Here is a 119559-nt window from a genome sequence, read left to right as displayed (position 1 = left end):
CGCTCCAGTCGAACTCCCTGTAGAAAATAGTGCGCCAGTACGCCGGAAGCCGTTTCTTCCCGGCCGTTTTTTACGGCGATTAGGAAGAAATGGACGGAATCACCCTCCTCTCCATAATCTACTATCCCCTATAAGAATACTCCACCTGAAATCCGTACCACCTCAGATTCGTGGAGTGATGCCTTTAATTGCACTGAGTTTTTGAGGGATACCACATCTCTTGGTTTTCCCTAACTTTTCTACAAGTGACAACAAGATATCGGAAAAATCCTTTCATCTTCTTCTGCTTGGTCTGCTCTGTTTTGAGCATAAATGTTAGAAGAGATTTTCCTATTAGATATTGGCCCGCAAATCTTCAAAAATGAAACCGATTCAGTGCTTGTGAAACTTTGATAATACACGCTATCTTATTGATCTGAGATTTACAAAAGCTTTATTGTTTGCCCAATGTGAAGTTCACTCCTTGTCGTCAAAGAGGCATATGAATTTGTGGTATCCCCACTGGAGCAGGTAGCCGCATCCGACTGCCTTTCTTGAAGTGCCCAGCTGAAACAAAGATCAGTGAGACTATAGGCAGAGCAATGGAACTATACTAGCTATGTCGAGAGTTAAAAATTGCCAAAAAAATATCCGAGAATGCAAGATGTTTCTCACATGAGGAATGTATTTTTCCCAGAATTTGAGAGCAGCTTTGTTCACGCTAGAAGGAGTGTCTCCGTCTTTCGCTTCACTAGAATTCAAAATGGAAACGATGAAAATCAACAAAATTGAGAAAGAATGAAAACTTATTACACTTCAAAGATGAGAGGATACGTTTTGGTAGCTTCTGTGAACTGGAAGTCTTTGTTGGGATCCTCCAAGATCATTCCTGAGGCTACTTCGAGTTCGCATTTGTATGCCTTAAAAGAAGAGGCTACATTTTACCGCCATACAGAATAAACCGAATAGGTCACACCCACTACTTCGAAAAAAAACCCGCGAAAGAAACGGTCAAATCCGAGGAAGCTGATTATCACAATGGACCTATCTGGACAATGTTTCCGAGAACTCACCAACTGACCAGATTTCATCAAAGGCTTGATACCATTGTACAGTTGGTCTCTCGTGTTGTCGTTGAGCCCGTATTTCTCATCATTGCACATGGGAAGCTCATCCTGGAGGCTTCCAGATAGAGAAACAGCGAAGACAACCTAGAACGTAGTGTGTGAATAGTGAACGAAGTACGAACGAGGTACGAAAAGGATAACTTACAAAAGTGAGTGCGTACTGCATCACTGACGGCCTGCGGATTCTGTATAAAAAGAAGAGAAATAATTCCACTTAAACGCAGGAAAGCAATATAAACGGCCGCGAAAAGACAGGCGGAGGTGAACATATAGGAGGAAAGCTATTCTTTGTTCAAAATTTCATGTTTCTATTCGCTAAAATTAAGGGTAAATGAGTCCGTCCAGTGCAGCTAATTCTAGCATGATTTACTCCGTCTGCAAAGGTCGCGTTTTCCTAATATAGACCACTGGAACAGAGTTAATTACTAAAAAAAAACTCAGCTCTGTGGCAGCCTTCCTTTTGTGCTGAGTTTTTTTTTCTACATTTTTAACACCAGATCCTTCAATTTTTTGATAATCTTTCAGAATGAAAAACTTGATAAAACAATTTAAGAAATCACAAAAGTCGTTATGGATGAAAAGTGGAAGTGGTTGGGAAATTAAACTTCAAATTTCACCTTTCTGTTGAACAATAATTACAGTTCTGTGCTTAGACTTAAGGCATCAATATTTTTAGGTAGAATTCAAGTGAACCCCAGAAGACGAATGACCCATCAAAAGCGTGCGAATGAAGTTGACTGTCGAATGAAATGCGGATTAAAACGCTTGGCAACAAATTCCATAGACTTTGGGATTTACTTCAAATTGTAGTTAGCAGATGATAGCTTGCCGCACCAGCTCTTACAGAAGCCTTAAAAATCTCCTTAAGTATCGTCATTACAGAAGAACTTACGGAAGCGTTCACCGGAACTGATTTTATTCGGTGTTCGAGGTTGTGCTGCTGCTACATTTGCAGGTAATTTATACCATTTATACCATTCTGTTTGAACAGATGTTATGCTAGCAATTCAGAAATTGGAAGCAAATACAAACCTTCAATTATATGTGAACTATTTTTACATATGACTATGCTACGATACCGTATATTCTGCGGCGCAGTGCGTGAAAACGATAAAACTGACAGAATAAATGAAGGCCAATCATTATTTCAGTGAGCGAATTTTAGAGACCTAAAAAGAGCGAATTTCTGATTCTTAGATCTAAGACCTAGTATTAACCTTTACACAATAGTCTTATATATGTGAACAATTCTTCAAAAATGGTTTGTTTGGTATATTCTCGAAGAACTTACGCTAAAGTATCATCCCAAATACTTCTTCCGTTCACATTTAAACTTGCATACTCCTCATTCTTTTTAATACACATTTTTACTTTAAATTAGAAGGAGTAGGAGAGGCCATTTTCATTATCAGATAATTTAGAACTGACTGAACTATCCTGTTTTTTTCCGAGCGTAACAGTCCTTCGTCCATTACCAAGTCGACCACAATAGAGTGATCATTCGGAAGAAGGAAATTTCAACCGAATATCGATCAAATTGAATCAAATTCCAATCAAGATGTCCTGTAATCTTACCTATGTAGTAAGTAGCCAATAGCAGGCTAGGGATCCTGAGGTAAACGATGCCGATGCCTCAGATTACTTTTCATCATACTGCCCTACCGCCTTTTACTACTACTCCACAACAGAATTCCTGATGAATCACCACAGATGCTGTGGTGGAGAGATAATTGAAATTAATCATATTGTCTCTCAGGTCCGGATAGATGTGGTGATTCATCAGGAATTCTGTTGTGGAGTAGTAGTAAAAGCTAAAAAAAAGAGATTCATTTGGTGTATAACTGTGGCGTAGCAATCAATTCCAGATGACAGCGTTCCCTGCAGTGCATAACCGTTGGGTTCGTTTTTCTGCAAGGGTATATTGATATTGCGTCATGGGCAGAAGTTTGTTTTCGTGTTTGAGATATTGACAAAGTTTAAAAACATGATCATGCGCATGGGAACATTTATTGTTCGATGGAAAATTACTTTGACCACCTTCTGCAACTCTGTTCATCCAAATCGCCCACATATGTTTCTTTCGGAGAAATCATGGAATAAAACGTTCGTTTAGACAATTGCGGACATCCTCAAAAAAGTTTCAGGATCATGGAACACTCAACGTTCTTTTTGCTCCAGTATTATGTACTCTTTCGTTTGCTCAGGATCCTACATATGGATATACACAAAATCTCCCTCCCCCGCCTCGACAGCGATGGAGTCATCCAATTCTTGTTTTTCTTCCCCTGAAAATTTCGCACAGTCTGCAATAACTTCTGCTCCGTCCCCGGATTCTGTCGATCATGAGACCTTGATAACATTTTGTGGGGTTCCCTTACTTTGCCACGAATTATAAATAAATGGTCAGTCAGTGCATACGGAACAAAAAGAACATATATGCTTTAATCTAAAAAAGGCAGAAAAGGCAGATGGTCACTGAGCTCGATCGTATCGCTGGCTCCTTGCTTTTTTCATGCTCTCTATCCACTACATAGTGATAATTGTTTTTCCGTATTCTCGGAAGGAAGATTAAGTACTTTTTGCGTTCTGCTCAACATTCCTTTTTAATGTTCAAAATTATTTGGTTGAAGTAAAGTAGTTTGATATCATTTGTTTACCATAAACGCACGTCAATAATTAATCTTCAAAAAGAAAGTTTTTTTTTATTTCTATGGTACATTAATAACTTCTCTAATTCACACACACGCACTTTTTCCAAGCCGTGAAGACACATTTTGTCGTGAGGAGAGAGCTATGTATTTACAGGCTTTGCCAGGCCGTTTTTATGTCGAGTCCATCGACACAAGTAAAAAAAAATAATTGAATAATTTCTTTCTGAGATAGGCATTTTTCAGATCCTAAGGTTCACAACGCAGCACACCATATGCCTTAACAGGGGTTTATCCTTAACCTTCATGACATTACAATATAGGAAGGTGATCAACGGCGTACTACTAAGACACAACCACTACAAATACGGGAAAATAACTAACGTTAACTACGAACAACAGTACCGCCAATACTGTTTATTCGATGATCACATAAGAAAAAAGAAGGAGAAAAAAGAAGCATTAACTATCGAAACCTCGGTAATAGTGTGCAAAATAGAGTCATGATGGTGTATCAACTAAAAACTAGTCGAAAATTCATTGCTGGAGATTTATAGATAGTGAGATTAATCGCAAAATAAGGATTAAAACCAGAAAAGTAGCGCTGGGAAATGAAGTTCTGGCCTGTTTGTGCAGCAAAAAATTTACGAGTAGCAAAAATACTTAAGGCAATTAAGAGAGTGAGGTGTATAGACGTGACGTGCTCAAAACGTTACGCCACTGATGTTGTGTACTAAAGTTGGACTTCAGAGACATGATATCACAAAATCGACGATCTTGCGATCCCTTCCCGAAATAAAACGTAAGCGTATTCACTTCGAATTCCACCTAATCTTTCAGAAAAACGGTGTGCGGGACGATATTCTCGATCTTTTTTCCGCGAGATACCTGATAACATCTTTTCCTTACTCCAGTTCCGCTCCAATAGCAAGCAACAGACATCGGTGGGCATGACTAGCACACGGCTGTCTTGTTCAAAGGAGCTGGAGCAGAACAAAGCCGCAGAATGGTGGCGTAGCCCTTCCGGATCTATATGGGAGCTCGACAAGCATCTCAAATCTGCTCTGACTTCCTCTTCCAGGATCATAGGACTGCCTTTCTATCGCTCACGCTCCCTCTCCCCACTAAGGCCTTTCTGACACTGTCCACATTGCACTACTGAAATAGTTTTACACGGTTTATCTTAATAGAACAATATTACAATGAGGTTACATGACCACAAAACAATAACAAGTACACAACTGATATAAGTGGTAGCACAATATATACACAACGAGAAATGGATTAGCGAAGCGGTCACATGGACACATTCTGTCCTGCAACGGCTGAAGGCTCCTAAATGGTGCAGCGATGTTGCTGTTGTTGTTGTCCTCGATTGGCTATCCAGCAGTTCTGATGTAAATGGTTTCCAAATTGTCTTTGGATTTGCACAAAAACACTATTCAATTCCAAAAAAAGAAGAATCTTTTCCGAAAAGGTCAAAATTAAACAAGAGACGCGACATTCCAAGAAGCATTCATCTAGGATGCAAACAGACCAGAAGCCAAAATGCTGAGCCGAGATCGTCACATAGTGGTCGGCTCGAGCGTCGAGCGCTCCTACCCGTAATTTTCACCCCTAACCCTGAAATGGGCAACGAGAACGCCAGAAAAAGAAACGACTGAATAACTCTTGCCTGCAATGGAAAGAAAAGGAGAGAGGCTTTTTGAGTTTATCACAGCAACTAAGATCACTAAATGGAAAACTTGCAAACCCAGAAGCCCCTCCCCTTTACGTATTGTCAGCGTAAAACTTAGCGAGCTATCGAAAACTATTACCGAGATCGTAAATCTTCACCGAGATTAAAGAAAAACACCCCAAAAGAACCTGGAACAGAGAAGCGGCAGTGTCGGCTGAAGCAGCAATGGCACGGAAGAGCATTCGCTACGGCCGTCGCAACGTCGAAAAATGTGAGGCAAAAATGACCTTTCTCATGAGTTTAGATGGGCGGGGCTGAAAAAGGTAATTAAAGACTCATGCCTCTACTCATGTCTACTCGACAGCCACGTCTATTTGTTTCTTCACATGTCATCCCAAAGGTCCTTCCTCCCAAAGTCCTATTCTAATTCGGTAATTCGGTGAAGAATCGTACTTTAACTGGTCCCAAAATAATCAAATGCGAACATTTGAGAAAGCTAATGCCAGTCCTTATCAACACAGTAGTGGGACTCCTCACTTGCTATCTGAATGGTCTAATGCAAGGCTCCCGAGCAATCGAAAACTAGCAAACCCGTTCTGTCGTGCAAGAATGGAGTTCCACTTGACACCGATAACCATCGCCCGCACTGGTCACTATGTGCTTATTACGAGCCCTCTCCTCTTCCTGTCATAAAAAAAAGATAAGTAAAAAACAAAAAAGATCAGATGAAGAACACCCATGCAATCAAGCAATATTTCTAAAATGGTTAAGCACCATTGAGAGAATTTGGAGTATATGGAGTAATATGGAGTATGGAGTAAAGAGTATGGAGTAAGGAGAATATTGAGTAGAATTTTGCCCATAACGCTATTTCAATGCACTAACTTAGAAGAAAATACATTCAACTACCTACCAATGCAGGAATTGCTCTTATCGGGAATTGGTTGCATTATAGTGATAAAACAAGCGGTAGTTTTTTTCCTAATTTTTTGGAGCTTACAATACGCGCGTGACCACATCTATCCTGACCTGTGTGTATTATGTATTACCGAATCACATCACAATTATCCCTCACCTCATTTTTTTCTAAGCGAATGAAGCGATAAAAGAGCTCTGTATCGGTGAGAAATTATCTGGCTACATCTTGAGGTACTGGTGAGACTTGTTGTCTCACCAGTACCTCAAGATGTAGCCTGCTGTCGACTGGTTAGTACATAGACATTTGGATGAGATTCCTCTATAACGTGAACGATATCAGTTTAAAATTTCATTTTTCCACTTTCCAAACCACTCTTTTGTAACCACGACTTGATAATGACTGGTGGAGCTAATTGTGATGCGTTGCAAATAAGTTTGAGTTCAAAGTCATCTGAGAATAGAAAAGCATCTCCTACATTTTCCGACTAAAAGTGAGAAGATAGGTAAAAAAAAGGAGTATGCAGGCTTTAGAATGAACGGAAAGGAATTAAAGATGGTAGCAACTTTCTCGTCCATACACTGACAGCAAATTTGATGCAAACAAGAAAATAGTATGAAGTATTATGCAAAAATGTATGATATTATGCTTAGGTCACAAAATCAAAAATCCGCTCTTTTTAATTCTCTACCAAAAAAATCATATCTAAAAAGGTTGGCAGGCCTTCGCTCATTCTGTCAGTGTTGTCGTCTTCAAGTATTCCACCGCAGCAAATTCTGCCATACATAAACATTAGTACATGGATGAGAGTTTGAACTGTAAACCATTATTTTCTTCCAGTTTCTGAACTGTTGGCATAACAAGCCTCTGTTTAAACAGTGAAATATGTTTCTACTAGTATAAATATACCTGCAAAATCAAACAGCCACATATTCCAAACCCCGAGTTATGTTATTTTCCGTGAACACTGTCGCAATTTCCTCTTGTGATTGTGTCAGCGATGTTTAAGAGAGATGTTTTCTAGTTAGAGCTCCTGCAAAAAGGTAGCGCCACATGGTCCATCACCCACCATCTGCAATTTCAAGAAAATCCTAATTAGATGGGAACGATGACTGAACCTGCAATCTCCTCTCTCAGTTGCGTAAAGCGGCGTACTTCTAGCATCAGTATTTCGAGTGCGCGTTCTATGACCTGCTTGAAAAACCGATTCGTCGGTCAAACTAGGAAAAACGGTGCTGTTGAATAGATGAACACGAACCCGAAAGTTCTTAGTCTTCTCCGCCACCTTGTATGTTCCCCAATCCGCTCGTTTCTTTCTCTCCATCACGGAGGCTTAGTTTTTAATTATGTCTTGACTGAGATATACACAGCTGCAATAATCGGGTATATTTGTTTCGATAAGTATGACATTAACAATCTACCCACTCCTCATTAAAATCGTCCTGTACGCTTTACGTGGAGACGAATACTTTTATACGGCAAACTCTGCCAAAATTTCTGATTGATGCTTGATGTTATCGAATATCGTAATCGTAACGAGGATGGATGGTGCGAGTGCTGGCCGTTTTCACTCCCACGTTCTCCCACCTGAGCCGTGTATCGCAAGAGTAGGGTAAATCAACAGTCCAGAATGGAAAAAGGAACCGCCAAAACTACTAGTTTCCAGCTTTCTGCTCAAGAAATTGCAGGTCGTGGGTTACTGTGGACGCTTCTATTGAAAGCGCACTGTAAGTACAGTGCATTTTTTGCTTCGGTAGCTCAGATGACTCCTGCAATCTACTGTATAAGCCTTCCCTTCAGAGTCATTTTGTCCTATTGCTGTATCGCGCATTAAATTCCAAAAACCATGGATAGGTTACAGGTGTGCAGTACCACCGGATTTGTTGGAAAATTTTAGGTCCTCGGGGATGGAGAAATTGACCAAATTCGTTGGAAAATAACCACAGACCTCTTCCTTCACAATACCAGTCATTCGGTTGACGGTTGTTGAGCGTACAAGTTTTCCCTGAATCAGTCCTGGCACAGCAAAAGTAGAGACTCCATCACCTTAGTCCATCTGCATCTCAGGCGGTCACAAGGTAGCTTTTGTTCTGCGGTTTGCTCCCTCGGGTTCAAGTAATCTGCGACTAACCGGCTGGGACCGTTTAATGAGGTAGGTGCTTGGAATTGTGCTGTGTTCCAGGAAAATTTTCAGTTGAAGGCAACGTTCCATGAAATTGACATAGTACAGAGACCCCAGGAGAAAGGCAGAGTTTGGGTTGTAGATTACGAAAACGAGGTCCGCTCATCTTGTCTTAACAACCTGAAAAATGCGTTGAGAGCCACTTCGGGTCCTACGAGTTGCGTTGGAGCGGTCTCCTCAGCAGTCTATTTATTGATTTTACACAAAATAGTTTATTTCCGATCGCTTGCTCGTGGACGTGGACCTGCACAGGACGTAGGAACAAACGCTGTCTTCCGCTCCGTTGTTTTTGCAACTATTGGGGAAATGACCGAACCCTTAAACTCTCGTTTCTGTGATCTACAATCCGAAATCTACATTTTCTCTGTGGTTTCCGTAATCTGTCAATTTTACGGAACGCAGAATTTAAGGGGTCTGTGAACAGCTAAGAGCTCTGTTTTATTCAAATTGCATTTCCAAATAAATCCCTCAAAGAAGTATATTAATTTTCGAATAATAGTGTTACTGTCCTTTCTTCCTTCTATTTGATTCTTTCGCTTCTGGAGATTATGGATATTGACTAATTGATTAATTTATCAGTAATCAATTAATCCAGCATACTATCGATCCCGGTTACTATGAACTGGCGTTGTTTTGTGAAATCTTTGTTATTTTGGTTGCTCATAACCTGCCCAGTTATAGTCCAAGAGTGCGGCAGAGTACGGTCTGCCCACTAAACTCTATCGCTCAGCTGTGCACTTTCCATCCTTGCCACTAATAACTATTCCAATGTATCACGTTGGTTTTTCCAATAGCATAGAACTCATAGACAAACTTATTCACTATACAGGAAATGTTTTACTTCTCTTTCCGATTTCGTAGTTAGAGGTGGAAGGGTATGTCGTAGACAAATCCTTAGGATGTGAAGAGTTCCTGTTGCTAGATTCACACAATGAGATTGTACATGTAATCGAACAGCAGTCTGAAGGAGGCAGAGAGATTTTTGGCGGGAGAGTTAGTCAGCGTTCTTGAGATTTACTTTCAAGCTTTTCCCGTGGATCCAAGCACCTCACGAGTTTTGTACGCTTCGTTTCATGCCCTAAGATCGCTATCTTGAAGGCGGCGGAACGATGTGAATGAATATGAAGAGAGGTTACATCGGGAGTTATACAATCCTTCAATACTCGTAAAGATAGGAGCAACATCATGTTGCTGCAATAGATTTGATTTTCTGATTTCATAATTATAGCAGAAGTGGAAAATAACACACATGAGACACGTAGCTTGAAACTCGAAAAATTACAAATGTTTGGTTTTTTCTCGGCGGCTCGCTGTTGTGGTTACTTCGTCTATTCGCATAGACAAATACATTCGGTGACGTTGTTCTTTGCTGATTGTTTTGCTTGGGGAGCAAACCGCTGCTCATGGCAATGGACACTTATTGGAATGTTGGATCCATCTTCATGATTGATTTACTGGAGTCATCAAATCAATTGAAAAGAATAATAACTTAAGTAAGAGAGGCAAAGAATAATCATCACTTCTTTACTTTTGCTTGCCTGCATTCATCATGAAATGATAAGGAAACTAATTTAGAGGATTGATGTTGGGTAGTAGAATAAGGGTATAATAAGGGAAAGATAGAAGAATAGAAGGAGTTGATAATTCCTTTTTGGGATTTGCTGGAACTATCATTTTTTTGAGAACTTCTTTTCGACTTTAATCAATAATTATAAAGAGTTATATATGTGCTCGTATGGAGCTCACACAATGATTTGCGTGGTAAAAATAGTTCACTCTTCTCTCCTAGTTTTTATCCTCTCAAAGGGGACTGGTACTAGTTGGTCATACACAGAAAGACAGAAGGCTTTGTTAAGGGCTTCGTCTCAAGATTTTACAGTGGTGCGAAACCCACAACAAAAGCGCGGAGTTCGAATAGTGGATTGCGAGCCCAGCATGATTCCGTTTGTGTTTCCGTCGAATCCTCGTAAAAAAAAAGTGCCGTAGAAGAAATCCCTGCCTATGAAATCAGTTACAATAGGCTACCCTTTTACACGCACAGCATTTACGTGAAATTGTTCGAAAAGCAATGTGGTCTCCTTGACAGCCTATTCAAGTAAAGCCATCGAACAGGCAGCTGAGGGAACGGGAACGCGTACATAGATATGCGTTCTAACGTACCTCGTAGCAACAGAAGCGGTTCCCATGCTCTTTTCAACGGCGGTTCTACTACCTACTACCCAAACTCCATGCTTTCTGTGGCTTCCACACCACCTGGAAACCTTGAAACGCTGCCCTCAATCACGCAAAACATGTTGCAGAACCTCTACTGCTCTACTACACTTACGCATCTCCTACGAAATATTAGTGACAGGAGCGTAATTGATTGCACAGACCCACCTGAGATAGAATTTTCACGTGCGCCTACGCAATGAAACGCAGAACATAATTCGACCACCGGCTCCATCAACAATGCTTGTTTATAGCGCACTGTAAGACCACTTAAGTGTATGTTTTAAACAGCGCTAATTTTCCCTCAGTCTACTGATTATTAAAGGCAGCATACCACGAATCTGAGGTGGTGCGGGTTTTAGGTGGAGTATCCGTATACGGGGTCGTAGATTATGGTGACCGGGGTGGGTCCGCTCATCTCTCCTTGAATCACTGCAATCCACGACCCCGTATACGGATACTCCAACTGAAATCCCTTACCACCCCAGATTCGTGGTATGTTGCCTTTAAACATTTTTGCGTATCTTATTTTAACGTACTATCGTAACCATTCATTACTATTCCAGCAGCTGTATCATATCTCCAACCAACTGTAGTTTTGAAAAGTTTTGTTATTTCTTAAGAGCAGGTGTGAGGCAGCACTCAGAAGTTTTCTCTATTGTTTGGTTAATGACCAGAAGTTCCCGATGATGTCGATTCCGTGTATACTAACTTTCGTGAGTTATTTTCTTTCAGCATCATTCACACCGATTCACATTATAACATGACTGGTTTAGGTTCTGATAGCAGTTTCTTCGACGGGGTATACACACGAAATTCCGGAGTGCCCTGAGAGAAAACGCGCTTTAAGTGAAAACCTAAGAGACCAGTTATTCTCGGGACTCCTGGCTCAAAAACTCAACTTGGTATACCTTCAGTTTCTGTCATCTTCCTTTGCAGATACTTACAGCGAAGTATGGTTGGCAGGCCCGACTCGTTAGATTTAGAGATGAAAGCTGAAAATATTAGACTCAAAATAACAAAGAATCTAGGATATTAGAGTTACCCAATGTCTTCATCCTAAGTTTTTCTTCTAAAAGTGCTCGGTCAAGTGCCGAAGAAAATGCAATGGAATGAGTCCATTTTTCCACAGTATACTGCTTTTCACCCTGATTTGTTATGAAGAAGGAACTTTAGCTTTTAAGAAGTACGACTGTGGTTTGGAATTGAAAGCCGCACGTGTTTTGGAGCGAAAACGTCCTGAAGGAAAAGCTATGGAAACTCTGTCTAAAAAGAACTCCCGCTTATTTTTCGAAATGTAATCAGTTTTTTTTGTCATTTCTATTCGTTGTTCTCGTATGGAAAAAACTTGTTCAAATACTTAATTTAGAGAAGAGGAGCCCGATATTAGTGTAGCAGTCATGACTAAAGCAGCTTTAAATACATGGAAAAATTACACTTCTCTAGTGAGAAATCTCTTTTACTTTCCTTTAATATCTTGATTAAATACATTTTTTTTCAGTTGAGTTCTCGAGAACGCGTCGGCTGTAACTACGTTTTCGAGAATAGCAAGCACAAGTACATGTGCCTTTTTGAGTGAAGGAGAAATGTTTCACGTGCCGAGGGTTGAAAAAAAGTTTCTTCCTCTAGATAAATTGGTTCATGCAGCCGCTCATAAGCGTTTGTTACAATCAGTAAATGAATAAAATACCCCGTAAATCTCTTCATCAAACAACTGGGCTTAACACAGTTCAACGCTAGGGAACGGAAGAGAACCAATGCATTTATACCCACCAAGGATGCAGGACCATGGCGAGCGAAGTTCGATGGGAGTCTGAGAACCCCACAACATTGACCCATCAACGACAGTACGACTTGTGGGCGGGTCGTATGAACTTGTCCATTTGTGGATACACGTAATTACGTCCTTCCCCTCCATATATTATCGAATTCACGATAGGAAACATTTAAAAACAAGAGTAAAATTTAAATACTCTGATGTATCGATCCCTTGGGATGTGGCAATGTGTTCCACTGCAATTCGAAATCGTTGAGGTGTTTATGAACGAGTGCTGGCCTGTACAGTGAATTGTTTGCCCAATGTATCATGTTATTGCTTTCAAAGAGAAATCTGGTACCATTTTCTCGACAGAGGGGGGATGAGAGGCTTCGCTTGCACTAAGGAGGTCTCGATCCATCGATTGTGTAGTCACAGCCCGACGTCTACAGCTGCCCCCAATTTCTTCCATATAAGATAAAATAGAATATTAAACTACGTGAACCTGATAAAAAATCTCAGTTCACTACATGTTTCCAACGCGCGTCTTAAACCATACAGATAAGACTTTTATTATATTTAATTATCATCCAAACGGCTGGTAAACCCACAAAAAATTGTTGTTTGAAGACTTCCTTGTTTGTAAGGGTGAGTGAAGTTTTTTTTTGCCTTTGAAGCTTTGCTATTTACGGCTGCAGCGACAGCACGATGGAACAAATCTCAGCAACAGAAATGCATCCATCCCTGACTACAAATATCGGACGTCGTTATTGTGTGATTCTAAAAATATTCGAACGTACTGATGATTTTCACTCCTTACACTCTAAAAGTGTTAGGTTGGGGAATAAATAAGTAAGTAATTTGGGAGTGACCGTTTTTGACCGTCACCAACAATGTAACGCTAGAAGAACATGGGTTCTCATACAGGTTGAAATTAAAAGAAGGGGGAAGCAGCCACCAGCGTAGAGTCGTGTGAATTGGAATAATTCATCGAAACTTCAGCATTTGAAATGAACAAGATTTGCAGAATTGAAATGTGTCAGGTTGTCCCATGAATCTCTTTACACGACCGCCAACAGTTTGATGCACAGCACCCTGAGTCGTGAGCTAAAAGAATCAGTCAATCTATCACATCGATGGACGAAAGCTGTTGACTGTGCTCATTGGGTCCTAGAGACAAAGAATTCCATGCCATTTTTGAAAAGACCAGTATGGTTCACTGAAATATTTACTAGTGGCAGGTATAGAAAGTGTGCAGCACAACCACTCAGTTCAGTAGCTAGACGATCCTCTGCCACACTATTGCAGTATAACTGAACAACGAGGCTTCCACAAAACAACGCCAGATTATGGTAATCGGGGTTGATGATATGCTGGATTTTCATTCTGCAGGAATGTGCGTGCAAAACTGGGTGGGTAAGAAATACTAAAATCACATTTAAAGTATTATGCAGTTGCAAGTGGGATTTAGTTGGACTTGCTATTTGCATTTATAGAGCTTGTAGCTGCCCAAATAAGCCTTAGTTAGAAACTTCTACAAAATGCAGCTCGGCTTCACTGATGTCCCTCACTAGAGGCATTCCAGCCAGTTAGTCGCGAAGCTGCGCGGCGCGTTAGCGCGACGCGGCCAACCGCCGATCAAAGCCGAACTTGTGCCTGCCCTCAGAGGCAGGTGCATTTAGGGGTTCGACTATTGGCTTCTGCCGTGCGAGGATTAACCTAAAAGCTTTTGCGTCGGCAAGCCAAGTGACTGGTGCATCCAAAGTAGACGGTTTGGAGTCACCTTCAACAAATAAAGTTCATTTTTCTGTTCAATTTTTCATAATACTCACTCCCAATGGTGACAGAATGTTTGGGAAATATTTTTAGAATTCTTAAGATGCAGTAAATGCAACGAAACGACCTCAGAAAGATGGAAAATCAAGCGTCAGAGAGACATTCCGACTATTTTGAGGGTAACGGTTAAGGGTGCACGGTCTCGATCATTCACTACGGGAACGCGCCACCGCTGTCGACTTCAGCACAAAATCTTTGAGTGTGTGAACGTGTGTACGAGCTCACAATGACTTGAAAGGGTTTGTCAATGTTTTAATCCTCCCCAACAAGTCAGGTGCCGATTTATTATATTTATATTATATATGATTTACAGACCCCGACGGGGAAGTCTTCATTGGCACTACATGTGTTTCGAAACATCGATCATGCAGTAACAGAAGAAATTCTTACCGACAGTATAACACCAGCCCCATTATAACTACTAGTTACAAGAATTAGTTGTGCCACAATTGCGTCGTAAAATATTTTCTCCACTCAGCAAATCTTTATGAAGTTTTGTGATGAATCAGTTCAGTTTCCATTGCTTGAGTTCTCGGTGATCTATGAGTGTACCTGGGAATTTATTTTTGAGATACACTACTATTTTTGGATTCCATTGTGAATTCAGGATCTTGGATTTTTTTCGGCTTTTTTAGATTCATCTGAAAAAAATCTGTAGCAAAAAAGTAAACCTTTTACATGAAAATAATGCAAAGTCTTTTTATCAAACTTTTTCTTTGGGAATTTGGTCATTTAATAAAAGATGCAAATATATTTATGTGTTTCGTATTCTTTCTTGTAGCTGCATCCAAAGAATTCCGAATTCTTCAGCTGAAATCAATATTTCAATGGGCGATAACGTGACATAAAACAAAAGTTATCACTCACTCTTGTAAGGTGTAAATCCCATTCTTTCAAAACCGCTTTAGTCGCTTCAGTCACATTTATGTTAGTTTTATTCTGCCTAAATCCGAAACAATAAATTTGTGTCTCTTCAAACTTTGCTCAAAACCAAAGATTAACTGATTAACTAACCATTAATTAATTAATTAAAGAGAAGAAGAAAAAAGAAAAGTCTAGGTAATTACGTGGAGATAAGAATAGAGAAATCTTCAGGATAATTCTTCATCGATTCAGGATAGAGCCATGTCATGTCTTTGTTGGGGTCTTCCAGTACCAGCCATCCCAAGTATTCCAGCTCACATCTGTACTCCTAAATAGGCAGCGTATTGCACTCAAGTTTCCATGAATTGAGGGATGGCACCGAACATACTTTTGAGTAGTAGTATTATTCCTTATACTAACCAATTCTTTTCCGACTTCTTTCTTTTGCACTTTGCTCTTAATTTCTTCTGACAACTTCTCTTTTATTCCTTTTTCAAGTGGATGTTTAGCCTCCTCAGAACAATCTGGTAACTCGTCGGAACATTCCGTTGAGGTCACAGCCAACACAATCTAAATCTCTTCTCATACCAGGAGGAAGCCGTCAACAAGAGCAGGAAAAACTCACAAGAATAAGTGTGTAACGCATATCTGCCAGTTTGCAAATAGTTTTGCCTAAAGTTCTCTTTGAGAGAAAGAAAAGAAAGTCTAGTTGACTACGTGGAGATGAGAATGGAAAATAGAGTTCTCTTTGAGATAATCTCAGCTCAGCAACAGATAAACTTATAGGGCTGTCCTGCACGTAAGAGTGTCATTAGGATTGTGTTTGGTTCCTTTCAGGTTATTTATAGAGCACATTTTTTGTACTTTCAGCAGATGTTTTGCCAATATTTCCGAAGAGTTTTGTAGTTTAAACATTTACGAGTATTCATGTTAACTAATCTTTACACTTAAGCAAGGTTATGTTAGTGATACATTTGTTAAAAGCGGTAACACTGACAAGATTAGCGCCATTCAAAATATCTTGCGAGAGGTTTAGGAACTTAAATGAGGGAGGTAATAATAGTTTTCGACTTAGCGATCAAAGTTCGAATAGAAACTTTCTATATGACATCGAGCGGGTGTAGTGGAGTCGGAAGGAGTTTCCCCTGCATGCACGATCGATCTGAGGTTCGAATCCGCCCTACTGCTCACTGAGCCTTTCATTCTTCCGAGGTCGATATGTTGGTACCAGACTTGTCTTGGAGGGTAAAAACGCTGGCCTAATTCTTGGGCTACCCCCGCAAGTCAGGCTACAGGCTCGTAACACGTACGTAAACCTCGAAAGAGTCTGAATTGAAATGAACTTGGTCGCGCATTCTAAGCGGATTGATTAATGCAAGACAATTTTTTATTTGTAACATCTTCACAAGATCTTATTTTTGTTTGATTTGATTAAATAGCCAATATCCAGAATAGACTTTTCGTTCATTCCGCATATTTCTTATTATTTGCTCTCTGACTTTCTCTCTTTCAGATGGGAAAATGAGAGAGGCTTCTCCTTTTTTTTTCCAGAATGAGGTTATATACCATCAAAAGATATAGTCACAAAGCTCAACCATTTTTCATCGATTAGGTCACAAAATGGAATGGTTAGTCGGAAGGAACGCGTTTTCGAGTAAGTGCCAAACGCATTAACGAGAGCTCTTCTCTATCTACTGAATGTAATCAGTAGTGGGCGTCACATATTAATGTGTGTTCTAATTTCTCAAACCATTTACGCCAACGGAAAATTATTCTGTCAGGTCAGCAGAACTCGCTCTGAAATAAGAGTGTTGTGGAGAGGCTGCTTAAGTATGAACGTTCAAGAAAAGATTTACTGTTCCTAACAAAGTCTTAGTACCTATAACTTAAAATGATCTATTTGATGTATGGATATGATCCAACCATTACTTAATGAAGACTGCCTATTTTTTGAATTCTTTGAATACATATTCTAATAAATTCAAATATCTACAAATTAAACACTTTAAAAAATACTTCTAACTCGTTTTTATGTTCGAGACATTGGAAGAATCCAAAACGGTGATCTCAGCAGCACAAAAAAAACATTTACCGATCAACGCAATAGTTACATGTATTGTAGTGCGAAATCCACAGATTAGCACTTTATTGGGATACACCATAAAAGCAGCATAAATTAGACAATTGTCGTGATTTGTCGTGATTCAATGACTACGTGATTATGGATGATAATGATTATGGAGCACTGCGTTTCTTACACTTTATCTCAAATGTCGAGCTTTCGTGAATACTTGAGCCTTCAACTTGAAAGCAACGAAATCAACAAATTCCTAGTTTTTTTTTTCCGAAAATTTCCACTACTTCGCAAAAATACTCTGGGAGATAATCCCGATAGTCTCCTGAATTTGACATTTTTTACGGGGTTTTCCTACATTGTCATCAAAAGTTAACTAGCGACAGTCAATTCGTGCCAAAAAAATTCGCACAGTGATCCACGACAATGCCTACTTGGAAAAACCTGGTAGGGCCAATGAGGAAGCGTGAGGTGTAGACAAGGAGTCCTGTAAGCCTAGAAAACAGAACAAATTCACAACAGGAAAATACTAGAACTGCACTATGATGCAATCAGGAATGTGATCTAGTCCGTGTCTTTTATTTCATCCCCATAATCACAGCAGATTTAGGATTCCATTAGTTGTTCTCTTTTTGAAATCTTTTTACAACGAGTTTTTCTAATACTTTCAAAACGTACATGTTTTTAAAACTTAGTTCTGATCGTCAACATTTGCAGCAGCTACTCGTTAATTTCTCTCTAAAAATGAAAATGGATCTATCGCATTTTTTTTATTATAGTTCCATATTCATGGTACGTTATCGTTCGCTCTGGATTAACAGAAGGACATCCCCACCAGTAAATCCGCAATGATCGCCGAATTTGGAAGTGTTTAATGTTTTGGAATAGACAAAATAGCTCTGTGTAGAAAATGGTGAAAACGTCATCGTAGCCAATACCCCCGCAAGAAGTGATGAAATTTTTTGCGCTCTGTTGAGAAGAATGAGGATTTATTAATTGTTCTTCCTAAAATGTGCATGGAATTCCTCACTTCTTTAATTGTGCTGTCTTAAGGGTTCTTACCTGTAAGAAAACTACATTGCTAGTCCAGTGTATAGAAACACCTTTTTTTTACACGTGGTTCCTACCTCCAAAAATTTATCCTTTTCTCTGGTACTTCTCCTCTCGCCGAACTGATCCAGAGATTTCTTCTAGTCTTCAACTTTAGGTTCATTTTCAATATTAGTAAGTCAGCATCAAAGATACACGATTTTCGATTCATTTGCCGTGCTTTACTTCTTGTGTGGCAAATTTTTTGCCCTCATCTAATTTGTCTTCAAAAGATTTAAACAATTTTTTGAAAACAGGCTGTAAAAAGCAAGGTAAGACTGAGTCTTTCTTCTGCGGTCATCATTGTCCCCATCTATGAACTCGCCTAAATCGCTCTCAGAAGTTCACTGTGAATCCAGATTGAAAAATGCACTTTGATGCACCATTATTGGCTGCGAAAAATATTAGGTGAAGTGAAAAGTTCTGAGCGTTCTCGCTAGTTGCGTTTAGTGAGCCAAGTCCGACGATGTTAAAACATCACAGAAGGGGAGGGGGGCAATACTGTACTATTCCACGCTAATTTCAAGATGACATAGGAGCACAAGAACTGAAAAAGATCGTGGTCCAATCACGGTGAGCAGAGCCAAAAGATCACCAAGTCCAGATAAATGGCCAGAAAGTTTTTGCTGTGTGCTTGGCCAATAAAAAAAAATTTGAGTTCCATCAAAGTATCGCTAGACTGCACACATTTTCAACGACGAGTCAAAAGCTTGGAGAGCTTGCGTGAATGATTTAACAGCACCCGCCATATATTAGGGTGTTCGGAAAGTATCTGCCGAAAATTTCGCAGTAGCGCAGATTTTTTGAGATGTTCTGGAAGCCCCCGTTTTAAATATATTATATGAAGGCACTACCGCTTGTATACACATAACATATCTGGCTCCCTCTTCCTTGCCTATTTCATCCTATGATGAACGTTCCACCCATGTTCGACACGTACTCCTTTACGAGTTCGAATCTGGCCACCAGCTGCTGAAGCCCATCGAAACTTAAGTCAAGTATTCTTCGCTGAAGCCCCTTCTGAACGGTCTGTGCGCGCTTCGTTTCAGCGCTTCTAAGCCGGAAACAAGAAACTTGAAAATGAGCCTCGCTATGGTCGACCGACTGCAATATTGTTCGACGAACTGAAGAATCTGGCGGAGAAGCATCCATATGAAGGTATGCGGTACTTTGCTGCCAGTCTTGGCTGTTGGCTGTCCACTATGAAAAATGGACTGCGATCTCTCGGAATGCTGAAAAAGCTTGGTCAGTGGCTCCCACATGCATTGAGCGACAGCAATCGCCACAGACGCCTGGACACCTGCTCTCCAGAAGTCGCAGACTCGACTGGTTGGACACCATTGTCACTGGAGATGAAAAATGGGCTCTCTATGTCAACCACACCCACAATCGTGCGTGGTGCGCTGGCGATGAAATGTCGGATCCTTTCGTGAAAGGTGAATTCCATGAGAAGAAGGTCAGGGCTGAGCGTCTGTACCGTTTCAAACTGCTGCCGGACAACACGACAGTTACTGCCGAGGTCTACTGCGCCCAACTGCAAAAACGGGCCGACAAGATCCGCAAGGAGCACCCGAAGCTCGACAACGTTCGCCTGCTGCACGATAATGCGCGCCTTCACATCGCGAAGAAGACTTGCCAGAAAATTCTGGATGGGAAGTTCTACCGCACCCATCGTATAACCCGGACTTGGCCCCGAGCGACAACCACCTCTTCCGACCGCTTTAGCATCACCTGGAAGGGAAGCTCTACGATGATCGTGACCACCTCGAAAATGACTTTCGTGCTTCCTTCGCCTCCAAGTCGCCGGAGTTCTACGCCAAAGGAATCCGTGATCTTGTGAGACGTTGGCAGAAGGTTGTCGATTTTGACGGAGATTATTTTGTCGGATAATAAAATGTTGTTAAAAGGTTGTGTTGCTTTGAAATTTTGCCGTATTTCGGCAGATACTTTCCGAACACCCTAATAGTATAGTACCAGGCACCGAGCGAATATCACCTTTTCAAGCATTTGTAAAATTTTCTTCACGGTTCAAAAACTGCATCAAGTGAAGATTGCGAAAATGAGGTGGTTACGTTTTTTGCCTATAAGGATGAGAACTTTTTCAATTACAGATTTATGAAAGAGCCGTCAAAATAAACAAAGTTCCCGAACAAAGCGGCGCACATTTGATCTAAATCGTTGAGTTCTAGCTAATTTCATCGCCGAACTGAAGCGAAGAAACGCTCAGAACATTTTACTTCATCTTATAGATGTGCTTTTAAGAGCCTTTTTTAAAAAAGATTGTACACAGTCAATAAAAAACTAAGAACAAAAATTTTGTTGAAATGTCCATGCATACGGAATGCCGTGAAAACAAGTTGCGGGGAATTTGAAATTTTTGACGGCTAATTGCAATGGGTGTAAATTGGATCGCACAACTCACCGGTGCTTATGCTGTACGATTATGTTGCCATAGGTTTTCTTTTCAATTCCCCATAGTTTCTGTTTGTGTGTTTGTGCAATAGAAAAGAGCAAATCTCTTTTTCGAAGGTCAAGCTATTACGGCACCACCAAATTGACGATTTTGAGGTCTCTTTACAAAGTATATATGTATGTATATGATTAAAAAATGATAATAATGACCATTCTTTGTCTCTCTTTATTAAGTTACCAGCCTGAACGTCCGACTAAAGCCAGACTTCAGGCTTTTTTTTGTGTTCGCTTCGCTCGCCTTCAAATAACAGTATCGACATTTTTGTAAAATTAGAATGGCTTTTCCTGTCAACGCTTTCTTCAATCTTTTTGCCCGAAAATTTAAGCATAGATGAAAGATTTAATGGTTTTTTCCCTAAACGCTCAGTTCTATATTTGGAAATTAATCAAACTTGATTTTACATCTATGTTCCTCTCAAACCTCCACAATTTGGGAACACTATTGGAAGTATGAGTTTTTTCCTTCTCAACCATTTTCAAAAAAAGATATGCTAGCATGAAGGTGTGAATATCACTATCATAGTGATAAAAATAACGTTCTACGTCAGATCGCGTAAACCGTTGGCTACTATGTATTGTATTTAAGCAACCGTACGCACATGTGTTTCCTCCTTTTGAAAAAGGCTATTGGCAGCGTCACGTAGACATGCTGGAAAATAGATATGTGAAAAAAAACCATAGAAACCCATTCTACTGCGTTGGGCTCCCGCGCACCAATTCGACGCAGTGGAGCCTTCTCTTCCCACTCTTTAACTTTCTGGCGCACCATTCCGACCCATGGGACCAGTCGCACCCCAATTTACAGCTATCTTGCTCCGGGGCACGAATTCGACCCCGTACGACCCGTCTCACTCAATTTTACCGCGCTGAGGCTCTAGCGCACCAAACCGACGCCATAGTATCCGTATCCCTCTCTTTTTGGAATTTCTTGACTGAGACACACACATACATAGACGTACACAAGTGACAAAATACACCCGTTATTATACAGCATGATAGTTTGCAAATTTGGAAGGAAAAAAAACACAAAACACAAAGACACTCACAAATACACACACACATACACACACACGGACTAAGCGCGTTATTATATAGCATGATTATTCTTTTCAAGTGACTTGATGACTCCAATAAATCAATCAGTAAGATTGAATCAACGTTCCAAGAAGTGTCCATTGCCATGAGGAACGGATTGCTCTCCAAGCAAAACTATCAGGGAAGAACAACGTCACCGAATGTATTTGACTATGCGAATAGAATGCGAAGTAACCACAAAAGCGCCCCGGCCGAGAAAAAACCAAACATTTATGATTTTTCGAGTTTCAAGCTACGTGTCTCATGTGTGTTATTTTCCACTTCTGCTATAATTATGAAATAAGAAAATCAAATCAGCAGCAACATGATGTTGCTCCTATTTCTACGAGTATTGAAGATTTGTATATCTCCTCATATAACCTCTCTTCATATTCATTTACATCCCTTTGCTGCTTTCGAGATAGCGATTTTAGGGAATGAAATGAGGCGTGCAAACACGGGAGGCACTTGGATCCACGGGAAAAGTTGGCGGGTAAATCTCAGGAACGCTGACTAACTCTACTACCCGGAAACTGTCTGCCTGCTTCAGACTGCTGTTTGATTACATGTGCAACCCCACTATGTGAATTGAGCAGGAAGAATTCTTTTCAAATCCTAAGGATTTGTCTACGACTTGCCTTTCTACCTCTAACTATGATATCGAGAAATAGGCTTAAAGGCAGCATATCGCGAATCTGAGGTGGTGCGGATCTCAGGTGGTGTATCCGTAAACTGGGTCGTAGACTATGGAGACGGGGATATTTTCGCTCATCTCTCCGTGCATCACTGCAAAAGGCTGCCTCCAGAATGCTGTTTTCTACGACGCCGTCTCTCGAATCTCCACCTCTGGCACCCGTCCGCCCTGCGATTCGTTGAAAATCAATTCGAACTGCTCCGATAGGCAGTAAGGGACGCTACGTTCGCAAGGGTGCGCTCTGCAGTAGAAGGCATTGTACAAAACAGCAATCAGGGGCCGACTGCTCGCGGTGATTCAGGGAGAGTTTAGCGGAACCGCCCCGGTCTCCATAATCTACGACCACGTATACAGATACTCCACTTGAAATCCGTGCCACCTCAGATTTGTGGTATGCTGCCTTTAAAACATTCCCTGTATAGTGGATAAGTTTGTTTATGAGTTCGATGCCATTGGAAAAATGAATGTGATACATTGGAATAGTTATTAGTTGCCAGGATGGAAAGAGCACAGCCGAGCAATAGAGTTTAGCGGGCAGACCGTGTTCTGCCGCACTCTAGGACTATAACTGGGCAGGTTATGAGCAACCAAAACAACAAGGAATATAGAAAACAACGCTAGTTCATAGCAACCGGATTCATTAGTATACTGGATGTTGATTAAATTAATTAATTGATCAATATCCATAATCTCCAGATGCGAAAGAATCAAATAAAAGGAAGAAAAGACAGTAACACTATTATTCGAAAATTAATATACTTCCTTGAGGGATTTATTGGGACAATAAGAATAAGATGAGAATACAACAGAGCTCTTAGCAGTTCACAGACCCCTTAAATTCTACGTTCCATGAAATTGACATATTACGCAAACCACAGGGAAAATGTAGATTTCGGAATGTAGATCACAGAAACGAGATTTTATGGGTTCGGTCATTTTCCTTAATCGTTGCAAAAAAAAAACGGAGTAAAATACAGCGTTGATTTCTACGTCCTGTGCAGCGAGCGGTCGGAAATAAACTAGTTTGTGAAAAAGCAATGAATAGACTGTCGAGGAGACCGCTATAACGCAACCCTTAAGACCTAAGTGGTTTTCCCAACCCCTTTTTCAGGATAATTAAGAAAAGATGACCGGACCTCGTTTTCGTAATCTACAACCCAAACTCTGCGTTTCTCCTGGGGTCTCTGTCAATTTCATGGGACGTTGCCTTCAACTGAAAATTTTCCTGGAATACAGCACAATTCCAAGCACCTACCTCATTAAACGGTCCCAGCCGGTTAGTCGCAGATAACTTGAACCCGAGGGAGCAAACCGCAGAGCAAAAGCTACCTTGTGACGGGCTGAGGTGTAATGGAGTCTCTACAACCATAAGTCAAATGACTGGTTTTGTAAAGGAGGAGGTCTTATTTTCCAACGAATTTGGTCAATTTCTTCATCCCCGAGGACTCAACATTCTCCAAAAAATCAAGTTGTGCTGTACACCCGCAACCAGTTATGGAATTTAATGCGCGATACTAGTTTTGGCAATTCGTTTTTCCATTCTGGACTGATACCCTACTCTTGCGATACAACGATCAGATGGGAGAACGTGGAAGTGAAAACGGCCGGCACTCGCAGCATCCATCCTCGTTACGATTACGATATTCGATACCATCAAGCATCAATCAGAAATTTTGGTAGAGTTTGATACAGCGTATCAAAATATTGGTCTCCAGGTCAAGCGTGCATGACGGCTTTCATGAGAAGTGGATGGATTGTTAATGTCAGATCCATACTTATCAAAACAAATAAACCCGATTATTGCAGCTGTGTATGTCATCGAAACAAATAAACCCGATTATTGCAGCTGTGTATATCTCAGTCAAGAAATAATTAACAACTAAGCCTCCGTGATGGAGAGAAAGAAACGAACGGATTGGGGAACATACAACGTGGTGGAGAAAACTAAGAACTTTCGGGTTCGTTTTCATCTATTCAACACCACCGTTTTTCCTAGTATGACCGACGAATCGGTTTTTCAAGTAGGTCACAGAACGCGCACTCGAAATACTGATGCTAGAAGTACGCCGCTTTACGCAACTGAGAGAGGAGATTGCAGGTTTAGTCATCGTTCCCATCTAATTAGGATTATCTTGAAATTGCAGATGGTGGATGATAGACCATGTAGCGCTACCGGAGCTGCAGGAGCTCTAACTAGAAAACATCTCTCTTAAACATCGCTGACACATTCACAGGAGGAAATTACGACAGCGTTCATGGAAAATAACATTACTCGGGGTTTGGACTATGTGGCTGCTTGATTTTGCAGACATGAACATGATGCAGACATGATATACTAATAGAAACATGTTTCACAGTTTAAACAGACGCTTGTTATGTCAACAGTTCAGAAACTGGAAGAGAATGAGTGGCTTACAGCCTAAACTCTCATGCATGTATTAACTAATGTTAATATATGGCTGAATTTGTTGTGGTGGAATATTTGAAGACGACAACACTGACAGAATGAGGTAAGGCCTGCCATTCAATTTAGATATGATATGTTTTTAGAGACCTAAAAAGAGCTTTTTTTATCTTGTGATCTAAGCACAATATCATACTTTTTTGCATACTACTTCATACTAGTTTCGCAATTTCTTGTTTGCACCAAATTTGTTGTCAGAGTATGGACGAGAAGGTTGTTACCATCCTTAATTTTCCGTTCATTCTAAAGCCTGCACTCTCCTTGTTTTTTAACCCGACTTCTCACTTCTCTTCCAATCGGAAAATGTTGGAGATGCATTTTTATTCTCAGATGACTTTGAACTCAAACTTATTTGCTACGCATCACAATTAGCTCCACCAGTCATTATGAAGTCGTGGTCACAAAAGAGTGGTTTGTCGGAAAAACGAAATTTTAAACTGATATCGTTCAAGTTCTAGAGGAAGCCAAATGTCTATGTACTAACCAGTCGATAGCAGTCTACATCTTGAGGTGCTGGTGAGACAACAAGTCTCTCAGATCATTTCTCGCCCTTACAGAGCCCTTTTATCACTTCATTCGCTTCGAAAAGATGATGTGGAGGGATAATTATGATGTGATTCGGTAATACGTAACACATACAGATCAGGATAGATGTGGCCACGCGCATTGTAACTCCCAAAAAATTAGGAAAAAACTACCGCTCGTTTTATCACTATAATGCAACCAATTCGCGATAGGAGCAGTTCCTGCACTGCGAGGTCGTTGAATGCATTTTCTACTAAGTTAGTGTATTGAAATAGCGTTATGAGCTACTCCATATTCGAGATATTGCCACAGATTATAATCCATTAAGACTATTTACATAGTAACATTAATATTCAATGGAAAATTATATTAACCAGCTTTTGCAACTCTGTTTGTCCGAATCGCCCACATCTCCTGTTATAGAAGAAACTATGAAAGACAACATTTGATCACACAATTGCGGATCCTCAAAAAAATTTCCAGGACCATAAAACAAAGACAAGTTTTCTATGATTATGCAACTCTCCATTTATTCAGAGTGCGTTATGAATGTATAGAAATTCTCCCTCCCCCGACTCGGCAGCAATCGAATAATCAAATTCTTGGTTTTCCGTGAAAGCTTGCATATTCTACAACAACGGGTGATTGAGTACTGATTTCGTCAATCATAGCACTTCAAAATTTTCTACGAAGTTGTCATAAACTGTTATAAAGTACTAGTCTGGACGTCCGCCTGAAGCCGCACTTCAGACTTTCTGTGGTGTTCGCTTCGCTCCCCTTCACTGATCAACGATTTTTCAATATTAGTGCCCTTTTCTGTGAAATTTGATTTTATTATTAATAAAGGCAAAAGATTTTATATTTTTGTTTCTAACCGCGTCAGTTCTGCATTTGGAGAATATTAAAACTTCAGCTTCAAACGCTCCCTACCAATATAATGTAGACACAATTTGAAATTATTACTAGACATTTGGGTTTTCCTCCTGTTTCCCTCCAAGTGTTATCAATGAATGATTTTTAGCACAAAATGACGTATAAGATTTTATCCTACTGGTAAGGATAACGTTGTTCGCTACTATTTAAGCAGCAGCAGTCTTTTCCACGCATGCTTCCACTTTCTGAGGAAGGCAAGCTACCAACTTGAGGCGAACGAAGAAGGAAATAGAAACGCGGAGGGGTCATAAAGGTGAAAAGCAAAGCCCCCAAGTGGCCACGCCTATGAAACATCCCATTTACCTTTTACGACATGCGCACGAGTCTATTGCGCACCACTCCGATGCCGCGGGACCCGTCGCACCCCCTTCTATAGGTATATGGCGCCGGTGCAGCAAATCGACGCCGGTGGACCCGTCGCATCCCCCATTTCGAATTTCACACACACACACGTGACAGAATAAGTCCATTATTATATACCAGTCTGAGCGTCCGGCTAAAGCCAGACATCTGATCAACGAATTTTAATATTAGTGTTATTAGTTCTATGAAATTGGACCTGTGCATCTCCAAAAATCTTTCTTCCTTTTTCATATTATAACTAAAAGCGAAAGATTTTATAGTCTGTTGTTGCTGTTGCTTAAAAGCGAAAAATTTTATAGTCTTCCTTCTAAACGCGTCAGTTCTACATTTGGAGAACAATCGAACTTCGGCTTCAAACGCGCCTTCGTTCCAAACACAGTGTAGAGATGATTTCAAATATTACTCGAAGTATGGGTTTTCCTCTTGTTTCTCTTTAACAGTTATCGCAGAATAACGTTTCAACATGAAATGACGTGGACGACATCATCGTACTACTAAAGGTAGTGTTAGATCATATAAACAGCTTGCTACAATTTAAGCAGCTGTTTGCACGCGTGTTTCCACTTTCGAAGGAACGGAGGGGTTGTAGAGGTGGAAGGCAACGCGGAAAGTGGATACAACTATGAAACTTTTGCAACGTCTCATTTACCTTTTTGACACGCACAATATTTTATAGACAAGATTTAAAAATACCACGTGAAGTTGCTGTACAACTCTCAAAGTACCTTTACGTCCCTACTCAGTGCATAAAGGTACTTCGAGAGTTGTACAGCAACTTCACGACCGAATTTCGCCATTCTACAAGAATATCATTATTGACGTGAAGGGGGGTCCGACAGGGTGGTACAATCTCACGCAAAATATTCACAGCCACCCTCGAGAACGCAATGCGAAAGTTGGAATGGGACGGCATGGGAGTGAAGGTAGATGGTCAGCAGCTACACCATTTGCGCTTTGATGACATCGTACTGATAACACTTAGCATCACCCAAGCGGAACGAATGCTGACCGAACTCGACGAAACATGTGGATGCATCGGTCTTCAGCTGAATCTCCAAAAGACGATGCTCATGCGCGACGGATGGGTCTCAGATGCCCCATTCACGCTCAACTGAACGAACATATCCAAATGCACCAGCTACGTTTATTCGGGTCGGGAATTGAACACAATGAACGACCTGACCCCCGAGCTGGGCAGGAGGAGACGAGCGGCTTGGGGAGCGTATAAGAGCATCGTGGATGTTGTAAAGAATACCAGGAACACTGGGCTCCGTGCTCACCTCTTCAACACCATCGTACTTCCTGCTTTTCAGGAACCTGGGCATTTCGCGAGTAGGAAGAAAAAGTGTTGAGCGTCACTGAACGCGCAATTGAGAGAGTGATGCTAGGAGTATCCCGTTTCACGCAAGTGAGGCACGGGATTCGAAGTTCTCTCCTACGTCAACGATCGAAGATTAGAGACGCCGCCGCGTTTGCCAAGGAAAGTAGAATAAAGTGGGCCGGACACGTGATGCGCTTTAATGACAACCGTTGGACCACCAGAGCCGTGAGCGACTGGGTTCCCTGCGGTATTAAGCGCACTTCAAGAAGATCGCCGACCCGATGGTCAGATTTCTTCACAAAGTCCTTCAAAGAAAAATATGATGCTCCTCGTGTCCCACGCGAAAAGAGGAACCACTGGGCTACTCTGGCACGCGATCGGGACAAATGGAAGAATTACTGGCGCCCGCTCGACCAGTTCGAAGATCAACGGGAGTCAAGGTAATCAAGGTAATCAAGGTAAAGAGTAAGGATAAACCCCTTTACGTTGCGTTGTAAACCGGCTCCTCGGGATCTGAAATCTTAGAAAGAAATTATTCAAATCTTTCTTGGTTGTGTGGATGGACTCGACATAAAAATGATGGCAAAGCCTGTAAGCACTTACTTCGCTCCTAAAGACAAAATGGCTCTTCACAGCTTGGAAGATGTGCGTGTGTGTGAATTAGAGAAGTAAAAAGAGAACTATAGAAATAAAAAGAGAACTTACTTTTTAAAGATTAATTATTAATGTGCGATTATGGTAAAAAAAAAACCTAATCTTCCTTCCGAGAGTACGGAAAAACAATTATCAATATGAAGTGAACAAAGAGCTTGAAAAAAGCAAGAGGGCAGCGAAACGAATGAGCTCAGTGACCATCTGCCTTTTTTAGATTTGATCATATATGTTCTTTTTGTTCCGTATGCACCGGCTGTCATTTATTTATAATACGTGGCAAAGTAAGGGAACCCCACAAAATATTATTAGTCTCATGATCGACAGAATGACTTAATCGTTGTCGGGGCGGGAGAGGGAGAATTTGTGCATATCCATATGTAGGATCCTGAGCAAACGGAAGAGTGCATGATACTGGAGCAAAAATACTGGACCTTGAATGTTCCATGATCCTGAATCTTTTTTGAGGATGTCCGCAATTGTCTAAACAAACGTTTCATTCCATGATTTCTCCGAAAGTATCATCCCACACACTCCTTCAGTTTACCCTCAAACATACATACCTCTCATTATTTTTAATATACGTTTCTACTTTAAATTAGAAAGAGTAGGGAAGGCATTTTCACTATCAGATGATTTAGAACCGACTGAACTATATATCCTGTTTGTCTCGGAAAGTAATGGTCTTTCATCCATTTCCAATGTCGATCACAATATAGTATTTAGTCGGAAGAAAGAAACTTCAAGCGAATGTCGATCAAACTGAATCAAATTCCAATCAAAATGTCCTGTAATCTTATCTCTGTAGTAACTAGCCGATAGCAGGCTAGGGATCTTGAGGAAGACGATACCGATAACTCAGATTACTTTTCGTCTTACTGCCCTACCGCACCGTCCGCTTCGAACAGATGTTGTGGAGGAGAGATAATTGAAATTAATCATGTGATCTCTCAGATCCGGATAAATGTGGTGGTTCATCAGGAATTCTGTTGTGGAGTAGTAGGATAAAGTTAAAAAAAGATCCACTTGGTGTATAACTGTGACACAACAAACAACTCCCGATGACAGCGTTCCCTGCATTGCATAACCGTTGGGTCCGCCTTTGTGTAAGAGTATATTGAAACTGCGTTATGGGCAGAAGTTCGTTTTCATGTTTGAGATATTGACAAAGATTAAAACATGATCATGCGCATGGGAACATTTATGGAAAATTACTTTGACCATCTGCTGCAACTCTGTTCATTCAAATCGCCCACATCTGTTTCTTTCGTAGAAATCATGGAAAAAAGGTTTTTTAGACAATTGCGGACATCCTCAAAAAAGTTTCAGGATCATGGAACATTCAAGGTCCAGTATTTTCGCTCCAGTATTATGCACTCTTCCGTTTGCTCAGGATTCTACATATGGATATAGATAAACTCTCCCTCCCCCGCCTCGACAGCGGTGGAGTCATCGAATTCTTGTTTTTTTTTTCCCTGAAATTTTCAATCTGTTATAGCACAGTCTGCTATAACTTCTGCTTTGCCACTGATTCTGTTAATCATGAGAGTTAGATAATATTTTATGGGGTTCTCTTACATTGCCACGAATTACGAAAAAATGACAGGCAGTGCACACGGAACAAAAAGAACATATATGATCAAATCTAAAAAAGGCAGATGGTCACTGAGCTCATTCGTTTCGCTGCCCTCTTGCTTTTTTCAAGCTCTCCGTTCACTAGATAGTGATAATTGTTTTCCCATATTCTCGGAAGGAAGATTAGGTACCTTGTGCGTTCTGCTTGACATCCTTTTTTCCTGTTCAAAATTATTTGGTTGAAGGAAAGTTGTTTGATATCATGTGTGTTTACCATAATCGCACATTAATAATTAATCTTTAAAAAGTAAGTTCTCTTTTTATTTCTATGGTATATTATTCACTTCTCTAATTCACACACACGCACATCTTCCAAGCTGTGAAGACCCATTTTGTCTTTAGGAGCGAAGGCGTCTCTAATCTTCGATCGTTGACGTAGGAGAGAACTTCGAATCCCGTCCCTCACTTGCGTGAAACGGGATACTCCTAGCATCACTCTCTCAATTGCGCGTTCAATGACGCTCACCGCGTTTTCTTCCTGCTTGCGAAATGCCCAGGTTTCCGAAGCATAGGTCAAAGCAGGAAGTACGGTGGTGTTGAAGAGGTGAGCACGGAGCCGGGTGTTCACATATTGTTACGATTACAATATCGTAACAATATGTGAACAACATAGGAAGGTTATCAACGGCGTACTACTGAGACAAAACTACCAAAATTACGGGAGAATAACTAAAGTTAATTACGAACAACAGGAGCGCCAATGGTGTCTATTCGATGATCACATAGAAAAAAGGGAAAAAAAGAAACTATAACAATCGAAACCTCTGTACTATGCACAAAATGAAGTTATGATGGTGTATCAATTAAAAACTCGCTGAAAATTCACTGCTGGAGTTTCATAGATAGTGACAGAAATCGCAAAATGATGATCGAAACCAGAAAAGTAGTGTTGGCAAATAAAGTTCTGGCCTGTTTGTGCGGTGAAAAATTTACGAGTAGCAAGAATACTTAAGGCAACTAAGACAGTGAGATGTATAGACGTGACAAATGCACAAAAAGTAACGCCACTGACATTGTGTACTAAAGTTGGACTTCAAAGGTATGATATCACAAAATCGACGATCTTGCGATCCCTTCCCCAAATGAAACGTGAGCGTGTTCACTCCGAAACCTAATCCTAATCAACCTAATCTTTCAGAAAAACGGTGCGCGAGACTAACTTCTCGTTCTTTTTTTCCGCGAGACACCTCATAACATCACTTTCTTGCTCCGGTCCCGCTCCAGGGACAAGCAGCTGACATCGATGGGCTTGACTAGGACTCGGCTGATCTTGTTCAAGGGAGCTGGAGCGCGAAAAATCCGCAGAATGGTGGCGTAATCCTTCCCGAACCAAATTTAGAGCTCGACAAACATCTCATATGTGCTCGGTCTGACTTGTTCTTCCAGGATCATAGGACTGCCCTTCCATCGCTTCCTCCTACTACGGCCTTTCTGACACTGCACATTGCACCACTGAAATAGTTGCACACGGTTTATATTAATAGAACGATACTACAATGATGTTACATGACCAGAAAACAATAACTACTACAAGTACACAATTGATATAAGTGGCACCACAATATCTACACAACGAGAAATGGAGTAGCGAAGTGGTCACATGGATACATCGTGTCATGCAGCGGCTGAAGGCTCCCGAATGGTGCAGCGATGTTGCTGTTGCTGTTGTCCTTGTGCGGCCATACAGCAGTTCCGATGTAAATGGTTTCCAAATTGTCTTTGGATTTGCACTAAAACACCACTCATTTCCAAAAAAAGAAAAAAATCTTTCCAGAGGAGGTCAAAATTAAACACGAAACGCGACATTCCAAGAGGCATCCATCTGGTATGCAAACAGACCCGAAGCCGAAATGCTGAGCCGAGATCATCACATAGTGGTAGGCCGCTGTGGAAACGCTGCAGTAGGAGTATATCCATTAGTATATATATATATATATATATATATATATATATATATATAGTATATCCATAGTATATCCATTTCCGTCCACGATATTGCAGTCACTTCTGCCCCGAATAAGAGTCGTACTCTTTTTTTCAGAGAGGAGAATTCTTAAAGGAATCCCTTTTACCCCATTTCCAGGACAGTTTGAGATACTGAAAAATAAATATGGGCTCGAGCGCTCCTACTCATAATCCTCACTCCTAACCCTGAAATGCGCAACGAGGACGCCAGGGAAAGAAACGATTGAACAACTCTGATCTGCAATATAAAGAGCAGGAAAGAGCCCTTCCGAGTTTATTACGACAACTAAGATCACTCGCGGAAACTAGCGGTTCCAGAAGCCCCTTCCTGTACGTAGTATCAGCGTAGAACTGCGCGACAGTGTCGGCTGAAGCAGCAGTGGCGCGAAAGAGCATTTGCTACGGCCGTCGCAACGTCGAAAAATGGCAGGCAAAAATGAGCGTTCTCATGAGCTCAGATGGGTGGTGGCTAAAAAGGTCATTAAAGACTCATGCCTCTACTCATGTCTCCTCGATAGCCACGTCTATTTGCTTCATCACATGTCATCCCAAAGGTCCTTCCTTGCAAAGTCCTATTCGTATTCGGTGAAGAATCGTACTTTAGCTGGTCCCAAGAGGACCAAACCTACTGGTAAGGTGAGGAAACTACCTCCAACACAGTAATCCTTATCAACACAGTATTGGGACTCCTCACTTGTTATCTGCCGGAATGCAAGGTTTCCGAACAATGGAAAACTAGCAAAGCCGTTCTGTCGTGCAAGAATGGAGTTCCACATGACACCGATAACTATCGCCCATTCTGGTTACTATGTGTCATTTACAAGCTTCCTCCTCTTCCAATCCTAAAAAAAGATAAATAAAAAAAAATCAGATGGAGAACACCCCTGCAATCAAGCAATATTTCAAAAACGGTTAGGCACGATTGACCACATACACACTTGTTTAAAACTCATAAAAATATCACTAGAGTACAACATTCCTATGTATCTCACTTTCATCGGCATGAAGAAACCCTTTGGATCAGTTGAGACGGAAACTTTCATGGAGGTCCTAGAAAATTAAAAGATCTCTACTCCATAGATAAAGATGCTTCGTGAGTTATATACCAATTTCACGAACGAAGCTTCTGAAATTATGACAATGATGACAATATCTAATCGACGTAAGGTTCCGGAGGGTGATAAAATCTTATCCAAATTATCCAGTCCCACTTTCGAAAAAGTAACGCACAAATTTGAATGGGATAATAATATGCAGGGGAACGTTGAAAGTCGGCAGTTACACCATCCTCGTTTCGCTGACGACATCGTTCTGATAGCATTAAAAGTAAATCAGGAATTCTAGTCGAACTTGATGGAACGTGTAGAACGATATGCCTCCACGTGAACCTTAACAAGAAGATACTAATGAAGAACGGGTGAGTTTTTGATGCCTCATTCACGTTCACAGGAGCGAGCTTATCTGAATGCTCATTGTACGCATATCAGGTCGGAAAACTAATGTGGTGAACGACCTGATCTCCGATCTGGCAGGATGAAACCAGCGGCTTAGAAAGCACACAAGAGCATCGTTGATGTAGTTGGGAAGGTCAAGATCATCCGGGTCCGTGCTACCATATTGAATATCACCGTTATTCTTGCTTTAGCCTACGCATCGGGAACCTTGGAGTATTGCAGGAAAGAACAAAATGTATTCGTGTTAATGAACGCTCTCCCGAAAGGGTAATGTTGGAGTATCCCCGTATATTGGAGTATGTTGGAGTACAGAGAGGTTTGAAGTCTAGACCTATGTCAACGATCGGAAGATTAGAGACGCTGCCGCATATGTCTGGAAAAGCAAAATTAGGGGAATCGGATACGGGATGTGTTTCAACGGACAACCGCCGGACTATATCAGTAAGCTGGATACAACACGATTTAAAACGCAGGAAGACTGTCCAAGAAGCCTCTCAATCAGGACAAATAGAAGTATTGTTGGTCTCCGTTCAAACAAATCAACAAAAAACTGGAGTGCAAGTGTTACAGGTAAAAACGACGATCTCAGCGACCTGTATAGGAATATTTACTGTTTGATGGAATATTTCATTAACCAGTTTATTCGTTCGAGTACAGTCGGTTTAAGTAGCATGTGATATATGTGGAAGAGTTAGTCTGTCGCTATTATCTAAAACTACCAGAAGCGCGGGTCCTACTAAACACTGCTAATCAATATCCTAACTCTATCTGCTATATCGCCTCTTTCGGAAAACGTATGTTTTCGACAGCAACGGAGTCATCCAATTCTTGTTTTTTTTTCTGATAATTCGCATAATCTGTAATAATGGCTGTTCCTCACTGATTCTCCCGTGCATAAGAGTTTGAGTTTTTTTTTTCAAGGTGTTGTTTTACATTGCCATGAAGAATGATTAGATGTACGAGTACGTTTGTCTCCAATTTTAAAAAAGTCAACAGGATAATGAAATCAATCATTTACCTGGCACCTTGCCATTTTTTTCTACCTAAGTTTATGCTGCCAAAATTTATCTTTTTTATTGTAGCTGTTCAGTACCGGGTGAAAATTCTTTTTCAGTAATTTCAGAAAAAAAAACATTATGCGCCTTATGCATTCTCAATGACATTCTTTGAGACTACTCAAAATCACTTCTGCGCAGGAAAAGTTGCGTGATACCGTGTTCGTACCACAAAGACATCGAAATAAATATCTTCAAACTAGTGTTCTTGAATAGCTATTCCTAAATATGCACAAATCCTCCCTACTTTGCAGCATCAGAGTAATCTAATTCTTGTTTTTTTTTGAAACTTTACATATTCTACAATGACGTCTGCTTCTCCGCTAATTCTGTCAAACACGAAAGTGTGACATTTTTAACGGAGTTGTCAAACACTGTAGCAAGTATAAATAGATAGCAGCCGATGCCTATGGAACAATGTACACTCGAAATAGGAGAAGATAAAATTCTCAGACGTGAGTAATATATAGTATGATGCACAAGAAATTCATTCAAAATTTGAAGAGAACTCTTCACCTAAGAAAAAAGCGAATAAGAGGGAAAGGACTTGCGCGATCTACATTTAAAATACTCTCGTTTATCATAAATCATATCAAAAGAAGACACAGAACAATCAAAGTTTTAAAAAAATCTGAAATAGTCGGAAGGTAGGAAGTATCTATGCTTACATCTTCTCGTGCTTTTGTCGTAGGGACAAAGTCTCCCAGCGCTACTCCTTCCGACGTGGTCAGGATATATATAAAGTGCTATTTCGCAGCACCTGGAGTTAGATTTTATCACTTTCCTTCCGTTAATTTTGTATTCGTTCGAGTACAATCGATTTAAAAAGCCCGTAATATATGTAGAAGAATTAGTCTGTCGCTACTATCTATAACTACCAGAAGCGCGGGTCCTACTAGACAGTGCTGATCAATAACCTAAGGGACTGTTAGTGTATTACGTTTGTTAATGTGTTGTGTATAAAAAAACGGCATGCTACTGTACTATACACTGTTGTCACTGCTGTGTACGTTGGTGTAGTTAACCGTAGCTGTTCTATTGTATTTCTAGTAGTTGTATCTTAGTGGTAAGATTGATGGGTAGTGGTTGATAAATCTCTTATACTGTGTATGTCGTAAAAAGTGAAGACAAAGCTTTGGTATGGAATATGTCGTATACCGGCACCATAGAACCTCAAAAATGCTTTCTAAGAAAAAAGAAACGATTTATTGATAAGTGATCTTCAGTTATGTCGATACACTCGACACAAAAACAAGCTGTGAACACTAAGTTATGTCCTCCAAAAATAAAAAAATTCTTTCTATGCTTGGAAAAAGTGTGTGAATTAAAGAAGTGGATAATATACCAAGAAAACAAAAAGAGAACTTGCTTTTTAAAAAAAGAGAACTTTTTTAATTACTTATGTGCTTTCATGGTACGCTCATGATATCAAACAACATTCCACGAGAAAGTAGTTTTGAATATTAACGAAGAATTTCAAGGAGCTCGCAAAACGTTTCTAAAGCAAAACGGGAAACCTTATTAATCGTTTTCCTTCTTCAAATTTGAGTACACATGTTTGTTGTTGTTTCAAACGCATCGGCTCTAATATTGATTTTCGTTGATCAGTGAAGGGGAGCGAAGCGAACACCACAGAATGTCTGAAGTGCGGCTTCAGTCGGACGTCCAGACTGGTACTTTATGACATTTTATGGTAACTTCGGAAAGAATGTCGAAGTGCCACGATTGACGAAATCCGTTATTGTAGAATATGCAAGCTTTCACAGAAAAACCAAGAATTGGATTGTTCGATTGCTGCCGAGGCGTGGGAGGGAGAATTTCTGAACATTCATAATGCACCCTGAATAAATGGAGAGATGCATAATAACGGAAATGTTGTTTTTGTTTTATGGTCCTGAAAATTTTTTTGAGGATCCGCAATTGTGTGATCAAATGTTGTCCTTCATAATTTCTTCTACAACAGGAGAAGTGGGCGATTCGGACAAACAGTTGCAAAAGCTGGTTAATTTAACTTTCCATCGAACATTAAATTTTCCTTTGTACATTATGAGCTGTGCCAATATGGAAAAGAATTTTGCCTATAACGCTATTTCAATGCACTAACTTAGAAGAAAATACATTCAACTACCTACCAATGCAGGAATTGCTCTTATCGGGAATTGGTTGCATTATTGTGATAAAACAAGCGGTAGTTTTTTTTCCTAATTTTTTGGAGCTTACAATACGCGCGTGAACACATCCATCCTGACCTGTATGTACTATGTATTACTGAATCACATCATAATTATTCCTCCACATCATTTTTTCGAAGCAAATGAAGTGATAAAAGGGCTCTGTAAGGGCGAGAAATGATCTGAGAGACTTGTTGTCTCACCAGCACCTCAAGATGTGAGACTGCTATCGACTGGTTAGTACATAGACATTTGGCTTCCTCTAGAACTTGAACGATATCAGTTTAAAATTTCGTTTTTCCGACAAACCACTCTTTTATGACCATGACTTCATAATGACTGGTGGAGCTAATATTGACGCGTAGCAAACAAGTTTGAGCTCAATGTCATCTGAGAATAAAAATGCATCACCAACATTTTCCGATTGGAAGAGAAGTGAGAAGTCGGGTTAAAAAACAAGGAGAATGCAGTCTTTAGAATGAACGGAAAATTAAGGATGGTAGCAACTTTCTCGTCCATACACTGACAGCAAATTTGATGCAAACAAGAAACTGCGAAAATAGCATGATGTATTATGCGAAAATGCATGATATTGTGCTTAATTCACAAAATCAAAAATCCGCTCTTTTTAGGTCTCTAACAAAAACGTCATATCTATGGAGGATGGCAGGCCTCAGCTCATTCTGTCAGTGTTGTCGTCTTCGAGTATTCCACCACAACAAATTCAGCCATATATTAACATTAGTTAATACATGGATGGGAGTTTAAGCTGTAAACCACTTATTCGCTTCCTGTTTCTGAACTGTTGGCATAACAAACGTCTGTTTAAACAGTGAAATATGTTTCTGTTAGTATAAATATACCTACAAGATCAAGCAACCACATATTCCGAACACCGAGTAATGCTATTTTCTGTGAACACTCTCGTAATGTCCTCGTTCGACTTTTTCAACGTTGTTTAGAAGAGATGTTTTCTAGTTAGAGCTCCTGCAAGGCGCTACAATGTCTATCATCCACAATTTGCAATTTCAAGAATATCCGGTATTAGATTTGAACGAGGACTGAACCCTTAATCTCCTCTCTCAGTTGCGTAACATACTTCTAGCAGCAGTATTTCGAGTATTCTTTCTGTGTCCTGCTTGAGAAACCAATTCGTCGGTCGATCTGTACAGGACGTATGCCACAGAACGCTTTCTTCCACTTCATTTTTTGCAACGATTAGGGAAAATGAGCGAACCCTTGAACGCTCGTTTCCGTGTTCTACAATCCGAAATCTGCATTTCCCCTGTAGTTTCAGTGATATGTTAAATTCATGAAACGCAGACTTTAAGGGCTCTGTGAACAGTTAAAAGCTCTTCTTCTTCCATCAGCCGTACACAAACGCGCATCTATCATATCCAGCTTCAAACGGTCCAACCAGTGAATCTTTTGCCACCCTCGCGGCCTTACGCCTGAAACGTCGAGGTTCAGAGCAGTTTTGGTAACACAATTTTCGTCCACCTGCAAGACTTGCCCAAACCATTTCAGTCGCGCCTTCTTCATCTTCTCACTTATCTGGACGACGCCGAAGATGGAGCGTACAGTGTCGTTGGATACTTTCTCTTTTAGCGTTACACCTATCGTCCACCTCAACATCCGCATCTCCATAGCATGCAACACTCTTTCCAAGGCTTTCGTCACACGCATCAGTAAAGGGCAACAGGACGCACAACCGTCCTGTAGATGTTCGACTTTTTCGGACACGGACAGCATGGATAGCATCTATAGTGCTGCACTTCTTCACAAAGCCGCAGTAGTTGAGTGAAACGCTGACAACTTTCCTCAGACGAGCTTCCAGGACACGCTCGGAAACCTTCATCGTATGGCACAGCAGTCGTATTGGCCTGTGCGAAGTGCAGTCAGCAATGTCTCCTTTCCCTTTCCAGACAGGCGGTCACGGAAGTTTCCCAAACGTCTGGAGTACGTCATTCTGCAACGATCTTGTTGAATAGAGTTGCGAGCACACAGACCTTCGATATCCTAGTGCTTCCGGACATCAGCAAGTATGTCATCAGGACCGGTTGCCTTGTTCGACTTCATATTTGCGAGGGCAGCATCGACGGCAGTAATGGGTAGAAAAGGACCGTCGACGCTGGGAACAATTGGAATGGGAGGATGACAAAACTCTTCGTTACACAAGTGATTGTAGTATTCTCGCCACCTCTCCAGGTTCTGACCAGAGAGACGCAGAACGGCCCCGTCAGCTTCCTTAAAGGCATCACCCCACGAATCTGAGGTGCAGATTTCAGGTGGAGTATTCGTATACGGGATGGGAGACTATGGAGAGGGGGGTGATTCCGCCCATTTCTTCCTAATTGCCGTGAAAAACGGGCTGGAAGATGCGGCGCCGCAACACGGCTGGCGCGCTTCAATCGAACTCCTTGTAGAAAATAGTCCGCTAGAACGCCTGAAGCAGTATCTTCTGGGCCGTTTTTTTACAGCAATTAGGAAGAAATGGACGGAATCACCCCCTCTCCATAGTCTCCCATCCCGTATACGAATACTCCACCTGAAATCTGCACCACCTCAGATTCGTGGGGTGATGCCTTTAACGATATTGGTGTGCTCCATATCCAACGTTGAACGATGACGCGCTCTTACTAAACGACACTGCCGGCTCTCCTTCTCTGGTAGCAAGCATGTCGCATACAGCTTTGTAGCGGTCCGACTTCACCCAGGAGACTGCCTTCTTAGCCTCCCTCCTCTTCGCCAGGTAAGCATCCCGATCTGCAGGCTGACGTGTCCTTCGCTGAAGCTTATACTTGGACTTCTTCTCACAAGTTGCCGCCTGAACGTCCTCGTTCCAAAACCACGTAGCCTTTTGTATATTGGGCTTACCTAGAGTCGTCTTTCCTAGAGTGTTCTTCGCGGTCAAGCGTATGGAAGTAGACGACCACATTTCCTCCACACCACAACTAGGGTGGGGAAGTGTAGATGGAGCCACGGACGTGAAAAATACCTCCTTTCGATCCTTCAAGTTCCACCATTTGATGCGCTGTGTTTCAGTCCTTAGATGTCTCTTCCTTGGACGGGAGATTTTCAAGTCCATAACGAGCAGATGGTGTTGGGCAACGACATGGTCTGTAGGGATGACTTACGATCCTGCAGAAGTCGGCGACCTCGTCGGCATAACATCCAGAAATCTATTTGTGTTTGACGACCGCCGCTGGTGTAAGTGATCAAATGCGATTTTCTTTTGCGGTACTGCGTGTTAGCAATGATCAAGTTACTTGCAACAGCATACTCCAGGATTCGCAACCCGTCGTCGTTACGAACTCCATAACCGTATCCATCATGACAACTCTCGAACCCGTCTTTCCGAGAATCGACATGTTCGTTGAAGTCTCTTCCGATTAGAAGTACTTCTTCGCCTTCCAGGGATTGGACGTACTGCTCCAGATCTTCCCAAAAGCACGCCTTCTCTTCTTCACTACAGCCCCCCTGTGGCGCATAATTAGAGAGTACCCGCAATTCCACTTCTCCTGTGTCTACTTTTACAGTAGAGAGTACTCGCAATTCCACTTCTCCTGTGTCTACTTTTATCGCCTAATTCCCTTGACTTGGAGCCTTTCCAGGGAGTCTCCTGTGCACAGCATATGTCAGCACAGCGTTTTCTGAGACTGTCTGCCAGTTCACGACTTCTTCCAGTAAGCGTCCCAACGTTAAGTGTTGCCAAGCGCACTGGATGTTGCTGGCTATGGCGGACTAACTTCTTCGGCCAGCTCCGTCCTCTAGCCGGTAGCTCTCGCATATTTGCCACATTGCCCGGGCAAGGACAATGCGCATCGTTTTTCGAGGACGCCCTGGCTTCTGAAGAACCCATAGTAGACATTAGCAGTATTACAGGACGGAGGTGTTCTCCTCGGTCGGCTTGTCGCATTAGCAAGCTAGCAGCTTGGCACCGGAATCGTGGACACATTTGTGGCATGGTTGAACCTGCGAGACAAAGTCTCGCCACCATAGCTGCCCGACGGCCAGGGCCACCGCTGCGCCGCTTTGAGGCGTGACGTAGGATTTGCAGCAGGTGAACAGTTAAGAGCTCTGTTGTATTCAAATTGCATTCCCAAATAAATTCCACAAAGAAGTATACTAATCTTCGAATAATAGTGTTACTGTCATTTCTTCATTCTATTTTATTATTACGCTTCTACAGAATATGGGTATTCATTAATTAATTAATTTAATCAACATCCAGTACACTGTCGACCTCGGTTACCATGAACTGGCGTTGTTTTGTATAATCTTGTTGTTTTGGTTGCTCATAACCTGCCCAGTTATAGTGCAAGAGTGCGTCAGAGTACGGTCTGCCCACTAAACTCTATCGCTCAGCTGTGCACTTCCCATAGAGGTGGAAGGGCAAGTCGTAGACAAATCCTTAGGATTTGAAAAGAAATCTTCTTGCTAGAATCACATAGTGAGGTTGTACATGTAATCAAAGAGCAGTCTGAAGCAGACAGACAGTTTTCTGGTAGTAGAGTTAGTCAGCGCTCCTGAGATTTACTTTCAAGTTTTCGCTACCTTCGAAGCAGCAAAGGGATGTGAATGAATATGAAGAGAGGTTATATCGGGAGTTATACAATTCTTCAACACTCGCAAAAATAGGAGCAACATCATGTTGCTGCAATAGATTTGATTTTCTTATTTCATAAACATAGCACAAGTGGAAAATAGCACACATGAGACACGTAGCTTGAAACTCGAAAAATTATAAATGTTTGGTTTTTTCTCGGCGGCGCGCTGTTGTGGTTACTTCGTCTATTCGCATAGACAAATACATTCGGTGACGTTGTTCTTTGCTGATTGTTTTGCTTGGGGAGCAAACCGCTGCTCATGGCAATGGACACTTATTGGAATGTTGGATCCATCTTCATGATTGATTTACTGGAGTCATCAAATCAATTGAAAAGAATAATAACTTAAGTAAGAGAGGCAAAGAATAATCATCACTTCTTTACTTTTGCTTGCCTGCATTCATCATGAAATGATAAGGAAACTAATTTAGAGGATTGATGTTGGGTAGTAGAATAAGGGTATAATAAGGGAAAGATAGAAGAATAGAAAGAGTTGATAATTCCTTTTTGGGATCTGCTGGAACTATCATTTTTTTTGAGAACTTCTTTTCGACTTTAATCAATAATTATGAAGGGTTATATATGTGCTCGTATGGAGCTTACACAATGATTTGCGTGGTAAAAATAGTTCACTCTTCTCTCCTAGTTTTTATCCTCTCAAAGGGGACTGGTACTAGTTGGTCATACACAGAAAGACAGAAGGCTTTGTTAAGGGCTTCGTCTCAAGATTTTAGAGTGGTGCGAAACCCACAACAAAAGCGCGGAGTTCGAATAGTAGATTGCGAACCCAGCGTGATTCCATTTGTGTTTCCTTCGAATCCTCGTAAAAAAAGTGCCGTAGAAGCCTTTTTCACGCACAGCATTTACGTGAAAGTGTTCGAAAACCAATGTGGCCTCTTCGACAGCCTATTCAAGTAAAGCCATCGAACAGGCAGCTGAGGGAACCGGAACGCGTACATAGATGTGCGTTCTAACGGATCTCGTAGCAACAAAAGCGGTTCCCATGCTCTTTTCAACGGCGGTTCTACTACCTACTACCCAAACTCCATGCTTTCTGTGGCTTCCACACCACCTGAAAACCTTGAAACGCCGCCCTCAATCACGCACAACATGTTGCAGAACCTCTACTGCTCTACTACACTTACGCATCTCCTACGAAATATTACTGACAGGAGCGTAATTGATTGCACAGACCCACCTGAGATAGAATTTTCACGTGCGCCTACGCAATGAAACGCAGAACATAATTCGACCACCGGCTCCATCAACAATGCTTGTTTATAGCGCACTGTAAGACCACTTAAGTGTATGTTTTAAACAGCGCTAATTTTCCCTCAGTCTACTGATTATTAAAGGCAGCATACCACGAATCTGAGGTGGTGCGGGTTTTAGGTGAGTATCCGTATACGGGATCGTAGATTGCAGTGATTCAAGGAGAGATGAGCGGACCCACCCCGGTCACCATAATCTAGGACCCCGTATACGGATACTCCACCTGAAATCCGCACCATCTGAGATTCGTGGTATGCTGCCTTTAATAAACATTTTTGCGTATCCTATTTTAACGCACTATCGTAACCATTCATTACTATTCCAGCAGCTGTATCATATCTTCATCCCACTGTAGTTTTGAAAAACTTTGTTCTTTCTTAAGGGGCAGCACTCAGAAGTCTTCTTCTCTATTGTTTTTTTACTGACCAGAAGTTCCCGATGATGTCGATCCCGTGTATACTAACTTTCGTGAGTTATTTTCTTTCAGCATCATTCACACCGATTCACATTATAACATGACTGGTTTAGGTTCTGATAGCAGTTTCTTCGACGGGGTATACACACGAAATTCCGGAGTGCCCTGAGAGAAATCGCGCTTTAAGTGAAAACCTAAGAGATCAGTTATTCTCGGGAATCTTGGCTAAAAAACCTGACTTGGTATACCTTCAGCTTTTGTCATCTTCCTTTTCAGATCCTTACTGCTAAGTGTGGTTGGCAAGTCAGACTCGTTAGATTTAGAGTTGTAAACTTAATGATATTGCATTGCGAAAATATTAGACTCAATATAACAAAGAAACTTCGAATATGTCCTACCTATTTCTTCATCCTAAGTTATTCTTTTAAAAGTGCTCGGTCAAGTGCCGAAGGAAATGCAGTGGAATGAGTCGATTTTTTCACAGTATGCTGATGCATTTTCACCACATTTGACATTTGTTATAAAGAAGGAAATTTAGCTTTTAAGAAGTACAACTGTACTTTGGAATTGACAGCTGCACGTATGTTGGAGCGAAAAGATCGTGAAAAAACTATGGATACTCTATCTAAAAACAAGTCCCGTTTATTTTTCGAAAAGTAATCAGTTTTCTTCATTTCTATTCGTTGTTCTCATATGGAAAAAAGTTGTTCAAATACTTAATTTAGAGAAGATGCCGATAATGGTGTTGCAGTCGTGACTAAAACAGCTTTAGATACGTGGAAAGATTACTTTTCTCAAGTGAGAAATCTCTTTTACTTTCCTTTAATATCTTGATTAAATACATTTTTTTAGTTGGGTCACCGAGAAAGCGTCGGCTGTAACTACGTTTTCGAGGATAACAAGAAGCACAAGTACATCTGCCTTTTCGAGTAGAAAAGGAATATTTCACATGCCAAGTCCAGAAAAAGCTTTTTTTGCTACAGATAAATTTTTTGTCGCAAAAGTCGGAAGTTTTGTAAAACACTTCCTCTATGCCGCAGCTGAGAAGCGTCCGAAGCGGCGACTGTTCTGCAAACGTGAATTGTGTGCAACAGCTCATTTGTTGCGATCAGTAAATACAGAAAATATTTCGTGAATCTCCCAAGCAAACAACTGTGCTTATTACACTTCAACGATAAGCAACGGAATAGAACCTATGCATTTATAGTCTCCAAGGATGGCCATTGCTAGCAGAGATAGATGGGGGTCTGAAGATCCCACAATCCAGTTCTGATCCACCGACGACAATAAAACTCAATGAAGGGCCTTATGAATATATGTACATGCGACAATGGGTAATCACATACATGATCTTATTCATACTTACGAACGAAAGCAGATTGAAACCCTACCAAGAGCAGAAATAGAAGAGTAATCCAAAAAAAGCACTGATTGAAAATAATACAACTTAAGGTTAGAGAGAGTTGTAGTGTAGAGATCAAGAGTAACGCTCTGATTTCCCGTTCTACGAAAATCAAAAGGCACGCGGTTACCAATATTTTAAGCCCTCCTGTATGTATATGGAAAATAAAGGCATCACCCCACGAATCTGGGGTGGTGGCGGATTTCAGGTGGATTATGCCTATACGGGGTCGTAGATTATTGGGAAGACGTATGCATTTATATCCATTTCCATATCCATTTCCGTATTTCCGTATACGTATGCATTTATATCCATTTATATCATTTTCGAGATGGAAGAAGCCACCTGGCCGAAAACGGAAGTTCTGAACTAAGGTGGTGAAAGAGGACCTGAGGACACTCGGCATGGATAATCTTACTTAGATACTTAGATACTTAGATGGCCCATCTTCACTGGACGTGTGGACCCCAGCATCTCTTCCACTCGTTTCGTTCCCTCGCTATTGTCATCCAAGATGTTCTCAAGTTTCGTGAGTGACGTTGACGAGGTCCTTGAGCCGTATCCAGCTGAGCTCTCAGCTGGTCCATCCGTGTAGCGAACACGTCACCCTATCTCGTTGGCGGCCTCCCTCGGGGGCGTTTAGCGTCCCTTGGGATCCACTCTAGCGTCCATCTATCGTCGATTCTTCTCATGATGTGAAAGGTCCATCTATGTTTTGCCTTCGATACATATTCCGCTGGGTCGCGAAGACGGAACATTCCTCTTAAGTCGGAGCTACGAAGAACGGCTAGGTGTTGTGAGCGCCGGTTAAACTTCAGGAAACATCTCTCAAGGGCTCTGTGGGTAGTAAGTAACTTCCTAGACGTAGCCGCGGTGTCCGTCCAAGTCTCCGCTGCGTAACAGAGCGCTGGAAGGACTGTCAAGTCGAACAGATGGGCATGCTGCTCTCATTCTTCTATTCAGTTCTTCCTTCAAGTCGTTTTCCATGTTTATAGAACGTCCGAGGTATACGTATGACGAAGTTTCCACGATTTGGGAGCCTTCAAGTTGTACTTCTCCGTCCTCGCAGTAGGCGTTCTTCATGAACTGTGCCTTCTTTCTGTTTATTCGTAGTCCTATTCTCTTCCCTGCTTCGTTCCATTCGTTGAGCATCGTTTCTGCTTCATTGGTCGAAAAGAGAACGATGTCGTCCGCGAAACGAAGGTTCGAAAGAAATCTTCCATCAACACGTATGCCCCTTTCTTCCCAGGGTAGTGATTTCATTATCCATTGCAATGCGGCCGTGAACAGCTTCGGCGATATAGTATCGCCTTGTCGTACCCCCTTTCCAATGGGTATGGTGAGAGGGCTGTGGAAAAGCTGTATCCTAGTCGTGCATCGATCGACAATTGGCTAACGTCCTCACATACGACGCGTCCACACCTTGATCGACCAGCGCTGACAGTATTGAATTCGTCTCTACGCTGTCAAAGGCCTTCTCATAGTCGACGAAGGTTAGAACAAGGGGCAGGCGGTATTCCTTGCAAACCTCTATGAATCTCGACACGATCTGGATGTGGTCCAAGCAGCTGAACTCCTGGCGGAATCCAGCTTGTTCTTGTGGCTGGGCTTCATCCAGCGTCCTAGATATGAGTGTGAGGATGATCTTGGTGAATACTTTGTATAACACGCTCAGCAAGCATATCGGACGGTAGTTCCGAAGGTCCTCTCGGTCACCTTTCTTGTGGATAAGAACGGTTCGCGAGGTCTTCCACTGGTCTGGGATCCTTTCTTTCTGAAGGTAGGATGTCATGTGCGCTGCTAAGATTACATGAAGCGGATGGCCACTAACCCGAAGAAAGTCTGCTGATATAAAATCAGGTCCGGGGGCTGTGCCAGGTTTCATGCTCTTGATAGCGACTCGTACTTCCGAAGGGAGAATCCGTGGTGGAGCTTCGCCAGTGGGGATGTTCGGGCTTGACACAGGAGTTGATGAACAGAAAAGGTTCGAGTAGAACCTCTCCGTAATGATTTCCATCTCACGACGAGAACACGTGCGAGTCCTGTCATCGCTCAGCAAGGCTGCTAGCGGAATATTATATTCGCGGAGATCACTGCGGCACTTCTTTAGACTCGTTCTTCTTTGTGCTGCTTCCAGAATCTTCTTCTGCCTGTATTTCAAAAGATCCTCCTGCAACGCTTTTCTGCAGCTAGTGTTTGCTACTAACCGCTCAATGTGCGATGCATTCGGATCAAGCCTCAAAGCCCTTCTTCTTTCCAACAATTCCTTGGTGGTCTTCGAAATTCGATCCAAGATTGTCGTGCGCGGCTTCGAGGCACGTTCAGCACAGGCACGTAATCCTCTGAACAGCATCTCGTAGTCCACATTTGGGTCCTCCTCGATGTGCCAGTCACCTTGGGACAAGGAGTCCTCGAGTACGCAATCGTCGTAGATGACTTATTTTCTCCTTCGTTGCCGATAGCAGATGTTCTTTTCCATCGTGTGGCTAAGTCGTATTTTCGCACGAAGGAGACGGTGATCAGAACCACTACAAAACGATGGTACTACTGAGACGTCAAGTAGACACCACCTCCGGTTGGTGAGTATGTAGTTGATCTCCGCACGAGTCGCGCCATTAGGCGATTCCCATGTCCACCGACGATGATCTTTTTTCATGAAAAGAGGCGAGCGGCGGACAACTATCCGGCGAGACGATTGCCATTTCTTCCGGCCCCTGTCAATTTCAATTCTTCTTTTGGTTGGCCCGACAACGAATTTGTAGAAGGACTTCTCGTTGCGGACTACTTCCTCCAGTTCCTCTAAAACGTGTCCAGTTCGGATTCATCAGCTGCTGATGTTGGTGGGTAGCAGTTGATGATACTGATGGATTTTTGGCGCAGAGGGCGGAGGCGAAGAATGGCCAGACGACGTGACAGGATCTCGTGAGAATCGACGAGATGGACGACACATGGGTGCACAACAAACCAACATCGCTTACATTTCGCGACGGAACCTTCTCTCCACGAATGACGAGTGTACCGTCATTCATCTGTCGTACGTCGCTCCTTCTGCATTTGGTCTCCTGCAGAGCAATCACGTGAAATTTGATACGCTCTGCAGCTCCGAGAAGGGCATGCAGGTCAGCAACTGTGGAAACTGTTCTCGCGTTGTAAGCACACAGTCTGAGACAGTCTCCATGGCGAGTCGTGCGTGTGTCGCCTTGGTCCAGAATCAATGACGTCCTGAGCAACCTGAGATTTGGTCGCCTCTCACCGGTCGCCATACCGTCCGACGTCTGAGACGGCAGGGCCCAGTGTGCAGGGTACTGAGGCAGTGAATATGCTGGAGTGGCAAAAAGACTTTTCCCCAAACTAAGCAGCCAAGCCACGGCGAGCTTAGCTTTCACCACAGGTCGTCGCCCGACCTATATGGATCAGGAAACCACCTTGCGACATTTTGCCAAGACGGTGGTGAATCTTAGCAGTGGTTTACTCTTATCTAGGCTTCCGATTCCGAGAAGTCGGAATGTCGGATGTGTCGAACTCCTTCTCAGCTTGGGAGACCTTGTCGGAGCACGAACCTCCGCTGTACATCGCAGTTCGACGCCCAGTGTCACCTCCACGCCACTATGAAGCGGTAAACCGTTGTGGAGGATAATCAGTTCAGGCAATACGTAAGGTTTCGCAGAATTTGGAATAGCGAGGAATGGATTGATTCTGTGCAAGCTCTCGCAGAAGTTCGAAAAGGTTGGGTAGAGCTGTGTTCAAGGACGGCAGACCTCGGCGAAGATGCAGGTAATCGCGTCAGGCGATGACGTCAGCCCGCCGATTAAGCGAGTCATTCATATGGCATGAAACATCAGAACACAGTAGCAACTCCGTTCATTCTCGAGCCTACATACTCCTTATTTTTATTCACTCTATCGCTTTAAATTAGAAAAGGTAAGAGATCTTATTTAGAACTTATTTCAATTTGCTACGGACATAACAGTAGCTCACTCAACCTCTATTCACCTCGTCAATTATAAGAATGTTTGATCAGATGAACCCAGTTCCGAGGAATATCGATCAAAGTACCGAGAAATCTTCTCTATTTTGTGACTAACAAGTAGCAAACTTGAGATCTTGAGGTCTTGGTTGGACGACCACTTTCTCACATCATTTTTTTTTCCTTTCGTTAGTATAGAACTGTTTTATCACTCCACCCACTTAAAAAAAAGATACTGTGGTGCAGGGATTACTGAAGTGAACTGAAAATCTCTCATTTTGGAAACGATGTGTGATGTAACACATCAAACGTCTTGCTGTGGAGTTAAGATCTGAAAATTGAAAAAAAAATCCATTGTGACGCAATCAACTCTCATGGATAACGATTACTACATTGCAAAGGGGATGAATGCATTTTTCTTTAAGTGCATATTATAATTGTGTTAAAAAACCACACTTTTATTTTTGAGAGCTTTACAGGGTAAAATCATGACAACGATAAGCGTAGGAATATTTACTGTTCGAAAGAAAATCAGTCCAGCTCTTGCTAGAAAAACAGATATGAGCGATTTTGTTGAGCAAAAGCTACTTGCTGTAATTTTCTATCGAACAGTAAATGTTCCTACGCTTATCGTTTTAATGATTTTACCGTGTCAATGTTTCGAAAATGAAAGAGTGCTTCTCTATATAACAAAATTATAATATGCACTTAGAGAAAAATTCCATCCAACCACTCTGCAATGTAGGAATCGTTTTCCTCGGGAGTAGATTGCATCATCACTCTATACCAAATAGTTTTTTTCTTTAGTTGATCCCAAATCCACAGAAAGACGTCCAATGTGTGATCATATCATAAAATGTGAAAGATGTGTCGTCCAACCCATATCTGATGATATGAAGTTTGCCACTGGCGAGTCACTAAATAGATAAGATTCCTCGGTATTTGATCGATATTCCTTGAAACTGGATTCATCTGATCGAACTTTTTGTTGTAATTGATGGGATGAATGGTGGTTGAGTGTAGCTACTGTTATGTACCGTGGCAAATTAAAATGAATTCTAAATCATCTGGTAATGAAGATGTCACTCTTACATTTTCTATTTTAAACTTACAGAGTAAATAAAATAATGAATATGTAGACTCGAGAAGGAACGGAAGGGTAATGTGTTCTATTGTTTCATGCCATATAAACAGTCCATATAATACCACATAGTGCCAAATAATAATAATCTCCACGATCGAACTTATCAAGCATTTACATTAAACACTAAACAATTAACATTAAACACTAAACGACGTTACAAAATTTTGATACTAAGAGAAAATGGAGGTATAGACTGTCTTTGCTTCGAAATGTAAGAGCGAACTTGAAGTAAAGGGAGCAGCGACAACCTTCTGCCTCCTCACTCTCACTGGTGATAGAAATTTTGAAAATTATTCTTCATTATTTTCTTTAGAATTTTTATCATCTAACAAATGCAAAGAAGAACCACAGCACTGATGTATGAAAATAATGCAAAATCTTTATTGAAATATAACAGGAATTTCACCATTTAATGGAAGATGCAGATATATTTATGTGTATTGTGTTCTTCCTTATGGTTACATCCGAAGAACTCCGAAGGTTTCAGCTGCAATCAATTTCTTTGTCGACGATAAGATGACATGAAACAAAAGTTATCACTCACACTTGTAAGGTAATCCTCCCATTCTTTTAAAACCGCTTTAGTCGCTTCATTCTCATTTTTCTTAGTTTCATTCTGCCTAAATCCGAGAAAATAAATTTGTATCTCCATATATATATATATATATATATATATATATATATATATATATATATATATAATTCTATGCCCTTAAAACTAGAGGTTATCAAATTAACTAATTTATCCATTTTTTTAATTAAGAGAAAGAGAAGAAAAAAACTCTAGTTGACTACGTGGAGATGAGAATAGAGAAATCATCAGGATAATTCTTCATCGATTCAGGATAGAGCCATTCCATTTCTTTTTTGGGGTCTTCCAGTACCAACCATCCCATATATTCCAGCTCACATCTGTACTCCTAAATAGGCAGCGTATTGCACTCAAGTTTCCATGAATTGAGGGATGGCACCGAACATACTTTTGAGTAGTAGTATTATTCCTTATACTAACCAATTCTTTTCCGTCTTTTTTCTTTTGCACTTTGCTCTTAATTTCTTCTGACAACTTCTCTTTTATTTCTTTTTCAAGTGGATGTTTAGCCTCCTCAGAACAATCTGGTAACTCGTCGGAACATTCCGTCAAGGTCACAGCCAACACAATCTAAATCTCTTCTCATACCAGGAGGAAGCTGCTAGATAAAGGAAACTGCTAAGCTCTTAAATTAAAGCAGGGAAAACTTACAAGAATAAGTGTGTAACGCATATCTCCCAATTTGAAAATGCTTGTAGAGCAACGAAGTTCTGCCTAAAGATCTCTTAAAGATGATCTTGGCTCAGCAACAGATAAACTAACAAAGATGTCTTTCACAATAGAGTTGTATTCGGTTTTCGTACGTTTGTTTTCGTTTCCTTAAGTTTATTTACACAGCACATTTTACATTGTAGTTTAAGCAGATGTTATGCCAACAAGTCCATAGACTTTTGGAGTATAAAATTTTATGCACGTGTTTACTAACCTTTACGTACAAGTAATATTATGGTAGAGATACAATTGTTGAACAAGGTGGTATTAACAAATTAGTGTAATTCAAGCTATCCTGCAAGATCTTCAAGAAACCTAAATGAAAGAGATGGAAACAGTTTCCGCTTCTGCGATCTAAGCTCAATATATAACATTCTACATGTACCGCCTACACAATCTCTTATTTTTGTCGGTTTCAGACCACAGATGATTAAAGGCATCACCCCACGAATCTGAGGTGGTACAGATGTCAGGTGGATTATTCGTATACGGTATCGTAGATTATGGAGAGGAGGGGGGGGGAGATTCCTTCCGTCAATTTCTTCCTAATTCGTAGAAAACGGCCAGGAAGATACGGCTTCGAGTGTTCCGGCGCACTATTTTCCACAAGGAGTTCGATTGGAGCGCGCCAGCCCTGTGCGGCGCCACATCTTCCGGGCCGTTTTTTACGGCAATTAGGAAGAAATGGACAGAACCACCCTCCTCCCCATAATCTACAACCCCGTATACGAATACTCCACCTGAAATCCGCACCACCTCAGATTCGTGGAGTGATGCCTTTAAGCAACCAATACCTCGAATAGCCTTTACGTTCATTCCGGATATTTCTTATTTTTTGCGACATTCTCGCTTAGGAAACCGAGAAAAAGCTTCTTAATTTGTAGACTGAAGTTATACACCGTTAAAAGTGATAGTGATTAAATTGTACCATTTATTGTCGGTTAGGTCACAAATGAGCGAGTAGCGAGACGTTTTCGTGTGAATACCGAGACCTTTCTTCTGTGTACTAAATGTAATCAGTACTGGGTGTCACATAACAATGTACGTACGATGCCAGCAATCATTTAGACCAAGGTAAACTTGCTCTGTTAGGTCAATTAAACTCGCTCCAAAATAAGGATGTTGTGGATGTACTACTAAAGTATGATCGTTCGAGCCACAATTTACTAGTCCTAACGAAGTTTGAATATCTTAAGGTTGAAAAAATCTCACTGGAGTATAGCTGTGATCTAATCATTTCCTTAGCCAAGATGATGTCTGTTTTTGGAATTGTCTGAATACATTTTCTATTAAATTCAACAATTTGCAAATAAAATGCTTTAGAAGCAGACTTCTAATTCGTTTTTATTTTTGAGATATTGGCAGGATCTAAACCGGTGATCTCAGCGACAGCGAAAAGAATATTTACCGATCGATGCAATGATATATTGTATACATGTATCGCAAAATCCAAGATCAACACTTTTTTGGGATAAGCCATAAAAGCAGCAAACGTTTATACAATTGTCGTGGTTCAAAGTCTGCGAAGATTATGTAACACTCTATTTCTAACATTCTATCTCAAATGTCGAGCATTCGCGAATGCTTCACCCTTCAACTTAACAGCAACGAAATCATTAAATTCCAGGTTTTCTGTTTCCGAAAATTTCCACTATTTCGCAAAAACAATTTTAGGAGATAATCCTCCCGGTCTCTTGAATCTAACATTTTTACAGGTTTTCTTACATTGTCAACAAAAGTTAGCCAAACGACCGCCGATCCATGGCAAAAAACGCTCACTGTGAACCACGACAATGTCAACATGGAAGAACCTGGATGAAAAAATCCCGTGTAGGGATTTGTCTTGTCATATGTCCCTAAACGGGATGTTTTCAATGAGGAAATAAGGTGTAGACAAGTAGTCTTGCAAGCCTAGCAAACAAAACAAATTCACAGCAAGAATGAGCTAGAACTGCGCTCTGATGCAACGAGGAATGTGATCTTGTCCTTGTCTTTTATTTCATCCCGCGTAATCACAGCAGACAATCAGGGGCATCCACGCCAGTAAATCCGCAATAATTGCCGAATTTGAAAATGTTTAATGTTTGAGAATAGACAAAATAGCTTTGTGTAAAAAATGGCGAAAACGTGATCGTAGCCAACACCCCGCAAGAATTGGTAAAATTTTCTGGTCTCTGAGTAAGTTCCAAGTTCGACCTTCTTTGAATCTTGGCATCGTAGAGTTTGATTGTGTACTACTTTCTTAAGCAGAACCAAGATTGTTATTGATATTTATTCTGGCTAACGTTTCGGCGTCGTCGCCTTCTTCAGAGCCTGGAAAAATCAAAGACACGTGTAATCTACTCTCTCAAACGCCTCGTCATCCCACAAGATATGATTTAGCAAACAGATTATTTAGAAGCAACATCAGAAAAGCAGACCAGCGCTCACCTTGATAGTCACGAAATCGTGATGTTAGCGGACCACCAGTTGTGAGAGTTGCGCCGCTAGTATTAACTAGTAACGAAGCCCCCGCCTCTGACCCCGTAGGTCAAAACCCGCAAAGGTCCTGATATGGTGCCAGCTCGTTGGTCACAGCGATGCATTCTTCTTTACTGTTCATGATAGGATTTCTGGTCTCTGTTGAGAAGAATGAGGATTTATTATTTGTTCTTCCTAAAACGTGCATGGAATTCCTCACTTCTTCACCTGTGCTGTCTTAAGAATTCTTACTTGTAAGAAGACTACATTGCTAGTCCAGTGTATAGAAACAACTTTTTCTTACACGTGGTTCCTACCTCCAAAAATTTATCCTTTTCTCTGGTACTTCTCCTCTCGTCGAACTGATCCAGAGATTTCTTCTAGTCTTCAACTTTAGGTTCATTTTCAATATTAGTAAGTCAGCATCAAAGATACACGATTTTCGATTCATTTGCCGTGCTTTACTTCTTGTGTGGCAAATTTTTTTGCGCTCATCTAATTTGTCTTCAAAAGATTTAAACAATTTTTTGAAAATAGGCTGTAAAAAGAATCATCATCGTCCCCATCCATGAACGTGCCTAAATCGCTCATTCGTCAGAAGTTGCATTGCAAATCCAGATTGAAAAATCTCTTTGATCACCATCATTGGCAGCGAAGAATAATAGGTAAAGTAAAAATTACTGAGCGTTTTCGCTAATTACGTTTAGTGAGCCAAGTCCGACGATGTAAACATCACAAAGGGGAGGGGGGCAATACTGTACTATTCCACGCTAATTTCAAGGTGACATACGAGTACAAGAACTGAAAAAGATCGCGGTCAAATCGCGGTGAGCAGGGCCAAAAGATCACCAAGCCCAGATAAATGGTCAGAAAGATTTTGCTGTGTGCTTGGCCAATAAAAAAAATTGTTGTGTTCCATCAAAGTATCGCCAGGCTGCACACATTTTGCAACGACGAGTCAGAAGCTTTAAGAGCTTGCATGGGTGGTTTAACAGCACCCGACATGTAGTATAGACCAGGCACCGAGCGAATATCACCTTTTCAAGCATTTGTAAAATTCTATTCACGGTTCAAAAACGGTATCAAGTGAAAATTGCGAAAATGAGGTGGTTACGTTTTTTGCCAATGAGAACTTTTCAATTACGGATTTATGAAAGAGCCGTCAAAATAAACAAAGCTTCCGAACAAAACGGCGCACATTTGATCTAAATCGGTGAGTTCTAGCTGATTTCATCGCCGAATTGAAGCGAAGAAATGCTCAGAACATTTTACTTCACCTTATAAAAGGTATAAAAGATAAAAACACAGCCAATAAAAGCTAAAAACAATAACTTTGTTAAAATGTTTATGGATGTACAAGGAATGCTGTAAAAACTAGTTGCCGGGAATTAGAAATTTTGGCGGTTAATTGCAATGCGTGTGAATTGCATCGCACAACTCACCAGTGCTTATCCTGTACGATTCTGTTGCCATAAGTTTTCTTTTCAATACCTCATTGTTTCTGTTTGTTTGTGCGATAGAAAAGAGCAAATCTCTCTTTTCTGAAGAGCAAGCTATTACGGCATCACCAAATTGACGAGTTCGAGGTCTCTTTACAAAATATATGTATGTACATGTATGCAGATCATAGGTATGATCGTGATCACTCTCAATTCGTCTAACTGTTCTCGAAAAAATAACGTGAAAGTCAAATTTATTCGGAAAGTAGTGAAAACATTCCCTTCACTCAAAAATACAGATGAATTGGTGTTTGTCGTCCGCATTAATGTAGTTGCATCCAAAATACTCTTTCTTTTCCAACTGAAATTAACATCTCACAAAAATCTCTGCAAACATAAAGGACGGTACTCACCTTTTTAATCGCCCTTCTGTGGTAAACTGTATATAATCTGATTGCTCTTTCTAGATTTGCACCGTTCTGCCCAAAACTAAATTTAGAACATGAAAAATTTAATGGTGGGACGTAGATGTAGATAAAAAGAAGAAGAAAAGGAAAGGGAAGCTCTACAATCAACGAAAATTAAAGTGTTTCATAGAAATGGGGTAACTGATGTTTACACTGGTGCCATTGGGATTGTGAAAATTTCACCTGAACGACCATATACACGAATAAGTAAACTAGAATAATTACGAAATTTCTTACACGTTGAAAAGGAGAACTTTCTTATATTTGAGAAATTCCATGTTTTTCTTGGGCTCGTTAAAGACGAATCCTCCCATTAACTCCAGATCGCAATCATATTTCTTAAAATGTGAATACGTTGTTGAACATTGTCCCGTATATTGAGGAAATAACATCTTCTCACTAACAGAAATAAGCAAAGGTTCCACAAACTTACCAACGACGGTTGCAGCTTGGAAATACGGTCATATAGCTGACTCCTAATCGATCCGTTTAAGGTGAATTCGTCATTTTCGAGGCATGCGGGAACAGCTTCTTGGAGTTCTCCCAAACTACAGAAGGGCAGCATCAACTGAAATTCTCCTCGATAAACAATGTAAAGAAAATTGTACACGGAAACAACTTACGAAAAACGTAGTCCATTGGTACATAGTTGGTTCCTTCGGTGGTGAATTAAACTCTAAAAAAATGGATAACACTTTGACTACGTGTACGAAGAACAGGCACTCATTTTGTGTTTCAGAGAGTAAATGGACTAGAGTATGGCTGGCTGAAGAGCTGATTTAGAGTAGAGCTTACTGCTTTAGATTCTATGATGGACATGTATTCAGCCTAATATTTCGAAGAGTTTCCAAGTTCGATGTGTTCGAAGTGTCTGTTTTTTAATTCTGATGTTTCAACAGGAAGGTGGGCTCCAACACGCGGTGAAATAGAAAGAATGGGAAGCAGCAACCAACCAACTGTCGGAGAGGAAGACTTCAAAAAAACATCTACCATTAAGTGTGAACACTCAAAAATCCAAACCTGAGGTGTATTAACCAGTGGCAAATTCAAAGAAGAATCTCTCTTACAGCAACTTCAATCTCTGTCTGCAAAAGACAAGGGTAGAGCATGAATGGGATTTTGATCAGGCCATGCAGATTTTCTACTTCTAACACTTCTTTTACTCATTCCCATTACGCAACGTTCTTCTTGCAATCCGATGAGATCCAATGAAATCTTCATACGTTCATCACCAAGCTGTCTATCTATCATTACTGCAATGCAACCGGACCCACCGCCACTGTTGGTTATCATTATCTTTATTTTCTGATTCTAAGCAGTTATTTACGATTTAATGTTCCACCTCTAAGTGTCATTAAAGAATAGACTTAGAACGTTTTTTCATGGCGGCGAAAACGTTTGTTTGTCTTCATCTTCGACATCACTCTTTCAAGCAGTAAAAAATTCAAACGTCACCCGAGAATGGCAGGTTATGACAATTTCGTGTGCGGAAAAAAAGAAACCATATCCAATGGCAACTGAGGGCAAAGAGTTTTATGCCATTCCTAAAGAGATCACTATGGTTTGGGTGGATGTAGCGCAGTCAGTAAGAGATGGCACTGTCTGCACGATAGGAGATTCAAATTAGTCCTAATGCTCACCAAGCCCTTCATCCCTCTGGGGTCGATAAATTGGTACCAGAATAGTCTGGGAGGATAAAAACACTGAATTAACACATTGCCTAAAACCTGCAAATCATTGTATGAGCCAGTTACACGTTCGTAAACCTCAAACGATTCTGAATTGAAGTGAACGTGGTGGTGGATCCCAAGCGGATTGACTAAAGCCAGAAACTTTATCCCTTTTCCTTAATCGAATCTGGTTTTGTGGAATATTTGTTGATGTCGGGTAAAAAATGTGTGCAAACGAGTAATTGTGCTAAGTGCATTCGCTACATTAGACAGCATTACATTACACTACATTACATTACATTACATTACATTAGACATTAGACATTAGCAGATAATTAGCCGTCGAAACAGCAAAGACTTTATCATCATACTGATTGCTGGTTTTACAGCGAACGAGGATGAGCTGGAAAAGATTTGTAAAATTACCGTAATTATAAATTATATTAAACTATTAATAGAAAAAATAAAAAAATTATTAATGTTATTTTTATTAAAGATTCTGAGTACAATTTAGTTCCAGCTGCAACTCGTACTCGTATGAACGAATTTTCGCTGCTCACAGAAGTCTTCGCTGAAAATTTCTCTAAAATACAGCGCAATCAAGAAGGAACTTACAAAGTTCAACAAAGTTGATTTTATTCTGTGTTCATAGTGTGGTTTTGCTTCACTTTCCAGTTAATTTATAGTAGTAGAGGCACAGTTCTACTGTTTGAACAGGTGTTGCGCAAATCGTTCGGAAGTTAGGAATAAATAATATAAAAATTAAATAATGCCTGTTATAGATCTTTGTGACTGACGAACGTGCGTCTAACCTAAGCAATGGCTTGCAAGGGCCAGCCCATTCATCATATCAGTACCTTCATCCTCAATATCCCCTTCCACCACTGGGTTTCCTCAAGAATTGCGTGGTTTCTGAAATTGTGAGTTCCTACGGGTGGTTTTGGTCGCCACGATAATTTCTGAAAGCCCCATTCCCTGCTCATTGAATTGCAGTACATGGTTCCAAACGTAGTTTTTTGGCGTTCTTCTAGAGCCAATTTTGGCGTTGATATCGCTAACAGTGATCTTGATGAACGTATGATCTTCTCCGTGAAATTTTTTTTAAAGCGTATGTAGAATACCTAGACTTCTTTTTGCATCATGATGTTGGGGTTGAAGAAACGAACACGGTTAAAGCTGGTACTGATCCACATCTTTTTAACCATCCACACGAGTATAACCGATTCGGATGGTCTACTCTTCGAAAGGGCATATGCTTACTGCTATACTCGTGTGGACGGAGACGCGAACTCCACTAACTACTCCAGTGTCATATACGACATTTAGTTGGTGGCGTCGTATCACTTAGGTCAGTCTGACGGCGCCGTACTTAATCTTCTTGGCTTGCCACCAAGTCTTCTATGGGTGTTTTTAAATTGATTTCCTTGAGCTGTAGCCAAGATTGGTATTGATAGTCTTTATTAAACAACGGCTAACGTTTCGGCGATTTTCCAAGCTCTGACGAAGGCGATAACGCCGAAACGTTAGCCGTTGTTTAATAAAGATGATCAATATCAACTTTGGCTACAGCACAAGGAAATCAGTTTAAAAACTACGTTCCAACACGCCTAGATTCAAAGACAGTCGAACATGCGTAATACTTCTATGGGTGCTTTCTATGGAAACGTACGCACGTTATAATTACAAACCGCCTTTTCAGTCCTTTTGAGTTTCAGCAGCCTAGATAAGTTCTGCTAACCGTCGCCTCTTGCACTACTGCAAGAGGCTTCCCACAAGAATCAAGAGACTCTTTGCCATTGCCGTATCCTGTGTCCAGTTTCAAAAGCCATGACCAGGCTGTGGGTCTCTACTTCCATGGGTTTCGTTTAAGGATGTCGGATCCTCGCGTATGTAATGAAATGAAGCTCATCTGTTGTAGACGGTCCCGAAATATTTTCCTTATCCTAATAACTTGATTGCAGGTTTTTAGCCTGATCAACGCAGGAGTTCCCACGTCAGTATTGGAAGAACCTAGGAGTCGATCCTTGGAGTCCACCTATGTGAAATCAAAAAACAATCAAAACCTCCCTCATTGCGACTGGGCAATGTCGGAACTAAGTTTCAACTACATGCCGATGTTTAAAGTAAGATAAAAATTGAAAAGAGAAAAAATAAGAACGCAAATTTCAGAAGGAATTCTTGAGGAGGGACATTTTTCTTTTTTTTTTCGAGCTTGTTACTGGTCGTTACATACTTATTGTTGTGTTTTCTCTTCTACATTTTCTTTTTTTGTTTTGTTTTCTCTTCTACATCTGACTCTTTTTTTAAAATAAAATACCTAGTAAGTGTTGGCTATAAATTTGACGGATTTTCTGAGAAGAAATTTATTTATACTCAAAATTATTTGGACGACGGCATTGGAAAGCAGCAGTCGAATACAATCCAAAATAAAGTTCCAAAGAATATAGTTGAGAAGTTTGGTAAGCGCTATGAAAAAATCATTTTTCAAATACACAGTTTTCCGTTCGAATCTTTCATTCTTTAAAATTTTTCGCTCGTCAAGGTTGAGTCATTTGAGAACTGGAACACACTAGAGGGACTCTGATGGATGACGGAGAAAAACATTTTTTATTCCTCAATAACACACTACTTGTTTCTAATTAAACCCCTCCTTTCATCTACTCATAACACTATAACAACTACTAATCAACTAGTCTTTCCATAATTTTTCTAGACACTACTAAATGAAATGTTCTGTAATTTTTTGGAATTCAGCGAAACAGGCTCAAAGAATGGCAGCAAAGCTTTGGCGAAATGGGACCAATACCTTCGGGGTAAGCACTAGCTCCTGCATTTCATAGGTCTCACCTCATTGTAATCATTGTGGACAATTCCAAACGGAAACTCGGACACATTTTGAATCCGACCACATTAACGAAGATGAGATACATAAATTCTTTTGCATTGCATTGCATAAATTCATTTCATTTTCATTCTCTTGCAAATGGAGTGTTTTCTGAAGAAAAAATCGGGCAAAGGTTTTACCATTTTCCACATGTGTACTTCGACATTGTTTTTTTTTTCGCTGAAATTTCTTCAAAATAAATCAACCAGTGATTTGACGAGGAAGAGAAGAAGTGGATCCACAATATTTCAGTTTTATTTCAGGATAAATGGAGGTGGTCCACGACTATGAGCAAGATCTCTCTCGCTTCTTTCCATAGTTCTAGAAAAGGCATATGGAAGAACTTTGTGTGATTATCTCCCCAACGATATCGCTTATTACGCGACAAATCGATTGGGATTCGGTCTCCATGCAAAGTTCAGGCCTCATCGAATTACATATTATATTATGTGACACAAATAACAGAAAAGATAAGCAAAAAGTAGTCCGACATTCATGAGTGTGATGCGAATTGTCACATCACATGTCACACAGTTTTTCTCTTTTTGAAATAGGGCGAAACAGGCTCACAGAATGGCAGCAAAGCTTTGGCGAAATGGGACCAATACCTTCGGGGGGTTAGCCGTAGCCCCTGAATTTCATGGGTCTCACCTCATTGTAATCATTGTGGGCAATTCTTGTGACAATCCGCGTCACGCTCATGAATATTGGACTACTTTCGCTTATATTTTCTGTTTTTATAATGTTCCGCAACGTCTAACAAGTTGCATCTTTGGGGAGAAAGAGTTCATCCGCAACCCTCTTTTTAGAATAATGAGAAGAAAAGAGAGTGATCTCGCTTTTACTCGTGAGCCACCTCCATTTATTTTTTTCTCCTCGAATTATTAGTCTATTCCTGACCTTAGAGACTCAAGAAACCATACAGTTATACGGAAAGTTCGGCTTTAAAAACGACGAGGAAGTATACCTGTGGAAAATGATAAAATCTTTCTTCTTCAGAAAACACTCCATTCGCGAGAGAACGAAAAGGAAAGCAATTTATGTAATGCAATGCAAATTAATTAATGCCTCCACAATGATTTAAATGAGGTGAGACCCATGAAATTCAGGGGCTACGGCTAACCCCCGGAAGTTATTAGTTCCCTTTCGCCAAAGCTTTGCTGCCATTCTGTGAGCCTGTTTCGGACTATTTCAAAAAGAAAAAAACTGTGTGACATGTGATGTGACAATTCGCATCACGCTCATAAATGTTGGACTACTTTTTGCTTATCTTTTCTGTTATTTGTGTTATACAATATAGTATAGAATTTTGTGAGGCCTGAACTTTGCATGGAGGCCGAATCCCTATCGATTTGTCGCGTAATAAGCGATATCGTTGGGGAGATAATCACACAGAGTTCTTCCAAATGCTTTTTCTAGATCAATGGAAAAAGCGAGAGTGATCTTGCTCATGCTCGTGGACCACCTCCACTTATTCTGAAATAAAACTGAAATATTGTGGATCCACTTCTTGTCTTCCTCCTCGAAATATTAGTTCATTTTTTGAAGAAGTTTCTGCGAAAAAAAGGATGTCGAACTACACATGTGGAAAATGATGAAACCTTTACGCGATTTTTTTTAAAAACACTTTGTCAGCGAAAGAAGATGTAAGTGGATTTATGCCTCTCATCTTCGTTAGTGCGGTTGCATTCAAAATTTGTCCGAGTTTCCATCTAGAATTGCCCACAAAGCTTAAAATGAGGTGAGACCCATGAAATTCAGGGGGCTACGGCTAACCCCGGAAGTTATTAGTCCCCTTTCGTCAATGCTTTGTGCCATTCTGTGAGCCTGTTTCGCCCTATTTCAAAAAGAAAAAAACTGTGTGACATGTGATGTGACAATTCGCATCACACTCATGAATGTCGGACTACTTTTTGCTTATCTTTTCTGTTATTTGCGTCACATAATATAATATGTAATTCGATGAGGCCTCAACTTTGCATGGAGACCGAATCCCAATCGATTTGTCGCGTAATAAGCTATATCGTTGGGGAGATAATCACACAAAGTTCTTCCATATGCCTTTTCTAGAACTATGGAAAGAAGCGAGAGAGATCTTGCTCATAGTCGTGGACCACCTCCATTTATCTTGAAATAAAACTGAAATATTGTGGATCCACTTCTTCTCTTCCTCGTCAAATCACTGGTTGATTTATTTTGAAGAAATTTCAGCGAAAAAAAGAATGTCGAAGTACACATGTGGAAAATGGTAAAACCTTTGCCCGATTTTTTCTTCAGAAAACACTCCATTCGCAAGAGAACGAAAATGAAATGAATTTATGCAATGCAATGCAAATTAATTTATTTCTCCCATATTCGTGAATGTGGGTGCATCCAAAGTATTATAAGCATCCAAAGTTCCATTTAAAATTGTCCACAATGATTAGGATGAGGTGAGATCCACGAAATGCGGGAGCTGCTGCTTACCCCGAAGGTATTGGTCCCATTTCGCCAAAGCTTTGCTGCCATTCTTTGAGCCTGTTTCGCTGAATTTCGGAAAAATTACTGAATATTTCATTTAGCAGTAAGTAGAAATATCATGGAAAGACTGGTTGATTAATAATAGTTAGTATTGTAGTGTTATGAGTAAATGAGAGGATATAAATCAGAGTGGTGGTCCCATGTCGTCAAAGCTTCATTCATCACTCCGCTGATACTCTTTGAGCCTTTACCGCCGAATTGAAAAAAAAATTGAAAAAATTACTCAATATTTCATTTGGAAGATAATAGGGAGGTTACGGTAAGTTTGGTGAAAGATGCGAACTGAAAACTTTGTCCTGAATAATGAATTTTCACGGTACTTACCAAACTGTTGTTCTTCTTTGGTACTTTATTCTGAATTGTATCCAACAGCTCTTTTCTCATGCCGTCGTCTAAAGAATACTGAGTATTACCAAATTTCTTCCCAGAGAATCTGTCAAAAATACAGCCTGCACACTCTAAGTATTATATAACACCAAAAGAAAAACGTCACATGTAGAACAGAAAACTAAAACGACAAGTATGTAACGACCAGTATTTTCCACAAGAATTCCTTCTAAAAATTGAATCCCTGTTTTTTGCCAGTTCAGTTTTTATCATACTTTGCTAGGTTTCAAGTTGCCTCCAACAGGCATGCTCCGTTCGTCCATACGCGAGGATCCCACATGCTTACACGAAACTCGTGGGATACAGTAATGTCAAAGAGTTTCTTGACATTTGAGCAAAACCTTCTGCGGCAATGCAGTTTGCAGAAGTTACTTGATCCGCCGAGATGGAGAAGGACTAGAAAGCCGGTCTGGGCTGACGACGCATGGAAAGCTGCCATAGAAGATTTGATTACGCATGCCAAAAAGATTAAGTACGACGTCGGACTGACACAAACTATGCGTTACCACCCACTAAATGCTGCAAATACCCCGGGAAAGTTTGTGGAGTCCGTGTCTCCGTCTGTCCGATCCGAATCGGACGATCACTTTAAAGAAGTTGTGGATCAACACAAGTTTCCACCGAATTCGTCGCTTACGCTCCAATATCAAGATGCAAGCTTTCTAGAGCAGCTCTGCAAGCTTTGGAAGCTATAAGCCTAGGCTTAAACAACTTCCACAGAAAAATCTTATCTTCTACAAAATCATTTTCCGCGATATCAACGCCAAAATTGGATCTAAAAGTACTGCTGAAAAATTGCGTTGAGAAACATGTCCTGCAGTTGGATGAGCAGGGAAAGGAGGCTTTCAGAGATCATCGTAGCGACATGAACTACCCATAGGAACTCACAGTTCTAGAAATTCTCGTTTCCACGCAAGACTTGGGACTTAGGTTTCGCATGACACATGAAGATGTACCAAATTTATGTATGAGATTGGAAAATCATACCCCTTCGAATAGGATTTTTTTCCCAAGGCAGAGAAGAGAGAATGCCGCAAAGTCCTTAAATCAAAGCCCATCGTCAAGACGAAACCTTCTCGCTTTTCTTCTCGGAAAGATAGCAGAGTGGACAATATCGACAACGAGTTTAATCCCCTTGTAGAACGTATACACGAGAGTGCGTGGATAGAGTAGTGTTTTAGAAGCACAAAGAGATGCCTGCCTCCGGAACCTCCAGAGCTAATACGTTAGCGTTGAGCTGTGTGACCTGCAAGCAACCAAAAACTTACGACTGAGCCCGCACGATTTTGTAAAGATGCGATAAAGGAAGGCCTCAAATAAAGAATAGCGGTTGCACTGGACAAAGAAGCACGGACAGGCAAGAACATTCGTTACTTCCGTCGGAATGTCGAAAATTGTAAAACAAAAATGATCGTTTCCAAACTCAGATGGAACAGCTCCAGCATCTAGAAGGGGGCGGAAAAGGTCATTCCGAACTCCCACTCAAATCTCCTCGGCGGCAACGTCTAATTACCTCCTCTGGATTCCATCTGAGGGAAGATCTACATGTCATTTTAGAGCTCGTCCCTTAAGAAGTCAGATTTTTGAACAATCGTATTTTACACGGTCGCCACAGAATCAGGTCCAAGCAGTTTCTTTTCGCATTCTTTGCAATAACGGCTATTCTCCCAATTCTGTCAACCATGAGCGTTTGATATTTCTTGCGAGATTGTCTTAAACTGTGCTGACGTATAAACAGATGATAGTCGACGGGTTTGGAGCAACAAGGACATGTATGTTTAAATTTAAAAGTCCCAGAAGGCTAATGAACTCATCCCTTTTTCTGTTACCTTGTCTTCTTCGCGAAATGCAACGGTGGTAATGAAGACCGCTTTGAAAAACTGTTTAGCTAGGAGTCAAGCGAAAATTCATCAAACTATTAAAAACCTATATACATGAATTTCATGTACATGTGATGCTCTGGAATCAAGAAGCAATTATAGTCTTTATTTATTAAAAAGAAAGAAGAATAAGAAGCAGTGATAACTTATTCGGTTAGGTCAGGAGATACGTATGAACACGTGTTCGAATTGTAACAGATAAACTGGTTTGAAATTTCCATGAAAATGGATGTATAATTACGGGAAAATAAAAATATCGAGAGCATATGGATTATAGACGTCCCCTTCAACCCTCGACGATCCAGATGTGCATTTTCGAGGTAATAGAGCTAATGAGAACCAAACATACAAGCTGTTATTTATTCTTGGATCAATGAAGTACATTTTAGATTATGTCATTGAATAAACTCATCAGTTGGTGCTACTGATGTCTTTGGCGATTACTGCAGATTTCTACAGTGGAAAAATCCGACTATATCTTTCACGGCATACATTCAACAGAAATTGTTCAATCAAAGATCAGTCGAAAAAGGCAGACATAAAAATGATCATGCCTCTTTTAAAACATACACTTAAACTTTTACAACAAACAAAACAAAACATAGTTCTATAGAGGATGTGAGAATTTGTCTCTCTCCATGATGGAACAATACATGTGTATGAACTAAAGATGTGAACACCACACTTTATGAAAAGCAGAAAATTCAATTCCACGGAAATTCGGTTCGAAAATCGAAACGAATTCACGAAAATTTGAACAAAACAAACCTACAATGTTTGGCCGTGATCAAATCGCAGCTGTTCTCCCACAGAACATCCGACGAGGGTCAGCTGACGGGTCAAGTCAATGTTCTTGTCCCTCATCATGTACCCATCTACCATACGTTACTTGAACCCGTAATCACTTCGTTACACACAACGCTTCTTCCAGAACTGTAATTATTGAAGTGCGTTTGTGGAACGTGGTACAAAACAACTTTTTTGAAACATAGTAATTTTGAAGTATTTCTTCGAATTTCTGGTGCTTTTAAGGAGTTGTTCCACTTAATTGCAATTAGCGTCCAACTAAAACACATTTTAGTTAAAATGTTATAATGTTAGTACGAAGTAGTTCTTAGAAAATTGTGAGCTACGTCACATCCGTACTCCTTGATGAGCAGAGATCGTGCAGTAATTTCCAATGAACGAACAGTGGAACACTATACCAAGCAGTAAAGTTTTTTATGGTACGGGCCATTTATTCTTCCCGAATTTCATCCAGCAGTTCCCCCTTTATTTGGCTGCTAAAGGAGTGGGTGTTATTTGTTAGTAGGTCAATCTGGTAACTTTTCATAACATTCCTTTAAAATCCCGGCGCATACAGTGTAAATCTTTTATAACACCAGAGGAAAATTGCAGGTTAAGAAGATAAAACCTCCAACAATAGGTCCGTAATCCATAACTACCAGCTTGAAAACGCTTTTCCACCATAATTCCTTCCGAATCTTGGTTTTTTTGCCATTCAGTCTAGCTTTATAATACTTTAAACGCGTGCATGTTAATAAAATAAATTAATGTATAGTTTCGACTTAGTGCAAACGAGTGAATTTTCGCATTACCTATAGGGTACCTGTAGGGCTAGTGGTAGAGCGTGTGGTGTAGATAAGAGGACCTGCAGCAACACGTTCGCAAATTTGACGAAGACGATTACAATTCGGAGGGAAGGGTGGAGTCGGAAAGTGGAGGAATTCGTGAGGATCAGGCAAAATCCCAGTCTGCTTTTCCTGCATAAATTTCTCGAAAGAACACACTCAATAGAAGGATAAAAGGATGAAGGCGTTGGTGAATTCCTATGGAGATGCGCATAGGCGTTCGACACCAATCCAGAATTGTTTGAGCTTCATAAAAGTTCGTGCTGCTTTTCAGTTTTTTTTTTCAATGAATCAAGACAGTCTTTTTATCCTCCTAAAGGAGTCGGTTACCAGTTTCTTAAACCCAGAGGGGCGAACGTCTTGGTTGACCCTGGGGAGGATCTGAACCACTGATCCATCGTGCAGGATCGTACTGCGGAACCGCTCAGCAAATGCGCTACTCTCGCCCCTTCGCAGCTGCAATGTACTTTAATGCAATCAATGCGATGCAATGACGTGATCAGTTGAGCGCCTTTTATGTTGTCCAACTTAACACATTCCAGCGACATTTGCAGCAGACATTCGTTAGCATCAACCTATGGATAAAACTGTGCTTGGATTTTTCGCGGCGTTTTCACAATTAAAAAATGTCAGAGGCCCTTAATTTAATCTGAATTCACAAAAAGCGTCACCAAATCTGCAATTATTGCCGAATTGGTGAACTCTTCAATGTTTTGGAATAAACAAAGTATCTATTTGTAAAACAATTTCAACTCATCGCTCACAAAACTCTAATAATCCTCCCGCTGAAGTTCTGGAATTTGAGATTGTGGGAAAAGTGGGGATTACTGATTTCGACAGGCTGAATTGCTCATAAAATTCATCACATCTTTCACTGGGATGCGTTTGAGTTGCTGAAAAATTCTTACGTTAGCAATACTCTCTTGCGTGCGCAGTGTCCATAAACCACGTTTTCTCACACGAAGTTCGTAGAATCTTCAAAGTATCCTCTAATGTTGACCTATTTAACTACCCAAAAAAACGTTCTGTCCTGAAAAAGTGAAAAACTCTACGAAACTGTCCAAGTTTGTGAATTGGTTTTCTCTCAAAGTTCCTTGTAAATCAGGATTGCGAGTCAGAAGATGTTCTTTGACTAACGGCAATCGACAGTGAGATATACAGTTGCTTGCAAGGATTTGTTTTAGAAAATAATTATATGCTGTTATTGAGAACTACGTACTTGATCTTATTCAAACCATATGCAGGTGTGTAGAATGAGGTGAAAAATTATTTTGCATGCATTAGGGAAGAATAGAGAATTTTATTAACTAATTGCACTAAGTGTTATTAGATCACATTAATCACCGATGGTTAATGTGATACGTTGCAGTTTTCAGTTGCCTTTTCAATACCTCACACTTCTCTGTTTGAACGATGGGATCAAACACATTATTCTATTTTGGCGTAGAGCAGGGTCTTACTTTTAAATGGGTACGGAGGATCTAGCTCAATTCTTCCTAATTGCTGTCAAAAAACGGTGTGGGAAACTACATTTCCAATCGAATTTTCTCACGAGGTACTTGACAGCGAGTCAACCTGCAACCGCAGAGACGTGATTAATTTTATTTATTTATTCCATTATAAACGAATCATCAAAAAAAGTCTGACTAATGCAGCGGAATGTTTTCTGCGTATCCTCAGCTTCTAATCTTCTGAATTCCAAAACTTTCCAAACTGAAGTCAGAATTGTTTCGAGGGTCGAAGCGCCGAATTAATTCATCGGCCACCCTCTCCAAGTCATTGTTTCAAAAGTAGGTCGCAAAAGCGTCCTTAAATTTTAAATGATTCTGAATTTGATACTTTATCACTTGTTTCACTTTTTTGAAATTTCTCTTAGCCAGCTATCACTGTTGGTCCCTTAGAACTCATTCCCAGACTATATAAAATTGACAAAAATTCTTAACCTCGTAAAGGCAGCATTTCAAAAAATTGCCAATGGTGGAACCTGTCTACGAATTATAAAGTATAATATTTTAATTCACGAGTATTTACGTGATCTCTCTCAATTAATCTTAGTAATTGTGAATAAGGACGTTTAGGTCTTCGTGTACCCGTGCCCCAACTTGTTACTCAACGAAGCGTGGGTAATTTGCAACGAGCTCATGAGTGTTGGGCAAATTTAACTGCTTATTGAATTAAAGGCATCACTCCACGAATCTGAGGTGGTACGAACTTCAGGTGGAGTATTCGTAGGCGGGATGGGAGACTATGGAGAAGGGGGTGATTCCGTCCATTTCTTCCTAATTGCCGTAAAAACGTCCCGGAAGATGCGGCGCCGCACAAGACTGGCGCGCTCCAGTCGAACTCCCTGTACAAAATAGCGCGCAAGAACGCCTGAAGCCGTATCTTTCGGGCCGTTTTTTACGGCAATTAGGAAGAAATGGACAGAATCACCCCCTCCCCCCCCCCTCCATGGTCTCCCATCCCGTATACGAACACTCCACCTGAAATCCGTACCACCTCAGATTCGTGGGGTGATGCCTTTAAATACATGCATTCCAGACGTTAGACGGTGACGGATTTGCCTTTGTATTATGGTTTTCTAGTAAGTTGCATCGTTAGGGAGACAAGGTAAAATAAGTGATGTTCCAGATGCTTCTTTCTAGATTAGATGAGGAAGTTGAGCGTGATCGTGCTAATGCCACATTCATTGGAGACTTCAGATTGGAGGTCTAGACTCAACACAGCCCTTTTTGCCCCTCATTAGTGCCGTTTCATTGATTTTGAAGGAAATTCAGAAAAAAACAATGTCGAAGTACACATGAGAGAAGTGAAGAAGTCTTTATCCAGTGATACTTTCAGTAATCATTTTCCTAATAGTTATAGAAGACGCACATGTATTTATGCTCTCCTTCTTTGTACATGTAGTTGCAACCAAACCGTTTCCAAGGTTTTTGCTGGAATTGATCTTAACGTTTGCGAAGGCGTGAGGATTATGAGATGTAGAAGCTACTGCTCACCGTTACTTTAGTGTCTTTTCCCAACTCGGTGACGAATTCTTCTGTCGGTTTGTTTCCTTTGTCACCCTTCTTGCTAAATTCACAAAAAAAAAACTGGACATTTCAATTTGGAATTAATCTGAAATGAAAAGATTGGTTGAGTACCTGAAGTTGAGAAGGTATGTGTCTTCATATGGAAGCCATCCCAGCTCACTGTCAGATGGGTCGTTCAATGCCAACCATCCAAGGTATTCCAGGTAACAGTTGTATTCCTTAACAAACAGAGGTGCTGGACACTATTTTCCAAACATCGAAAGGTGAAACGGAACGTGACGCGAATTGGTTAGCAGTTTCTGTACTACTAACCAATTCGCCACCCTGTGCTTTTTCGAGAACTCCCTCCGACAAGCTCTTCCTTGTACTGCTGTCAAGAGGAGGTGCTACACTAGGCATCTCCTTGCCACAGTCCGGTAACGCGGCAAAACATTCCATCAAAGTCACAGCCAGGGCAACCTAAATTTCCCATAATACCGAGAAGAAGTCGTCACGTGTAGAAGAAAGAACCTACAACAATAAGTGCGTAATGCATTGCAGTCTGCTTGAAAATGCCTGTACAGGAACGAAGTTCTGCCTGAAAACTTCTTTGGAATATTGTTTGCTCATAAAGAGAAGAGCCTACTAACCCTACGTTCAGAAGAGGCTTCTTCTCGGTGCTTCACACTCTTAGGCATTTATACTGCAGATTCTACAGTTTGAACAAACGTTGCGCTAATAAGTGGGAAGTTCTGAGCAAATAAGCCGTTATATGGTTCAAAACGTCACACATTGACTTTACATGTGACTGAGCTTACGGCAGTTGTGCATTTGATGAAGGCGATATATCAACGAAACTAATGCACACCTAACACTTCTGCAGGATCGTAGACATAAGTCAAAACAGATTCGTTATCTAAGCTGGTGGCATTCTGTAGCATGCACACATCGCTCCTCCGTGTTGGGTCATCATCGAAACACAGATGATCAGTTCAGCAACATTTCGAAGAGATTTCACGTCGATGCCCACATTGCATCTGGGTTCGGAGTATCCATTCTCTTCGGAAATTGATGTAAAGTTAATAGGAAGGCATACCTTCCTGCCTATTAACTTTACATCAATTTCCGAAGAGAATTGTAGAGAATTTGCTCGAAAACTTTCCCAGTGGTCAACTTGTTCTTGACAATAGTTCATAATGTGAGTATCTAGCTTTGGGGTGTAAAGTTTTTTCAATGTTGCAAAACCTACAATTCGGCTATATCTCGTTATTTCTTCCAATATTTGAGAAGTTTTCAATGGCTCAGAATGATCTAAGAATTTCCTTCTTTTTACGAGATGTGGTTTATGCGCTAACATTAAATATCATTATTAATATTAAACATTATCATTAATATTAACATGACAACTGGCTGTGATTTAAGAGTGAGCAAATTGAAGAAGATTCCGACTATTTTCACACAAGAGAAATTTCTGATGCCTTTGTGAATTTTTTCCGTACTTAAAATAGCCTGTCAGTTCTTGCAGAGAGACGATATTCCGAATGGTGTTAAATTCACATCAGCTTACAACGTTCAAAATTTCAACACTGACTCCGCCCACTTATGTATTTAGCACTATTTAGGCGGAATGGTCATCGCGGCGCAGGCATACTCCGTCAGAAATCTCACACCTCCGTTAGGTGAGTCCTTTAGCGATTCCGTGTCACACGGAAACTATTTTATTTGAATATAAATAAACCGTGACGACAATTCTACACAGTTCTCCTTTATGAAAACAGCAGTGATAATTTGAATTGTTCAAGAAGGAAAATTGATAGGTAAGTCTCAGGATCTAGTAGGACTAGGTCGTCATAGATGCTTAGCTTTCTGGATCCGAAAGGACGTAACCGGAATTGAACCACCAATGTCCTCCTTCCTCGAAAGCGCCAAATTTGCACGTGAAAAAGGTAGATATGTTTTGGATTAACACGAACAGAAAATGAAGCCAATGTAAACCCTTCCATTTATCACATCAGCTTATTGAGGTCTTTGTCTATTAATGCCAATTTCTTAAGAAATCTTTCTCAGTGACCGCTTCGGGCTTCTTTGACTTCGTTTTCGGGTCTTTCCGAGATTTCTTCCCTCTGTACAAGAGTAGCCAGAACAAGCACGATTAAAGGCGTCACCCCATCAATCTGAGGTGGTATGGATTTCAAGTGGAGTATTGGTATGCGGGATCGTAGATCAGGTGGGTGATTCTGTCCATTCTTTTACTAACTGGCGTAAAAAACGGAACGGAAGATGCGGCGTCGAGCATTATGACGTGCTATTTTCTACAAGGAGATCGATTGGAGCACGCAGGCCTTCAGCACGAGCCGCATTTTCCTGGCCGTTTTTTACGGCAATTAGGAAGAAATGGACGGAATCACCTCCCTCTCCATAGTCTTCCAGTCCGTATACGAATACTCCACCTGAAATCTGCACCACCTCAGATTCGTGGGGTGATGTCTTTAAAGTAACGTATGGTAGATGGTACATGACGAGGGACAAGAACATTGCCTTGACACGTCAGCTGGCAGCTGGAAGACATGAACGGAACCACCTCCCTCTCCATTATCTACTATCCCGTATACGGATACTCCTCTTGAGCCACTTTCGTCCAACATAAATTTGTTTAGCTTAACCATGGCGAATCCCTTCAGCTTGGAGCACCGTGGTTGAGATGCTCTCCTAAGAAGAGACTGGCAGCACAAAAAACTGCTAAAATTCCCTTAATAAGTGAAGAGCTGCGAAATGTAAATGGAAACAACTTACGGAAAAAGATACAACTTGTTGGAAAATCATTAGGTGTCTGCAGATACTATTACTTACTCACTTAGATGGCCCGTCTTCACTAGACCCAGCATCTCTTCCTCTCGTTTCGTTCCCTCGCCATTGTCATCCAAGATGTTCTCAAGACTCGTGAGTGACGTTGACGAGTTTCTTAAGCCGCATCCAGCTGAGCTCTCACCTTTTCCATCCGTGTAGCGAACACGTCACGCCATCTCGTTGGCGGTCTCCCTCAATTGCGTTTAGCATCTATTGGGACCCACTCTAGCGTTCTTTTAGTCCATCTATCGTCCATTCCTCTCATAATTTGACCGGTCCATCTATGTACGTTTTGCTTCCGACACATAATCCGCCGGGTCGCGATATCGGGACATTCCTCTTAAGTCGGAGGTGGGAAGACCGGCTAGGTGTTGTGTGCGCCGGTTAAACTTCAGAAGGCATCTCTCAAGGGCTCTATGGGTAGTAAGTAGCTTCCTAGACGTGGCACTGCTGCCACGTCTCCGCTGCATAACAGAGCGATGGAAGAACTGTCGAGTCGAACAGATGGGTAAGAAGATCTTGGTCCGTCAGTTGGACCGTAGCTTCCCTGACGGCTGCAAATGCTGCCCATGCTGCTCTCATTCTTCTATTCAGTTCTTCCTTCAAGTCGTTTCATATGTTCATAGAACGTCTGAGGTATACGTATGACGAAGTTTCCACGATTTGGGAGCCTTCAAGTTTTACTCCTCCGCCCTCGCAGTAGGCGTTCTTCATGAACTGTGTCTTCTTTCTGTTTATTCGCAGTGCTATTCTCTTTTTTGCTTCGTTCAATTCGTTGAGCATCATTTCTGCTCATTGGTACTGCTCGGAAAGAGAAAGATGTCGTCCGCGAGACAAAGGTTCGAGAGAAGTCTTCCATCAACACGTATGCCCCTTTCTTCCCAGGAAAGCGATTTCATTACCCACTGCAATGCAGCCGTGAACAGCTTCGACGATATAGCATGAACTTGTCGTACCCTCTTTCCAATGGGTATGGTGAGAAGGCGGTGGAAAAGCTGTATCATAGTCGTGCATCGTCGTAGCAATTGGCTGATGTCCTCACATACGACGCGTCCACACTTTGATCGACCAGCGCTGACAGTATTGCATTCGACTATTATTACTTCAGCAGATACTATTAAGTATAAGCAAATTATTGTGTCAATTTCGTTAAAAGATTAGATGAATAGATAGTATATAGTAAATGCAGTAAGTTTTTCAAGGCAGTTTGAAGCTCTTCCTTGGTACTTTTTTTCAAATTTAATCCAATAGTTTCTTCCCTGATTCGCTGCTGTAAGGGTGTTTTTAATCAGCTGTAGAGTTTAGTTTTCGGAACATTCTGTCAAAATCATCCAACAGAGTCTAAATTTTCTATTACATCAATAGAAGGTTTTGATGAGAAAACCTATAACAAGAAGTCCGTAACGCGTTGCTTTCGGCCAGAAAATGCTTCTTCATTAGAACTTATTCTGACAGTTCCCTCCTCGTTTCGCCGCTCAGTCTAGCTTCTAGAATACTTAAAATTTTGGAAAGTCTAATCCCTGTAGAACTAATGAAGAAGAGTGAGGTGTGGATAAAGAGCTCTCTAACAACAAGTTCGCAAGTTTCACAGCAGTGATGATCTGTAACACAATAAGTGCTGTGATCCAGTTTGTGTATTTTATGTATTTCACCACAACGAATCCCGTTGCCGAATCTTGAATTTTCCAATCTTTGAGAATAAGCGAAATGTCCATTTGTAGGAAATGGTGGGGAAAACGTTCAACTCACCGTGCTCATAATAGCATTGGTAGAATCCTCGCTATAAATACTAATCAGTCGCTTTTATATCCCAATTTGTACTTGTAATTGCTCAGTTTTAAGTTGTGGATTGTTCTAAGTTGGTAGAATGATTGTGCGCGGAATCAATAAACCGCATTTAACTACAAGTAGGCGCTGCTAAGACCTTCGAAGATAACGAAGTTGACGGAAAAATATTTCACTCAAGACCAGATGGTTTTCAGAAATTTTCGCCTTCCATTGATGCTCGTAATAACGCTGTACTGTCACCGAAAATGTCCAGATGTTTCTTCCGAATATTGACTTTTTTCCCGACATATGTAAGATAGCTTCAAAAATGCACTATTTCCGATCTGTTAGCTCTGCCATACTTTTTAATTACGCAATTTTCCTGCGCTCTGGATTATGCATTTGGAAACTTTTAAACATTCTTTTAAAAAAAGCTTAATGAAAAGAAATAGAGTCTTTCTTTTATTTTTTCCTCCCCATCAATGAACCTTTTTGATTTTGTAAATTTGTACCTTCGCAAAATTTTTTGTAAATGAAGGATAAAAAATGTCCCCTCACTGATGATTATAGACACCGAGAAAAACTTGAGCTTTCAACAACCTCTTTCTAAGAAAGTACTCGTACACTGTCATAAAACAACTTACTCATACCTAAACAAACTTCTAATGTACGAAATGCGGTAAAAAAGTGTTGCAGAAGATTGAAAATTTCGGCAACTAATTCTATTAAATGTGAGACGGATTACGCTACTTACTGACAGTCCTGTGCCGTATTAGCGTCCCGTCTCTTCCCAAACTCAGTGTTTGCTGTTTGGGCGTTGGAGTCAAACGAATTTTTATATTGCATACTCTGCAGCTGAACAGGCATTGTGCTGATAAATCAGAATTCATGAGCGAATAAGGTCTTCTTCATTCATAAAGGATAAAGGATAAAGTGTCTGACGTTAATCAATTCGCTTGCGATGTGCCCCCGCGTTCACTTCAATTCAGAATCGTTCGAGGTTTACGAACGTGTAAGTGGCCGAGACAATGAACTGTGGTGGCTAGCCGATGTGTCAAGTCAGTGTCTTTATCCTCCCACACAAGTCTGGTACCAACTTATCGGCTTCGGAGGAATGAAAGACGTGGTGAGCACTAGGGCAGATTCGAACCTAGATCGATCTTGCAGATATCCTCTAACCGACTGCGCTACACCTGCCCCATCGTTTCTTTCAGTTAACTAGTTTTTACGTATGATTAAGCGTATTCTAGTTGTAGATTTAACGAAGACAGTAATATTAGCATAACTAATGCATGTCAAACTATCCTAGAAGATCATGGACCTAAACAAAGGGGGTGAGACCAGTTTTGTTTTGCTGCTTATTCTCGTGGTATTCTGTACCAGGTACACAATCTTTTATTCTCGTAGGACTTATCATCAAAGCAGAGAAGATAAAATCAGGAACATCTCAAAGACCGTTCTCCTTGATTCTGCAGTCTACGTATTTCTTATTTTTATTCAGTGGTTCCTTCTGTTCTAATTAGAATACCGAAGAGGGGCATCGTCTTTTCCGAATTGGCTAAACTTACATATTTTGAAAAATAGTAATCATTAAACTCAACCAGTCTCTATATACTTGGGAACAGGTGATTAGAAAGTACACAGCCAATCGTAGATCACCTTATAAAGTCCTCTTCTCTACGTACTGACTCTACGAAGGAGCAGCACACAAAGATTGCACTAAGCATATGCGTATGCGACATGGGGTAGATCTACTGGATCAAACTTGTCACAGTGAAATTCTGTCAGATCAGCTGCACACTTCGAAATGCCGATCCTGTGAAGAACTACTAAAATATCACCGCTCCGAGCAATATCTCCAAGCTCATAGGCAATAATATCTTATTATCTAAAACTTTGAAAGGAAATCTAACTGATGTGTAACTGTGATCTGCCTTCGCTAGGAATCTTTAAAACGGGGTGCGATGGGTCTTGACTGCTTACTGTTAGCAATCCTGATCTCTGTTCCACACACGTACGCTGTCGAACATCTTTAAACGGCACTACGAAATTTTGATATTGAGAGAATACAGATGTAGAGACAGTTTTTACTTTGAAATGTAAGAGTGAATTCTTAGTAAGGAGAGTAGCGAGCAACCTTCAGGCTCTGTCGAAGACCTCAATAATGCTGAAAAAAGCATTGGAGAAACTCGTTCACAAAGTGAGAGGTATTTTTTCCGATGCCGAGGATATTTTCAGGCAGAAATATCACGTCACATGGGCTCCAGAGAAGCTGTTGGACGCACTTTTACTAGAATGACAGGCACAAGTATGTCTGCACCTATCAGTCTGAGAAGATTGTGTCTCGCCTCAAAATGCCAGGAGATGTTCCTCTTGGCCTAGTTACGACTTTCAGTAGTAATCATGGAATTTTCTTAGCAAGGCAGTCTGACGGTCTGTAGCAAAACGACGCCGGCAAGTAGGCGGGTGGATAATATCTCGAATTCTACTGAGGATGAAGCATTCAGATATCCTCATGCTGTAGGACCGCTGCAAAAACACGAAAACGGGCCTTGAGCTTGAAAATTCTTCCGGGCTTCTCTTTTTCCTTCTAAGTATGCTGTCGAACTCCGCTGCCAGTTAACGGGGCCACATGAATCGATTGTCATCGATGTTATTTCGATGACAGTCGATTCATGTGGCCCCGTTAACTGAAATACAGTGTAAGAACACTGCATAAATGTATCCATTTTAATAACGGACAGTGTAATCAGGAGCCATGGTGATATTGCGAAATATAGGAAAAATTCAGAAAACAAAGGAGTTCTGTGACTTCAAAGGACTTTGAAGGATTCGTACACATTGCAATGCACTTTACTTCCTTTTGTGGGCGGAGTCCTGATTGGATGAAAAGACCGATCCAAACAGTTTTTGAGTAGTCGCAGTTGTCCAAACATTTGGTGCTTTCAATCATCATAAAAAGTGTATCGTATATCAAAATAAGTGAATAACAAAAAAAAACGATGATCCCTAGGACAAGGAAAAGCACATTTCGCGATGGACGCAAAATATCGATCACATTGTCAAAGAGAAAAACATCCCAAAAAGTGTATCTCAGAAAGTGAAGATGTGCGTTAATTGGGGGGCTGGATTGCGCAACACAACCCAAGCATAATAATTTTTGCTTCGACCGCTGAATGTCCTCTTCCTTGACCTTGGGATCATTGCTTTAGATTCTGCCAATATCTGAGACGCAAAAATCTCTCTGTCTTCAAAGCAAACTCAGTTTGCAGTCTGTTGGAAAATACATTCGAGGGATTTGCAAAGTAGAGTTTGCCACCATTGGGAAATGATTGGATCACAATTATGCATCGACTTTTGCATTTTTTTATTAAGATAATGAGGAATCACAACAAACACTAAAAACGCAAGGAAATTGATTTGAGTGGTAGTGTTTTAATGAATTTTTCTTAGAAATACTTGCATTAAAATGAGCTTAGCTGATAAAACTTCAGCTATGATATTTGGGGGATCTATTTTGCAAGACCAAAACATTCCGCTTGCGAATGAATGGAGTCATTGCGTAGGGAAGAGGTTTTGATAATGTGATCGATATTTGCCGTTACATACGGTTAACCACTCCCAAATCGAAAATGACTGGAGTAGGTTAACGACTACTACTTTTCGAGGTAAGTTTAGTCAATTTGGGGGCGAGGAGCCTCTTTGGTGGACCGAGAAAACCGGTGAGTGGAAGTAAAGCACATGTAGGGTGCAGAATGGACGTAAAGGCTCTTCGAAATGTTGCTGACTTGCTGACCTGATCATCTGTGTTTCGATGATGACCCAACACGAAGGAGCGATGTGTGCATGCTACAGAATAGTACAAGCCTAGCTAACGAATCTGCTTTGACTTGTGTCTACGATCCTGCAGAAGAGTTAGGTGTGCATTAGTTTCGTTGATATATCGCCTTCATCAAATGCACAACTGCCGTAAGCTCAGTCACATGTAAAGTCAATGTGTGACGTTTTGAACAGTAGAACGGCTTATTTGCGCAGAACTTCTCACTTATTAGCGCAACGTTTGTTCAAACTGTTGAATCTGCAGTATAAATGCCCAGAAATGTGAAGCACCGAGAAGAACCCTCTCCTGAACGTAGGTTTCGTAGGCCCTTCTCTTTCTGAACAAACGATATTCCAAAGAAGTTTTCAGGCAGAACTTCGTTCCTGTACAGGCATTTTCAAGCTGACTGCAATGCATTACGCACTTATTGTTGTAGGTTCTTTCTTCTACACGTGACGACTTCTTCTCGGTATTATGGGAAATTTAGGTTGCCCTGGCTGTGACTTTGATGGAATGTTCTGTCGCGTTACCGGACTGTGGCAAAGAGATGCCTAGTGTAGTACCTCCTCTTGACAGCAGTACAAGGACGAGATTATCGGACGCAGTTCACGGAAAAGCACAGGGTGGCGAATTGGTTAGTAGTTCAGATACTACTATTCAACGTCATGTTCCGTTTCACTTTTCGATGTTTGGAAAATAGTGTCCAGCACCTCTGTTTGTTAAGGAATACAACTGTCACCTGGAATACCTTGGATGGTTGGCATTGAACGACCCATCTGACAGTGAGCTGGGATGGCTTCCATATGAAGACACATACCTTCTCAACTTCAGGTACTCAACCAATCTTTTCATTTCAGATTAATTCCAAATTGAAATGTCCAGTTTTTTTTTGTGAATTTAGCAAGAAGGGTGACGAAGGAAACAAACCGACAGAAGAATTCGTCACCGAGTTGGGAAAAGACACTAAAGTAACGGTGAGCAGTAGCTTCTACATCTCATAATCCTCACGCCTTCGCTATCGTTAAGATCAATTCCAGGGAAAATCATGGAAACTGTTTGGTTGCAACTACATGTACAAAGAAGGAGAGCATAAATACATGTGCGTCTTCTATAACTATTAGGAAAATGATTACTGAAAGTATCATTGGATAAAGACATCTTCACTTCTCTCATGTGTACTTCGACATTGTTTTTTCTGAATTTCCTTCAAAATCAATGAAGCGGCACTAATGAGGTGCAAAAAGGGCTGTGTTGAGCTTAATCTTCCAATCTGAAGTCTCGAGTGGATGAGGCATTAGCACGATAGCGCTCAACTTCCTCATCTAATCTAGAAAGAAGCATCTGGAACATCACTTATTTTACCTTGTCTCCCTAACGATGCAACTTGCTAGAAAGCCATAATTTTACAACAACTTTCAATTGCGATCTAAATAAGACCAAATAGTTTTTAATAATAGTGCACAATTATCCTCTAAAACAAATTCTTGCAAGCAAGTGTATTTCTCAGTGTCGACGGCCGTGAGTCAAAGTACATTTCCTGACTCGCAATCCCTTGAGAGAGAACCAATTCAGAAGCTTGGGCAGTTTCATAGAGTTTTTCATTTTTTTTAGGACAGAACTTTTTTCGTCCAATTGGGTAGTGGGTAGCAAAATTAGAGACTTCAAACCTCCGCGAGTCACTGTTTCGGGTAGTTACACCATGATAAAACTTAAACTATTCAGAATTAAATTGGACGTAGTGGCGCATCCCAAGCGCATTCATTAACGCCAATTACTCTATCTTTTATCCTTGGGTCAGCTGGAAATTTGCGAACTTGTTGCTGTAGGTCCTCTTATCTACACGTCACGCTCAACCATTGGCTGTAGAGGGGACTCAGTTCTGTTTGTCGCAACACTATAGGTAATGCGAAAATTTACTCGTTTGCACTAAGTCGAAATCATATATTAATTTATTTTATTTACATGCACACGTTTAAAGTATTATAAAGCTAGACTGAACGGCAAAAAAAAGCCAAGATTCGGAAGGAATTTTGGTGGAAAAGCGTTTTCAAGCTGGTAACTATGCATTAAGAACCTATTGTTGTAGGTTTTCACTTCTTAACCAGCCATTTTCCTCTGCTGTTATAAGAGATTTGCACTGTAGGGGCTGTGGTTTTAAAGGAACCTTATGAAAAGTTACCAGACTGTTCTGCGACGTGAGAACCTCCTTAGCAGCCATGTAAAGAAGAAACTGCTGGATGAAATTCAGGAAGAATAAATGGCCTGTAACCACAAAAACTTCACTGCTGAGTGTAGTGTTCCATTTTTCGTTCATTGGAAATTACTGCAGAATCTCTGCTCATTAAGGAGTGCGGATGTGACATAGCCTGTAAGAATTGTACTGAAAGAAGGCGGCATAGATATGAAATGGCTCGAAGATGATTTATATCCTTATATCTTCATTTATTTCACCAATATTTCCATTCGAGTTTTTCAATTTCAAACAGGAAGAAAGAGAAGGAGCAGCCAGAAGCAGCTACAAAACAGTGAGAGACATATATATCTAACAGCGATAAGCAATAGCTTGTGCATTTCATTGACCACACTTCATGGTAAACGTAACGAACAATTCTAGGGGAATCCTCAGGCACTTTGGATGCAATCTCATTTGCTAAGATAATGCATGAAACCACAACTGAATCCTCTCCTATGAATAAAGATGACCCCTTCTTTTCTGGCCCATATGCTTTGATTTTTTTAGATATTTTTCTGAGTTTATCTCAAAGTCCATGAAGAGATATTTCAAGGAGGAAAAACACTATGATTAGGTTCAACCCTATTCTTTTGAATGAATCGGGGGCATTTCTCAAGTACAATCGCAATGACGTTCCATTCCCTTTCTTAATCTGGGAGAAGGAGAAATCGTGTATTTTTCCTCTTTCCTCGACGAGGCAACAAACTATATACCTAGAACATATCCGGAATTTACCAAACCGATTTCGAACCACCCGAATTTCGTCCAGCAGTCCCCTCCTTTCTTAGCTGCTAAGGGGGTGGGTGTCATTTGTCAGTCTGGTAACTCTTCATAAGGTTCCTTTAAAATCACAGCCCCTACAGTGCAAATCTCTTATAATAGCAGAGGAAGATGGCAGGTTAAGAAGGGAAAACCTACAACAATAGGTTCTTAATGCATAGTTACCAGCTTGAAAACGCTTCTTCCCCATTATTCCTTTCGACTCTTGGTTTCTTTTTTGCCGTTCAGTCTAGCTTTATAATACGTTAAACGTGTGCATGTTAATAAAATAAATTAATATATGGTTTCGTCTTAGTGCAAACGAGTAAATTTTCGCATTACCTATAGTGTTGCGACCAACAGAACTGAATCCCCTCTAGGGCCAATGGTTGAGCGTGACGTGTAGATAAGAGGACCTACGGCAACAAGTTTGCAAATTTCCAGCTGACCCAAGGATATATGGTAATTGGCGTCAATGAATGTGCTTGGGATGCGCCACTACGTCCACTTTAATTCTGAATAGTTTAAGTTTTATCATCGTGTAACTACCCGAAACAGTGACTCGCGGAGATTTGAAGTCTCTCATTTTGACCCATTTCACTATCCAATTGGACGAAAAAAGTTCTGTCCTAAAAAAAAAGAAAAACTATGAAACTTTCCAAGCTTCTGAATTGGTTCTCTCTCAAGGGATTGCGAGTCAGGAAATGTACTTTGACTCACGGCCATCGACAGTGAGAAATACAGTTGCATGCAAGAATTTGTTTAAGAAGATAATTGTGTACTATTATTAAAAACTATTTGGTCTTATTTAGACCGCAATTGAAAGTTGTTATAAAGTTATAGCTTTCTAATAGGTTGCATCGTTAGGGAGACAAGGTAAAATAAGTGGTGTTCCAGATGCTTCTTTCTAGATTAGATGAGGAAGTTGAGCGTGATCGTGCTAATGCCTCATTCATTCGAGACTTCAGATTGGAAGATTAAACTAAACACAGCCCTTTTTGCACCTCATTAGTGCCGCTTCATTTATTTTGAAGGAAATCCAGAAAAAACAATGTCGAAGTACACATGAGAGAAGTGAAGAAGTCTTTATCCAATGACACTCTCAGTATTCATTTTCCTAATAGTTATAGAAGACGCACATGTATTTATGCTCTCCTTCTTTGTACATGTAGTTGCAACCAAACAGTTTCCATGATTTTCCCTGGAATTGATCTTAACGATAGCGAAGGCGTGAGGATTATGAGATGTAGAAGCTACTGCTCACCGTTACTTTAGTGTCTTTTCCCAATTCGGTGACGAATTCTTCTGTCGGTTTGTTTTCTTCGTCGCCCATCTTGCTAAATTAGCAAAGAAAAACTGGATATTTCAATTTGGAATTATTCTGAAATGAAAAGATTGGTTGAGTACCTGAAATTGAGAAGGTGTGTGTCTTCATATGGAAGCCATCCCAGCTCACTGTCAGATGGGTCGTTCAATGCCAACCATCCAAGGTATTCCAGGTAACAGTTGTATTCCTTAACAAACAGTGGTGCTGGACACTATTTTCCAAACATCGAAAAGTGAAACGGAACATGACGTTGAATAATAGTTTCTGAACTACTAACCAGGTCGCCCTTCATTTTTTCGTGAACTGCGTCCGACAATCTCTTCCTTGTACTGTTGTCAAGAGGAGGTACTACACTAGGCATCTCTATGCCACAGTCCGGTAACGCGACAGAACATTCCATCAAAGTCGCAGCCAGGACAACCTAAATTTCCCATAGTAAAGAGAAGAAGTCGTCACGTGTAGAAGAAAGAACCTACAACAATAAGTGCGTAATGCATTGCAGTCAGCTTGAAAATGCCTGTACAGGAACGAAGTTCTGCCTGAAAACTTCTTTGGAATATCGTTTGTTCAGAAAGAGAAGGGCCTACGAAACCTACGTTCAGGAGAGGGTTCTTCTCGGTGCTTCACATTTCTGGGCATTTATACTGCAGATTCAACAGTTTGAACAAACGTTGCGCTAATAAGTGAGAAGTTCTGAGCAAATAAGCCGTTCTACTGTTCAAAACGTCACACATTGACTTTACATGTGACTGAGCTTACGGCAGTTGTGCATTTGATGAAGGCGATATATCAACGAAACTAATGCACACCTAACTCTTCTGCAGGATCGTAGACACAAGTCAAAGCAGATTCGTTAGCTAGGCTTGTACTATTCTGTAGCATGCACACATCGCTCCTTCGTGTTGCGTCATCATCGAAACACAGATGATCAGGTCAGCAAGTCAGCAACATTTCGAAGAGCCTTTACGTCCATTCTACACCCTACATGTGCTTTACTTCCACTCACCGGTTTTCTCGGTCCACCAAAGAGGCTCCTCGCCCCCAAATTGACTAAACTTACCTCGAAAAGTAGTAGTCGTCAACCTCCACCAGTCATTTTCGATTTGGGAGTGGTTAACCGTATGTAACGGCAAATATCGATCACATTATCAAAATCTCTTCCCTACGCAATGACTCCATTCAATCGTAGGCGGAATGTTTTGGTCTTGCAAAATAGATCCCCCAGATATCATAGCTGAAGTTTTATTAGCTAAGCTCATTTTAATACAAGTATTTCTAAGAAAAATTCATTAAAATACTATCACTCAGATCAATTTCCTTACGTTTTTAGTGTTTGTTGTGATTCCTCATTGATAAAAATTGCAAAAATCGATGCACAATTGTGATCCAATCATTTCCCAATGGTGGCAAACTCTACTTTGCAAATCCCTCGAATGTATTTTCCAACAGACTGCAAACTGAGTTTGCTTTGAAGACAGAGAGATTTTTGCGTCTCAGATATTGGCAGAATCTAAAGCAATGATCCCAAGGTCAAGGAAGAGGACATTCAGCGGTCGAAGCAAAAATTATTATGCTTGGGTTGTGTTGCGCAATCCAGCCCCCCAATTAACGCACATCTTCACTTTCTTATAGATACACTTTTTGGGATGTTTTTCTCTTTGACAATGTGATCGATATTTTGCGTCCATCGCGAAATGTGCTTTTCCTTGTCCTAGGGATCATCGTTTTTTTTTGTTATTCACTTATTTTGATATACGATACACTTTTTATGATGATTGAAAGCACCAAATGTTTGGACAACTGCGACTACTCAAAAACTGTTTGGATCGGTCTTTTCATCCAATCAGGACTCCGCCCACAAAAGGAAGTAAAGTGCATTGCAATGTGTACGAATCCTTCAAAGTCCTTTGAAGTCACAGAACTCCTTTGTTTTCTGAATTTTTCCTATATTTCGCAATATCACCATGGCTCCTGATTACACTGTCCGTTATTAAAATGGATACATTTATGCAGTGTTCTTACACTGTATTTCAGTTAACGGGGCCACATGAATCGACTGTCATCGAAATAACATCGATGACAATCGATTCATGTGGCCCCGTTAACTGGCAGCGGAGTTCGACAGCATACTTAGAAGGAAAAAGAGAAGCCCGGAAGAATTTTCAAGCTCAAGGCCCTTTTTCGTGTTTTTGCAGCGGTCCTACAGCATGAGGATATCTGAATGCTTCATCCTCAGTAGAATTCGGGATATTATCCACCCGCCTACTTGCCGGCGTCGTTTTGCTACAGACCGTCAGACTACCTAGTTGAGAAAATTCCATGATTACTACTGAAAGTCGCAACTAGACCAAGAGGAACATCTGCTGGCATTTTGAGGCAGGACACAATCTCTTTAGACTGATAGGTGCAGACATACTTGTGCCTGTCATCTTAGTAAAGGTGTGTCCAACAGCTTCTTTAGAGCTCATGTGACGTGATATTTCTGCCTGAAAATATCCTCGACATCGGAAAAAAATAGCTCTCACATTGTGAAACGAATTTCTCCAATGCTTTTTTCAGCATTATTGAGGTCTTCGACAGAGGCTGATGGTTGGTCGCTACTCTCCTTACTAAGAATTCACTCTTACATTTCGAAGCAAAAACTGTCTCTACATCTGTGTTCTCTCAATATCAAAATTTCGTAGTGCCGTTTAAAGATGTTCGACAGCGTACGTGTGTGGAACAGAGATCAGGATTGCTAACAGTAAGCAGTCAAGACCCATCGCACCCCGTTTTAAAGATTCCTAGCGAAGGCAGATCACAGTTACACATCAGTTAGATTTCCTTTCAAAGTTTTAGATAATAAGATATTATTGCCTATGAGCTTGGAGATATTGCTCGGAGCGGTGATATTTTAGTAGTTCTTCACAGGATCGGCATTTCGAAGTGTGCAGCTGATCTGACAGAATTTCACTGTGACAAGTTTGATCCAGTAGATCTACCCCATGTCGCATACGCATATGCTTAGTGCAATCTTTGTGTGCTGCTCCTTCGTAGAGTCAGTACGTAGAGAAGAGGACTTTATAAGGTGATCTACGATTGGCTGTGTACTTTCTAATCACCTGTTCCCAAGTATATAGAGACTGGTTGAGTTTAATGATTACTATTTTTCAAAATATGTAAGTTTAGCCAATTCGGAAAAGACGATGCCCCTCTTCGGTATTCTAATTAGAACAGAAGGAACCACTGAATAAAAATAAGAAATACGTAGACTGCAGAATCAAGGAGAACGGTCTTTGAGATGTTCCTGATTTTATCTTCTCTGCTTTGATAATAAGTCCTACGAGAATAAGCGATTGTGTACATGCTACAAGCGAAAGTAAAACTTGTCTTACCCCCTTGGTTTAGGTCCATGATCTTGTAGGATAGTTTGACATGCATTAGTTATGCTAATATTACCGTCTTCGTTAAATCTACAACTAGAATACGCTTAATCATACGTAAAAACTAGTTAACTGAAAGAAAGGATGGGGCAGGTGTAGCGCAGTCGGTTAGAGGTAACTGCAAGATCGATAGGAGTTTCGAATCTGCCCTAGTGCTCACCAAGTCTCTCATCCCCCCGGGGCCGATAAGTTGGTACCACACTTGTGTGGGATTATAAAGACAGTGAAGTGACACATCGGCTAGCCACCACAGTTCATTGTCTCGGCCACTTACACGTTCGTAAACCTCGAACGATTCTGAATTGAAGTGAACGCGGGGGCACATCGCAAGCGAATTGATTAACGTCAGACACTTTATCCTTTATCCTTTATGAATGAAGAAGACCTTATTCGCTCATGAATTCTGATTTATCAGCACAATGCCTGTTCAGCTGCAGAGTATGCAATATAAAAATTCGTTTGACTCCAACGCCCAAACAGCAAACACTGAGTTTGGGAAGAGACGGGACGCTAATACGGCACAGGACTGTCAGTAAGTAGCGTAATCCGTCTCACATTTAATAGAATTAGTTGCCGAAATTTTCAATCTTCTGCAACACTTTTTTACCGCATTTCGTACATTAGAAGTTTGTTTAGGTATGAGTAAGTTGTTTTATGACAGTGTACGAGTACTTTCTTAGAAAGAGGTTTTTGGAAGCTCAAGTTTTTCTCGATGTCCATAATCATCGGTGAGGGTACATTTTTTATCCTCGATTTACAAAAAATTTTGCGAAGGTACAAATTTACAAAATCAAAAAGGTTCATTGATGGGGACAAAAAGGTAGAAGAAAGACTCTATTTCTTTTCATTAAGCTTGTTTTAAAAGAATGCTTAAAAGTTTCCAAATGCATAATCCAGAGCGCAGGAAAACTGCGTAAGTAAAAAGTATAGCACAGCTAACAGACCGGAAATAGTGCATTTTTGAAGCTATCTTGCATATGTCGAGAACAAAGTCAATATTCGGAAGAAACATCTGGACATTTTCGGTGACAGTACAGCGAGATTAAGACGAGCATCAATGGAAGATGAAAATTTTTGAAAACCATTTGGTCTTGAGTGAAATATTTTTCCGTCAACTTTGTTTTCTTCAAAGGTCTTAGCAGCGCCTACTTGTAGTTAAATGCGGTTTACTGATTCCGCGCACAATCACTCTACCAACTTAAAACATTCCAGAATTTAAAACTGAGCAATTTCAAGTACAAATTGGGATATACAAGCGACTGATTAATATTAATAGCGAGGATTCTACCAAGGCTATTGTGGGCACGGTGAGTTGGACGTTTTCCCCACCATTTCCTACAAATGGAAATTTCGTTTATTCTCAAAGATTGGAAAATTCAAGATTCGGCAACGGGATTCGTTGTGGTGAAATACATAAAATACACAAACTGGATCACAGCACTTACTGTGTTACAGATCATCACTGCTGTGAACTTGCGAACTTGTGATTAGAGAGCTCTTTATCCACACCTCACTCTTCTTCATTAGTTCTACAGGGATTAAGTTCTAAGTATTATAGAGGCTAGACTGAGCGGCGAAACTCGGAGGGAACTGTCAGAATAAGTTCTAATGAAGAACCATTTTTTGCCCGCTAGCAGCGCGTTACAGACTTCTTGTTATATGTTTTCTCATCTAAACCTGTGTTTTTCTATTGGTGTTATAAAAATTTTTGACTCTGTTGGATGATTTTGACAGAACGTCCCGAAAACTAAACAGCACTGCTGATTAAAAATACCCTTATAGCAGCGAATAAGGGAGGAAACTATTGGATTAAATTTGAAAAAAGTACCAAAGAAGAGCATCAAACTGCCTTGAAGAACTTATTGCATTTACTATAAGGATAAGGATAAAGGATAAAGTTTCTGGCGTTAATCAATCCACTTGGGATGCGCCTCCACGTTCACTTCAACTCAGAATCGTTTGAGGTTTACGAACGTGTAACTGGCCTATACAATGACTTGCGGTGGCTAGCCGATGTGTCAAGTCAGTGTTTTTATCCTCGCAGACTAGTCTGGTACCACTTTATCGACAACGGAGGGATGAAAGGCTTGGTGAGCACTAGGGCGGCTTCGAAATTCCGATCGACTGTGCAGGAAGCGGGACCTCTAACCGCCACACTACACCCGCCCTACATGCATTTACTGTGTACTATCTATTCATCTAATCCTTTAACGAAATTGACACAATCATTTCATTATACTTAATAGTATCTGCTGAAGTAATAATAGTCGAATGCAATACTGTCAGCGCTGGTCGATCAAGGTGTGGACGCGTCGTATGTGAGGACATTAGCTAATTGCTACGATCGAAGCACTACTAGGATACAGCCTTTCCATCGCCCTCTCAAGATACCCATTGGAAAGGGGGTATGACAAGGCGATCCTATATCGCCGAAGCTGTTCACTTCAGCATTGGAATGGATAATGAAATCACTTTCCTGGGAAGAAAGGGGAATACGTGTTGATGGAAGATTTGTCTCGATCCTTCGTTTCGCGGACAACATCGTTCTCTTTTCGAGCAGTACCAATGAAGCAGAAACGATGCTCAACGAATTGAACGAAGCAAAAAAGAGAATAGCACTGCGAATAAACAGAAAGAAGACACAGTTCATGAAGAACGCCTACTGCAAGGACGGAGGAGCAAAACTTGAAGGCTCCCAAATCGTGGAAACTTCGTCATACGTAAATCTCGGACGTTCTATGAACATGGAAAACGACTTGAAGAAAGAACTGAATAGAAGAATGAGAGCAGCATGGGCAACATTCGCAGCCGTCAGGGAAGCTTTGGACCAACTGACGAACCAAGATCTTCGTGCCCATCTGTTCGACTCGACAGTTCTCCCAGCATTTTGTTTCGCAGCGGAGACGTAGGCAGACACCGCTGCCATGTCTAGTAAGCTACTTACTACCCACAGAGCCTTTGAGAGATGCCTTCTGAAGTTTTACTGGCGCACACAACAACTAGCCGGTCTTCGCAGCGACTTAAGAAAAATGTCCCCTTTTCGCGACCCGGTGGAATATGTGTCGGAAGCAAAACATACATAGATGGGCCGTTCACATTATGAGAGGAATGGACGATATATGGACTAAAAGAACGCTAGAGTGGGTCCCAATAGATGCTAAACGCCCTCGAGGGAGACCGCCAACGAGATGGCGTGACGTGTTCGCTACACAGATGGACCAGCTGAGAGCTCAGTTGAATACGCAAGGACCTCTCCAACTTTACTCACGAAACTTGAGAACATCTTGGATGACAATGGCGAGAGAACGAAACGAGAGGAAGAGATGCTGATGCTCGCACGTCTAGTGAAGACGGGCCATCTAAGTGAGTAAGTAATAGTATCTGCAGACACCTAGTGATTTTCCAACAAGTTGTATCTTTTTCCGTATGTTGTTCCCACTTACATTTCGCAGTTCTTCAATTATTAAGGGAATTTTAGCAATTTCTTGTGCTGATAGTCTCTTATTAGGAGAGCAGCGTGACCACGGTGTTCTAAGCTGCAGGGATTCGCTATGGTTAAGCTAAACAAATTTACATTGGAAGAAAGTGGCTTGCTTAACTGTACAGCGTGCAGGAAAAGTATCGATAATTTGTGTCTTGGTGTTTTTGTGTGGTTTTTAAATTGTGTAGGTTATTTCTTGTGTATATTTTCTCTATACATTCTCAACATTGTATTGTCAGTAAGTTTTTCTGGGTTATTGGTAATAAGCTTGTTTTGAATCGAAAACGCAGTTCACTCGTGGACCTGCATCATGCTGGAATGAAGCCAAAGAAGATTGCCCGAAAACTTTTAGTTCCACCTATAATAGTGTATCGATCAATCAAACTTTTCAAAATTACTGGATGCTCAGTTAAAGGCATCACCCCACGAATCTGAGGTGTACGGATTTCAGGAGGAGTATTCGTATACGGGATAGTGGATTATAGAGAGGAGGGTGGTTCCGTCCATGTCTTCCTGAATGGCGTTGAAAAGCGCCCCGGAAGATGCTGCGCATGTAGAAGGCTGGCGCGCTCCAATCGAACTCCTTGTAGAAAATAGCGCGTCATTACGCTCGACGCCGCATCTTCCGTTCCGTTTTTTACGCCAGTTAGCAAAAGAATGGACGGAATCACCCACCCACCCACCTCTCCATAATCTGCGATCCCGTACACCAATACTCCACTTGAAATCCGTGCCACATCAGAATTGTGGGGTGATGCTTTTAATCGTGCTTGTTCTGGCTGTCCTTATACAGCAAGAGGAAATCTCGGAAAGATCCGAAAACGAATATAAAGGAACCCCAAGCCATCAATGAGAAAGATTGCTCAAGAAATTGGCATTGCTAGACGATCCTTTCAAACTGTCGTCTTCGTGCGCAGTTTCCGCGAGTGTATCAAGGGAAAGGGGAGGCAAATCGAAAATGTATGATAGAATTACAAAGTTTTTAATCTTGGTTGACAAAAATTATTGTAATAATTGTATACATGGCGACATAGAGGCGGGTGTAGCGCGGGGTAGTAAGAGATTGGTACCAAAATTGCCAGTGACGATAAAAACACTGACTTGGCGCAGCGGCTATCCTCCGCAAATCACTGTATAAGCAAATCCCTCGTCCGCAAATCTCAAACGATTCTGAATTGAACTGAGCGTTGTGGTGCAACCCAAGCGGATTGATTAACGCTAGATACTTTATCCTTTGTCAATTTATGGCGTCGTAGTAGAGGTTGGTTTTACTATCAATACCTTCTCCGCACCCTGCATACCAGATTTTGGCACCCACAGACCTCAATCGGCTGATGTGGTAAATGGAAGAGCTTACATTGGCTTCATTTTCTGTTCTAGCTAATCCAAAACATATCTACCGTTTTGCACGTGCAAAATTGTCGCTTTCGAGGAGAATGGGACATTGGTGGTCTAATCCCGGTTACGACCGTTCGGATCCAGGAAGCTAAGCATCTATGACGACCTAGTCCTACTAGACCAAGATTCTTACCTATCAATTTTCCTTCTTGGACAATTCAAATTATCACTGCTGTTTTCATAAAGGAGAGCTGTGTAGAATTGTCGTCACGGTTTAATTATATTCAAATAAAATAGTTTCTCTGGGACACGGAGTCGCTAAAGGACTCACCTAGCGTAGGTGTGAGATTTCTGACGGAGTATGCCTGGGCCGCGATAACCATTCCAGCTAAATAGTGCTATATACGTAGGTGCGCGGAGTCAGTGTTGAAATTTTGAACGTTGTAAGCTGAAGTGAATTTAACACCATTCGGAATATCGTCTCTCTGCAAGAACTGACTGGCTATTTCAAGTACGGAAAAAATTCACAAAGGCATCAGAAATTTCACTTGTGTGAAAACAGTCGGAATCTTCTCCAATTTGCTCAATTCAAAACCCCAAACAGTTGTCATATAATGTTAGCTCCTAAACCACATTTCCTTAAAGAAGCAAAGTCTTAAATCATTCTGAGTCGTTGAAAACTGCACAAATATTGGAGGAAATAGCTAGATGTAGCAGAATTGTAAGTTTGCAACATTTAAAAAAGTAGACACCTCCAAAGCTAGATACTTACATTTTTAACTATCTTCAGCAACAAATTGTTCACTTGGAAAGTTTCCGAGCAAATATTCTACAACTAGGAAGATATGCCTTCCTATCAACTTTTCATCAATTTCCGAAGAGAATGGTTATTCCGAACCCACATACAATTTGGGGTATCCGAATTGTCTAAGTAATTTCCTGATGACAACTTTAATAAACATTTTGTCTGATTTCCACAAATTAGCGCAAATCCTATGAACACCTTTTCCTTCCATGGAGATACGTATTCCAGGGGTATGCCAATGCCAGTATTGCGGAGATGTGAAGTAATTAATGAAAGTTGCAGAAACTTTGCTTGTTTTCAAGCCGCACATTTGTCAAGACCAAATCCTTGAAGTTCATTTGAAATCACCAACTCATTTGCTTTCGAATTCGAGTAATGTTTTAAAATTTAATTTTGTTCACTTCCATGAATTCCGCCACTTTGCGATAAAGTTCTACGGCGCTGATTTTTTGACGGAAGTTGGTAGAGGGGGAAAAGACCCGTAGCGGTTAAAAACGAGAGGTATCCCAGCTATCAGCACTCATCGTTTAGTCCAAAGTGGAGCCAGCGATGGTCCCACCTCGATCCCAACCGTTAGCTCTACCATTCTGCTTACGCAAGTGCACCAAGATTCAGGTCGCTCCAATTCGACGGTTTCACTATATAGAGAGGACACATGGCTAAATACAAGATACTAGCAGTGTTACAAGCGTTATAGCAGAATTGTTTTGCAATGCTCCGGCTCCAGCCACACTCCTCAAACTGTTAAAAATATGGAAGCAGCGGATTCACTTTCCTGTATAATTCATCTGCCCGCCAAATCGTTTACAGTTGAAAGATACAAAAAAAAATCTACAACGAAATCAAGGAACACAAGTGCCGGGAATACGTGTTGCTCGACCGTTGGAAGTGCAGCAGGAAGAGATATACGGCAGAACCGTAGTGGTTGGTTCTACTGAAGTCCTTCGGAGGCACGACAAAGTTTAAAAGAGGAAACACTACGTACAAAAATTGAATGTTTTGAAGACATTTCTTTCCATTATTATCTACAACGTATTTGAAGATATACTAAAACTTCTCTTCTCAGAAAAACGATTGTGGTATCGAATTACGCAGAGTTGGTCCTAGACGATCTTAAAAAGCACTTCTAGTTCCTTACGCTTATCTCATATTCCTATAGGCAGCGTATCAAGAAAATGACGGTCTCTATGGGCAAATACAGAGTTCAGGGCGTTGATCACGAGCAGAGGAGCATGCTTCCTCTCGATTCCACTTAATCGTTAAGAAAATGGTGTTTGTTACTACGAGGTACGATTTAACTCGCTATCTTTTTGCACGTGCCCTACGAGCGATCGGTCGAAAAATAATAAGGTATCCTTAGCAGCCTTCTCGGGTAAAACCACTGAATAGATTGCAACGAAGGGACTGGAATATTCATAAAGGTAGCGTGTTCCAACGTACGTAGGAAGTAAGGCTCCGTTTTTTGTGACGATTATGCGAAGTTGGGCGGAGCCACGCTCATATTCGTAATCTAAAATTCGAGCTCGGTATTCGCTCAGAGAGAACACAACATCGCCAGTTTCGTGATACACTTCTTTTAATTTTTGATACGCGATTAACTTTTCTTTTTAATTCTAATTGTTTCACAATATTGTGGATAGGTGGGCCTATCTAAGAGGAATATAAAATAAGCAACTTAGAGAATGGAAGCCACGCGCATTTCCTAGGCGAATGTCGTCGTTGTGGCATGGAAATGGGCATAAGACGATATCGAATTGATATCATTTGTCCGACTAACAAAAAATTCAATGATCCTGTTGTTACCGAGGTAGCAGTGGGAGGGTTTTCGCGCATAAGAATGCACTTTTGCAAGTATTCATACATGGCATCCTGGTTGAGTAAAAGAAGACGCAACATTAGGGTAAAGAAGAATAATCGTTTTTCGTGATCCAAACAGTTTTTCAAGCACTACAAATGTCTCAACATATTTTTCTTTTATCAGTACATCCCAATAAGAGGAGGTGGGGCGAATTGGCAGAGCAGTTTGAGCGACATTGTACATATGATTTAACATTTATCAGTAAATGTTCTTTCCCCTATTGTGATTGCGGATTTACATCCTAAAAACATCTCGAACAAAAAATATATTCAAACTCTCCATTCAAAGCAAATTCAGTTTGCAGATAGGTAAACCTATGAGAAACTGGAATATTATCGTTTGAAAACTAGACGTCGCCGATTTGCTGAACAATTGTGTCGTTGTCAATTATTGCAAAAAAAGTTGAGCTTTCTTGACAGAACAAAGACTGAAGATTAATGCGTACGGTACGGAATACGGTACTTTACTTACTAACGCTATTGAAAAGTAATGTTATCAGAACGAGATCATCAGCGAAGCCCGACCATCACTTTTCACTGCCCAAGTTTTCATATTCCTGTTTTACATTGCATTCTGGAGAGTGATCGCGAATGTTTTCGGTAAGATTGTTTTATCCTGTCGGACCTCTCTATTCTCGTCCATGATGATGTGCTACAAAGAAAGATTAATTAACTTCAGGTACTGAAGTTACTGTGCAACTATCGAAGTGCCTTCACATCTTGAGTAGAAAGTGATTAGTTGACAGGTGTTTCACTGACCATTTCCACACCGGTTATTGACCACGAACTCACAGTAACAACTTACCTTGATGAATTTCAAAAATTCTAAAGAATGATGAAATGTATAATGTTGACCGACTGGTTTGGTTCACAGCGACGCGTTCGGCTTAAATTTAGGATCACTTCAAGTTTATATCCGCTATTCAAGTCGGAATACTCTAACGAATCGCTTGAAATAGAACAACAAATGAACCTAACAACGCATCTTCACATGTGGCAGAGTGTTAATGGCTGTCGCAGGAAAAATCCTCTAGCACGTGACTTACATTCGAAGCTCTATATTTTCTTGGAGAGACCCCAACATCGTAAATTTCGTGGTACTTCTAGTACCGTGATAGCATGCTCTGCAAAAAGGACTTGCTAGTACACACATAGGCTATTTCAAAAAAGGAGTAACTTCTGTTGACTGTGTCCGATTATTTTCCGATGAACTTTACAAGTTCATCCATCAGGTAAAGTAAAATGTTAAATCTGAGCGTTATTTCACTTTATTTCAGCGATGAAATAAACATAGATAGGAGTAATCAAGAAGTTCTCGTTCTTTTTTGACAAAAAGCATGGCCACCCTATTTTCACAAGCCTCTCCAAAGTCCAGTTGTATTGGTGGACAGCAACAGCAGCACAACCGTAACATACAGCAAAAGCTTTGTGGCCGTAAATCCAGGCTTGGGGATCGTTTGAGCCGCCTCACCGTGATAAGACCGGATCATTTTCGATTTCTCCTCTTGTGATGTCACCTTGAAATTGCCGTGTAGTACCACCCGATGTTATGTTTGCATCGTCAGACATGGCTCACTAAAAACACTTGAAAATTTTAACTTCGTCTAATATTTTTTGTTGACCATAATAGTGCATCAGAGCGCATTCTCCAATCTGGATTTGCAATGAACTAACGAATGAGCGATTAAGGGAAGTTCATAGATGGGAACGGAAGATCACTTTCAGAAGAAAGACTCAATTTGTTTTTCTTAATTTGTTTAATTAAAATTGTTCAGACCTTCTGAAAACATCCTATCTATGCGCGGAAGACTCTGTCACATGGAAAATACAGCCCGGAAGATCAGAAATCGTGCATTCTTGATACTGGCTTACTTATATTGAAGCTAAGGCTAAAATAGAAGACTAGAAGGAACCCCACTGTAACCAGAAGAGGAGAACCTGTGAAAAGCATAAATTTCTAGAATTTGCTTGTTCGTAATAAAATCTTGCACGATTAGTTCTTGGTCATACAAAAGAGGAAAATTAATGTGTGCAGACAAAAATTCGAAAACAATAACGTATGAATTGGCGTGTATTGGAAGAAAATCGAAGAAGAAAAAGGAAGTATGGGTGCGTTGCATTGCCCATTTTGTGCATCGTAAAAAATCAACTTAGTGAACATGCGACTGTTTCATATTGTGTGTTTCTTGCACAAACAAAAATGCAAACACTGCGCATTTTCCTGAGAATATTCTCGCTCCTCTATTCAAAAGCAGCATTCAATAGATCTGCAGATAGGACGGACTTATTATCATTTCGGAAAAGGAAGGAGAAATACACTCTAATTCTGGAGTGATCGACAACTAGTCAGTGCGGATGAAAGTCAAATTTATTTGAAGAGTTGAGAAAAACGTTCCCTTCACTCAAAAATACAAATAAATTGGTGTTTATCATCTGCATTAATGTAGTTGCATCCAAAGTTCTCTTCCTTTTCCAGCTGAAATTAGCAGATCAGAAAAAATATGCATGAACATAAAAGACGGTACTCACCTTCTTAATCTCGTTTCTATATTTACCTACAAATTGTCTGATTGCCCTTTTGAGATTTTCACCGTTCTGCCCGGAACTAAATTTGAAACAAAAAAAAATCAGTGCGACTTAGATGTAGATAAAAAAATGAAAAGAAAGGGAAACCCTTCACACAGCGAAGACTAAAACGCTTCCATTGGTGCCACTGGTATTGTGAAAAATTCACTTGACCGACCGTATGCACGAATAGGTGAAAAAGTAGGATAATAACAAAAATTTCTTACACGTAGTAAGTGAGAACTTTCTTGGATTTGAGAAATTCCATGTTCTTGTTGGGGTCGTCAAGGGCCAATCCTCCCATTAACTCCAGATCGCAACCATATTCCTAAAATGCGAATACGTTGTTGAACATTGCCCCGTATATTAGGGGAATAACATCTCCTCGGTAACAGAAATAAGCAAGAGTTCTGCAAACCCACCAACGATGGTTTCTGCTTTAAAATCCGTTTATATAACTGTTCCCTAATCGTGCTGTTTAGGGTGAATTCGTCATTTTCAGGGCATGAAGGAACTTCTAGGAAGTTTCCCAAACGACAGAAAGCTAGCATCAACTGAAATTCTCTTGAATGTACAACGAGAAGAAAATTATACGCGGAAACAACTCACAAAAAGTGGCGCCCACTGGTACATGTTCTGTTAATTTGGCGGTGAACTCTATAATAATAGATAACACTCTGGCTAAGAGTACAAGGAATTGGCATTCAGTTTATGTTTTAAAGAATAAATGCACTAGAGAATGCTGGCTAAAGAGTGGAGCTGATTTCTCTTCATCACTGATTTTAATTCTATATTCTCCTATTTCTATTTCTATTCTTCTGTGGCATGCATCTAGCCAGGTATTTCGAAGGTGTGTGTGCACGTTAAAAGGTTAGGTAATTGAAGAAAATTTCTGCTTATTGTTCATTTCTGACATTTCTAGAAGGAGATGGGCTCCTTCTAGAAGTGTGAGAAAGAACATGGAGAACACGTGTTAAAATTGGAATGAATGGGAAGCAGCAACCAACAAGGAGTCATTTGGAGCGGAAAACATCATAAAACCTTGTGCACTAAGTTAAACACTAGAGAGTTCAAGCTTGAAATCTATTGATCAGCACCAAATTTAAAGACCACTCTCTCCGACAAGAACTTTCTTCTCTGCTTGCGAAACACAAGGTATATGTCACAGCATGAGCAGGTTCTTGATTAGGCCAAACTAATTCTCTGTTTTCAACATTTCTTTTACCACTTCCCAAAGTGCCCAAAGTTCTTCCTGCAATCCGATGATAAGCCATCACATCAGCAAAGACTTTATATTCATACTGAACACTAATTATCTAGCGTGAGTTCGAATAAGGATGACTTTAAAAGGATATGTAAAATTGCCATAGCTAAGAATTCTATTCTTCTAAGTACAAATCAGTTGCGACTGTAACAGTATATGAACGAGTTTTTGCTGCTCACAGAAGCCTTAGCTGAAAATTTCTCTAAAATACTGCATAATCAAAGAAGAACTTACGAGGACGTTCAGCGAAGTTGGTTTTATTCGACTTTCACAGTGGGCTTTTGCTTCACTTTCCAGTCAATTTATACTAGTAGAGGCATAGTTTTACTGTTTGAACAGGTGTTGTTCAAACCGTTCGGAAGTTACCAGAAATTGGTGCCTGTAATAGATCTTTGAGACTGACGTAACTTTCTCTAGTCTAATGTCTTGCGCAATGCACAGCGTCTTGCAAGGGCTAGCCCATTTATCATGCCAGTACTTTAATCTTAACGGAAAAGTCTTCAACTATTCATCGATCTCAGAGGTATGAAAAATACGGTTTTCACTAGGGCAGCTTCGAGTCGTCGAATGTGCTGCCGCGGCAAACTGCAGTACAGCAGGCCTCTTACCGACTGCGCTTCACGCGCTCTTTATCGAATAATATATTATTATTAGCATATTTTGTTTGAGCCAGATTTGTTATGGAAAAACGAATGACAAGGTCAGTAATATTTCCAAGTCTTTTTCCGTTCGTCCTTCATGCTATTTATTTCTTGTTTTTCCCACCTAGTTCTTTCAAGGTTCTTTCTTTCTTCAAGGTGCATAAGCTCCAGAACCCTGTGTATTGCTTTGTCGATAACTAAAAAGTGATAATGAGGAAAAAATGCAATTTCAAGCCAATATCGATCAGATGGACGAAAACTTTCTCCACTATACTATGAAGGTATCACTCCACAAATCTGAGGTGGTACGGATTTCAGGTGGAGTATTTGTATACGGCATAGTAGATTATGGGGAGGAGAGTGATTCCGTCCATTTTTTCCTAACTGTGGAAAATAGTGCGTCAACACGGCCCGGAAGATACGGCTTCGGCCCGGAAGATACGGCAATAAAGAAGAAATGGACGGAATCACCCTCCTCTCCATAATCTACTATCCCTTATAAGAATACTCCCTATCCCTTATAAGATATATCCCTTATAAAAATAAAATCTGCACCACCTCAGACTCGTGGGGTGATGCCTTTAAGTAGTATGAATGATATATTGAAGAGTACAACACTTTCAGGTTCGGAATTTTTGAACATATGAGTTGAGGAACAGATGGTGATGAACAGACAATGAATGTTTAGACAAATGTTTCGCTCTAATCTAATAGCTTCTTTCACTAAGGGGGCTCAGGAGGCCACGTATTTATGAACACAGTGTCATATGTTTCTATTCACATAGCCTCTCAGACGAACTCTAAAATAATGAAATGATCAAGTTTCTTTGAAATTTCTCAAGTTGTGCATGGATGCACAGAGCCACTGTGAAGCCGTTACTTAAAAGAATTAGGCCCTCCTTGAAGTGCTTATCTAGAATATTAATTGATCATGATTTAAAAGAGTGACAGTCGATGAACGTGGAACAGCACAAGAACGCAGACATAAGTTTTGAGATGTGATTTTAGTCACAGTTTGACTTTTTTTTTCTCAAATTCCCAGTAACTATCTGGTTAAAACCCATTAAAAAAATTTCTACAAAAAAATACTAGCTAGTTTTCTCATTCTGCATTACCTCTTTCGAAACACTTAAAAACTACAACGCAATGGGACCAGTTCCAAGTAGTGCGAAAGTATGGATGATGGTGCGAAACCAGGTGCTAGGGCATTGACTTGATACGTCAGCTGGCCCACGTAGGATATTCTGTAGCGGAGCACTGGCGAATTGATCACGTCCAAAACCTCTGGGTTTGTTTGTTCAAAGACAGATTTCCTTCTGTTTATAAAGTGTGATGGTCACATTTTTAGTTTATACACATGTGATTGCTCTACCACGGAGAGAACAAATTCGGGCATTCACAATGGAACTAAATGTTTGAAAATAGGTTTGGTCATTTTTATGTCGTTGATTTTGATCTATCTTCGATTGAACACTTGTCTGTTAAATGTGAGCTGACAAAGACAATCGAATGATTTCTGTGTGATTTAATTGCAGAAATAATCCATTAAAATTATTGCTTGTGAACTGCTTGCTGAAATCACTGGTTCCTTTTTAGTATGATCAACATTATGCTAGAAAACTAACAACAGTGCTTTAATCTTAATAACTAAATGCTGTTGTCAAGAAGGCATTTAAGTTTCCGTCTATTTTTTTAAATCTATTTATCTTTATCAATATTTATCTACACATCTATTTTTTTGCTAATTTCAAGTTAGCTTATCTGTTGCTATTCATGCACGTGTACCACATTACGTAACCGAATAACTTATTATTGTTTTTTATTCATCTTTCTCTTAGGTGAATGAAGACTATAATTGGTTCTAGCTTGCAGACCATCAAACGTACCCGAAATTCATGCATACAGGATTAGAATAGTGATGAAGTTGATGTGTGAAGGAGTTTCGCTTGACTCCAGGCAAGCATTTTCTCAAAGCGATCATCATCACCAACGTTGCATTTCTTGAAAAACATTAGATGACAGCAAAATGAATGAGTTTATTAAGATTTTAAAATTTAAGCATACATGTCCTTGTTCTGCGTCGAATACAGTCCATTTGTATACCACGACAATCTAAGACAACCACACAAATATCAAACTCTCACGATTGGAAGAAATTGGGGAACTGCCTTTATTGCAACTTTGAAAAAAAGAACAGTAGTTTGATGACTTCATTATTGAGGTAGGCGAATGAGAATTCGTGTATATTCAAATGTGGCGTCCTGAATAAATAGAAGAGTTTGAGTTTGATGAACAGAGTTGGTTGAGTTGAACCAACAAAGACTGGTTTAAGTTGTTTCTATCAATCAATATATGTCCCTATTCATATCGCTTCGACCATATTTTTAAGCTGTGCCTATTTTGCAAACATGAAAACGAAATTCTGCCCATAGTGAAATTTCGTTACACACAGAAAAACGCATTCAACCGCTTTGCAACGCAGCAATCGCGGTCACCGCGAACCGACTGCGTAACTGTCACAAGCAAGTGAATAGTACTTTTTTAGTTCTGGATTTGGAGGACTCCACAACAACACTCCCGATGCGTGTTCACATCTATTTTGGCCTGAGAAATCATGAGAGCACATTTTAATCTTCTTCCCACCACGGCATCTTTTCGAAGCGGATTGAGTAACAGAACATCTTTGTGATGTTGAAAAATGATCCGAGGGATTGGTCATCTGATCTGTACATCTACAACTAAATCCTACAATACACTAGTTAGTAGACAGGTAAGTTTCCTTGCTAATTCGATGTATAACCTATATTCACCTGAAACATCGTTGTTCCGACAACCCTCTTGTGATCAACTTGGTAATGAGTGGTTGGGCTTAACAAGCGTCATGTCCCACAGCAAATAAGTTCAAGTTCTACATCTTTAGAAAATGAATATGCCTTCCTTACATATTCTAATCTTTCTTTCATCTTTCATATTGGGATTGAGAAAGTAAGTAAGAAAAATTTAGGAGTATTTAGACTTTGCCCGGTCGCGACAGAATTAGATCAAAACAGGTTTTGAGGAACATAGTGTCAGTCCTTATGTTTGATCCATACCTAACTGAAATTTACTTAAAAGTGGAGCTTGCAGATGATAGGACTTGTAGCGCCTGCTTACAGGTGAATTCTGAGAATCTTCTCTTCTACGTAAGGAAGCCACGCGCATTCTCTGGCTAATGTCGTCGTTGCGGAAATGACGATGGCATGAAAATGGGAACGGTTTGAGATCTAACTGGTATCATTTTTCGAACAAACAAAAAATAATTCAATGATCTTTCTGCCATCGAGGCAGGAGTGTTGAGATTTGTGTGCATGGAAATGTACTTCTCTGTGTACATGGAATCCTGATTAAATGGAAGAACCCGCAATATCAGAGCAGAGAAGAATTTGAGTTTTTTATGATCCAATCAGTTTCTCAGGCATGACAAATTTCTGAACATATGTTGGTTTTATAGTGAGATGGACGACATAGTTCATTCGTGCAACATAGTTCATCCGATTCAACATTCACCGGTTAATGTTCTTCTCCATACTCTTCCTTCTCCTTTCTTCCCAGGTGCAAAAAAGGTTTCTGTCTTTTAAAAGCATGAAAAAAATTCAAGCATTAGTTGCAAATCACACCTTTTGTGCATTCTTTAGGAAGACCAATGCAGACGTCGCTATTCGATTCATTACACGCCAATTAAATCATATAACCTTTTCGGTCACAGAAAAAGGAGGCACGGAAGAATTGGAATAAATGCCTAGATGGTCAATTCGCAGTCACGGTTTTTTTCTTGCATGACTCTTCCCATTTTTGGGTTCACAAGGTTTTTGGTGCACTTAATTGGTTTCCGAATAATATCTTCGAATAAGCTATCACACACAACATGGGCATGGAAAAAAGGTTCCAATGTCTAGTTTGCATAAGCACATATAACTTTAATATAAAAATAGGTGTAGGATTATGTAGCATTGCAAACTTCTACACCTTTTTTGCATTCTTTAGAAATATCAATTGCAAAGTAATGGCCTAGTAATAAATTCCACTTCACTATTGCAAACAATCCAATCAAAAGTTTGTTGATCTCAGGGGTAAATCCAAAATTGTCGCCAGCTAAATTGTAGGACTCCTTCTGCGCATTGCTCTGCATTTACTCAAATGTCTCTGGCCTCGAGCAATTTTTGTTCCACAAAACAGCTTACCATTGTTCCAAATGTATAAGCTCGTATAAATCGAAAAATTGGTTTGCGACAGATTATGTAGAGGCGATCAATTATTCTCTAAAATGCATGAAGTTTGAGTACAAGCACTAGGATTTTCTACATGATTACATATAACTTTAACTATAAAAATAGGTGTAGGACTTGATGTAGCATGATTGAAAATTTTAAACCAAGAAACATCTCTCATCTGGATTATCCAACTTGGAAATCAGTCAAATTTGCTTTCTCTCATTTGTACGGATCTATAGATTGGGATAGAAGATTTTTCGAAAATGAACTAAGAATTGAATTCGAGAAGATATTTCTGAGTTTTTTCAATAAAAAACAAAATCTACTTCGTGTGTACTTAGCTACTTACAAAGTCCGATTGTATACCGAGTCTCTAAATTTTTAAGTCAGAACCTAGATTGTATTGATCTTTATTCTGGCTTCCAGCGTTGTCGCCCTTCTTCAGAGCCTGGAGAAATCAAAGACACTGTAATTTATCTCTCAAACGCCTCGTCACTCCACAAGATATGATTTAGCAAACAGATTATTTAAAAGCAACGTCAGAAAAGCAGACCAGTGCACCTTGATAGCCACGAAATCGTGATGTTAGCGGACCACCAGTTGTGAGAGTTGCGCCGCTAGTATTAACTAGTAACGATGCCCCCGCCTCTGACCCCGTAGGTCAAAACCCGCAAAGGTCCTGATATGGCGCCAGCTCGTTGGTCACAGCATTCTTCCTTACGATTCATGATGGGACTTTTGGCCGTGATATAAGACGTTTCCAATGTTTTTCGCGCTAGAACGTCTGATTCGCGTGCTAAGATAGTGACAGCTATCTGTATGTAGCTATGTATGTAGCTAAGACACAGCAGAAGTAGATTTTGTTTTTTATTGAAAAAACTCAGAAATATCTTTTCGAATTCAATTCTCAGTTCATTTTCGAAAAATCTTCTATCCCAATCTATAGATCCGTACTAATGAGAGAAAGCGAATTTGACTGATTTCCAAGTTGGATAATCCAGATGAGAGATGTTTCTTGGTTTAAAATTTTCAATCATGCTACATCAAGTCCTACACCTATTTTTATAGTTAAAGTCATTTTTCATCATGTAGAAAATCCTAATGGTTGCACTCAAACTTCACGCATCTTAGATAATAATTGATCGCCTCTACATAATCGTTGGAACTATTTTTTCATTTATACAACATATACATGTATGAAATTCTGTGGTAACCTGTTATGGGGAACAAAAATTGCTTGAGGCCAAAACATTTGAGTAATTGCAAGCTATGCGCAGTGGGCCAGTGTTTCCATTGATGCTGCACGATCAATTTTCGGATTTACCCCCCTACAAACCAAGCCTTTCATTCTTTTGGGGTTGGTAAATTCTGTTCCAATATTGACGTGAAATTTATTACTATGCATTAATTAACAAGTTTAGCTCTGAAAAGTCGAAGCGATCACATGCAGAAGCTTGCAATGCTACATCAAGTCCTACACCTATTTTTATAGTTAAAGTTATATGTGCGTATACACACTAGACATATGCGGCGTAGCTTCTGGCCGCCTAGCCCACGCCTGAAAGCTAATCGAAATATTGACTCCTCAGGCAAACTCTCTACTACTAACTTATTCTGTTTGGTCACCATAAACATTGTAAATTTGCCCGCTATAAAGGGGTTGAGATGCAAGAAAGAAAAATGGAGTGACGTCTTCTGAATTCTTCGACCATCTAGGCATTTATTCCAATTCCTCCGTGTCCTCCTCTTCCTGTGATCCGAAAAGTTACAAGCTTTGTTGGCACACACTTGATTTTCAATTTCCGTGGGTCGGCTTCTGCGTTCCCTTTTCATCTCCGAAGGTCCCGTTGAAATTTAATAAACTACCTTACGATACATCCGTTGGCCCCTCTAGAAGCGAATGCTTCTTCAATACTGCTGCAGTGTCTTCAAGCCCACTTCATTCTGACTTATAAAAATTATCCTTTTGTTCTCCTCATTACTTAGCATGTTTGTCTAATATAAAAATGAGATAAACAGCTGACATCAAATCATAACTGCATACAAAATATCTGCATGTACTACATATAGAACCAGATTGGACCAGAGCCTTAAGCTTTTCTTGAGCATCCACAATTGCTTGTTATCAAAAATGCAGACACGGCGAGTTGGAGGGACAGAGTGGCGAGGACTGGTTAAAGTTGTTTTCATATGTTATATGAACTATTAACACATATGAACTATAAATGTTTCTATATGTACATATCATTTTGATCATATTTTTAAATTGTGCCCATATCTCATACAGGAAAACGAATTTCTACCAATAATGGATTATCGATAAAAGTTACAAAAAAAACGCATAAAACTGCAAAAAACAAAAAAGGTAGACAAGGCGACTCGGAAATTCACGGTTGAGAAGATGTGAATCAAAACCAGTTTTGACTGTATTCGTCGCTTACGCTCCAACACCAAGATGCGAAAAAGAAGTCGAGGATTTCTAAATATGCTTAGAGAACTTCCACACAGAAGATCGTACCTTCTTAGAGCAAGGGCGATAATGATTAACATCCCTCAACGCCCTTTCTTTCATTCTCAAGCCTATAGCTCCCTATTTTTTACCAACTTTCTCACTTTAGAATAGGAAAATGTAAGGGAGGCACATTCATCCTCAAATGATGTACAACTTGGATTTATCTGCTACAGAACATGCTATTTGTTAAGCTCAACCAATCATTACCAAGTTGGTCACAAAGGAGGTGTTTCAAGTGAATGTCGGTCAGATTAGCAACGAATCTTACTAAGCAACTATTTGGTAGCTCGATTTTAGATCTCGAGGTATTGATAAGACGACCAATATCTCGTCATCACAGAACTGTTCTGTCACTCCATCCGCTTCGAAGAGATGCCGTGATGGTGAGATAATTTTAAATGTAACCTTACGATGTCTCAGGCTAGGATAGATTTGGTCACGCATCGGGAGAACTATTGTGAACTCCTTGAGATTGAGAGTTTAGAAAAAAAAATATTTAGTTGCTTGTAACTGTGACACAAACGTTTCGCGGTGGCAGCGATAGCTGCGCTCCAAAGCAGTTTAATGCGTTTTTTTTTTGTAAATGTTTATAGAAGTTCCATTATTGGCAGAAATTCGTTTTCCTGTATGAGATATGGACACAATTTAAAAATATGACCAAAATGATATGTACATATAGAAACATTTATGGGTCGACGGGAACAACCTTAACCAATCCTCGGCACTCTGTTTTTCCAGCTCCCCCGTGTCTGCGTTTTTGATAAATAGCAACAGTGGATGCTCAAGAAAAGCTTAACGATCATGAAGCACTCATGCTCATCTTTGCTCCTCAGTCATTCTTCTATTTATTAAGGATGCTACATTTGAGTAGACACAAATGCTCATTCCCTGGAATGATGGAGTCACAAAGTTATTGTTCTTTTTTTCTTGAAGTTTCGCATTCTCTGCAAATAAGGGCTGCTTTTCCGATTTTGTCAACCATGAGAATACGATATGCTTCTTCTCAAACGGCAGTGAGTTCCGCTGTCATGCGACAGTGGACTGTGGTACTGTTCTCCAGTACAGTGTGCTTTTCTCCTCGATATTGCAGTTCTCCCTTGTATAACAATAGTGAGGTCCAGATCGGGGCAGAGTCGGGTCTACCTGTAGGTTTTACCGCGTGGTTTACAGGCAGTGACGACGATTAGACGAGAAGAGTGGCCGATTAGTTACCGCAACGTGCTGTAACACTTTGAAGCGGACAGAACCGATAGTCCTGTTAGCATCCTTGCAATCGAGTGTGGTGGTCGCAACGGAACGTCTTCTCCCTAGGATAGACGGGGTTGTAAAAGTAATATATGTTCTTGGGAGGTAATGATAACATAGTGTCCCGGCAGGTGCGATCGAATGGCAGTGATGATAGATAGACAGCTTGATGATGCATCCATGAGCACTACATTGGATGTCAACGGATTGCAAGACGAACGTTGCGTAGCAGGAATTAGTTAAGGAAGTGATGAAAATAGAAAATCTGTTTGGCCTGATCAAGATCCCGTCCATTTTGTGACACATATCTTGTGCATTGCAGGTAGAGAATAAATTTCTTGTAAGAGGGAGTCTTCTTTAAATTTGGTACTGGTTATTACATTTTAAGTTTAAATTCTTGAGTGTTAACAGCTAATGCTTAGTCGCTGCGCTCAATCGCTCCTACTCGGAGCGACCAGGGGCACGACAAAAGGCGAGGAACTAACGCAAATCACGAGCATTCAATCTAGGAATTTGTGAACAACAATGATACCGCGAAAATAGAATACATTAGAATGGGCGATTGACTGTAGCTTGTATACCAAATATGCTAGTGCTAATGCATGCTCCACAACACCGTGATGAGTTGCTTAGTTCAGAAATCTTGCTCAATTTTTGAAGAGAAGCCTGAACAAACTCTTCGAGCTTATTGTTCTATATATATATATATATATATATATATATATATATATATATATCCGCGTGATACGCTAAAATTTATCTAATTTTTACCTGAGTCTTAAATCTTAGATGTAAATATATTTTATTAATCACAGATCAAAATTGTATTTATATTAGCTGATCAGAGAGTCACACACGACTACTTCAGAATTAGATTTTGGCGTATCCCATGGATACAGTAGAACAATAAGCAGCTCCAAGAATTTTTGGTTTTTTTGGAAACTGAACAAAATTTTTGAAATCAGCTGGTCATCAAGGTGTTGCGGTGCACGCAATGTCACCAGCTTATTTGCTACACAAACTACAGTCAATCGTGCATTCTAATGTGTTCTATTTTTGCAACGTTTATATTGAGGTTAAGTATTCCGAATCCAAGCTCTACCATTTAGACAGGTTTTTAAGGGGCGTGATATGCTTTTAGGGGTCTTTTTAGTTCCTTGCCTTGTGCGAATGTGTTCCATGACAGTTCAACAACTTTTACACGCTCGCGGAATACATGGAACACAGCCAATTTTAAGCCAAGTACTTTTGATAGTTTATCATCTGGTACTTACTTTGTTGGACAAAGTCATTGAATTTTGTATCGTTGGTAGCAAATTCTCGTTCGTTCATAGTTGCTTGTTTGAATATTTGATTTGTTTTCTCTTACACCAGTTAGGAATTTCTGCTCCTTTCGGATTCCACTAAGATATTGTCGACATAGATGTATCGTAGGATCTACTGAGCTAGTGGTAAAATGCAACTGATGAAATGGTACTGTATCGTACCTGCTAGGAGAAATTGTGGAGTAATAAGTCCGAATGCTACTCTGTTGAGGACGTATGTAACTATGTTTTCTTTCACACCCCTGAGGTCTGATTTCTCAGCCACAAAAATCAAGTGAAGTTTCTGCTATTCTTATCAAGTCCAACCATGCGCCCTTTCATTATCTCCTGTTGTCAGTATTTTTATAAAGCGAACACGTAAAAGAACACCGGGTACTTATGAAAGAAAAAGTTCATCTTTTAGAGAACCCCAATCAGGCTCACTTTTGTTTTTGCAGAGCTCTCATAGACACATCAAAGGTTGGTGTTCTTACTATTTTCTGATAAGACTCCATGATGAGGAAGATAACGGCAGGTGAGAGGATTGGTTGTACCCTCGGTATCTTCCACTCCTATAATTCCTCGTCTAATTTTGTTCGTTATTGTACTACGGTATTTTTGCAACAATTCTGTGTTTTGTTCAATATGTTCACATTTCTGCTGAGAAGGAGTTGAGTTGAAGTTATCGGGGAGGTCTGAGTGCTCTCCCTTGAATGCTAGATAAACAATGTAATGTCCTTCATCTATATCAAAGTAACTTCTATCATTGAATTCTTGGAGACACTTACCGCTGTATCATTCCTGATTCCTGCTGATTTAAAGGACCAAATTTTTTTCACGAATTCTACTAACTTTGTGTTGTTGAGGATTCTCTTGTTCTTGGGATATGAAGGAACTAGTATTTCATGGAGGTTACACAGTGACAATGTTCCCATGTTTCGTGTGGACATGTGTATATCCATTTGATAGTGTTTTCTTTGTAGAAGTCACGAGAGAGGATAGTTTGTCAGAAATATTCGTTTCCGACTACCATTTCTGGGTTTCCCTTGACAGACCATGAGATTTCGAGTTGGTTTGGAAGAAGCAATTCCACATCCTTTGCAAATGGATATTTACTTAGTGTCGACGCATCTACGAAGGATAAATTCAAAGTGGTTATCACCTTAAAAATGTTATCTCTCAGTTCTGAAGACATTCATGAAATTAGCGGCTTATTAACTATCAATTGGCATCTTGTAAATTAATTTCTGCTCATTACCAAGCGTTCCGACGGATTGCAGTGGATCTTGTGATGCGATTTAGCCGTGTTGTTCATGTCGCACTTCTCATATCACAGGAAAATTCTAGTAATTTCTGGTGCCAGCTGCTTGAATTAACATAGCTAAGCAGCTAAAAAGAAGTTGGTTATCTTTTAAAAAAATAGACGATTATCTTTAATATCTACAGGGAAAGAAAACAAAACAGTAGAAAAATTAACGGTTTACCGCCTCATAGTGGCGTGGAGGTGACACTCGGCGTCGAACCGCGATGCACAGCTGAGGTTCGTCCTCCCACAAGGTCTCCCAAGCTGAGAAGGAGTTCGACACATCCGACATTCCGACTTCTCGGAATTGGAAGCCTAGCTAAGAGTAAACCACTGCTAAGATTCACCACCGTCTTGGCAAAATGTCGCAAGATGGTTCCCTGATCCATATAGGTTGGGCGATGACCTGTGGTGAAAGCTAAGCTCGCCGTGGCATGGCTGCTTAGTTTGGGGAAAAGCCTTTTTGCCACTCCAGCATATTCACTGCCTCAGTACCCTGCACACTGGGCGTCTCAGACGTCGGACGGTATGGCGACCGGTGAGAGGCGACCAAATCTCAGGTTGCTCAGGACGTCATTGATTCTGGACCAAGGCGACACACGCACGACTCGCCATGGAGACTGTCTCGGACTGTGTACTTACAACGCGAGAACACTTTCCACAGTTGCTGACCTGCATGCCCTTCTCGGAGCTGCAGAGCGTATCAAATTTCACGTGATTGCTCTGCAGGAGACCAAGTGCAGAAGGAGCGACGTACGACAGATGAATGACGGTACACTCGTCATTCGTGGAGAGAAGGTTCCGTCGCGAAATGTAGGCGGTGTTGGTTTTGTTGTGCACCCATCTGTCGTCCATCTCGTCGATTCTCACGAGATCCTGTCACCTCGTCTGTCATTTCTTCGCCTCCGCCCTCTGCGCCAAAAATCCATCATTATCATCAACTGCTACTCACCAACATCAGCAGCTGATGAATCCGAATTGGACGCGTTTTACGAGGAACTGGAGGAAGTAGTCCGCAACGAGAAGTCCTTCTACAAATTCGTTGTCGGAGACTTCAACGCAAAACAAGGAAAGGCCACAGAAGAGGAATACAGGATTGGAAGATTTGGACTAGGGGACCGGAATGAAAATGGCAATCGTCTCGCCGGGCTGTTGTCCGCCGCTCGTCTCTTTCATGGGAACTCTCTTTTCATGAAAAAAGATCATCGTCGGTGGAAAAGGGAATCGCCCAATGGCGCGACTCGTGCCGAGATCGATCACATACTCACCAACCAGAGGTGGTGTCTACTTGACGTCTCAGTAGTACCATCCTTTTGTAGTGGTTCTGATCACCGTCTTCTTCGTGCCAAAATACGACTTAGCCACACGATGGAAAAGAACATCTGCTATCGGCAACGAAGGAGAAAATAAGTCGTCTACGACGATTGCGTACTCGAGGACTTCTTGTCCCAAGGTGACTGGCACATCGAGGAAGACCCAAATGTGGACTACGAGATGCTGCTCAGAGTATTACGAGCTTGTGCTGAACGTGCCTCGAAGCCGCGCACGACAAACTTGGATCGAATTTTGAAGACCACCAAGGAATTGTTGGAAAGAAGAAGGGCTTTGAGGCTTGATCCGAATGCATCGCACATTGAGCGGTTAGTAGCAAACACTAGCTGCAGAAAAGCGTTGCAGGAGGATCTTTTGAAGTGCAGGCAGAAGAAGATTCTGGAAGCAGCACAAAGAAGAACGAGTCTAAAGAAGTGCCGCAGGGATCTCCGCGAATATAATATTCCGCTAGCAACCTTGCTGAGCGAAGACGGGACTCGCACGTCATCTCGTCGTGAGATGGAAATCATTACGGAGAGATTCTACTCGAACCTTTTCCGTTCATCAACTCCTGTGTCAAGCCCAATCATCCCCACTGGCGAAGCTCCACCACGGATTCTCCCTTCGGAAGTACGAGTCGCTATCAAGAGCATGAAACCTGGCACAGCCCCCGGACCTGACTTTATATCAGCAGACTTTCTTCGAGCTGGTGGCCATCCGCTTCATGTAATCTTAGCAGCGCATATGACATCCTACCTTCAGAAAGAAAGGATTTCAGACCAGTGGAAGACCTCGCGAACGGTTCTTATCCATAAGAAAGGTGACCGAGAGGACTTTCGGAACTACCGTCCGATATCCTTGCTGAGCGTATTATACAAAGTATTCACCAAGATCATCAATAGGACGCTGGATGAAGCCCAGCCTCAGGAAGAACAAGCTGGATTCCACCAGGGGTTCAGCTGCTTGGATCACATCCAGACCGTGTCGAGAGTCATGGAGGTTTGCCGCGAATACCGCCTGCCCCTTGTTCTAACCATCGTCGACTATGAGAAAGCTTTTGACAGCGTAGAAACGAATGCAATACTGTCAGCGCTGGTCGATCAAGGTGTGGACGCGTCGAATGTGAGGACATTAGCCAATTGTCGATCGATGCACGACTAGGATACAGCTTTTCCACAGCCCTCTCACCATACCCATTGGAAAGGGAGTACGACAAGGCGATACTATATCGCCGAAGCTGGTCACGGCTGCATTGCAATGGATAATGAAATCACTATCCTGGGAAGAAAGGGGCATACGTGTTGATGGAAGATTTCTTTCAAACCTTCGTTTCGCGGACGACATCGTTCTCTTTTCGAGCAGTACCAATGAAGCAGAAATGATGCTCAATGAATTGAACGAAGCAGGGAAGAAAACTGGACTGCGAATAAACAGAAAGAAGGCACAGTTCATGAAGAACGCCTACTGCGAGGACGGAGGAGTACAACTTGAAGGCTCCCAAATCGTGGAAACTTCGTCATACGTATACCTCGGACGTTCTATGAACATGGAAAACGACTTGAAGGAAGAACTGAATAGAAGAATGAGAGCAGCATGGGCAGCATTCGCAGCCGTCAGGGAAGCTACGGACCAACTGACGGACCAAGATCTTCTTGCCCATCTGTTCGACTTGAAAGTCCTTCCAGCACTCTGTTACGCAGCGGAGACGTGGGCAGACACCGCGGCCACGTCTAGGAAGCTACTTACTACCCACAGAGCCCTTGAGAGATGTCTCCTGAAATTTAACCGGCGCACACAACACCTTGCCGGTCTTCGTAGCTCCGACTTAAGAGGAATGTCCCGTCTTCGCGACCCAGCGGAATATGTATCCAAAGCAAAACATAGATGGGCCGGTCACATCATGAGAAGAATCGACGATAGATGGACTAAAAGAACGCTAGAGTAGATCCCAAGGGACGCTAAACGCCCCCGAGGGAGACCGCCAACGAGATGGGGTGATGTATTCGCTACACAGATGGACCAGCTGAGAGCTCAGCTTAATACTGCTTAAGGACCTCGTCAACGTCACCCACGAAGCTTGAGAACATCTTGGATGACAATGGCGAGGGAACGAAACGAATGGAAAAGATGCTGGTGCCCGCACGTCCAGTGAAGGCGAACCATCTAAGTAAGCTAAGTAAGTAAAATGTTCAGAACAGTGGCAGCACGACCTGAAATTCAGTGCAGTTAGGAAGGCGGTTACGGAGCGAAGGAAGTATGGAAGGAGGAGCGCAACTATCGAGATCGGCCAGGACCATCGCCAAACATCACTCATTGCTGCACTGCGAGTGAAGCTAACAATGATCCCACCTGATGATGCCAACTGCGTCAATTCTAGCCACACGACGGTATCTAGCTTCAAATCTTCGAGACCCGACTGATACCATGAGGTAGCAGAAGATATTCTTTTGCACATGGCTCACGGGCATTCAATTCGATTACAGTTAAAAGATGAAGAAATGGCAAAAAAAAAGAAATAAAGAAATCAGGGCAGAAACCCCAGTGCCGGCAACGGGCCCCTACTTATCGATTCAAGTCGTGCGGAGGCGCGATGAGGTTAGGAACAGGACACACTACGTACAAAAGTCTAAATATTTGAAAGTTTTTTCCCATTCCTATCTAGGCCGAATCAGCGAATTTCGCTCTTATGCATTTACTAAAATTTCTCCTCCATCAACTATGGCTGAAATGTTGAATTAGCTGGACGATTGGTCCTGGCCGACCCTGTAATATTCTTCCGCTTTCTCATCCCAGTGCCAGATTAATAATGCAGCTTTAAATCTATAGGGGGAACAAATTCTTACTAACATTATAACATCTAACTGGAATGTGTTTTAGTTGGACGCTAGTTGAGACTAAACGAGGCGAATGCATAAAATTACTAGAAATTTCATACAGTTCTCAGCTGATCAGCGACAGCAGAAGGTCGAAAGACTGGCTTGGTAGTGAGGACGACTTGAACCTCGACTATTTCTAGGAGATGGTGGAATTCTACCTGGACATCACCGATACACTTTATCGGTGATGTCGAGGTGTTATCTTCCAGAAAAGCACTGAGTTTCGTAGACGCTTTGATTTTGCACAATGTAATGATGAAAAGAGTGGGATTTTCAGCATGCATTTGCAAACAACTCGTTCAGATCGATCAAGTCGGCTTCTCTCATTAATGCAGATTGATCAGATTGGAATGAATAAGGAGTTCACTGTTCTCAAAGCTTACTCCAGAGTAGAAGAATTTATATTAAAAAAAAGCAATTAAGACCTAGCAGGTATGGCCTACAACGGAGACCAAGAACATTTTAATCCGAGTTAAATTTATCGAAAAGAAACTTAAAGCTGAATTTGCGACGTTATCTCCGAATTCTATTCGGGAATCACATAATTTAGGAATCTATTTCATTTAGGAATCTATTTCTCCTGTGCGTCTTGGCTGCGCATTAACTTGCTGCACACCCATCACCAGACCGCGGTGTCTCAAGGAGACGAGTGCCTAGTGGAAGACACGAATTCCCGAAGTTTAGGTGATCCTCAATGGAGTCTTTTTTATGTCCATTAACCTAGTAATGCCACTACTTTCGAGATCATAGAAACAGCACATAACAAAATGCTGTTTGCAAATGCACAATCGAATGCTTCGCTTAAGAGTCGTGTAGCATGACTGGCATCGCTTGTTCTGTAGTTTGTGAGGAAACCACACCATTTAGCGGAGTCATGGATAATGTCTCCAACTGTGCTGGGAATGATTCAAAAATCCTCATACTGTGAGACAGCAGCCGAACCCTGGGTTGTAATTAGGTCACTTTGCTGGGCTGCTCTTCTTCCGGACAGGCATTGACGGGGAGGCCCGATAATACCTGTACGGAAGAACCGCACGGATCTGCTGTCATTTGTTTATTTTTGATGGCGATGTAAGACAACCTTGGAAACATATGTCAAATTTACATATAACTGACAGTATCGTAAGGACACGAGATGTGATTGAGAAACATAGGAAGATTTTGAAACCACAAGCAGGAACTTGATGAGCTCATTACTGTGAAGGCCGCAAGGATTTGTTTGTACAAAAATCTGATTTTACGTATCCTCATACGTGGCGTCCTGATTAAATGAAAGAGAGCTCCATTCTTGAGCAAAAAGAAATGGATTGTCTCATGCCGGAAGTAGTTTTTGAGTCGCCACCGTTGTCTAAACATATGCTGCTTTCAATCGTGTGCACAAAAAGTCTGCGTCTTGAGTGGGCTGGATTGCGCAATACGTTCCTTGTAATTTTTGCTTTGATCCGTAAATGTTCTGTCTGTAGTTTTAATTTTTGGCAATATCTCAAGCATAAAAATGAATTCGAACTCTGTCTTCAAACCAAGCTTAGTTTGCAGATAGAAAATACCTTGGGAAAACTTACAACATAGACAGCCACCACCAAGAAATGGTTTGACTACAGTTACACATCAGTTACACTCCTTTTCGATGTTTTAGATTATGAGATATGATTACTTACGAGCCAGGAAATATTGAGAGAATCTGAGCGGTAACACTTTGACAGTCATTCACAGCATCCTAATTTCTGAGTGCGTTGAGCTGACCTTTCAAAACTTTCCCACTAACAAACATGATCTTGTAGAACCATTGTATAGGGCATACGCATACTCAGTCCGATAGGTGGGACCCAGTATGGAAGGGTCTGCAGGGGAGAGGTCTTGATAAGGTGAACGATAATTGACTAAAAATGTGTTCCTTCCAATAAATCACTCAGTGGAATCAATAATGGTTGAGTATAACGATTAATATTTCCCAACGTAAGTATAATAGATTCAGACTATTTGAGGAAAAAAAAAGATGTTTCTTTTTGGTTTTGTAATTGAACCTGAGGAACCCATTCAGTCGAAAATAAGAAATATGTAGACTGCAGAATGAAAAAAAAACGCTCTTCAGGATGTTGGTAACGTAATCACTTCCATGATGAACTAAATGAGAAGAAAGATTGTGTAAGATTGTGCACCAGAATACTACGAGCTTAGATATGGGAGTCAGCATTGGTCTTGCCCCTTTCATTTAGCTCTATGATCCGCAGGATTGTTTAATGTACATTGGTTTTGTCAAAATCATCTTCTCCATCAAATCCACACCTACCATACGCTTAGTCGCATGTAAAAATTAGTTCACATATGCATGAAGGGTACTGTCGAAGGCCTTATTTTTTTTTTTTTTTTTTGCTCATGAATTCGATTTGTTAGCACAGCGTCTGTTCAGCTGAAGAGTAGACAGTATAAATTAACGAGGAGTGCAGCAAACGCACAGCGATTAGAACCATCTTGTTACGACATTTTCGTGAGTTCTTCCTTTGCTGAGCTAAGGATGTCTCAAAGGACTTTTTAGGCAGAACCCCGAAGGTCTACAAGCATTTCGATAGCTATGCGTTACGCTCTTATTGTTGTAAGTTCTTTCTTCTACGCGTGACGACTTCTTCTTGGTATTATGGGAAATTTAGATTGCCCTGGCTGTGTCTGTGATGGAATGTTCTGATAAATTACCAAATTGTGAGAAAGAGTTGCCTAGTGTAGCACCTCCTCTTGGCGAAAAGTTAAGAAAAACGTTGTCGGACGGAGTTCAAGCAAACATGAAGGAAGACAGCAAACCGGTTAGTGCCATGATAAATTACTGCTCAACAAAATGTCCCATTTCACTTTCTTTTATATGGAATCTTAACTGCCAGCACGTCTGTTTGTTAAGGAATACAACTGTTACCTGGAATACCTTGGATGGTTGGGATTGAACGACACATCTGATAGGTCGCTGAGATGGCTCAAACACGCAGACACATATCTTTTCAACTTCACGTATTCTACCAGTCTTTTCTTTTTTGAACTAATTCCAGAGTGAAGTAGCCACCATTTTTTTGCAAATTTAGCAAAAAGGGCGAAGAGGAAAACGAGACACCGACAGAAGAATTCCTCACCGAATTGGGAAAAGACACTAAAGTAAAGGTGAGCAGTAGCTTCTACATTTCAAAATCCTCACGTCTTCGCAAAAGTTAAGATCAATTACAGGAAAAAGATTGGAAACGGTTTGGTTGCAACTACATTTACAAAGAGGAAGCCTATAAATACACCTGCATCTTTTATCGTTATAATGAGGATGATTCCTAAAAATATCAACGGATAAAGACTCTGCTTTTCACATGTGTACTTCGACATTTTTTTTTCTGAATTTCTTCGAAAATCAATGAAGCAGGGTTAATGAGGGCAAAAAGGCTGTGATTAGTCTAATCTTCCAATCTCAAGTCTCGAATGAATGAGGATACGGGCTTGACCACAACAAATTCAACTTCCTCAATTAATTTAGAGAGAAACGTGAGGCAGATGACTTGTGTGATCCAATCTCTTTGACGATGCAACTTATTAAGCCATAGAATGATGGCAGAACCGTTGCGTTCAAACGTCTGAAATGCAATTATTTACCACAAATAAGCAGTAAAATCTGCCCAACATTTAATGGCGTGTTGCAGACCACCCACGCTTCATTGCGTAACAAGTTGGGACACGGGTACACGGAGGCTTAAACGTTTTATACAGAATTACTAAGAGTTAGCCATTCCCACGTACAGAAACTACCATTTCCAAGCTTGTGAAAAGCTCCTTTCAGGAGGTCAAGAATTATAGTCAATTTCATATGGCTTGCGAATATGTTTCTTTTACAGATTCCAAGTTGAGAACTTCTAAGAGACCAACAGTAATGGCCGGCTAAGAGAAATTTCAAAACAAGTATCGAATATATCGAAATCGAAAAAGGGATAAAGTATTGAATTCAGAATCAATTAAAATTAACGGGCGCTTGTGCAACCGATTCAATTACTTGGAGAGGCTAGCCGAGCCAATTTGGTGCTTCGACCCTACAAACAATTCTGATCCTAATCTACTTTCGGAATTTAGAAGGTTAGAAGCTGAGAATACGCAGAATATTATTCCGCTATTTTACTCTTACTTTTCTTTGATGATTCGATTAGAATGGATTAAATAAATGACTTAAAGGCATCACCCCACGAATCTGAGGTGGAGCAGATTTCAGGTGGAGTATTCGTATACAGGATGGGAGACTACGGAGAGGGGGGTGATTCCGTACATTTCTTCCTAATTGCCGTAAAAAACGGCCCGGAAGATACGGCTTCATTCGTTTTGGCGCAACATTTTGTACAAGAGGTTCGATTGGAGCGCGCCAGTCTTCTGCGGCACCGCATCTTCCGGGCCGTTTTTTTACGGCAATTAGCAAGAAATGGACGGAACCACCTCCCTCTCCGTAGTCTCCCATCCCGTATAGGAATACTCCACCTGAAATCTGCACCACCTCAGATTCGTGGGGTGATGCCTTTAATTACGTCCCTGCCGTTGCATATTTGACACGTTGTTAAGTACCTCGTAGGAAAATTCAATTGGAAACACCGTTTTTTGAGAGCAGTTAGAAGGAATGGAGCTAGGTCCTTCGCCTGTAGTCGTGTAATCCAATCGTGAAGCGATCCCAACATCGTCAACTTCGTGTTGTCCCGGTTTCAAAGTAAGACTCTGTTCCAGGCGAAAATAGAATTATTTACTTAATCAAACTGCAAACAAATCAATTTGCGAACAGAGAACAGGTGATTTACTGAAAGAGAACCGAGAACAAAACATCACGCACGCACCACATGACCACCGTGATCTAATAACACTTACTGCAATTAATACAAAGATTTTTTTCCCTTCTCCAGCCCATTACAATTTTTTCTTTACTCCATTCCTCACACCTACAGTTCGTCCAAGCAAGATCAGGTAATTTCTATTAAGAATGTACAATTATTTTTTTTAGAAATTCTTGCAAGCAAACATATTTCTCACAGTTGAGAGAGTTGATTCAAAGGACATTTTCTGATTTGCAATCGTGATTTACAAAGAACTTCGCGAAAAAACCAGTTCACAAACCTGCACAGTTTTGCTGATAGAAATGAAAAAGGTGGAAGAAAGATTACATTGGTTTTTTATTTTGTTTGGGGAAAATCCTTCAAAGGTCTCAAAAACACCTATCTCAAAGCAGAAAACTAAATATTACATTCACATTAAAAATTGCAACACAGCCAACAAATCGAAAGCCATGCACTCTTGGAGCCGTTGAATATATGTCAAGAATCAATTTGAATTTGAATATCCGGATGGGCTCGATGGACTTTTCCTCCAACAATATACCAGGAGGGATGAGTACCACTGAAATGTACACGTGTTTTCAGGACAGAATTCTTTTTCGCCCACTTGGGCAGTTAAAAAGGTCAAAAGTAGAGGTTTGGGGATTCTAGGAACCACGTGTTAGAAAAGTGGTTTATGGACCCTGCACACGTACGAGAGTATTGCTAACGTAAGAATTTTTCAGCAACTTGAGCGCATCCTAACAAAAGATGTGAGGAATTTCAAGAATATTTCAGCATGTCAAAGTGAATAATTCTCATCCTTCCCACAATCTCAAATTTCTCAGGATAGATCAGCTAGAGGATTGTTAGAGTTTTATTTAGAGTTTATTAGAGAGTGAGCGATGAGTTGAAATTTTTCTACAAATGGATATTTTGTTTATTCCAAAACATTGAAGAGTTCACCAATTCGGCAACAACTTCGAATTTGCTAAGGTCTTCTGTGGATCCAGATTAAATTAAGGGCCCCTAATATTTGTGCCAAAAAACAATTTTATCCATAGGTAGAACCTAACAGTTAGCTAATGCAAATGTCGATTATTAGAGCATAGGTTCAACAACAACCCGTATTAAAAAAAGAGATTCTAAAAAAGTGAACCAATAAATTATTCCAAATTTTGCTGAAATTTGTTATGGAGGTTAACATAAAAGGCGCTCAACTGTTCACGTCATTGCATCACATTGATTGCATTACAGTAGATTACTGCTGCGAAGCGGCGAGCGTAGCGCATTTGCTAAGCGGTTCCGCCATACCTGCACGATCGATCAGTGGTTCAGATCCTCCTCAGGGTCAACCACGTTCGCCCCTCTGGGTTTAGGAAACTGGTAACCGACTCGTTTAGGAGGATAAAAAGACTGTCTTGATTCATGGACTCTACCTCGGAAGTCACTGAAAACCGGCACGAACTTTTATGAACCTCGAACAATTCTGGATTGGAGTCGAATTCCTATGCGCATACCCACAAGAATTCACCGACGCCGTGCACTTCATTCTTTTATCCTTCTATTGAATGTGTTTTTTCAAGAAATTTATGCAGGAAAAACAGACTGGAATTTTGGCTGATCCTCACGAATTCCTCCACTTCCTGACTCCGCTCTCCCCTTCCAGTTGTAATCGTCTTCGGCAGATCTGGAAAGTTACTAATGGTCCTGCTGTTTTATCCTCGTACGATCGATAAATTGGTTCTGGACCTCTCTGGGAGTATAAAAGAACCTGGCACATCAGCTAGCCTCCGCAAGTCACTGTTTTGGGTAGTTCCACCATGATAAAACTTAAACTATTCAGAATTGAAGTGGATGGCGTGGCGCATCCCAAGCGGATTTATTAACGCTAGACACTTTATCCTTTATTCTTTACACTGCTGCGAATTTGCAAACTTGTTGCTGTAGGCCCTCTTATCTTCACCCCACTCTCTACCACTGGCCCTACAGCGGATTCAGTTCTGTTTGTTGGAAACCCTATAGCTGTTGGCAAGATTCACTCGTTTGCACTAAGTCGAAACTATGAGTTAAGAACATGCACGTGTTTGAAGTGTTATAAAGCTAAACTGAGTGGCAAAAAAAGAAGCCAACATTGGGAAGGAATTATGATGGAGAAGCTTTTTCAAGCTGGTAATTATGAGTTACGGGTCCACTATTGCAGGTTTTCTCTTTTCAACCTGCTATCT

At 40.7% G+C, this 119559-nt stretch overlaps 25 protein-coding genes across 34 annotated transcripts; 11 read left to right on the top strand and 14 right to left on the bottom strand.

Moving 5' to 3' along the window:
• Positions 1-456: 456 nt before the first annotated feature.
• Positions 457-1272, bottom strand: RB195_013414 (uncharacterized protein; the record flags this gene model as incomplete). Of its 2 annotated transcripts, XM_064203211.1 has the most annotated exons (5): positions 457-546; positions 655-730; positions 793-899; positions 1053-1190; positions 1252-1272. In XM_064203211.1, 5 exons carry the CDS (start codon positions 1270-1272, stop codon positions 457-459), a joined length of 432 nt encoding a protein of 143 aa, XP_064059092.1. The 2 variants fall into 2 exon arrangements, with proteins under 2 accessions (XP_064059092.1, XP_013296637.2); XM_013441183.2 differs by lacking the exon at positions 1252-1272 and having other exon boundaries at positions 1053-1070.
• Positions 1273-11427: 10155 nt separating this feature from the next.
• On the top strand, positions 11428-12320 carry RB195_013413 (uncharacterized protein; the record flags this gene model as incomplete). The annotated part of the gene is made up of 5 exons (XM_064203210.1): positions 11428-11457; positions 11518-11646; positions 11926-12038; positions 12111-12186; positions 12243-12320. 5 exons carry the CDS (start codon positions 11428-11430, stop codon positions 12318-12320), a joined length of 426 nt encoding a protein of 141 aa, XP_064059091.1.
• Positions 12321-15065: 2745 nt separating this feature from the next.
• On the bottom strand, positions 15066-15843 carry RB195_013412 (uncharacterized protein; the record flags this gene model as incomplete). Its single annotated transcript, XM_064203209.1, has 5 exons — positions 15066-15143; positions 15201-15276; positions 15401-15525; positions 15618-15767; positions 15823-15843. 5 exons carry the CDS (start codon positions 15841-15843, stop codon positions 15066-15068), a joined length of 450 nt encoding a protein of 149 aa, XP_064059090.1.
• A 2884-nt stretch (positions 15844-18727) lies between these two features.
• On the top strand, positions 18728-20200 carry RB195_013410 (uncharacterized protein; the record flags this gene model as incomplete). The annotated part of the gene is made up of 2 exons (XM_064203207.1): positions 18728-18768; positions 19519-20200. The coding sequence occupies 2 exons, from the start codon at positions 18728-18730 to the stop codon at positions 20198-20200; spliced, it is 723 nt and encodes a 240-aa protein (XP_064059088.1).
• On the bottom strand, positions 19607-20032 carry RB195_013411 (uncharacterized protein; the record flags this gene model as incomplete). The annotated part of the gene is made up of 1 exon (XM_064203208.1): positions 19607-20032. One exon carries the CDS (start codon positions 20030-20032, stop codon positions 19607-19609), a length of 426 nt encoding a protein of 141 aa, XP_064059089.1.
• Positions 20201-27772: 7572 nt separating the features above from the next.
• Positions 27773-28000, top strand: RB195_013409 (uncharacterized protein; the record flags this gene model as incomplete). Its single annotated transcript, XM_064203206.1, has 1 exon — positions 27773-28000. One exon carries the CDS (start codon positions 27773-27775, stop codon positions 27998-28000), a length of 228 nt encoding a protein of 75 aa, XP_064059087.1.
• Positions 28001-28266: 266 nt separating this feature from the next.
• RB195_013408 (uncharacterized protein) lies at positions 28267-28650 on the top strand (the record flags this gene model as incomplete). The annotated part of the gene is made up of 1 exon (XM_064203205.1): positions 28267-28650. One exon carries the CDS (start codon positions 28267-28269, stop codon positions 28648-28650), a length of 384 nt encoding a protein of 127 aa, XP_064059086.1.
• RB195_013407 (uncharacterized protein) lies at positions 28593-37886 on the top strand (the record flags this gene model as incomplete). Its single annotated transcript, XM_064203204.1, has 6 exons — positions 28593-28646; positions 31446-31531; positions 34103-34178; positions 34241-34352; positions 34414-34481; positions 37770-37886. 6 exons carry the CDS (start codon positions 28593-28595, stop codon positions 37884-37886), a joined length of 513 nt encoding a protein of 170 aa, XP_064059085.1.
• Positions 37887-38463: 577 nt separating this feature from the next.
• RB195_013406 (uncharacterized protein) lies at positions 38464-38898 on the bottom strand (the record flags this gene model as incomplete). The annotated part of the gene is made up of 1 exon (XM_064203203.1): positions 38464-38898. One exon carries the CDS (start codon positions 38896-38898, stop codon positions 38464-38466), a length of 435 nt encoding a protein of 144 aa, XP_064059084.1.
• An 826-nt stretch (positions 38899-39724) lies between these two features.
• On the bottom strand, positions 39725-40225 carry RB195_013405 (uncharacterized protein; the record flags this gene model as incomplete). Its single annotated transcript, XM_064203202.1, has 1 exon — positions 39725-40225. The coding sequence occupies one exon, from the start codon at positions 40223-40225 to the stop codon at positions 39725-39727; it is 501 nt and encodes a 166-aa protein (XP_064059083.1).
• On the bottom strand, positions 39725-41137 carry RB195_013404 (uncharacterized protein; the record flags this gene model as incomplete). 2 transcript variants are annotated; one of them, XM_064203200.1, is made up of 3 exons in its annotated part: positions 39725-40014; positions 40275-40658; positions 40714-41104. In XM_064203200.1, 3 exons carry the CDS (start codon positions 41102-41104, stop codon positions 39725-39727), a joined length of 1065 nt encoding a protein of 354 aa, XP_064059082.1. The 2 variants fall into 2 exon arrangements, with proteins under 2 accessions (XP_064059082.1, XP_064059081.1); XM_064203201.1 differs by lacking the exon at positions 39725-40014 and having other exon boundaries at positions 40631-41137.
• A 1497-nt stretch (positions 41138-42634) lies between these two features.
• On the top strand, positions 42635-44367 carry RB195_013403 (uncharacterized protein; the record flags this gene model as incomplete). Of its 2 annotated transcripts, XM_064203198.1 has the most annotated exons (6): positions 42635-42710; positions 43402-43487; positions 43548-43676; positions 43981-44090; positions 44160-44232; positions 44287-44367. In XM_064203198.1, 6 exons carry the CDS (start codon positions 42635-42637, stop codon positions 44365-44367), a joined length of 555 nt encoding a protein of 184 aa, XP_064059079.1. The 2 variants fall into 2 exon arrangements, with proteins under 2 accessions (XP_064059079.1, XP_064059080.1); XM_064203199.1 differs by lacking the exon at positions 42635-42710 and having other exon boundaries at positions 43458-43487.
• A 1327-nt stretch (positions 44368-45694) lies between these two features.
• Positions 45695-46099, bottom strand: RB195_013402 (uncharacterized protein; the record flags this gene model as incomplete). Its single annotated transcript, XM_064203197.1, has 1 exon — positions 45695-46099. One exon carries the CDS (start codon positions 46097-46099, stop codon positions 45695-45697), a length of 405 nt encoding a protein of 134 aa, XP_064059078.1.
• On the bottom strand, positions 45695-47189 carry RB195_013401 (uncharacterized protein; the record flags this gene model as incomplete). Of its 2 annotated transcripts, XM_064203196.1 has the most annotated exons (3): positions 45695-46184; positions 46246-46986; positions 47044-47189. In XM_064203196.1, the coding sequence occupies 3 exons, from the start codon at positions 47187-47189 to the stop codon at positions 45695-45697; spliced, it is 1377 nt and encodes a 458-aa protein (XP_064059076.1). The 2 variants fall into 2 exon arrangements, with proteins under 2 accessions (XP_064059076.1, XP_064059077.1); XM_064203195.1 differs by lacking the exon at positions 45695-46184 and having other exon boundaries at positions 46203-47189.
• A 370-nt stretch (positions 47190-47559) lies between these two features.
• RB195_013400 (uncharacterized protein) lies at positions 47560-48099 on the bottom strand (the record flags this gene model as incomplete). Its single annotated transcript, XM_064203194.1, has 1 exon — positions 47560-48099. The coding sequence occupies one exon, from the start codon at positions 48097-48099 to the stop codon at positions 47560-47562; it is 540 nt and encodes a 179-aa protein (XP_064059075.1).
• A 2257-nt stretch (positions 48100-50356) lies between these two features.
• On the bottom strand, positions 50357-52181 carry RB195_013399 (uncharacterized protein; the record flags this gene model as incomplete). Of its 2 annotated transcripts, XM_064203193.1 has the most annotated exons (6): positions 50357-50434; positions 50492-50567; positions 50743-50867; positions 50960-51109; positions 51191-51253; positions 52179-52181. In XM_064203193.1, 6 exons carry the CDS (start codon positions 52179-52181, stop codon positions 50357-50359), a joined length of 495 nt encoding a protein of 164 aa, XP_064059073.1. The 2 variants fall into 2 exon arrangements, with proteins under 2 accessions (XP_064059073.1, XP_064059074.1); XM_064203192.1 differs by lacking the exon at positions 52179-52181 and having other exon boundaries at positions 51191-51211.
• Positions 52182-55432: 3251 nt separating this feature from the next.
• Positions 55433-63074, bottom strand: RB195_013398 (uncharacterized protein; the record flags this gene model as incomplete). 2 transcript variants are annotated; one of them, XM_064203191.1, is made up of 8 exons in its annotated part: positions 55433-55510; positions 55563-55638; positions 55854-55954; positions 56050-56184; positions 56240-56292; positions 57820-57869; positions 62637-62695; positions 63015-63074. In XM_064203191.1, 8 exons carry the CDS (start codon positions 63072-63074, stop codon positions 55433-55435), a joined length of 612 nt encoding a protein of 203 aa, XP_064059072.1. The 2 variants fall into 2 exon arrangements, with proteins under 2 accessions (XP_064059072.1, XP_013306917.2); XM_013451463.2 differs by lacking the exons at positions 57820-57869; positions 62637-62695; positions 63015-63074 and having other exon boundaries at positions 56240-56263.
• Positions 63075-63355: 281 nt separating this feature from the next.
• RB195_013397 (uncharacterized protein) lies at positions 63356-63772 on the top strand (the record flags this gene model as incomplete). 2 transcript variants are annotated; one of them, XM_064203190.1, is made up of 1 exon in its annotated part: positions 63356-63772. In XM_064203190.1, one exon carries the CDS (start codon positions 63356-63358, stop codon positions 63770-63772), a length of 417 nt encoding a protein of 138 aa, XP_064059070.1. The 2 variants fall into 2 exon arrangements, with proteins under 2 accessions (XP_064059070.1, XP_064059071.1); XM_064203189.1 differs by having other exon boundaries at positions 63386-63772.
• Positions 63773-69440: 5668 nt separating this feature from the next.
• RB195_013396 (uncharacterized protein) lies at positions 69441-70297 on the bottom strand (the record flags this gene model as incomplete). Its single annotated transcript, XM_064203188.1, has 6 exons — positions 69441-69524; positions 69588-69660; positions 69732-69838; positions 69933-70079; positions 70135-70197; positions 70250-70297. The coding sequence occupies 6 exons, from the start codon at positions 70295-70297 to the stop codon at positions 69441-69443; spliced, it is 522 nt and encodes a 173-aa protein (XP_064059069.1).
• Positions 70298-71226: 929 nt separating this feature from the next.
• Positions 71227-79154, top strand: RB195_013395 (uncharacterized protein; the record flags this gene model as incomplete). Of its 2 annotated transcripts, XM_064203186.1 has the most annotated exons (8): positions 71227-71278; positions 71417-71545; positions 75203-75339; positions 78403-78465; positions 78521-78667; positions 78758-78864; positions 78935-79007; positions 79071-79154. In XM_064203186.1, 8 exons carry the CDS (start codon positions 71227-71229, stop codon positions 79152-79154), a joined length of 792 nt encoding a protein of 263 aa, XP_064059068.1. The 2 variants fall into 2 exon arrangements, with proteins under 2 accessions (XP_064059068.1, XP_064059067.1); XM_064203187.1 differs by lacking the exons at positions 71417-71545; positions 75203-75339 and having other exon boundaries at positions 78521-78532; positions 78594-78667.
• A 2988-nt stretch (positions 79155-82142) lies between these two features.
• Positions 82143-82849, bottom strand: RB195_013394 (uncharacterized protein; the record flags this gene model as incomplete). The annotated part of the gene is made up of 5 exons (XM_013448777.2): positions 82143-82226; positions 82290-82362; positions 82433-82539; positions 82630-82773; positions 82829-82849. The coding sequence occupies 5 exons, from the start codon at positions 82847-82849 to the stop codon at positions 82143-82145; spliced, it is 429 nt and encodes a 142-aa protein (XP_013304231.2).
• Positions 82850-88236: 5387 nt separating this feature from the next.
• Positions 88237-88683, top strand: RB195_013393 (uncharacterized protein; the record flags this gene model as incomplete). The annotated part of the gene is made up of 1 exon (XM_064203185.1): positions 88237-88683. The coding sequence occupies one exon, from the start codon at positions 88237-88239 to the stop codon at positions 88681-88683; it is 447 nt and encodes a 148-aa protein (XP_064059066.1).
• Positions 88684-95653: 6970 nt separating this feature from the next.
• RB195_013392 (uncharacterized protein) lies at positions 95654-96453 on the bottom strand (the record flags this gene model as incomplete). The annotated part of the gene is made up of 5 exons (XM_064203184.1): positions 95654-95731; positions 95785-95860; positions 96048-96148; positions 96243-96374; positions 96430-96453. 5 exons carry the CDS (start codon positions 96451-96453, stop codon positions 95654-95656), a joined length of 411 nt encoding a protein of 136 aa, XP_064059065.1.
• A 12414-nt stretch (positions 96454-108867) lies between these two features.
• On the top strand, positions 108868-109749 carry RB195_013391 (uncharacterized protein; the record flags this gene model as incomplete). Its single annotated transcript, XM_064203183.1, has 1 exon — positions 108868-109749. One exon carries the CDS (start codon positions 108868-108870, stop codon positions 109747-109749), a length of 882 nt encoding a protein of 293 aa, XP_064059064.1.
• Positions 109750-109833: 84 nt separating this feature from the next.
• RB195_013390 (uncharacterized protein) lies at positions 109834-115832 on the top strand (the record flags this gene model as incomplete). Of its 2 annotated transcripts, XM_064203182.1 has the most annotated exons (10): positions 109834-109979; positions 110037-110772; positions 110819-111591; positions 111702-111817; positions 111877-112037; positions 115063-115119; positions 115175-115324; positions 115417-115523; positions 115595-115670; positions 115734-115832. In XM_064203182.1, 10 exons carry the CDS (start codon positions 109834-109836, stop codon positions 115830-115832), a joined length of 2421 nt encoding a protein of 806 aa, XP_064059062.1. The 2 variants fall into 2 exon arrangements, with proteins under 2 accessions (XP_064059062.1, XP_064059063.1); XM_064203181.1 differs by having other exon boundaries at positions 109834-110772; positions 110855-111591.
• Between the last annotated feature and the right edge of the window lie 3727 nt (positions 115833-119559).

This window comes from Necator americanus, chromosome V (genome assembly GCF_031761385.1).
Source record: "Necator americanus strain Aroian chromosome V, whole genome shotgun sequence".
Classification (NCBI taxonomy): Eukaryota; Metazoa; Nematoda; class Chromadorea; order Rhabditida; family Ancylostomatidae; genus Necator; species Necator americanus.
The sequence above is the reverse complement of the archived record's forward strand: the minus strand, read 5'-3'. Positions and strand labels throughout refer to the sequence as shown.